At 45.9% G+C, this 110,946-nt stretch overlaps 1 protein-coding gene across 1 annotated transcript; it reads right to left on the bottom strand.

Moving 5' to 3' along the window:
- Window positions 1-10,761: 10,761 nt before the first annotated feature.
- Window positions 10,762-82,510, bottom strand: LOC142258912 (uncharacterized). The gene is made up of 4 exons (XM_075331472.1): window positions 82,347-82,510; window positions 82,150-82,263; window positions 78,491-79,788; window positions 10,762-12,773 (listed from the first exon to the last, which is right to left on the bottom strand). Exons 1-4 carry the CDS (start codon window positions 82,477-82,479, stop codon window positions 11,850-11,852), a joined length of 2,469 nt encoding a protein of 822 aa, XP_075187587.1. The 5' UTR covers window positions 82,480-82,510; the 3' UTR covers window positions 10,762-11,849.
- Between the last annotated feature and the right edge of the window lie 28,436 nt (window positions 82,511-110,946).

The raw sequence follows: 110,946 nt of genomic DNA, 5'->3' as shown, positions 1-110,946 counted from the left end.
TCTTGTAAAAGAATGCATCAACTTCACTTTATATATATTTTTCACAAAATGAGGTTTGGATCAATCGATGTAGGACTTTGTTCACATTGATCTATAATGATACGAACTTTCCAACTGAACCAGACCTGGAGTTTCCCCAAAAAGTCGCAATTGAGATACTGACTTAACACAAAGGAATTTCTCTTGTTTCCAAACAAAATGAACTGCTTTATTTCAATCAATATGGACTATTTGAATCATCCATTTATAAGTAATATATATATATATATAAGAAATGGCACTTGCCACAATGTCCGATGAATTTGTATATAATTTTTCATGTTTTTTGTATAAATTTACGAATGTGAATCACTTTAACTAATTTTATATAAATTAGTGGTTTTCCAGTTTTGTGAGAAATCCTAATGGAAATTTTAAGATCAACTACTGTACATTTTCCACCTTAATACAATTATGTAATATTGTATCATATTGATATTATACTTGTGAAACCCCATATGATTGCTCTATATTTTCACTCATGCATTCTTATTTTTTAATATAAATTAATAATATACAAGTATTAAATATAAACATGCAAATAGAAGGGTCATGTGGATAATAAATATATATACATGATCCTTTTTTATTATTGCTAATGTAAAATTATAAATAGCATGAATATATGATATATTCATTTGTTGTTTAGCTTTTGTTCTTGATTATCAGGGACATCTAATGACAAATAAAAATGATAGAGCATTCATATGTGATTCTAGCAGAAGTATTTTTGTTTCACATATACATATATATGCTGTTTTTTTTCACTTGTTCACTTTTTTTCTCATCCAGCTTTGTCTGCTGACACAAATGTTTCCATTTTCCGCTTGATTGCCCCAGAGGGAGAGGGGAGTATATAGCGGCACTGGCAACATTCACTAGTTGTTATGATTAAGGGTTAAGCCAGAAACGCATTAACCACGACTATGCCATGTGTGTATTGCACTGAATAAATCACTTGGTCACTCAGCTGTATCGCTTTCCTTCATTTCTCATCCCTATTAATGTTAACCTTTTTTCTTTATAACAATTTGGGTTTTTGCTATTTCAGTTTCATATATCTAATAACTGATGGACTGAGTAATATTTCTGGATTGAAATGAGGTTTATTGTACTAACAGAAAATGTGCAATTCGCATTTAAACAAAATTTGACCGGTGCAAAAGTATGGGCACCTCAACATAAAAGTGACATTAATATTTTGTAGATCCTCCTTTTGGAAAAATAACAGCCTCTAGTAGTTTCCTGTAGCTTTTAATAAGTTCCTGGATCCTGGATGAAGGTATTTTTGACCATTCCTGTTTACAAAACAATTCCAGTTCAGTTAAGTTTGATGGTCGCCGAGCATGGACAGCACGCTTCAAATCATCCCACAGATTTTCAATGATATTCAGGTCTGGGGACTGGGATGGCCATTCCAGAACATTGTAATTGTTCCTCTGCATGAATGCCTGAGTAGATTTGGAGCGGTGTTTTGGATCATTGTCTTGCTGAAATATCCATCCCCTGCGTATCTTCAACTTCGTCACTGATTCTTGCACATTATTGTCAAGAATCTGCTGATACTGAGTTGAATCCATGCGACCCTCAACTTTAACAAGATTCCCGATGCCGGCATTGGCCACACAGCCCCAAAGCATGATGGAACCTCCACTAAATTTTACTGTGGGTAGCAAGTGCTTTTCTTGGAATGCCGTGTTTTTTTGCCTCCATGCATAACGCCTTTTTGTATGACCAAACAACTCAATCTTTGTTTCATCAGTCCACAGGACCTTCTTCCAAAATGTAACTAGCTTGTCCAAATGTGCTTTTGCCTACCTCAGGCGACTCTGTTTGTGGCGTGCTTGCAGAAATGGCTTCTTTCGCATCACTCTCCCATACAGCTTCTCCTTGTGCAACGTGCGCTGTATTGTTGACCGATGCACATTGACACCATCTGCAACAAGATAAAGCTGCAGGTCTTTGGAGGTGGTCTGTGGATTGTCCTTGACTGTTCTCACCATTCATCTTCTCTGCCTTTCTGATATTTTTCTTGGCCTGCCACTTCTGGACTTAACAAGAACTGTACCTGTGTTCTTCCATTTCCTTACTATGTTCCTCACAGTGGAAACTGACAGTTTAAATCTCTGAGACAACTTTTTGTATCCTTCCCCTGAACAACTATGTTGAATAATCTTTGTTTTCAGATCATTTGAGAGTTGTTTTGAGGAGCCCATGATGCCACTCTTCATAGGAGATTCAAATAGGAGAACAACTTGCAAGTGGCCACCTTAAATACCTTTTCTCTTGATTGGATACACCTACCTATGAAGTTCAAAGCTCAATGAGGTTACAAAACCAATTTAGTGCTTTAGTAAGTCAGTAAAAAGTAGTTAGGAGTGTTCAAATCAAGAAATTGATAAGGGTGGCCATACTTTTGCACCGGTCAAATTTTTTTTAAACGCGGATTGCAAATTTTCTGTTAGTATAATAAACCTCATTTCAATTCAGAAATATTACTCAGTCCATCAGTTATTAGATATATGAAACTGAAATAGCTGTTGCAAAAACCCAAATTGTTATAAAGAAAAAAGGTTAACATTAATAGGGGTTCCAAAACTTTTTCATATGACTGTAACTTGTGTGCAGCTGTGCCAAGGTGGGATGAGGGGGGCCAGTGCCAGCATGGGGGGAGAACACGCATGCCAGCATGGGGGGGGGGGGAACATACATGCCAGCATGGGGGGGAGAACACATGCCAGCATGGGGGGGCATACATGCCAGCATGGGGGGAGAACACACATGCCAGCATGGGGCTGGGGAACATACATGCCAGCATGGGGGGAAGGGGAACATACATGCCAGCATGGGGGGGGGGAAACATGCATGCCAGCATGGGGAAAACATGCATGCCAGGATGGAGGAAACATGCATGCCAGGATGGGGAAAACATGCATGCCAGGATGGGGAAAACATGCATGCCAGGATGGGGGGAAACATGCATGCCAGGATGGGGGGAAACATGCATGCCAGCATCGGGAAAACATGCATGCCAGGATGGGGGGAAACATGCATGCCAGGATGGGGAAAACATGCATGCCAGGATGGGGAAACATGCATGCCAGGATGGGGGAAACATACATGCCAGGATGGATGAAGCATACATGCCAGCATGGGTAAACAAACATGCCAGGATGGGGAACAATGCATGCCAGGATGGAGAAACATATATGCCAAGATGGAGGAAACATGCATGCCAGGATGGGGAAAACATATATACCAGGATGGAGGAAACATACATGCCAGGATGGAGGAAACATGCATGCCAGGATGGGGGGAAGCATGCATGCCAGCATGGGGAAAACATGCATGCCAGGATGGGGGGAAACATGCATGCCAGGATGGGGAAAACATGCATGCCAGGATGGGGGGAAACATGCATGCCAGGATGGGGGGAAACATGCTTGCCAGAATGGGGGGAAACATGCATGCCAGGATGGGGAGAAACATGCATGCCAGAATGGAGGAAACATACATGCCAGGATGGGGAAAACATAGATGCCAGGATGGGGAAACATGCATGCCAGGATGGGGAAAACATACATGCCAGGATGGATGAAGCATACATGCCAGCATGGGTAAACAAACATGCCAGGATGGGGAACAATGCATGCCAGGATGGAGAAACATATATGCCAAGATGGAGGAAACATACATACCAGGATGGAGGAAACATACATGCCAGGATGGAGGAAACATGCATGCCAGGATGGAGGAAACATGCATGCCAGGATGGAGGAAACATGCATGCCAGGATGGAGGAAACATGCCACGATAGGGTACATTTACCAGGAAGAGGAACATTTACCAGGATGGGGAACATGTTAAGATGGGGAATATTTACCAGGATGGGGAACATTTACCAGGAAGGGGAACATGCCAGGAAGGTGGACATTTACCAGGATGGGGGTACATGCTAGGAAGGGGGACATTTACCTGGATGGGGTACATTAACCAGGATTGGGAACATTTACCAGGATGAAGGACATTTACCAGGAATGGGGTACATGTCGGGATGGGGGAACATTTACAAGGATGGGCAATATGTCAGGATGGGGTACATTTGCCAGCATGGGGGAACATGCCAGAATAGGGTACATTTACCAGGATGGGGAACATTTACCAGGATGAGGTATATTTACCAGGATGGGGCCATGATGGGGACAAATATACCAGAATGTAGGAAATATATATCAGGATGGGGGACATGTTTACCAAGAAATAGCCCAGGAAGGGGGACATAACTACACAATGAAAGGGAAGGGGATCAACTCGTACTTCTTTATGGGATTTCAAGATGTTCAGACTTTGAAATGTAGATGTGGATTACAGGGTGACATCTGATTGCATTCCAGGCTAAAATCTCTGTCTAATATGCTGCAATTTTTTCCAGAAAGATCAATCCAACTGCTGTGTCTAGAAAGGGCAGGGGCTCAGCTTCAATGTGTGGTAAGCATGCATGAGCGTGATGCCCCCTGCTGAAGAGAAGACTGCAAAGGTAAGATTAAAATCAATTATTTACATGATAGGATTGGTTGGCACTTCGGAAAAAAAATTGGGTTTAGGGCTACAGTTTGGACACTCGGCCTGTAAAAGGTTCGCCGTGACTGTCCTATACGTTCTGTGATTATTCATAGATTGTACCTGATCCCGATATAACATGGCATCCAGAACCACCACAACTCCAGCCGCATCTGATCGTCTGGTGACATTTCTATTCTTTATTTCTTTGATAGCTGTGTATAAATATTTACATAGATTTGCATTGTATAAGGGAGTACGTTAGTATCATCAGACAGTTCTTTAAGATCTTTTTCAACTAATTGCTGGAATAAATGAAGAGCGGAACTCTTGATTCCAATGGATAGTCTAAAGGATTCCCAAAATTAGCTGTGATGTCCTCATCAGACAGATTATTATGGTTCTCACCCTGAAGATGCTGGAGGTTCAGGAGGGCACATTGTGCATTATATTGCAAATCCATAAAGTCATTGGCTATACATTTTCCACAAGATGCAATATCAGATTTATTTTCAGAAAAAATGCCTTTTTACTGTTAAAAGTCGGGCAAATTTGTTGACATCTCTTATAGTGTTAAACAGATTGATGTTTTGGCCAGGATTTCATAAACTGTGACTCACATCACGGTGTGACATAGTTCTTTAAATTTGCAGAAATGATACATTAATGTACAACATATCAGCCGTAACATACACTCATATCAGCAGATTCATTATACATGACAAAATCAATACAAAGTATATCTAACACATGCGACATTTATACCGTATACATATCACACTGCATAATGAGTATTAATGTATATACATACACACTGCATAACGAGTATTGGTGCATATACATATCACACTGCATATCGAGTATTGTGTATATATATATACATATCACACTGCATAACGAGTATTGGTGCATATACATATCACACTGCATAATGAGAATTGGTGTAGTGTGCACATACAAAGTAAAAGTCTTAAGGTACCGTCACACTTAGCGATGCTCCAGCGATCCCACCAGTGATCTGACCTGACAGGGATCGCTGGAGCGACGCTACATGGTCGCTGGTGAGCTGTCAATCAGGCAGATCTCCACAGCGATCAGAGATCAGCCACCAGCGACCCGTGTAATGACGCTGTGCTTCGTAACCATAGTACACATCGGGTTACTAAGCAAAGCGCTTTGCTAATAGTTACCCGATGTGTACCTTGGCTACATGTGCAGGGAGTAGGGAGCCAGCTTCTAGAAGCTGCGGACGCTGGTAACCAAGGGAAATATCGAGTAACCAAGCAAAGCCTTTGCTTGGTTACCCGATGTGTTACCTTGGTAAACAGCGTCTGCAGAAGCCGGCTCCCTGCTCCTTGCACATTCAGATCGTTGCTCTCTCGCTGTCAAACACAGCGATGTGTGCTTCACAGCGGCAGAGTAACAACCAAAAAAATGGTCCAGAACATTCAGCAACGACCGGCGACCTCACAGCAGGGGCCAGGTCGTTGCTGGATGTCACACACAGCGACATCGCTAGCAAGATCGCTGTTGCGTCACAAAACCCGCGACTCAGCAGCAATGTCGCTTAGTGAGACGTGGCCATTACTACCAAGGCACAGGTTTATGTCTTGATAGGTTTTATAGAGGCCTAGGAAGCTCAACACATGGAGCACGCTGGGATACTGGCAAAGCCCAATGTGGAGCACAAGAAAGTTTAGCAGACCGTGGTGTAGGGAGAAGAGCCCAGACCCAGGACAGGGGTGTGACTGGACCCCCTCAAAAGGACTCTCCCAAAAGAGTTCATAACTGCACCATTGGGAACCATGGTCTTGGATTCTGTCAAGGGCTCACAACATGAGGTTGTTATGAAAATATTAATCTCATATTAATTTTCAATAGTCTGTGTTCATTATAAGTCGTGTTCTAGGAAATTTTAATCTCATATTAATAGCTGGATATTATCAGTAATTGTAGTTCTCTGTACTCATGATTCTATATCTGCTGATGTGTGAAGAGGGGGAGCGTTAGTTATTGTCCAGACTTTATCTAGGCTTCTCCTGTCTGGGCAATAGGGCAGAAGACAAAAGATTTATTGAAGACCAAACAAAGTCTTATTTATAATAGATAATGGTCACAAGTTCCTTATCTGGTGAGCTGGGAATTAAGGGATTTATATGTTAAAGCCAGGGTGATATGTCATTGTTTGCAGCTGGTTCTTTGAAGCATTACTATAAAAAGACAGATGTTTCCCTGACTAGTGAGCAACAGGAGATGCTAGACTGAAGGATAACAAAGGATAAAGTAAGACAAGCCATAGCAGGCGCATCTAATGGCAGATTTCCAGGCCCTGATGGTTATACCGCTGAATATCATAAGATTTTATCCCCTGACCTGATATCCATCCTTACTAATCTTTTAAATGTAGTTTTCCTCCAAGGGATCCCCATAGACCGGTACACTGATTCACGCACCATAGTTATCCCTAAACCAAATAAAGACCTACAACTGCCTCAGTCTTACCGCCCTATCTCACTTCTCAACCACAATTATAAACTGTTAGCGAAAATTCTGGCAAGCCACTTACAGGTCCTACTGCTGGGTCTTCTCTGCGAGGCCCAGACGAGTTTTACCCAAGGGCGAAGCAGTGTGGTAAACATACAATTTGCGGTCGTGGCTACTGTCCTTACCCAAGATCCATCGCAACCGGCTGCAATACTGGTGAGTCTGGATGATAAAAGGTCTTTGACAAAGTAGCATGATCCTTCTTATATGAAGTTTTAGGTAGGGGAGGATTCGGTCCAAAATTCCGACAATATATTCAATACCTACACACAAATGCAATCACCTGTGTGACAGTACATAGTTATATCACACCACCAATAGACATCTTCTGAGGAGTCAAACAGGGGTGCCTGTTGTCACCTCCTTTATATAACCTCTCTATTGACCCTTTACTATGTTATCTGTTGCAAACCCCTACCTTTAGGGGATTCAAGACTGACTCTAGGAAGTTAAAAATTGCTGCATTCGCAGATGACCTCTTACTGATCATAGCCAACCCTAATCAAGTCCTAGGTTCACTTATACAAGACGTAGAAGCAATGGGTGACTTATCGGGTTATATTATTAACTGGGATAAAACAGAGGTAATAATTCTACGAGGCACCCAGGTCATTGTGGGCATCGAGTTCTCCCTGTCAGTAGACTACCTGCTCTTTAAAATATCTGGGAGTGAATGTGACGAGGCTCCCGGCCAGATTATATAATACTAATATCAACCTGTATATCGACAATTTAGAATCCACTCTGGTTAAATGGAAAATCTTCAGTTTATCATATCTGGGTAGAGAGAACCTAATTAACACGACAGAATTTCCACATCTTCTCTATCTATCTGGCGGTGTTGTGGGCGCCGGTAGTAAAGAAGTTGAACTGTGTCGACCCTTTACCCACTGAGTTAGTTTTTTTGTAAAAATTCAAATGATTTTTTAATCTCTTCACAACACATGACGTACTGGGTACGTCATGGATCGTGTGAGGTTAATCCCTGCGGCGATCCACACACGTATCAGCTGATTTCAACAGCTGACATGTGTGCCTGCTAGTCGCCAGTGAAATCAAGCTCCACCCGCGACTATTAACCCCTTACATCTCACTGCCAAAATCTGGCAACTTATGTATATGCGCGTCGCAATTAGGATCACTTACCCCTCCCCCATCGAAAGTCATGTGACATGATCACGTGACTTACGGTAGTTGCCATGGTAGCACAGGGTCATGTGATGCCACCTGTAGCTATTATGAGTCACTTCCTCTTACACCCGGCAGACTGCGGTGTGTAACAGGAGAGCTCCTTTTCTGCAGATCTCAGCTGTGGAGCTGTGATATGCAGATATGGTAGAGCGATCAGATTGCTGATCGTTATAGTCCCCTAGGGGGACTAGTAAAATGAAAAAAAAAAAGTTTAAAAAATTTTTAAATAATAAAAAAAACAAAAGTTCAAATCAGCCCCCCATTCACCGCATTGAAAAGTAAAGGGTTAAAAAAAATAAACATACACATATTTGGTATGACCGCATTCAGAAAGGCCCGATCTATCAAAATATAAAATCATGTAATCTGATCAGTAAACGGCGTAACGGCAAGAAAATTCCAAACGCCAAAATTTAAGTTTTTTGGTCGCCGCAAATTTTGCGCAAAATGCAATAACAGGCGTTCAAAACGTAGCATCTGTGCAAAAATGGTACCGTTAAGAACGTCAGCTCAAGACGGAAAAAAATAAGCCGTCACTGAGCCATAGATCCAGAAAAATGAGAACTCTACGGGTTTCAGAAAATGGCACAAACGTGCACCACTTTTTTTAGACAGAGTTGTGAATTTTTTTAACCCCTTAGATACAAGTAACCCTATATATGTTTGGTGTCTACAAAGTTGCACCGATCTCAGGCATCACAGCGACACATCAGTTTTACCATATAGTGAACATGGTGAATAAAATATCCCCAAAACTATTGTGTGATCGCACTTTTTTTGCAGTTTTTCCACACTTGAAATTTTTTTTGCTGTTTTACAGTACATTATATGGTAAAACTTATGGTTTTATTTAACAGTACAACTCGTTACGCAAAAAATAAGCCCTCATATGGTAAGAGTGATGGAAAAATAAAAAAGTTACGGCTCTCGGAAGAGAGGAAAAAAAACCCCCGGAAAACCGCCCGGGGGTGAAAGGGTTAATATATTTTTATTCAAGAATTATTTCCTGCTACCATTGAAATATAAGTAATATCATACTGTGTATTCCAGACATCAGCCGCAGGCCGGGGCTTTTGTGTTCACTTATTTTATTTGTAGCTGTGCCACAAATATTTTATATGCACATCATTTACCGAATTTTTCGGACTATAAGACGCACCGGACCATAAGACGCACACTGGTTTTAGAGGAGGAAAATAGGAAAAAAAAATTTTAAGCAAAAAATGTGATCATGACACTGTTATGGGACGAGGATCTGCTGCTGACACTATTATGGGGGTAATGTCCCCAAATTCTCTGCTAAGGTACCCCATCCTGGTATATGCCCCATCCTGCTATATACTGCCATCCTGGTATATACCCCCATCCTGCTATATACCCTCATCCTGGAATATGCCCTCATCCTGCTATATACCCTCATCCTGCTATATACTGCCATCCTGCTATATGGCCCCATGCTGCAATATACCCTCATCCTGCTATATTACCCCATGCTCCTATATGGCCCCGTGCTCCTATATGGCCCTGTGCTGCTATATTACCCCATGCTCCTATAAGGCATGTATCCTGTATCACACAAAAAACAATAAACGTTTATACTCACCTTTCCTCGCTCCATGCAGCATTGCTCCTCCCCCTGTCTGTGGCGGCAGCAGCACCGCTTATCTGTGTGGAGCCATCACCGGTCACTTCCGTGCAGCATCACTCGTCCTCCAGTCTGTGGCGGCAGCAGCACCGCTTACCAGCGTGGAGCCATCGCCGGTCACTTCCGTGCAGCACGCAATCTCCTCCAGTCTGCCGGTCAGCTGACCTGCGTGACTAGCGGCGCACAGCGATGACATCATCGCTGTGCTCACTGCTTTCTACACAGATCAGCTGACCGGCAGACTGGAGGAGATCGCGGTGCTGCACGGAAATGTCCGGTGAGTATGCCATACTTATTCACTGCTCCCCGTGCTGATGATGATGCGCGGGGGGCAGTGAATACAGCCGCACATGATCACTCCAGGCTGTAGTTGCCAGGGGTGATCACGGCCGGCTGTTAATTATGCGCGCACTCCCCGCCCATCACCCCGCCCACCTGTCAGTGACGGCTTCAGCGCTGAGAGATAGGCGGGAGGATGGGCGTGCATATGAAATGAGCGGGCCCACGTGGTCTTTACGTTTCCTTTCGGTCTTTACCCTATTTTACCCTATCTATATCCTTTTTGAATAACTTGAAGTGGCATAGAATACTATAAAATTATTATTTTATTTCACTTTTATACTTTTCTTAGGAGCAGCTACCACAGAAATATCTGGAAATACAAAAGGAGACAACCACTGCAGACCACAGCCAGGAACAACTATAAACCACACCCAAAGCATCCCAGGGTGAGGTTTATAAAGAAAGTCAGAAGCTGGCAACAGAGGAAAAACCTGACAGGTTCCCAGGGTCATAGAGTCCGCTGCTGCAGAAACAGACAACTCGTGTTGTCAATGGATTGTCAGCCGACCGTGACACCTATGTGACAACCCCTCACTATTTTTGTGTGAAATATATACTCCAGAGATGAGGCAAAATCATCACATCTAAACAAAACAATAGATAAAGATAGGCATGAAGAATATATGTTTTACAAGCATTTATTAACAAAACAACAAGTTTGGAAATGTAATTATATACAATGTGATATATTTAAGAGTTCCTATCTCCAATCTGGGGCTGCGCTTTTTAGTAAATAAAGCAATGGGCAATCTGAGATTAGTTAATTATCTAAATATAATCCAGTATCAAAACATTTTACAAATGTTCCTAAAGGCTCTCTCTGGGTTCGTAGAGCTCACACTGCTGAGGGTTGTGGGATCTCACAACCTGGAAGTTCCTTCGGGGGACATTAGGGACAATTCCAAAAGTTTTGGTACTGGATCATATGTAGAAAATTCACTAATCTGCGGCTCTCCACTGTATTAGTAAATAAAAAAAGCAGCCACAGATTTGTGATAAGCACTATTTAAAGGGAAAGTCATCATTGTGCTAGAAATTGGAGGATGGCACCCCCTGTAACAGTGTCAGCAGCAAATCCCACCTATCAGTGCGGCATGACCACATTTTTTGCTTCAATTTTTTCCCTATTTTCCTCCTTCAAAACCTAGGCTTGTCTTATGGTCCAAAAATATGATAAGTTTAAAAAGAAAGAAAACGTTTCTTTCCCTCACCAATTCTTACTTGAGGAATTGTAGCCGATTTTTTGATAAAACCCTTTGAATTATGGTACATCATGATGGCTTCTCCCGTGTGATTCATCTGACAACAGGCCCTGATTAAGGATAAAAAACATTTGCCAAATTCTGAAAACAATAATGACTGCTGCACCCTGTTGGTTTTCTGATGTGGGCAAGACTTGATTTACCAGTTAAACATTTCAATTATTTACAACATGAAAAAAGTTCCTTCCTTGTGCGGCTTCTTCACATGTTTAACATGATCTGATTTCTGAGAATTACATTTTCCACATTCAGAACATAAAAATGATTTATTTTGTGTGATTTTTTTGATGGTAAACAAGACCTGGTTTCCTAGTAAAACATTTACCACATTCTGAGCATGAAAACATCTTCTCCCCTGTGTGAGATCTTTGATGCCTAACAAGATCTGATTTCTGAACAAAACATTTCCCACATTCTGAACATGAAAATGGCTTTTCCCCCGTATGAGATCTTTGATGCACAACAAGTTTTGATTTCTGAATAAAACATTTCCCACACTCTGAACATGAAAATGGCTTCTCCCCTGTGTGAGATCTTTGATGCCAAACAAGATCTGATTTCCGACTAAAACATTTCTCACACTTTGAACATGAAAATGGCTTCTCCCTGGTGTGAGATCTTTGATGCACAACAAGATCTGATTGCCGAATAAAACATTTCCCACACTCTGAACATGAAAATGACTTCTCCCCTTTGTGATTTTTGTGATGTCTAAGAAGGTGTGATTTCCGGATAAAAGATTTCCCACATTCTGAACATGAAAGCTGCTTCTTCCCAGTGTGATTTTTTTGATGGTAAACAAGACCTGGTTTCCTAGTAAAACATTTACCACATTCTGAGCATGAAAACATCTTCTCCCCTGTGTGAGATCTTTGATGCCTAACAAGATCTGATTTCTGAATAAAACATTTCCCACATTCTGAACATGAAAATGGCTTCTCCCCTGTATGAGATCTTTGATGCACAACAAGTTTTGATTTCTGAATAAAACATTTCCCACATTCGGAACATGAAAATGGCTTCTCCCCTGTATGAGATCTTTGATGCACAACAAGTTTTGATTTCTGAATAAAACATTTCCCACATTCGGAACATGAAAATGGCTTCTCCCCTGTATGAGATCTTTGATGGTTAACAAGATGTGATTTCCTGGTAAAACATTTCCCACAATTTGAACATAAAAATGGTTTCTCCCTTGTAGAAGCGGTTTCTTGTTCCACATCCCTTCTGTAACTTTTATTTTGCTTAAAATTCTGTGCTACATCAGAATTTTGGACTTGTTTCAAAAGATCAGAAAGCTCTATCATCTGAGGAAGGACTGGAAGTATATCTGGGATACCAGCATGCTCTTCATATGTATCATGTGTAATACTTTCATCATCTGTTATAAATTCTGAAGATATTAGATTTCCATCTGAACTCCCAATACAGTCATCTGCTAAAAATAAACACAATGTTACTAGTTTTTAATGATATTATCTTGAAAGTACATTTATTTTTTTTATACCATAACATCACAAATTAAATTAGGGAAAAAATCATTCTGAATCTGTTTTCCAATTTTGAGATCTAAGAGATACATTTTCGTTAATTCATACCTCCTATTCCTGTCTCCAGGATATCTCTCCAGTAGCACCAGTTCTCTGGAATGTGCTACAGTAAATAATCTGACTGATTGTGACAATGTGACTGCAGAATAACGAAGGACAGTCGGCTCATATACTGTTCCTCATGCTAGTAGACCCTAAGCGGTCCCTAATCTCTGGATTACCCCTGAAGGTGGAGATGCCCTTGTACTGTACCTCACTATTCCTGACTAGATCTAATCTGTGATTTCCCAGGGAAGGAATGTGAAGGAGTATGATGGAAATAAAGATTAAGACAGACGGGAAAACTAAAACTTAGGCACACTGCAAACTCACAGAAACAAACAGTGAGAGACTAAGGAGAAAAGCAAGAGCAGGAACGCAGTAACAAAAGGACATCAAGGGTTAACACCACAACAGTTCACAGCAATAATGTACAATAACCACCCGTTAGTCTGCATCATAACACCTCACCAGACCAGTATAGGTAAACTATAGCTGGCATTAATGGAATAGTCCAACCAGCATATACAGAAGGGGAGAGAATGATACTGGCTTCCTGCAGCATGTGATCAAAGACACTAACTAGCAGCCCAGCAGAGAATAACTCTTGCTAGCCTGCCTGTCTGTGGTTTGATGCCTGTGTCTCCCTGCGCTGCTCACAGACATCAGAGAAGTTAGCAGGCAGAGTGTAGTTTCCACAGATCCTGACACCACCTTGACAGTTAAATAACCTGCAAACATCTCTGTGACATTGGTCCACAACATAGACAAGTTCAAAGAGATTTTTTTCGAAGACGAAAATAAAATAGTTAAAGGACAGATGCTGGAAATTTAACGAAGATGTCCGGGACTATGACGTTGATGGTCTATCCTTAAGGCCCTGTCACACACACAGATATATCTTTGGCAGATCTGTGGTTGTAGTGAACTCATGGACATATTGTTCCATTTGTACACAGCCACAAACCTGGCACTGATTGTCCACAATTTCACTGCAACCACGGATCTGCCGCAGATTTATCTGTGTGTGTGACAGGGCCTTTAGGCTTTGTAACCAAAGCAGGTAGCAGTGTCTTGCTATCTGTGCAGATAAATATTTGGGCTCCAATTCATCAACACCGGCGATGGACACTGAAAAATGACATCAGGGACGGGAGTGAGATTTCTGGCATAGGGAACGCCGCAGTTTGATACGAATTAGAGAAGAGGTGGCATCACACCCTTGTTCTGGCCAAGCTTTGCCAATTTTGGTAAAGCTGGTTAAAACTGGTGTGAACACACACACACACACACACACACACACACACACACGCGCCTGTCTCCTCTTCTGCTTTAAACTCCTGCAATTGAGACCTTTGGTCGTGATGTCAAAAAGGTCTTTAAGCAGTCCTATAATCGGCATAGAAACACTGGGGCCCCAAAGAGAATGGGAGACCTGTGAAATTGCCCAGTTTCCTCGCACTCTACCCTAATGCCAGTCTTCTGTTCAGTTCTTTTAGACTCCTGAAGTTAAAAGACCTTTGCTTACATCATGTCACATGACTTTGAACTCATCAAAGGTTCTTAAACAATTAACCTTAGAATACAACTGATAGAGTCCATAAGAGAGTGGGGTTCCCGAGAAATTGCTCAATTTGACTCCTCCCAAAGCTGGCCATGACTGTAACTAGGGCTTAATTTTGGAGTAGAGCTTATTTACTGGAGAACACAGTAATCATGAACCCTCTGCAGGTCTTTGAGTTGTCTTCATAATGACATAGAGAAGACACTAGAAACAAACAGCGGAAGAAAAACAGCAAAACACCTAAAAATATAAACACAAAATTAGTGCAGAAAGTACATGAGTAGATATCTCTTACTGGATAGAGCTGGAGGAAACACATCCTGAGGAACATCGGGGTCTTCCTGTTTACAGTCCTGTGGGAGAAGAGGACGGGGACATCTCTCTGGTGTTGTCCTCTTACTGGATAGAACTGGAGGAAACACATACAGGGACTGAATTCATTCCTTACATACAGATAATTATAGGCCATGTGTATTTAGTCCTGTCTATTACCTGGTGATGTGAGGGGCTGGGGAACCTCCATCATGACATCCTTGTACAGATCTTTGTGTCTTTCTAAATACTCCCACTCCTCCATGGAGAAATAGACGGTGACGTCCTGACACCTTATAGGAACCTGACACATACAATGATACCGTCACCCCCGATCCCTTCATAGCGTTACTGTATAATGTCCCAGCATTCCCAGCAGTGTCACCTCTCCAGTCAGCAGCTCAATCATCTTATAGGTGAGTTCTAGGATCTTCTGGTCATTGATGTCCTCATGTATCGGGGGGTGAGGTGGAGGCCCAGTGATTGGGCTCAGGGGTCTTCCCCATCCCTCAGACACAGGGGCCTGACAGCGCTCACTAGAGGTCTTCTTCACTACTGCGTAATCCTGGTTATGGAGAGACACAGTAATAAATCTCACTACAGACATTTCCAGAGTCCTCACCTCTCCAGTTCTGTCCATCTGTTATTCCCATAGATAAGAATGATGTAATGTGACGTCATCAGAATCTCTCACCTCTCCAGTAAGCCGGAAGAGGATCTCTAGGGTGAGGTGTAATATTCTCTCCGCCATCTTGTTCCAGTTTTTATCCATCCTGGATAGGAAGTTTTCTTAAACAGAATAAAATCACTGAGAGGATCCGATATTGTAAGGGCCTGAATGGGAAGGAGATGAGCCGATATGTAAAAATAATAATATAATAGTGATAATAATGAAGGGAAGATATTATTTGGGTAGGAAAAAATGTTTATCATGAAATGTTCTATGTAAATAGTACAACTGTAAAAGTAACACATTATCTTTATGGTAAAAAACACAATCCTTCATACGGCAATGTGAGCAGAAAAATAAAAAACGGATTTTTGTGTACCCACCGTAAAATCGTTTTCTCTTAGCCATCATTGGGGGACACAGGACCATGGGTGTTATGCTGCCTATCAATAGGAGGACACTAAGTATATGCAAAAGACATTAGCTCCTCCTCTGCAGCATACACCCCCTGGCCGGGTCAGGCAACCTCAGTTTTAGTATACAAGCAGTAGGAGAAAAAAAAAAATAGTAAGAACTTATCTCAACGGAGGAACATGAGAAAAAAGTCATAACCAAATAAGGTACTGAGAGAACCAAGGCCCAACAGGGCAACAGGGTGGGTGCTGTGTCCTCCAATGATGGCTAAGAGAAAACGATTTTACGGTGAGTACACAAAAATCCGTTTTTCTCTGACGCCTCATTGGGGGACAGAGGACCATGGGACTGAAGCAGTCCATGGGTGGGAAAAATAAAAGAAAGACAACACAACCCAAGGACGAGGAACCAGTCCCAGACAGCCTGGAGCGCCTACTGAGAGAGGTGCTCTACTGCCGTTTGCAGAATTTTCCTACCCAGATTTGTCTAAGCTGAAACCTGGGTATGGACTCTGTAATGCTTTGAAAAGTATGTAGGTTAGACCAGTTCGCAGCCTTACACACCTGTTCCACTGAAGCCTGATGCCGAATGGCCCACGAAGCGCCAACTGCTCGCATGGAATGAGCCTGCAGCCCACTAGGAATGGGCTTGAGTTGCAAGCGTTAGACTTCCTGGATCGCAGAGCGAATCCAGCGAGCCAGAGTTGCCTTTGAAGCTGCCTGTCCCTTCTTAGGCCCCTCAGGAATGACGAACAAAGAGTCCATTTTCCTAAAGGGGGCTGTCCTGGATATGTAATATCTGAGAGCTCTGACGGGGTCTAACGAATGCAGAGACCTTTCCACCCTATGAACTGGGTGTGGACAAAAGGAAGGCAGAACAATGTCTTCGTTCAAATGAAATGGGGTAGGAACCTTTGCAAGAAAATCCGGAAGGGGGCGTAGAACCACCTTGTCCTGGTGAAAGATCAGAAAAGGCTCGCAGCAAGAGAGTGCTGCCAGCTCCGAAACCCGTCTGATGGACGTAATTGCCACCAGGAATGTTACCTTCTAGGACAGAAGAGCAAGGGAGGATTCCTTGAGAGGTTCAAAGGGGGACCTCTGGAGACCGTCCAGAACGAGATTGAGGTCCCATGGGTCCAGCGGCCGTTTGTACAGGGGAACTAGAAAGGAAACGCCCTAGAGAAAATTCTTGACTTGCGGTTTTTGAGCCAGGCGGCATTAGTAGAAGATTGAGAGCACTGAGACCTGCCCTTTAAGGGAACTGAGAGCCAACCCCGCTTGTAAGCCAGACTGCAGAAAGTCGAGAATTCTGGGGATGGCCAGAGGCATAGGCTGGACGTTAGTTTCCCTGCACCATGAAAGGAAGATTTTCCACGTACGGTGGTAAATGGGGGATGACGCAGGCTTTCAGGCGCTGATCCTGGTGGAGATAACCACGGGGGAGAATCCCCCTCTTGTTAATACCCAGGTCTCAATGGCCATGCCGTCAGCTTCAGGGGTCTGGAGTTCTGATGGGAAATGGGCCCTTGGGTCAGCAAGTCTGGGATGTCTGGAAGGCGCCGCAGTACGTCTGCCAGCATTTGTACTAATTCGGCGTACCAGGCGCGCCTGGGCCAGTCCGGTGCTATCAGAATCACCGGGACTCCCTCTGCCTTGATCTTCCTGATTACCCGCGGCAGCAGGGGTAGAGGTGGAAATATGTAAGGCAGGCGGAAGTGGTGCCAGGAGCAGACTAGAGCATCCGCGCCGATGGACTGCGGGTCGCGTGACCTGGCTATGAACGCGGGTACCTTTGCTTTCAACCTTGAGGCCATTAGATCCACGTCTGGTGTACACCAGCGAGTGCAGATGTGTAGGAACACTTCTGAGTGGAGAGACCAGTCTCCGGCGGCCAGGCCTTGGCGACTTAGAAAGTCTGCTGCCCAGTTCTCTACTCCTGGTATGTGTACCGCTGATATCACTGACCCCGTCGATTCGGCCCAGCTGAGGATCTTGTGGGCCTCGAGATAAGCCGCTTTGCTGCGGGTGCCCCCCAGCTGATTGATATAGGCTACAGCTGTCGCATTGTCCGATTGGACTCGAATCTGACGACCCGCTAGCAGAGGGCAGAACGCCTTGAGCGCGAGGAAGATCGTGCATATTTTTAGGATGTTTATGGGTAGGGAAGACTCCTGGGGCGTCCAACGTCCTTGAGCAGTGTAGTGCCGGTACACTGCTCCCCAGCCTAGGAGGCTGGCATCCGTGGTCAGGACCAGCCAGTTCACTGGGAGAAAAGATCTCCCCTTCGATAGGGATGAGGACCAAAGCCACCAGCGGAGTGCATACCTGATTGAAGGCGTCAGGTGAAGATGTTTGTCCAGGGAGAAGGGGGCTCTTGTCCCAGGCAGCTAGAAGGGTGTAGCGCCTGGTCCCACCAGACCCCGTGGGGGGCGCGCTCCCTCACATGTGCCCAGTCCCAGCATGGCTCCCACTTGCACTCCCAGTCATAGCCTCAGGCAGTGACGGCCTTCCTCTTACCGGTCCCATGGCAGCAGGCGCTGCTCCTGCTCCCGGTCCTGATGTACGTCCTGCTACTAGGCATGCTGCAGCCTCTTCCTGTCTCCCTTCCTTACACAGAGCTGCAGTAAGTGACTCTAGGCTGCGCGCGAGGCCACGCCCCCTTTCTTAAAGCGGTATGCCCCGTTTTCTGGAAGTGACCTCAGAGGTCACCTGTTACCTAATGGGTATTTAGGTTCACCTCCCCCAGCAGCAGGCGCCCGAGCAACGCTTCCATTAGAGCCTTGCCAGTGTCCAGACCCCTTGTGCTGTTATCTGTTTTCTGTGCATTGATACCTGGTTCTAATCCCTTGTCTCACCGTAGTGCCATCCGTACCATTCCGGCTGTGGACGTCACCGCTCATACCGACAGTGGACGTCACCGTGCCCTACCTACCGTGGACATTATCTGTGCCGTACCTGCTGTGGACGTCACCGCTCATACCGACAGTGGACGTCACCGTGCCCTACCTGCCGTGGACATTATCCGTGCCGTACCTGCTGTGGACATCACCTACTGTGAACATCTCCGGTGCAGTTTCCGTGTCCTGCCGGCTGTGGACGTCACAACCTTGCTACACCTGGCCCTACAGAGACTCCTACTACCGGTTCCTGGCTGCCGTGCATTTAGGCCTTCTGGGGAGGCGCCGCACAGTCCCTGTATAGGGGTTCGCTGCTGGTCGCCTGCTCAGGGGAGTCCGGTGCACGGTCCAGTGGGTCCACCTCCGGACGCTCGCCGCTCCTCGGTGAGCGGAACAAAGGGCTAGTTGCAGTGGGCGGAGGTGCAGTTGAGCAAAGGGTACTGCCTCCATAGCCGCCACCATCCTGCCGAGCACCTTCATACTGAATCGAATGGAGCGAGACGGAGGACATAGAAGGCAGCGTACCGCTTGTCGAAGAGCGATCGCCTTGTCCTGAGGGAGATAGATCAAGCCCCGACTGGTGTCCAGGGACATGCCCAGGAAGGTGATGGATCGTGATGGGACTGGGGATGATTTGTCTAGATTCAGTAGCCACCCTAAGCGGGATAGGGTGTCCACGGTGATCTGTACACTGGTTGAGCAGTCGCGGAAGGAAGGGGCCTTGATGAGGAGGTCGTCCAAGTAAGGGAGAACGACTACTCCCCTGGCGTGAAGGACGCTCATGGCAGCCGCCATGACTTTGGTGAAGACCCTTAGTGCGGTGGCAAGGCCGAAGGGTAGGGCTACGAATTAAAAATGGGAGTCCTGAACTGCGAAGCGGAGAAACTTTTGGTGATGTGGGGCAATGGGTATGTGCAGGTACGCGTCCTTGATATCTATGGAGCGAGGAATTCCCCTTTGACCATGGATGCAATAATGGACCTTAGGGACTCCATTCTGAATCTCCGTACGTGCACATGTTTGTTCAGGTGTTTGAGGTCCAGGATGGGTCGAACTGACCCATCCTTTTTGGGGACCACAAAGAGGTTGGAATAAAAAAAACCCTGAACTTCTCGTCGTCCGGGACAGGTATTATCACTCCTGCTGTTTGGAGCGAGTGGATTGCTGAGAAAAAAGCCTCGCGTCGTTTTCGAGTCTTTGGGGGGTTTGAGAGAAAGAACCGACTCGGGGGTCAGGTCCGAAATTCTATGTGGTAACCGGAAGACACAAGGTCTTGCACCCATTTGTCATCTGAGGCGGCAGCCCAAATTTGTTGAAAGAGCCGCAGTCGACCTCCTACAATGAATGTGTCTTCCGGGACGCCGAAGGAGTCATGAGGGGGGAAATCGTCGTGGACGAGTCTCCCTAGTCCTGGACTGTTTCGGTCTAGGCTGCCATGACGAAGTGGGTTTCGGGGAGAGCTGAGAAGGTCGGTCCCTGCGTAGTCCGCGGCTAGTGGCGGGGGCAGAGCGGGATGTCGACCAACCAAATGAGTTCCGAAAGGAGCGGAACGAGGACTGTGGACGTCTGGTGAAGGTCGTCCTGGACTTCAGGTGGGGGAGGGAGGTACTCTTTCCTCCCGTGGCGTCAGAAATGAGCTTGTCCAGACGTTCGCCAAACAATCGGTCTGGAAAAAAGGGAAGGCCCATGAGAGACTTCTTGGAGACAGAGTCCGCTCGCCATTGTCGGAGCCAGAGAGCTCTACGGATGGCTATGGTATTTGAGGCGGCAAAAGCTGCGCAGGTAGCAGCGTCAATGGAGGCCTGCATGAGGTACTCCACCGCAGCGGCAATTTGAGCTGTTACCTCTGTGAAGGTATGAGGGAACTGGGATTCCTCAAGCGAAATGTAAAGGGATTCTGCCCAGACCGAGATCGCCTTTGCGACCCACACAGAGGCAAAGGAGGGCGAGAGGGAGGAACCCGCAGCTTCAAAGGCAGAGCGGGCGAGGTGCTCTACCTGTCTGTCTGTCAGGTCCCTGATGGAGGAACCATCGGGTAAAGACAGGAGCGTCTTTGTGGCAAGGCGGGAGACCAGGGGGGTCGACCGAGGGCGGATCGGCCCAGCCCTTAGGGGCAGGTGAGGCAAAATGGTACCGGGACTCCATGAGTTTACGGTTACCGAAGCGCCTGTCAGGCTTCTCCCTTTGCTTTGTGAGGATATCCTGAAACTCTGGGTGTTTAGCGAAAAACTTTTTGAGGTTTCCTTGCCCTCTTAAAGGAGACCGCATGGTCAGTGGTAGTGGATGGGGCATCCTCCACATGCAGAGTTTGGTTGATTGCTGCTATAAGGGAGTCTATTGCAGTTTGATCATCTGGGGAGGGTGAAACCAAGGAATCATCCTGGTACAAACAGCATTCTCCCTCCTCCGGCTCTTCAGAAGCCGTGGAGCGTGTGGGAGAGCCTGCCCTGTGTGCTCCCGAGGGAGAGCCATGGGGGCCATGAGAGAGTGCTGGAGACACCCGGCCGTGTGCTCTTTTTCTGATCCCTGCAACCGGTGAAGCATGGGCCCGGATTACCTCAGAAGGCCCCTCAATAGGGGTATCCTCAGGCTGCGTTCCGTCCAGGGGCCCAGAAGGGTGTGGAGGACGACATTGCATAGCCAGCACCAGGTTCTGTGACAGTTTTTCCATGGACTGGGACAGAAACTGTGCCCATTCCGGTGGGCTGGGAGCCCTAGGCTCTGGGCTGATGGTTGCGGCTGTGGTGGCTGGGAGGAAATATGAAAGAGCAAAAATAAAAAAATTCCCAGTTTGTCGGTTAAGAACAGGGCAATGGAATTAGGATTCGATGTATTCTTGTTTCTAATAGAAGAAGAGGGACCACACATGGCGTACGGATCTGTGCACTCGCTGACATGCACAATTTACCACCCATTTCTTGTATGAAGGCAGCAAAATAGTGAAAATTAACCCAATTACAAAATGTGCCCACATTATATTTCACTCCTAAACTAGAAAAATTATGTAAATAAAAAAGTTTAGATATTCTAAACTGGTTTTGGAGCTCGTAGACTTTACACGTCCGGGCCATCGGACGCCTACTCTACAATGTCATTACATAGCAGTGCATCTATACACAAACGTAGCAACGGAGAGGAAATCCGTCCATCTCTACAAAAGGCAAAGACGGTTTATTATTGCCTCTGCCTTCTGTCACTGTATACACAGCTCTGCGGTGCAATGCAGCTGGAACAGCGAGGGACCTGACAGCGACACAGATCTCTGTGTGAGAGCCCATCTACCATTGGTACTTACCAATTGTAATTGTTTGGGGTCTAGTAAGTGCGATTTTTTTTGGGGGGGGGACGTCTGCTTTCTTTTGAGGGTGTCCGCTATCTTTTGGGGGCGTCTGCTTTCTTTGATGACGAGTCCTGCTATATTCTTAAACGTTTTAGCTGCTTGGACACTTCACTATGGAACTTTAACTGGGGATTATTTTTGGAGTAGGGCTTATATTTTAAGTATTCTCAAAAAAGCCCTAAATATCCTACTAAGGCTTATTTTCAGGGTTTCAAGGAAATAGGGTAGTAAGAGCTGACGGTGCCTTCTCCCCCATACACAGAGGATATGGTCACTGTGGAGTCATTATATCAGCCCCAGTTACAAGGGAAGGAAGATGAAAATAAAAATGCTTAAATACGAAACTAACCCCCCGCCCCGCAATGTGTGAAATATAGGAAAATACCACTGTCAATCCAAATCTGTTATTAGGCCCGACCAGATAAAACCTGTCATATATACAAAATAATAAGTGTTACAAAATAGGTAAGAAATATTTACATGTGATCATAAACATATAATATAACAGTGTCCGGCTTTCAGTCATAGGGATGGCCCCGATGAGGTTTTAGTCATTGCTCAGTATACAGTGATCAGTGGTTGTATGCGCGCTCTCGGCACTGACTGACAGCAGGTTCTAATGCTGAGCGGCTGTCAGTCACTGCGGGGGGCAGGGTATATATGTGGTAATAATAGACATTTCCTTTATCTTCCCACCAGTATCGCTCAACATCAGGAATAAAAAACTTGATACTGAAGTTGGTTTCTTATTGGTCCAGTTTCTTATTTGGGGCTGAGGTTGGTTTCTTATTTGGATTTGTTTCTTTCTTGTTTTTTTTTTTTAAACATGGGGGCTTTATTTTCTTTTATTTCAAATAAAGGATTTTTTGGGTGTCTGTGTTTATTTACTTTCACTTAAAAATTACTGATGAGTGTGTCTCATAGACTTCTACCATCACTAATCTAGGGCTCAGTGGCAGCTGTGGGCTGCCATTAACTCCTTATTACCCTGATTGCCACCACACTAGGGCAATGGGAAGAGCCGCGTCCAGTGAAAGAATTGGAGCATCTTATGGATGTGCCACTCCTGAGGCGGCTGTGGGCTGCTATTGTTAGGATAGAAAGAGACAAATAATGATGGCCCTTCTCACCCTAATAATATCAGGCCTCAGTTGTCTGCTGTACCTTGGCGGATTTCAGAAAACTTGGGGGACCCCACGTCTTTTTTAAATTATTTGATTTATTAAAAAAAAAAAAAAAAGCGTGGGATCCCCTCTTTTTCATAACCAGCCAAGGTACAGCAGACAGCTAAGGGTGCAGCCCACTGCTGCTGCTGTTCCTGTGCTGGATATGAAAAATGGGGGGACCCCAATTTGTTTTTTACCCCCAAAATTTTAAAAAACAGCTATCCAAGCGAGCTATCCCTCTATCGAGCTATTCTGTTATTTCTTTCAATCTATTCTATCAATTATCCTATTCCAATCATATTTTATATCTCCTTTAAAAAACACATTAACAAAAATGCCGCAAAAACGCAACAGAATCGCAGCATCATTACAAGTGTTTTATTACATTTCCAGTCTCTCTGGGACAAGTTGCAGTTTTGGTTGCAGTTTGTGTGCTGAAAAAACTGCAGCGTGCGCATATAGCCTTACATGACATTGGGGGACCGATATCACCCCAACATTATATAGTGATGTCTCACATCAAAGTCTGGTCACTCCAGCTGGGCCCAAATGGGTTCTGGGCATCAGAACTGGCATCAAACAGGGCAAAATAGGCAATTCACCCACATTTTAATAAGTAACTGGTGTTTTTAAAGTTCACATCACTTTGTTGATAAAAACCTGTAAAAAAAAAACTGAGGGGCTGCTGATAAGTTTTTGGCTTGGTGATCTTTTTTTGTTTCTATGGTAACGAATGTTACATCACATGAAAGCCTTATGTGTCTACAGTGCTGGCCAAAAGTATTGGCACCCCTGCAATTCTGTCAGATAATACTCAGTTTCTTCTTGACAATGATTGCAATCACAAATTCTTCATTTAATTTGTCTTCAATGAAAAAAAATAAAAAAAATTGTCATAAAGCCAAATTGGATATAATTCCACACCAAACATAAAAAAGGGGGTGGACAAAAGTATTGGCACTGTTTGAAAAATCATGTGATGCTTCTCTAATTTGTGTAATTAACAGCCCCTGTAACTTACCTGTGGCACCTAACAGGTGTTGGCAATAACTAAATCACACTTGCAGCAGGTGACATGGATTAAAGTTGACTCAACCTTTGTCATGTGTCCTAGTGTGCACCACATTGAGCATGGAGAAAAAGAAAAGAAAGAAGACCAAAGAACTGTCTGAGGACTTGAGAATCTAAATTGTGAGGAAGCATGAGCAATCTCAAGGCTACAAGTCCATCTCCAAAGACCTGAAAGTTCCTGTGTCTACGGTGCTTCTTACCCCGAGACAAAAAAACCAGGCTGGAGTTTGCCAAAACTTACCTGAGAAAGCCTAAAACGTTTTGGAAGAATGTTCTCTGGTCAGATGAGACAAAAGTAGAGCTTTTTGGGAAAAGCCATCAACATAGAGTTTACAGGGGAAAAAAAAAGAGGCATTCAAAGAAAAGAACACGGTCCCTACAGTCAAACATGGCGGAGGATCCCTGATGTTTTGGGGTTGCTTTGCTGCCTCTGGCACTGGACTGCTTGACCGTGTGCATGGCATTATGAAGTCTGAAGACTACCAACAAATTTTGCAGCATAATGTAGGGCCCAGTGTGAAAAAGCTGGGTCTCCCTCAGAGGTCATGGGTCTTCCAGCAGGACAATGACCCAAAACACACTTCAAAAAGCACATGAAAATGGTTTGAGAGAAAGCACTGGAGACTACTAAAGTGGCCAGCAATGAGTCCAGACCTGAACCCCATAGAACACCTGTGGAGAGATCTCAAAATGGCAGTTTGGAGAAGGCACCTTCAAATCTCAGGGACCTGGAGCAGTTTGCCAAAGAAGAATGGTCTAAAATTCCAGCAGAGCATTGTAAGAAACTCATTGATGGTTACCGGAAGCGGTTGTTCGCAGTTATTTTGGCTAAAGGTTGTGCAACCAAGTATTAGGCTAAGGGTGCCAATACTTTTGTCTGTCCCATTTTTGGAGTTTTGTGTGAAATGATCAATGATTTGATTTTTGTTTCATTCTCTTTTGTGTTTTTTCATTGCAAGCAAAAGAAATGAAGATAATAATACCAAAGAATTTGTGATTGCAATCATTTTCAAGAAGAAACTGAGTATTATCTGACAGAATTGCAGGGGTGCCAATACTTTTGGCCAGCACTGTAATACAGTATATGATTTCAAAATTTTGTGTTTGTTGTGTGACGCCCCTGACTCTATCAGCGTGTCACATGGAACTGCACCCCTTTCTCTTATGGTGCAGAACTCACCCTCCATGGTTCTGGGTTCCTACACACTGGTATTGCTTCCATCAGCACTCAAATCCTAACCACACCTCACACCACACCCTGTCAGGCACACCAGTGGGTGGTCTAGCTGGAAAAGGGCCACCCGCCGAGGGTCAGACAGACTGGTGGGAGGGAGGAAGTCAGTCGAGTAGTAGCCCTCAGAGAGTAAAGAGCTGAGGGAGTTGTAGCTCCCTGTGTGACCTTGGTTGGGTCGCAGACGGTGGTCTGGGACCAGAGGAGTGGGAGACCCGGTCGCAAGGTATTGGAGAAGGGTGTACTGACTTAGTTTTGGAGAACGATCGGCACCGGAAAATCCAGTAACCGGACCGGTACCGAGCACGGCGGGGTACAGGACCCTAGATCAGGGAGTAGCTTCACACAACCTGATAATTCACCTGTGGAGGATAGTCTCTTAATAAACTTTCCCTAAGAGCTCAGAGATTGAAGGCACCACCACAACGAGGGGGATAGGGCTTTCCAGCTTATGCGGCCTACAGAAATCCCTAGTGTCAGCCATCGAGAGCACAGCTCCACTATAACATTATGGGGAGCGGGACCCCGACAGCTTTAGGCCGAAGGGTCACTTAGGAAAATCTACAAAATTGTGCATGGAGGTAGGCTCCGGACCACTAAGCAATACCAGCGGAAACAGATACTTGGACGAGTTCCCCCGAGTGGCAGCGGCACCCAGAGACTTGGTTTACTTCTGTGTCAGAGTCTGCTTAATGGTTGCACCAACGTCTACACCACCTGAGTGAGTACACTGCACACCCTGCGTCCTGCCTGCCCACTTAGCCTGCACAATGCTATCCTCCACCTACCTTCCAGAGTCCCGGGGTTTCCCGTACCCGTGGAGGAATCACTATCTGGCTACCCCACTCCATCTCCCCCGGGTACTGCCATCGGCAGCGGCGGTACTCCCCTTACCACGAACCACGGGTGGCGTCACGAACTCTCCCTTGTAAATAACCCCTTTACATTTTGAAGTGGCCGCAAGCCCACGGGTCTGGAGACCCTCGAGCCACAGCAAACCCGGATCCGAGCAGTTCGACTGCTGCAGGGGCGGCACAGTTGCTTATGGCAACAGTGTTCTACGCACGCGGGAAAACAAAATGGAGGAGTCTAATAGGATATTCACAGCAACTGAGAGTAGAGGAGTGATAAAATTCTTGTTTCTGCAAGAAAAGTCAGCGAAGGATATTCATGGTGATATGTCGCAGACATTGGGGGGTCAATGCCCTTCATATTCCACAGTTAAGAACTGGGTTGCTGTTTTACCAAGTATTTAAAGGGATCGGATACAGCTTTAAACAAGGCGATTCATTTTATTATAATGATTAAATGATTACAGAAAATAGGAAATAGTGTGATATTGCATACACTTTTGCATAACATAAATCACAAAGGTAAAGTACTTACATTGCACACTACATCAGAAAAACTACACGCATCATCTGCCCGAAAACATCAGCTGTGAGAAGCAAAACAGCGAAGACAGGGAAACTCCTGGGATCCACACTGTGGTGTAATGGGCGTCCCCTCCACAGGTAAACAGGCTTCCGACTTTGCTGTACTCTTCACCAGTCTATATCTCACTTGAAAACAAATTTCTTGCGTAATTAAATTTTACACAAACTCTAATAGGTTCCATTTGTCCAATATAGTATCCGTCTTCTGAGTGGCCAACTCTTCAGAAGTCAACTTACACCGGACAAATATGTCACCGGATGAGACATGCCAAAGGCTCCTTGTTTTAGATGTTTTACCATACTGTAAACACGCACATTCTCAGTAAACAATAATAAGAAAACTATGTGTTACTTAGTGATACTATACACAAGTATTTTCTCACTGGAACTATAATCCCAGGTGTCTGGGAAAATTACAGAGAAAACCAGCTAATAGAAACTACTGTATAACTGTTGCAGTCCAATATCTTAAAGGGTTTCTTAAAGACAGACTTCCAATATGGATTCCTGATGGCCACTAACATGTTAACACTACAGTTGCCATATGTAAAATGGGCCACTTCAGCACCAATGATGAGGAACGTCCTGGACGACCGAGAGTGGTTGTTGTTCCGGAGATCATCGATGCTTTGCATAATCTCATACTGGAGAATCCACGAATTTCAGCTAAAGCAATAGCAGACATCATGGGGATTTCCCGTGAACGTGTTTGTGTCATTATCCATGAACATTTTGACATGAGGAACGATCTGCAAAGTGGGTCTCCAAATGTCTGACAACAGATCAGAGAAGTAAGCGAGTGAAAACTTCCCGGTCCATTTGTCAGCGTTTCCACACTGATAACAACTTCCTGGATCGACTGGTCACTATGGATGAGACCTGGATTTATTTGTATGACCCTGAAAACAAGGAGCAGTCACAAGAGTGGAAGCACAGTGGTTCTCCTCACCCAAAGAAGTTCAGTATGCAAAAATCTGCAACTAAAGGCTACTTTACATGCTGCGACATCGCTAGCGATCTCATTAGCGATGTGAAATTTTAGATCGCAAGTGCGATCTTTCGAGATCGCACATGCATAAAATAACCTATGTGCGATCTCGAAAGATCGCATTTGCGATCTGGAATTTCACATCGCTAATGAGATCGCTAGCGATGTCGTAGCATGTAAAGTACCCTTTAGGTGATGGTGTCTGTGTTCTGGGATAAGGAGGGTGTGCTGTTAGTGGACTACCTTCAAAAGGGTTCCTCCATCAATGGTATTACATTGAACTTTTGGACCAATTGAAGGCAGCTCTGAAGGCCAAAAGGCGTGGCAAGCTGTCCAAAGAAATCTTGTTCCTGCAAGACAACGCCTCCGCTCACACTGCACAAGCAACCACGGCAAAACTGGCAGAGCCGGGCTTCCAGCTGGTGACCACCCACCTTATTCACCAGATCAAGCTCCCTCCGACTATCATCTGTTTCCAAACCTGAAGAAACACCTCAAGGCACCAAATCTCACACCATTTCTGATGCTATGGCTGCTACGGATGCCTGGTTTGAGGCACAACCGAAATCCATCTTTTTGCTTGGCTTACAGACCTTGGAATACCGACGTAAGAAGTGACATCAGTGGAGAGTATGTGGAATAAATGGAAAGTTTCATCAGTCTCTCTCGTTTCTTTCTGGGTAAAGCCAAAGACTTATCAGCAGCCCCTCGTAAAAACCCAAAAAAGAAACCGACTTCAGCCTCATAAAAAGAGCAAAGAAACAATAAAGATGACGACAGGAACAGGAAAATGAAGGAGAGGAAAATAATAGAGACCCTGCACCTACCTCCACCTGCAGAGCCGCACACTAGATATATAATACCCTGCACCTACCTCCACCTGCAGAGCCGCACACTAGATATATAATACCCTGCACCTACCTCCACCTGCAGAGCCGCACACTAGATATATAATACCCTGCACCTACCTCCACCTGCAGAGCCGCACACTAGATATATAATAACCTGCACCTACCTCCACCTGCAGAGCCGCACACCAGATATATAATACCCTGCACCTACCTCCACCTGCAGAGCCGCACACTAGATATATAATACCCTGCACCTACCTCCACCTGCAGAGCCGCACACTAGATATATAATACCCTGCACCTACCTCCTCCTGCAGAGCCGCACACTAGATATATAATACCCTGCACCTACCTCCACCTGCAGAGCCGCACACTAGATATATAATACCCTGCACCTACCTCCACCTGCAGAGCCGCACACAGATATATAATACCCTGCACCTACCTCCACCTGCAGAGCCGCACACTAGATATATAATACCCTGCACCTACCTCCACCTGCAGAGCCGCACACTAGATATATAATACCCTGCACCTACCTCCACCTGCAGAGCCGCACACTAGATATATAATACTCTGCACCTACCTCCACCTGCAGAGCCGCACACTAGATATATAATACCCTGCACCTACCTCCACCTGCAGAGCCGCACACTAGATATATAATACCCTGCACCTACCTCCACCTGCAGAGCCGCACACTAGATATATAATACCCTGCACCTACCTCCACCTGCAGAGCCGCACACTAGATATATAATACCCTGCACCTACCTCCACCTGCAGAGCCGCACACTAGATATATAATACCCTGCACCTACCTCCACCTGCAGAGCCGCACACTAGATATATAATACCCTGCACCTACCTCCACCTGCAGAGCCGCACACTAGATATATAATACCCTGCACCTACCTCCACCTGCAGAGCCGCACACTAGATATATAATACCCTGCACCTACCTCCACCTGCAGAGCCGCACACTAGATATATAATACCCTGCACCTACCTCCACCTGCAGAGCCGCACACTAGATATATAATACCCTGCACCTACCTCCACCTGCAGAGCCGCACACTAGATATATAATACCCTGCACCTACCTCCACCTGCAGAGCCGCACACTAGATATATAATACCCTGCACCTACCTCCACCTGCAGAGCCGCACACTAGATATATAATACCCTGCACCTACCTCCACCTGCAGAGCCGCACACTAGATATATAATACCCTGCACCTACCTCCACCTGCAGAGCCGCACACTAGATATATAATACCCTGCACCTACCTCCACCTGCAGAGCCGCACACTAGATATATAATACCCTGCACCTACCTCCACCTGCAGAGCCGCACACTAGATATATAATACCCTGCACCTACCTCCACCTGCAGAGCCGCACACTAGATATATAATACCCTGCACCTACCTCCACCTGCAGAGCCGCACACTAGATATATAATAACCTGCACCTACCTCCACCTGCAGAGCCGCACACTGGATATATAATACCCTGCACCTACCTCCACCTGCAGAGCCGCACACTAGATATATAATACCCTGCACCTACCTCCACCTGCAGAGCCGCACACTAGATATATAATACCCTGCACCTACCTCCACCTGCAGAGCCGCACACTAGATATATAATACCCTGCACCTACCTCCACCTGCAGAGCCGCACACTAGATATATAATACCCTGCACCTACCTCCACCTGCAGAGCCGCACACTAGATATATAATGCCCTGCACCTACCTCCACCTGCAGAGCCGCACACTAGATATATAATACCCTGCACCTACCTCCTCCTGCAGAGCCGCACACTAGATATATAATACCCTGCACCTACCTCCACCTGCAGAGCCGCACACTAGATATATAATAACCTGCACCTACCTCCACCTGCAGAGCCGCACACTAGATATATAATACCCTGCACCTACCTCCACCTGCAGAGCCGCACACTAGATATATAATACCCTGCACCTACCTCCACCTGCAGAGCCGCACACTAGATATATAATACCCTGCACCTACCTCCACCTGCAGAGCCGCACACTAGATATATAATACCCTGCACCTACCTCCACCTGCAGAGCCGCACACTAGATATATAATACCCTGCACCTACCTCCACCTGCAGAGCCGCACACTAGATATATAATACCCTGCACCTACCTCCACCTGCAGAGCCGCACACTAGATATATAATACCCTGCACCTACCTCCACCTGCAGAGCCGCACACTAGATATATAATAACCTGCACCTACCTCCACCTGCAGAGCCGCACACTGGATATATAATACCCTGCACCTACCTCCACCTGCAGAGCCGCACACTAGATATATAATACCCTGCACCTACCTCCACCTGCAGAGCCGCACACTAGATATATAATACCCTGCACCTACCTCCACCTGCAGAGCCGCACACTAGATATATAATACCCTGCACCTACCTCCACCTGCAGAGCCGCACACTAGATATATAATACCCTGCACCTACCTCCACCTGCAGAGCCGCACACTAGATATATAATGCCCTGCACCTACCTCCACCTGCAGAGCCGCACACTAGATATATAATACCCTGCACCTACCTCCTCCTGCAGAGCCGCACACTAGATATATAATACCCTGCACCTACCTCCACCTGCAGAGCCGCACACTAGATATATAATAACCTGCACCTACCTCCACCTGCAGAGCCGCACACTAGATATATAATACCCTGCACCTACCTCCACCTGCAGAGCCGCACACTAGATATATAATACCCTGCACCTACCTCCACCTGCAGAGCCGCACACTAGATATATAATACCCTGCACCTACCTCCACCTGCAGAGCCGCACACTAGATATATAATACCCTGCACCTACCTCCACCTGCAGAGCCGCACACCAGATATATAATACCCTGCACCTACCTCCACCTGCAGAGCCGCACACTAGATATATGGCTGCTCTGTGCTTACAGGACCTGTGATGATGTCACATGGAGGGGAGGAGTCAGGGGTCACATGATCAGCTCCTCAGTGTATGCAGGACTCTGCTGTGCTGGTTGTCATGGTGCTGGATGAGGAGAAGTTTATGTGTGGGGTCAGGAGGGGTTTACAGTGTGGATGTAGCGGAGCCGTGTGTGTACGAGGTGTACGGAGCGGAGCCGTGTGTGTACGAGGTGTACGGAGCGGAGCCGTGTGTGTACGAGGTGTACGGAGCGGAGCTGCGTGTGTACGAGGTGTACGAAGCAGAGCCGTGTGTGTACGAGGTGTACGGAGCAGAGCCGTGCGTGTACGAGGTGTGCGGAGCGGAGCCGTGTGTCTACGAGGTGTACGGACCGGAGCCGTGTGTGTACGAGGTGTACGGAGCGGAGCCGCGTGTACGAGGTGTACGGAGCAGAGCCGTGTGTGTACGAGGTGTACGGAGCAGAGCCGTGCGTGTACGAGGTGTGCGGAGCGGAGCCGTGTGTGTACGAGGTGTACGGACCGGAGCCGTGTGTGTACGAGGTGTACGGAGCGGAGCCGTGTGTGTACGAGGTGTACGGAGCGGAGCCGTGTGTGTACGAGGTGTACGGAGCGGAGCCGTGTGTGTACGAGGTGTACGGAGCGGAGCCGTGTGTGTACGAGGTGTACGGAGCGGAGCCGTGTGTGTACGAGGTGTACGGAGCGGAGCCGTGTGTGTACAAGGTGTACGGAGCAGAGCCGTGTGTGTACAAGGTGTACGGAGCAGAGCCGTGTGTGTGTGAGGTGTACGGAGCGGAGCCGTGTGTGTACGAGGCGTACGGAGCGGAGCTGTGTGTGTACGAGGCGTGCGGAGCAGAGCCCTGTGTGTACGAGGCGTACGGAGCGGAGCCGTGTGTGTACGAGGTGTACGGAGCAGAGCCGTGTGTACGAGGTGTACGGAGCGGAGCCGTGTGTGTACGAGGTGTACGGAGCGGAGCCGTGTGTGTACGAGGTGTACGGAGCGGAGCCGTGTGTACGAGGTGTACGGAGCGGAGCCGTGTGTACGAGGTGTACGGAGCGGAGCCGTGTGTGTACGAGGTGTACGGAGCGGAGCCGTGTGTGTACGAGGTGTACGGAGCGGAGCCGTGTGTGTACGAGGTGTACGGAGCGGAGCCGTGTGTGTACGAGGTGTACGGAGCGGAGCCGTGTGTGTACGAGGTGTACGGAGCAGAGCCGTGTGTGTACGAGGTGTACGGAGCAGAGCCGTGTGTGTACGAGGTGTACGGAGCAGAGCCGTGTGTGTACGAGGTGTACGGAGCAGAGCCGTGTGTGTACGTGGTGTACGGAGCAGAGCCGTGTGTGTACGAGGTGTACGGAGCGGAGCCGTGTGTGTACGAGGTGTACGGAGCAGAGCCGTGTGTGTACAAGGTGTACGGAGCAGAGCCGTGTGTGTACGTGGTGTACGGAGCGGATCCGTGTATACGATGTCTGATGTGTTCCCAGTTTTAATTGCATTTCTAAGTGTTGTCAGGGGCTCATGTACCGCCCTGGGGCTCGGCTGCGGCCGCCGAGCCGCTCGGGTCCGGGCTCGGGTGTGTGTCGGTGTCTCGAGCGTCCCCGGACCCGGGGGTCACGTCACTCTGAAAAGGGGGGTTTGTTTTGGTGATCGGGTGGGTGCGCGGCCGGGGCCGCTATGGAGATTGTTCGTGACGCCACCCACGGGTCGTGGTGATTGACGGCACTACCACTGCTGGTAATGGTGGGGGCTCTCGGGTGCGGTGTTGTGGCGCAGCTAGGTGTTGACCCCTCCGTGGGTAGGGAGTGTGAGTCCCGGGGCCCGCTGGGGTGATGATGGAGCTGCCGGAGGGGTGCAGGGCAGGGCGGCGTAGCGCGGCGCTGTGCCTGAGGGCACTGGTGTACTCACTCAGAAGAAACACACCGGAGTCACTGGTAAACCAAAAACGGGATTGTGGTCGGTGCCCGCAGCCGGCTGCGTGATTCCCCCTACTCGGGTTGGTGGTGTTGTCTTTCCCTGCACCCTCTTTACTGTGTGACTGCCTATGTCTCAACAACGGTAGTCCGCTCCCCGACTTGTAGGTGCCGGAGGACCCCTCTTGCCCGCAGGCGCTGGTCCGTGGGATTGCGGTGCCTGGGCGGTGGCTTCCTATCCCCCTCGGTGGGCTGTTGCCGTCTATCGGGTGGGAGTGGACCTCAAGACCAAGCTGCAATCAGTTGATTTGACTCGGTCCAGTTGCTTCTGGGCCTCGTACGGGGTCTGAGTACCCTTTGGTGCTCAGGTTTCGGTTTGACTCGCCGATTCGGTACCGGTGGGCCGCCACCCTGTCCCGGTACCTTGACGGTTCCGCCGGTTCTACTCCCGGCCTCCTGTGGACGGCCACCACCGTCTGTCTCCTGGCCACAGGGTTCCTAGGCTCCCACCTAGGCCTTGACAGATTTACTCCACAGCTCTCACAGCTACCTCCTCTCCTTTCCTCTCCCTAACACAATCTCCATCTGTTTTTCCCCGCCCCTGCCAATCAATCCTCTTCGGTGGGCGTGGCCAACTGCCTGACCCCGCCCCTGGGTGTGGACATCTGGGACAGATAGGGGTGACTCAGCCTATCTGTGACCCCTGGCTAGTCCAGGGCGTCACACTCATAAAGTGCGGCACTGGAAGCCACAATCAGACATAATAATAATAATTAATATTTATTCATTTATATAAATAAATAAACATACATAAGACATAAACCTGTGCCTTGTAGTAAGACTGTTATTATGTGCACAGCGGCCGGTCTGTGGTCTCCAGGACGTCTCCTGCTGCGGCTTCTGAACTTCTGCTCCTCGTCCCTGATCTTCCAAGACCTCTGCTAATGTTGGGCGGCACGGTGGCTCAGTGGTTAGCCCTGCAGTCTTGCAACGCTGGGGTCCTGGGTTCTAGTCCCACCAGGGACAACATCTGCAAGGAGTTTGTACGTTCCCGTGTTTGCGTGGGTTTCCTCCCACACTCCAAAAATATACTGATAGGGAATTTAGATTGTGAGCCCCAATGGGGTCAGTGTTGCCAATGTATGTAAAGCGCTATGGAATTAATAGTGCTATTAGGCTTTATATAGGCCTAGGATGAACCACACATGGAGCACGCTGGATACTGGCAAAGCCCAATGTGGAGCACAAGAAAGTTTAGCAGCCCGGGGTGTAGGGAGAAGAGCCCAGACCCAGGACAGGGGGGTGACAGGACCCCTCAAAGGGACTCTCCCAAAAGAGTTTGTACTTGCGCCATTGGGAGCCATGGTCTTGGATTCTGTCAGGGGCTCACAAAGTGAGGTAATAGAGGCTGTAGGCAGACAGGAGACTGAAAGCCGTGGACAGACATGGAGCAGATATCCTGGAAAACCTGGGACGAGTAGCAGAGGCATACCTCCCAACTTTTCAAGAGACGAAAGAGGGACAAAGTATGCGGCATGGCAAGTTTTGGCCACGCCCCTAGGCACAACCATTTGGCAGTAAGGGTCATTCAGCAGATGTCCCGGACTGTTCATTCATATTCATAGCAGTCAGAATTGTTTTTATATTTCTGTGTCACTATATGACATGTTGCATATTTGTGCCTATAAAGCCATGTTCACACGTTGCATAAATCCTGTTTCTTTTTGTTTCTGTCTGCACCAAACTACACAATAACTATCTTCTCTGGTTTTTCCATTTTTGCTGCATTTTTTCTGCCTTTTCTCCATTATTTAATGCGTTTTTGGTTCAGATGTGAATCTGCGTTTTTAAGTGTTTTTATTGTACTGAGAAGCTTTTTCCTGCATTTTGTTAAGCTCCACATAGAAACCTCCAGAGAAAAAAACCCTGAAAACCGCAGAATTCAGCGGCGTCTTCTCCTGGAATCACATCCACTTTACTTGGACAATTAAACACAGCAGAATAAATGTGCAAAAAAACAGCAGAAATAAATGCAGCATTAACACTACATGTGACCACGGACTAAATGTCCAAGCAAAGTGGATGAGACGTCCTGAAATCTCCGCTCCTGGTGCGTGGAAAGACGCCGCGGAACTGTGCGGATTTGGTGTTTCTTTCTTTATAATCTTCAGGATTCACATCAGCCACAAACATGTATCAAATAAGGCGACAATGCATAAAAAATACCACAGACACGCAATAATCAGAGGAGATTGTTATTGCACTCGTGGCGCGGACACCTGCAGAAAAAACGCAGCATTTACGCTATGTGTGAACACGGCTTCAGTGATACATTTTTTATTACATTTGTTATGGGTTTTAATAAAGAAAAATAATAAATTGCGAATTTTTTTCCCACCATTTACCGATCCCCATAAATAACCTGATCACTGTGTTGTTCGGGTCATTACGATTACAGGGACATCAAATATGTCCATGTTATTTGCTGATTTGTGATGTTTATTATTTTATAAAAAAAAAGTGTAATAAAATTACATTATTCTATTTTTTTTTATTATTTTTAGTAATTTTATTAGAAGAAAAAAAAATCCTCTTTTCCTCTCTCTCTAGAATCCAGGACATAGAGATGCTGCTCTGTACAATGGAGCTGTGTCCTGTGTAATCTGCTGTGTAAGAGGCTGCATTGTAGGTTCATTTATGTAAAATGTAAAATGATGTCATGTAAAATCCTCCCTCTGACATCATCAATCCTAGTGGCTCAACAGCTTAGGTCAGGTAGGAAAGCCAGGGGAGGAGGCTGCTGGACACAAGTTTTGAACGTTGCTGATTTGAATCCAAGGTGGTGAACATGAAAAAAAATAAAAATGTATTTGTATTTTTTTCCTCATTTCTTTATAGTAGTTTTATGAGAACAAATTAATCTGACTCCTTCACCTACATTGAGATGCAGTATTTATCTATATCTATCACTCTATCTGTCTATCTATCCCTCTATCTATCTATGATTCCATCTATCTATCTATGATTCCATCTATCTATCTATGATTCCATCTATCTATCTATGATTCCATCTATCTATCTATGATTCCATCTATCTATCTATCTATCTATCAAATCAAATCAAATCAAATAAGCTTTATTGGCAGGACCAAGTACAAATTAGTTTTGCCAAAGTAAGTGTACATTAGGGACTGGGGCTGTGGGGATGGTGGGTGGGGACTGTAGGAAGGATGGATGGGGCACATCCAGGGTGGGGGCTATCTATGATTCTATGATTCCATCTATCTATCTATGATTCTATCTATCTATGATTCTATCTATCTATCTTTCATTCTATCTATCTAGCTATCCATGATTCCATCTATCTATCTATGATTCCATCTATCTATCTATGATTCCATCTATCTATCTATCTATCTATCTATCTATCTATCTATCTATCTATCTATCTATCTATCTATCTATGATTCTATGATTCCATCTATCTATCTATCTATGATTCTATCTATCTATGATTCTATCTATCTATCTTTCATTCTATCTATCTAGCTATCTATGATTCCATCTATCTATCTATGATTCCATCTATCTATCTATGATTCCATCTATCTATCTATCTATCTATCTATCTATGATTCTATGATTCCATCTATCTATCTATCTATGATTCTATCTATCTATGATTCTTTCTATCTATATGTGATTCCAGAATATGATAGAAAGGGACCAGTTGGCTCTGCACCGTTATGTCTCCTCCAATAAAAATAAAAAAGTATATAATTTAACAATAAAAAATCAATTTAATGCTGATTGTGAACAAAAAAAATAACAACTATTTGGTTATACGTAAGTCAGACAAGGCGGGATGTATAGTGCTATTGGTGCCTCTTTATATAAAAAATGAGAATATGACATTTTGGAAAAAAATACTACTTACCGTAGATTGCAATCACTCCAGCTGATGTCTGTGCTAAATCTTTATACAATATGTTGGATGGTGGTTGGTTCTCTTTAAGATTCCTTCCTCAAATGCTTTTATTATGAGATCATATTTTGTTTTAAATGTTGAAAAAGAATTCATAACACAGGTCTGGAAAAATTTTTTTTTTCATGAGCTGTTTTGTTTATTCTACGTAATCCTTATGTTTTGGGTGCACTGAATCCAAAAATGACATTTTCTGACAATTTAGGTAATTATGTTAAATAAGGCAATACCTCAAAATAAATGAAAATAGATTCATAAAATTAATTTATTATTACTAATTTTTTATGAAAATAATTTTATTTTTAATTGGAATGAGCCACTAACACACAGTAAAATCGATTCTTCTTCCCTGCGAGGCTCCACTTGGTACATTTACGCTTGTGAGGAGCATCTGGAATGTCTCTCTGAAGTGTCCAACAGTGTCTGCCGTCATTGTAATGTTCCATCTTCCCTGGTATCTTCTTGTAGTCTGCCATCATTGTAATGTTCCATCTTCCCTGGTATCTTCTTGTAGTCTGCCGTCATTGTAATGTTCCATCTTCCCTGGTATCTTCTTGTAGTCTGCCATCATTGTAATGCTCCATCTTCCCTGGTATCTTCTTGTAGTCTGCCATCATTGTAATGCTCCATCTTCCCTGGTATCTTCTTGTAGTCTGCCATCGTTGTAATGTCTCATCTTCCCTGCTATCTTCTTGTAGTCTGCCGTCATTGTAATGTTCCATCTTCCCTGGTATCTTCTTGTAGTCTGCTATCATTGTAATGCTCCATCTTCCCTGGTATCTTCTTGTAGCCTGCCATCATTGTAATGTTTCATCTTCCCTGGTATCTTCTTGTAGTCTGCCATCATTGTAATGCTCCATCTTCCCTGGTATCTTCTTGTAGTCTGCCATCATTGTAATGTTCCATCTTCCCTGGTATCTTCTTGTAGTCTGCCGTCATTGTAATGTTCCATCTTCCCTGGTATCTTCTTGTAGTCTGCCATCATTGTAATGTTCCATCTTCCCTGGTATCTTCTTGTAGTCTGCCATCATTGTAATGCTCCATCTTCCCTGGTATTTTCTTGTAGTCTGCCGTCATTTTAATGATCCATCTTCCCTGGTATCTTCTTGTAGTCTGCCGTCATTGTAATGCTCCATCTTCCCTGGTATCTTCTTGTAGTCTGCCATCATTGTAATGTTCCATCTTCCCTGGTATCGTCTTGTAGTCTGCCGTCATTGTAATGTTCCATCTTCCCTGGTATCTTCTTGTAGTCTGCCATCATTGTAATGCTCCATCTTCCCTGGTATCTTCTTGTAGCCTGCCATCATTGTAATGCTCCATCTTCCCTGGTATCTTCTTGTAGTCTGCCATCATTGTAATGCTCCATCTTCCCTGGTATCTTCTTGTAGTCTGCCATCATTGTAATGCTCCATCTTCCCTGGTATCTTCTTGTAGTCTGCCATCATTGTAATGCTCCATCTTCCCTGGTATCTTCTTGTAGCCTGCCATCATTGTAATGTTCCATCTTCCCTGGTATCTTCTTGTAGTCTGCCGTCATTGTAATGCTCCATCTTCCCTGGTATCGTCTTGTAGTCTGCCATCATTGTAATGCTCCATTTTCCCTGGTATCTTCTTGTAGTCTTCCATCATTGTAATGCTCCATCTTCCCTGCTATCTTCTTGTAGTCTGCCGTCATTGTAATGCTCCATCTTCCCTGGTATCTTCTTGTAGTCTGCCATCATTGTAATGCTCCATCTTCCCTGGTTTCTTCTTGTAGTCTGCCATCATTGTAATGCTCCATCTCCCCTGGTATCTTCTTGTAGTCTGCCATCATTGTAATGCTCCATCTTCCCTGGTATCTTCTTGTAGTCTGCCATCATTGTAATGCTCCATCTTCCCTGGTATCTTCTTGTAGTCTGCCATCATTGTAATGCTCCATCTTCCCTGGTATCTTCTTGTAGTCTGCCATCATTGTAATGCTCCATCTTCCCTGGTATCTTCTTGTAGTCTGCCATCATTGTAATGCTCCATCTCCCCTGGTATCTTCTTGTAGTCTGCCATCATTGTAATGCTCCATCTTCCCTGGTATCTTCTTGTAGTTTGCCATCATTGTAATGCTCCATCTTCCATGGTATCTTCTTGTAGTCTGCCATCATTGTAATGCTCCATCTTCCCTGGTATCTTCTTGTAGTCTGCCATCATTGTATTGCTCCATCTTCCCTGGTATCTTCTTGTAGTCTGCCGTCATTGTAATGCTCCATCTTCCCTGGTATCTTCTTATAGTCTGCCGTCATTGTAATGCTCCATCTTCCCTGGTATCTTCTTGTAGCCTGCCATCATTGTAATGCTCCATCTTCCCTGGTATCTTCTTGTAGCCTGCCATCATTGTAATGCTCCATCTTCCCTGGTATCTTCTTGTAGTCTGCCATCATTGTAATGCTCCATCTTCCCTGGTATCTTCTTGTAGCCTGCCATCATTGTAATGTTCCATCTTCCCTGGTATCTTCTTGTAGTCTGCCGTCATTGTAATGCTCCATCTTCCCTGGTATCGTCTTGTAGTCTGCCATCATTGTAATGCTCCATCTTCCCTGGTATCTTCTTGTAGTCTGCCATCATTGTAATGCTCCATCTTCCCTGCTATCTTCTTGTAGTCTGCCGTCATTGTAATGCTCCATCTTCCCTGGTATCTTCTTGTAGTCTGCCATCATTGTAATGCTCCATCTTCCCTGGTATCTTCTTGTAGTCTGCCATCATTGTAATGCTCCATCTCCCCTGGTATCTTCTTGTAGTCTGCCATCATTGTAATGCTCCATCTTCCCTGGTATCTTCTTGTAGTTTGCCATCATTGTAATGCTCCATCTTCCATGGTATCTTCTTGTAGTCTGCCATCATTGTAATGCTCCATCTTCCCTGGTATCTTCTTGTAGTCTGCCATCATTGTATTGCTCCATCTTCCCTGGTATCTTCTTGTAGTCTGCCGTCATTGTAATGCTCCATCTTCCCTGGTATCTTCTTATAGTCTGCCGTCATTGTAATGCTCCATCTTCCCTGGTATCTTCTTGTAGTCTGCCATCATTGTAATGTTCCATCTTCCCTGGTATCTTCTTATAGTCTGCCATCATTGTAACGCTCCATCTTCCCTGGTATCTTCTTGTAGTCTGCCGTCATTGTAATGCTCCATCTTCCCTGGTATCTTCTTGTAGTCTGCCATCATTGTAATGTTCCATCTTCCCTGGTATCTTCTTGTAGTCTGCCATCATTGTAATGCTCTATCTTCCCTGGTATCTTCTTGTAGTCTGCCATCATTGTAATGCTCCATCTTCCCTGGTATCTTCTTGTAGTCTGCCATCGTTGTAATGTCTCATCTTCCCTGGTATCTTCTTGTAGTCTGCCATCATTGTAATGCTCCATCTTCCCTGGTATCTTCTTGTAGTCTGCCATCATTGTAATGCTCCATCTTCCCTGGTATCTTCTTGTAGTCTGCCATCATTGTAATGCTCCATCTTCCCTGCTCTCTTCTTGTAGTCTGCCATCATTGTAATGCTCCATCTTCCCTGGTATCTTCTTGTAGTCTTCCATCATTATAATGCTCCATCTTCCCTGGTATCTTCTTGTAGTCTGCCATCATTGTAATGCTCCATCTTCCCCGGTATCTTCTTGTAGTCTGCCATCATTGTAATGTTCCATCTTCCCTGGTATCTTCTTGTAGTCTGCCATCATTGTAATGTTCCACCTTCTCTGGTATCTTCTTGTAGTAATGCTCCATCTTCCCTGGTATCTTCTTGTAGTCTGCCGTCATTGTAATGCTCCATCTTCCCTGGTATCTTCTTGTAGTCTGCCATCATTGTAATGTTCCATCTTCCCTGGTATCGTCTATCCATCTGCCGTCATTGTAATGCTCCATCTTCCCTGGTATCTTCTTGTAGTCCATCATTGAAATGTTCCATCTTCCCTGGTATCTTCTTGTAGTCCATCATTGTAATGCTCCATCTTCCCTGGTATCTTCTTGTAGTCTGCCATCATTGTAATGTTCCATCTTCCCTGGTATCGTCTATCCATCTGCCGTCATTGTAATGCTCCATCTTCCCTGGTATCTTCTTGTAGTCCATCATTGTAATGTTCCATCTTCCCTGGTATCTTCTTGTAGTCCATCATTGTAATGCTCCATCTTCCCTGGTATCTTCTTGTAGTCCATCATTGTAATGTTCCATCTTCCCTGGTATCTTCTTGTAGTCTGCCATCATTGTAATGCTCCATCTTCCCTGGTATCTTCTTGTAGTCCATCATTGTAATGTTCCATCTTCCCTGGTATCTTCTTGTAGTCCATCATTGTAATGCTCCATCTTCCCTGGTATCTTCTTGTAGTCCATCATTGTAATGCTCCATCTTCCCTGGTATCTTCTTGTAGTCTGCCATCATTATAATGCTCCATCTTCCCTGGTATCTTCTTGTAGTCCATCATTGTAATGTTCCATCTTCCCTGGTATCTTCTTGTAGTCCATCATTGTAATGTTCCATCTTCCCTGGTATCTTCTTGTAGTCCATCATTGTAATGTTCCATCTTCCCTGGTATCTTCTTGTAGTTTGCCATCATTATAATGTTCCATCTTCCCTGGTATCTTCTTGTAGTCTGCCGTCAGTGTAATGCTCCATCTTCCCTGGTATCTTCTTGTAGTCTGCCATCATTGTAATGCTCCATCTTCCCTGGTATCTTCTTGTAGTCTGCCATCATTGTAATGCTCCATCTTCCCTGGTATCTTCTTGTAGTCTGCCATCATTGTAATGCTTCATCTTCCCTGGTATCTTCTTGTAGTCTGCCATCATTGTAATGCTCCATTTTCCCTGGTATCTTCTTGTAGTCTGCCATCATTGTAATGTTCCATCTTCCCTGGTATCTTCTTGTAGTCTGCCATCATTGTAATGCTCCATCTTCCCTGGTATCTTCTTGTAGTTTGCCGTCATTGTAACGCTCCATCTTCCCTGGTATCTTCTTGTAGTCTGCCATCATTGTAATGCTCCATCTTCCCTTGTATCTATATAGATTAATCATGGTATATAGATTAATTATGGCAGGCGCCTATGAGACACCACCAATGATTAACCTGTAAGTGAAAGTAAATTAACACATACACCCGGAAAAATCCTTTATTTGAAATAAAAAACAAAAAAAACCCTATTTAAATAAATGTATTACTACACAAACACCAGACCAGTTATGGCATAATACACATTACGTCCCACAACGCATCCAGCTCTGCTACATGCTGCTGACAGAGAGCGTTAACAGACCATGACCGGTGATTGTCATCTTCACGCAACAACTGAAGTGAGTTGCGCTATCTGCGCTGAAGTCACTCAGTGTGTGTGTTTGTGTGGTGATGGGGCCCAGTAGTGTCGGTGTGTGCGGTGATCATGGGGGACGGCGCTACCGCCACCATCATCATTGAAACCTTATTTATGGCATCCTTGAATACTGTATATAATAGCTCCAAAAAATCGTCACACCAAAACAAAAGTTTTCTTGTACTCTGCTCTCAGTCCAACGCCTACTCAGTGCTGCATTTGGCGTCCTTCTGCAAAGGACACTGCGGATGACGAATCCTACATCATCCACACAGGCTTTCACTTTGCGATGGCGCTGTTTATCCTATTTTTAAACATATGCGCACTGCAGTAATGCGATCTGCCATCAGAAGGGCACTCCAGCGTGCATCTCCGCAGGATCATAATGTCTGCCTGGGTGGATTACGTAGGTCACTTCATCCATACGTGGCTGAAAAGGCTGATGAAAAATGCTGTACAGTGTAGTTCTACGACACGGCATTAGTGATGCACAGCCTACCGGGCTGACACATCGACTGACTATACTCAATCTTTTTGGTTTTTCAATCAGATTGTCATGGGATCTTATATACATTATTATAAAATGCTGTATATATCGAGCACAGTTTATAGTTGACCAATTTGCTACAAGATTTCCTTTAAAAAAAATTAGTCAGTGCTAAAGAAATAATTATATAGAAACCTATTTTTTCTTTCTTTCCAAAAAAAATTCAGGAAACAGTTTTCAAATATTATGCCATCTTGCTTAGTAAAGGACTGCTTGAGCAGCAGTGGCCAATTGGGTCATAGCTCTGATGTCATATTCCACCCCTTTCCCAAAGATGTCAACAGAATTAAGGATTGGCTTCTAGCAATGGCTCAAGAATATTCCAATATTGAAGAATTAGTTCAGAAAATTAGTATTGATGCGGGTAAAAACAAAAACTATCGTTTATGTTCTTGCCACTTTGCTTCTGATTGCTATATTCAGAATGTAGGACGAAGAATATTGCGACCAAACGCAACACCTTCAATATTTAATTGCGTACCAGACGGAGAATGTGTAATAAATGGAAATTTGAAAATATAAAAGGGGTCGCAGAAGGAAGAGACCACTTCCACGTTCTGAAGTTGCGGGAGCAAGTCAAATGGATAATTTAACCATGACTGAAAAGCAACACTGTTCTGAAGCCACCAGTACAAGATATGTCAGTATTGGAATACAAATAAGGAATAACGTTTGGAACACCATTCTAAAGGTCCAGTCACACTAAGCAACTTACCAGCGATCCCAACAACGATAGGGATCACTGGTAAGTTGCTAGGAGGTTGCTGGTGAGATGTCACACTGCGACGCTCCAGCGATCCCACCAGCAACCTGACCTGGCAGGGATCGCTGGAGCGTTGCTACACGAGTTGCTGGTGAGCTCACCAGCAACCAGTGACCAGCCCCCAGCGCCGCGTGGAAGATGCTGCGCTTGGTAACTAAGGTAAATATCGGGTAACCAACCCGATATTTACCTTGGTTACCAGTGCACGCAGCTACACGTGCAGAGAGCAGGGAGCAGCGCACACCGCTTAGCGCTGGCTCCCTGCTCTCCTAGTTACAGCACACATCGGGTTAATTACCCGATGTGTGCTGCAGCTAAATGTGCACAGAGCAGGGAGCAGCGCACAATGCTTAGCGCTGGCTCTCTGCTCTCCTAGCTGCAGGACACATCGGGTTAATTAACCCGATGTGTCCTGCAGCTACATGTGCACAGAGCAGGAGCCGGCACTGACAGTGAGAGCGGCGGAGGCTGGTAACAAAGGTAAATATCGGGTAACCAAGGACAGGGCTTCTTGGTTACCTGATGTTTACATTGGTTACCAGCGTCCGCAGAAGCCGGCTCCTGCTGCCTGCACATTTAGTTTTTGCTGTCTCGCTGTCACACACAGCGATCTGTGCTTCACAGCGGGACAGCAACAACTAAAAAATGGCCCAGGACATTCAGCAACAACCAACGACCTCACAGCAGGGGCCAGGTTGTTGCTGGATGTCACACACAGCAACATCGCTAGCAACGTCACAAAAGTTGTTCGTTAGCAGCGATGTTGCTAGCGATGTTGCTTAGTGTGACGGGGCCTTAAGTCTGAACTGGGTGCAAAAACCTAAAAAACATCACTATGGGGAGATAAGGTATGCACACCAGTGACTATGTAAGGGGAATACATGAAATAGCAGAAACTGCTGTGTGAATACTGACTTGAAAAATCACACAGGAATTCCGCTGGTTTCTCATTAGTTGCCTTGAATCCCATGTAAGAATCATCAGCATCTGGAAAAGCTTCACGGACTTTGTTGACTACACACGATGATATTGGACGTCTGTTGCCTCGGCCTAGAGGGCCATGTATCCAAGCTGTGAAGCTTCTATATGAAGTCTTCCGTGATTTACTGTAACAAAAAAATTAAAATATAAATTAACTTTGATACATTTTTTTGAAAGATGTGAAAAAGCAGGCTGAAAAAGCAGGTTATGATTAAAGACCGCTTTACACGCTGTGACATCGCTAGCATCGGCTACCAATGTCTTGTGCGATAGTACCCGCCCCCGTCGGTGGCACTATATGTGGTGATCGCTGCCGTAGCAAACATTATTGCTACGGCAGCGTCACACGCAGATACCTGTGCAGCTACGTCAATGTGAAATGTGATCCGCCTCCTTTCTAAAGGTGCAGTTCGTTCAGCGTCACAGCGACGTCACAGCAGCGTCACTGAACCACCGCCCAATTGAAAACGAGGGGAGGTGATGAGCGGCCGGTACAAGCCGCCCACCTCCTTACTTCATCCTTTTACGGTGGACGCAGGTAAGGAGATGTTTGCCGTTCCAGCGGCAACTGCAGCAGCAACGATAATTGTGAAGAGGGGCATGTCACCGATGAGCTATTTTGAACGTTTTTGCGACAATTCTAAATCGCTCATAGGGGTCACACACAACAACATTGCTACAGCGGACAGATGTTCGACACAAATCCCGTGACCCCCAACAAGATTGCTTTAGCGATCTTGTAGCGTGTAAAGCCACCTTAACTCATTCTTGTATTACATAAAACTTTTGTATTAGTTCGACTTTTTTTTTCACATTTTCTAAATAATCATTTCATTAAAAATTAGTGAATCCTAATGTTTTTATGATTTTGTTACCAATGGCGAAGCAATAGAGTATGAAGCATGGAGTCTGCCCTTGCATGCTTGTCGAATTCATCAATATTAATTAATTATTTACAGACAAAATCTAACCAGATCGCAGTTTTTTAAAACTAGAGTAGCACCTTATGCTGCACCAGTGATGCATTACATAATGTTGCATGTTTGGCCCTGACTGCCTCATGTAGACTCCACAAATACCTTTATAAAATCTACTGTAACGTTTGTAAATTGATCTGTACAATGTATTTCTTATTAAATCTACTATTGTTACGTAAGGCATTTTATCTGCAATATAATTAGTTTAAAAATATTACCGATTTTGTTCCTTGGTTGTAGAAGGACCTATATTCAGACCCACTATCCTTTGAAGTATGTGAACCGTTTCCTCTCGCTCACAGAAAATAAAAAAAAAATCGTGCTCTGTAATACAAGCCAAGTTATCCATGTATGGCTCAACATTATCCACTTCTTTACAGCATATAGATTCTATATTTGTTGGCATTGCTACACATTTTCCACATTTGCACCAATCTATTATTCCAATTCGATTCTCATCATGATCTTCATTGAATTCTATAAATTTAGCATTATCAATACGCAAAGGGTTGGATGGAAAACACTCTTCGTTTGCACTGTCGCCACCAAATTTTATTTTTAATTGTGAAAGAAGTGTTTTCATCTGTGGGGAAATAAATATGAAGAGTTAATGTTATAGATAATATCTACCGATGTGTTAATGTTATTTAAATTTATTTTAGTTTTGTTCAGCATACAATGTTTGTATTAAAAATATTACATAGTTTGATCATTTCTAGCTAGAATCAGTAGAAACATAATAAATAATCAAATAACATTGTACTTGTGTTTTAAAATATAACATATGCAATACTATGTCATAAATGGTTTTAATTTACATTTGTCTTTCTATTCATGGACAATGTGCTGGGGCACAGCAACAGGGTGAGAGATGATCAAGTGGTGTTAGACTAAGGCGGGCTTTGCACACTACGACATCGCAGGTGCGATGTCGGTGGGGTCAAATTGAAAGTGACGCACATCCGGCATCGCATGCGACATCGTAGTGTGTAAAGCCTAGATGATACGATTAACGAGCGCAAAAGCGTCGTAATCGTATCATCGGTGCAGCGTCGGCGTAATCCATAATTACGCTGATGCGACGGTCCGATGTTGTTCCTCGCTCCTGCGGCAGTACACATCGCTGTGTGTGAAGTCGCAGGAGCGAGGAACATCTCCTACCAGCGTCACCGCAGCTTCCGTAGGATATGCGGAAGGAAGGAGGTGGGCGGGATGTTTACATCCTGCTCATCTCCGCCCCTCCACCGCTATTGGACGCCTGCCGTGTGACGTCGCTATGACGCCACACAACCCGCCCCTTAGGAAGGAGGCGGGTCGCCGGCCAGAGCGACGGTCGCAGGTCAGTGCATGTGAAGCTGGCGTAGCGATAATGTTCGCTACGCCAGCTATCACATGATATCGTACCTGCGACGGGGGCGGGGACTATCGCGTGCGACATCGCAGCATCGGCTTGCGATGTCGCAACGTGCAAAGCCGCCCTTAGAGTCACTGAAAGTGAGGTAGGCTCGGTCTGATGAGATGAAAAGTAGCGCAACGTCTATGATGTAGATAGACGAGATACTGTGTTTGTATGTGATGAAGTGCTTTTATCTCTGCGATCAGCAATACATGAAACACGTCTCAGTTCTTTACTCTGGCTCGTGTACCAAGGTTACATGTTTAGCGTGTGTGTTTTGTTTGCTGTAAGGGGGGGGTGGACTATTCAAGAGCTGCAGAGAGTGTGCTGTTCTATAAAGACACAGCAGCATCTCAATCTAGTGAAGCAGCAGTGTCTGCAAGAGTGACAAGGGTCTGATAAAGGGAAATTATCTTCAGGTGTTTGTCAGGTTTGCGTTGGTATGAATGTTTGTGGTCGCGTTGTTGTGTACTTGTAGAAGAGACTGAATATAAAGATAGTAGGTTTGGGAGAGACAGTAGTAGTTTTGATTTTGATAGGTTGGATGGGGAACATAGGCGAGTGAAGATGAGGTCAAGCTATCTTCCTGACTGCTGTGGAGGAACATTCGGTGAGGCCGAAGGAGGAAGTGAGTGTTATACATTTTGTGAGAGTGTTAAATATCAATGGTGATATTGAAGTCACCCATGATGATAGTGTGGATGTTAGTGGAAAGATAACAAAATATGAAGGTGTTGAAGGTCTTTGAGAAATCACAGCGAGTATGTAAATATAACTCAAAATATTGCTATTTTAAATAAATTTATAATTAAGTACCTCATCATAACTGTCAGAATCATGAGTGTTGCTTTGCGCCGTTGAACATACAGTATTACTAACTGGATTAGTCACATCATTAGTAGAAGGAGTATTAGTGGGCGAGGTATCATGGTGTTGCTCCTGCACATCCTCAAATAAACTCTTAAAAATAATAAAAAAGTAATAAAAATTAATAAGATTTAGTACTGTTAAATAATCAAAGCAAGGTCTCCATAACAACTAAGCTTGTCCGCTTGCTGTTGGGTCCGTTCACACACATCCTAATACAATTACATTATAATTTTCACACCTACATGTTTTTCCATGGACCACTGTGTAATCATGGAACACCTGGGTGTATGGGTGACTAAATTTGTACAAGACAACAACTCTAATTCAGTGATTCAGGTCAGCAATAATAATTCCGTCAAGGAAAATTTGAACTAGAAAGAACAAACACACACTAAAAAGTTTTATAATTTATGTTGACGCTGATTAGTTAAGTTGTAAATTAAATAAAACATAAATCAAAGTGTTTGAGATGAAAATTGTTAAAAGGTATAATGAAGCAGACTTTTGTTTGAAATTTTGTTACCTAACAAAGTAAAAAAAACTTTAAAAGTGAAACTACCTGTATATTGTAATAGTGATCACCAACTATACAGGCCAAAATGGTGTAGTTTGTTTCCACCACCAACTCATTATCTGCTCTACTTGAAATTTGAATCATTAGGTCGTCAACATCATTAACCCCTTCAGCCCCCAGCCTGTTTTCACCTTAAAGACCCGGCCATTTTTTGCAATTTTGACCAGTGTCACTTTGACAGGTTATAACTCTGGAACACTTCAACGGATCCTGGCGATTCTGAGATTGTTTTTTCGTGACATATTGTACTTCATGTCAGTGGTAAATTTAGGCCGATATGTTTTGCGTTTATTTGTGAAAATTTCGGAAATTTGGCGAAAATTTTGAAAATTTTGCAATTTTCAAAATTTGAAATTTTATGCCCATAAATCTGAGAGATATGTCACACAAAAAAGTTACTAAATAACATTTCCCACATGTCTACTTTACACCAGCGCAATTTTTGAAAAAAAAAAAAATTCCGTTAGGAAGTTAGAAGGGTTCAAAGTTCATCACCAATTTCTCATTTTTCCAACAAAATGTACAAAAAAAAATTTTTTAGGTACCACATCACATTTGGAGTGATTTGAGAAACCTAGGCGACAGAAAATACCCAAAAGTGACCCAATTCTAAAATCTGCACCCCTCACTCTGCTCAAAACCACATCCAAGAAGTTTATTAACCCTTTAGGAGCTTCACAGCAACCAAAGCAATGTAGACGAAAAAATGAAAATTTTACTTTTTTAACACAAAAATGTTACTTTAGCCATAAAAATTAGTATTTTCACAAGGGTATCAGGAAAAATGCATCATAAAATGTATCGTGCATTTTCTCCTGAGTACGCAGATACCCCATATGTGGTGGTAATCAAATGTTTGGGCACACAGCAGGACTCGGAAGGCAAGGAGCGCCATTTGAATTTTTGAGTGCAAAATTAGCTGCACTCATTAGCGGACACAATATCGGGTTTGAAGACTCCCTGAGGTGCCTAAACAATGGAGCTCCCCCACAAATGACCCCATTTTGGAAACTAGAGCCCTCAAATATTTTTTCTAGATGTTTGATGTGCACTTTGAACCCCTGGGGGCTTCACAGAAGTTTATAACGTTGAGCCGTGAAAAGAAAAAATTTTTTTTTTACCACAAAACTGTTGCTTCAACCAGGTAGCTTTTTTTATCACAAGGGTATCAGGAAAAAATGCACCATAAAATGTATTGTGCATTTTCTCCTGAGTACGCAGATACCCCATATGTGGTGGTAATCAAATGTTTGGGCACACAGCAGGACTCGGAAGGCAAGGAGCGCCATTTGAATTTTTGAGTGCAAAATTAGCTGCACTCATTAGCGGACGCCATGTCGGGTTTGAAGACTCCCCGAGGTGCCTAAACAATGGAGCTCCCCCATAAGTGACCCCATTTTGGAAACTAGAGCCCTCAAATATTTTTTCTAGATGTTTGATGTGCACTTTGAACCCCTGGGGGCTTCACAGAAGTTTATAACGTTGAGCCGTGAAAAGAAAAAAAAAATTTTTTACCACAAAACTGTTGCTTCAACCAGGTAGCTTTTTTTATCACAAGGAAATCAGGAAAAAATGCACCATAAAATGTATTGTGCATTTTCTCCTGAGTACGCAGATACTCCATATGTGGTGGAAATCAAATGTTGGCAGGACTCGGAAGGCAAGGAGCGCCATTTCACAGCAAAATTGGTTGGAATTATTAGCGGACGCCATGTTGCGTTTGGAGACCCCCCTGAAGTGCCTAAACAATGGAGCTCCCCCACAATTGACCCCATTTTGGAAACTAGACCCCTCATGGAATTTATCTAGCTGTTTAGTGAGCACTTTGAACCCCTGGAGGCTTCACAAACGTTTGTAATGTTCAGCCGTGAAAATATTTTATTCTTTTTTTTACCACAAAATTGTTTTTTCAAACAGGTAGCTTTTTTTTCCACAAGGGTATCAGGAAAAAATGCACCATAAAATGTATTGTGCAATTTCTCCTGAGTACGACGATACCTCATATGTGGTGGAATTCAATTGTTTGGGCGGGGCTCAGAAGAGAAGGAGCGCCATTTCACAGTAAAATTGATTGGAATTATTAGCAGACGCCATGTTTCATTTGGAGACCCCCTGAGGTGCCTAAACAATGGAGCTCCCCCACATGTGATCCCATTTTGGAAACTAGACCTCCCCCATACAAAAAAAATTAGTTTGGCGAAATAAAAAATACAGACATCAGTAAAAAAAAAAAAAAAATGAGCGCCTGCCACTAAGACCAGTGCCAAACGTGAGAGCAATGCACGAGTCTCGCATCGCATCATCCACTGCAGTCTGGAAGCGAGCAACTGCGCTGGATAATGCGATGCAAGAGGGCGGGGCGGCAGATGAGAAAGGGCGCAGCGGATGGAAGATGGGAAAGGGCGCAGCGGGTGGAGGAGCGGCAGAGGATGGGAAAGGGCGCAGAGGATGGATGATGGGAAATGGCGCAGCGGATGGATGGGAAATGGCGCAGCGGATGGAGGAGCGGCAGAGGATGGGGGGGAGGTGAGATGGGGATACCTACCTTACTGGATGGATCTAGGCAGCAGGATCACAGCAGACAGAAGAGGCAGCAGATGAAGGAGGCAACAGATCGAGGAGGGTGAGAGGGGGCAGTAGATGGAAAATGGGAGAGAGCAGGCAGCAGATCGGGGAGGGGGGCAGAGTCTGATGGGAGAGAGAGATGGCACATGGAGGAGGAGGGGGGGCCCCGGGGGGAGGGTGGCTTGCAGCACATGTAGGGGGAGGGTGGCTTGCAGCACATGTGGGGGGAGGGTGGCTGGCTTGCAGCACATGTGGGGGGAGGGTGGCTGGCTTGCAGCACATGTGGGGGGCGAGTGGCTTGCAGCACATGTGGGGGGAGGGTGGCTTGCAGCACATGTGCTGCAAGCCAGCCACCCTCCCCCCACATGTGCTGCAAGCCAGCCACCCTCCCCCCACATGTGCTGCAAGCCAGCCACCCTCCCCCCACATGTGCTGCAAGCCAGCCACCCTCCCCCACATGTGCTGCAAGCCAGCCACCCTCCCCCCACATGTGCTGCAAGCCACCCTCCCCCCACGTGTTGCGGCGGGTCGATCGGAGACAGCGGCAGGGACAGCGGTGCATCGGGAGCAGCGGCGGGGACAGCGGTGGAGCGGGAGCAGCGGCGGGGCGATCGGAGACAGCGGCGGGGACAGCGGTGGAGCGGGAGCATGGCGCCGGGGCGATCGGAGACAGCGGCGGGGACAGCGGTGGAGCGGGAGCATGGCGCCGGGGCGATCGGAGACAGCGGCGGGGACAGCGGTGGAGCGGGAGCATGGCGCCGGGGCGATCGGAGACAGCGGCGGGGACAGCGGTGGAGCGGGAGCAGCGGCGGGGCGATCGGAGACAGCAGCGGGGACAGCGGTGCATCGGGAGCAGCGGCGGGGACAGCGGTGGAGCGGGAGCAGCGGCGGGGCGATCGGAGACAACGGCGGGGACAGCGGTGGAGCGGGAGCAGCGGCGGGGCGATCGGGGACAGGGGCGGGTTGCGGGGACAGCAACTTTCCGCTCTCCTCGGCTTCCAGGGACGGTCACAGGCCGCAGATCCCCATTGATTGGAGAGAGCGGTCACAAGACCGGTCTCTCCAATCAGAGCTGGGGGCGGGTGAAGCATCGATCACCCAGCTCCAGCCAATGGCCAGTGCTACAGCAGCACTGATCAGGGCTGGATTTCAATGTTCCAGCCAATTTCAATGGCTGGAACATTACAGTGGCTGTAATTGGCTGAGCGGCGTTCGTCAGCCAATCACAGCCTCTGTAGGTTCGGGGAGGAGGCACCACCCCTCCTGAGGTCAGGCAGAGGTCCCCTCCTTCCCGAATCTACCGTTTAAGTAAACAAATTTCACTCCCCGGTGCTCCGGGACCGCGATTTCGCCATGACGTACTGAGTACGTCATGGGTCGTTTAGCACCATGTCACCATGACGTACTCAGTACGTCAAAGGTCGTTAAGGGATTAATTACACGATCTTCCTGTACCTATAATAAATTTCCTTGTTGCCTCCCTCCAAGGGCTGATGTCCACACCAGGTGGGGCGGAGCCAGGCGGTTGGCTCCTCCCACCGAGGAGTTCAAAGTCCTGGAGGCGGGAAAAGGGTTCAGTGCAGTGCAGTTTTCAGTCGAGTATAGAGCGAGAGTGAGGAAAGCAGTAGTGGAGGAACTGACTGGCCGTGTCCGGGTACGTGGCCCGGGCACAGAAACAGCAAGGTTGGCAGACGGTGGTGACCGTCTGTAGGAGAGGCTGATTGACGCACAACCGTAAGGACCAGGGACGGGCGGTGGCCCGCCGGTACCAGATCGGGGAGCGAAGAGAAGCCAGCACCATCCGGCAGGGCCTACGGACCCCGACCAGGCTAGGAATCACCGTAAAACCGGTCAAATCCGTCAGCAACGGGAACCTCCGGGGTTTCCCAGCAATAAAGACCCGACTGAAGGCCACCGTCCAAACCGTGAGGGAGATAAAGCTACCGCCAGAGCTAGAGCTCCCAGGGCCAGAGCCTGCGGGCAAGAAGGGGCTCCCTTAGCCACCATACCGCAGGGGAGCGGGTTACCGGTGGGAAGCCATCGGGGCCGAGAACATAACACCGGTGCAGGGAGAGACAGTTACCGCCAGCCGACCGGGAGTAACCGTCGCAGCCGTCTGTGGGACTCATCCATCCAGCCGTTTGTTTTACCAGAGACTCCGTGTGCATTATTGGCTGAGTAAGTACCACCGTGCCGTCTGGCACTGCGCTGCCCCGCGACCCTGCACCTGGCCAAGCCCCGCAACCTACCAAACTGACAACAACTCCGGGCCCCAGGACTGCCAAAATCCCCCTACCCAAGGAGGGGAGAGAAACATCCCAGCTGCTCCCTGTCATCGCTCCCGGGGTCCCCGTACAGAGCAACGGTGGTGCCCCAACCTCACCAAACACCGTGGGTGGCGTCACAAACCGACATCCCAAACACCAACAAAACACCCCTTTCACTCACGGGCGAGGAGCGCCACTCGAGTCCCCAGATCCGGCCCACCGCTCGAGCCACCGAGCAGCAGCAGCAGCGCCGGACCCGAGCGTGGTGAGCGCAGCGCCCTCCCCGCCCGCGACACATCTAAAATGCATGCATTTTGGATACATTTTGCATAAGTTGTGCATGCATTTTGCTATAATTTTGGATGCATTTTTGACAGTTCGGCCCACGGCATTGAGCTCTGCTACACGCCCACTGACAGCAGAAAGAGTCGCGTGATGAGAATGAACTGGGATGAACTTCACCCGACTTCATTGTCATCCCCAGGCTCAGTTTGTGTGTCGCGTCCTGATTATCGGTCACCCGTGAAAGACTCACCGCTGCCCGCAGATCCCCATAAGTGAGCAGCGCGATCAGCGATGCCGTCGCTCAGCTTACCCGATGCCAGCTGGAGTCCTCCACCCGAGACCGCAACTCACCTGTGACATCATCGCCAATCGCGCAGCTCTCTTAAGTCACTCGGGTGACTTGCTGTCACAGTTGGAGGATGAAGCGGTGGCCGCGGGTCACGTGACTGACGTCATGGCTGATCGTGCGGCTCACTTCAGTTGCTGCGTGGAGCTGACAGAGTGTGGTATGGTCCTTGTCCGCTCCTGTCAGCTTCATGTAACAGAGCTGAGAGCGTCGTGGAACGTCGTGTGGATTACGCCGGACCTGGCAGGGTATTTGGGTGTTAATAAAGTGGTTAAAGAAGTTGTCCAGTTACCAAAACTGATTTTTTTTTTTCTGATAAATCCTGCTAATATGTGCCCCTCAACACATCTATTATGTTTTTTCAGCAAAATTACCTTTTATTGTGCACTAGCAGCACATGCTCATTGCTGGCTCCAGCTCTGATGGGGTTAATCTCTCCTCTGACTTCCTGTGTTCAGTTCCTACAAGTCCCAGAATTCTTTGTGGCTCTAGGGCGGTGTCTGGGTTATCTAACACACCCACTGTGTCTAATACACCCACTCTGCTCCCACCCAAACCCTCCTCCCTGCCTCTTCCCAGTGGATGCACTGAGATCAATCATACAGAGACAGCAGCAGCTCTACACAGCCAGGGGAAGAAAGTGTGTGTGCGCGTATATACAGTGTATGTGTATGTGTGCGCGTATATACAGTGTGTGTGCGTATATACAGTGTGTGTGCGTATATACAGTGTGTGTGTGTATATACAGTGTATGTGTATGTGTGCGCGTATATACAATGTGTGTGCGTATATACAGTGTGTGTGCGTATATACAGTGTGTGTGTGTATATACAGTGCGTGTGTGTATATACAGTGTGTGTGCGCGTATATACAGTGTATGTGCGCGTATATACAGTGTGTGTGTGTATATACAGTGTGTGTGTGAGTGTGTATGTGTGTGTGTATGTCATACTCACCTGTCTGCAGGGTCCCGGTGCCATGCCCGCTCCTGTCCCGGTCCCGCCGCTTCGGCTGTGTGCAGTCTCCCCGGGGCACGTACGAAGCTTGCAGGACCTGGCGGTGGATCACCTGATGCAGTCACCTGACGCATCAGCTGATCGATTCTCCTGGTGTCGCCGGCTTTTTCGCGCCCGGCCGGCTATCAGCTGATCCTGCGGTCAGGGGACTTCATCAGCTGATTACCGGCAGCTCCTGCAGTGATGGGCCAGGATCAGACTCCGCTGCAGGAGCTGCCGTTAATCAGCACAGACGTGAGTATTTTTTTTTTTTTTTTTTGCACTGATGCTTCAGCTGATTGTATAATCGGCTTTTATACAATCAGCTGATGTGTGATGTGATTCACGTAGTTTAACCTGACACATCATCTGATCGCTTTGCCTTCCAGCAAAACCGATCAGATGATATTGGATCTGGATTGGACGGCGCGGGACCCTAACCCAGGATTACTGCGGAGGGGGGTTTATTTCAATAAAGATGGAGTCACTAATTGTGTTGTTTTATTTCTAATAAAAATATTTTTCTGTGTGTTGTGTTTTTTTTTTTATCATTACTAGAAATTCATGGTGGCCATGTCTAATATTGGCGTGACACCATGAATTTCGGGCTTAGGGCTAGCTGATAATATACAGCTAGCCCTAACTCCATTATTACCCAACTAGCCACCCGGCATCAGGGCAGCTGGAAGAGTTGGATACAGCGCCAGAAGATGGCGCTTCTATGAAAGCGCCATTTTCTGGGGTGGCTGCGGACTGCAATTCGCAGTGGGGGTGCCCAGAAAGCTTGGGCACCTTCACTGTGGATTCCAATCCCCAGCTGCCTAGTTGTACCCGGCTGGACACTAAAATTAGGCGAAGCTTACGTCATTTTTTTTTAAATTATTTCATGAAATTCATGAAATAATTAAAAAAAAAAAGGGCTTCTCTATATTTTTGGTTCCCAGCCGGGTACAAATAGGCAGCTGGGGTTTGGGGGCAGCCCGTACCTGCCTGCTGTACCCGGCTAGCATACAAAAATATGGCGAAGCCCATGTCATTTTTTTTTTCTTTTTGGGTAAAAAACTGCATACAGTCCTCGATGGAGGATGCTGAGCCTTGTAGTTCTGCAGCTGCTGTCTGCTCTCCTGCATACAATGAACATTTTGAATAAGGAAATGACATCAGACCTTTTTTTTTTTTTCATCAACAATCTTTAATGGCATTGTGCACTGATTAAAAACGCAGTGAGCAAAAACGCAGCAAAAAAGGCACCAAATCGCGGCAAAAACGTGACATGCAGCACCGCAGGTGACAGAGCAGAGCAAGTTGGTGACATGTTCTGCTCTGACACATAGTGTGCTGCATGTCACTGTATCCACTCTGGGACTTGTTGTGCAGGTGACCGGATGATACATGTCACTAACTTGCTCCACTCTGTGACTTCTGCTGCATTGTTCCAACTGTATACACTCTCACCTGAACAAGTCTCAGAGTGGGGCAGTTAGTGACATGTATCATCCGGTCACCTGCACAACAAGTCCCAGAGTGGTGAAAGATAGTGACATGCAGCACACTATGTGTCAGAGCAGAGCATGTCACTGTCTCCACTCTGGGACTTGTTGTGCAGGTGACCGGATGCTACATGTCACTAACTGCCCCACTCTGTGATTTCTGCTGCATAGTACCAACTGTATACACTCTCACCTGCACAACAAGTCCCATAGTGGAGACAGTTAGGCTACTTTCACACATCCGGTTTGAGCACTGCGGCTCAATCCGGCTGTGAAAACTATGCAACGGATGCGGCGAAAACACCGCATCCTTTGCATAAGTTTTTACATGCGGCCCGTCCGTTTTTTTTCTGGTTGCGGCATGCTACTAAGCATGCGCAGTGGAAAAAACCGCATGCGGCGAGCAAATGCGTTTTTTTTCCGCATCGCGCCGCATCTGGCTTCCATAGGTATGCATTGAAAAATGCGCCGCAGCGGCCGGATGCGGCGCGATGCGGTGTTTTTTGCCGGAGCAAAAAACGTTGCAGGGAACGTTCGATCCGGACGCGGCATCGGCTAAATCTGCCGCATGCGGCCAAAACCGGACCGAACGCAAGCCCCTGCGGCACAATACGGCACTAATGTAAGTCTATGCAAAAAAAACCGCAACCGGCGTTACAAAAGCCGGTTGCGGTTTTTCTGCAGAACGCCGTATTGTGCCGCAGAGCAAAAATCCGGATGTGTGAAAGTAGCCTAAGTGACATGTAGCATCCGGTCACCTGCACAACAAGTGCCAGAGTGGAGAAAGATAGTGACATGCAGCACACTATGTGTCAGAGCAGAGCATGTCACTGTCTCCACTCCGCTGACCTCACAGCCCGTACACGCTGCGATGGATGCAGGGGGACACAGAACAAGTAATCGGCCGACACTGGAGTCATCTGATTACTTGGGATGAATTGAGCAGTAAAATGCTCTGGTGCTCGATGGGCGAAGCCCATGCCGATTTTTTAAAAAAAAAATTCATTAAAAATAAAAAAACAAAAAAATCACATTTTTTGTGGGCTCCCGCTGCATTTTCTATTGCTAAGGGTAACCAAAGCAGCTACTGGCTGCTAGCCCCCGCTGCTTGGTGTTACTTTCACTGGCAATAGAAATGCAGGGAAGCATTTTTTTTTTTTATAAAGGTTTTTCCCTGAAAACGTTTTTAAGAAAATGACGTGGGCTTCGCCATATTTTTGTATGCTAGCCAGGTACAGCAGGCAGCTACGGGCTGCCCCCAACCCCCAGCTGCCTAGTTGTACCCGGCTGGGAACCAAAAATATAGAGAAGCCCTTTTTTTTCATGAATTTCATGAAATAATTAAAAAAAAAATGATGTGGGCTTCACCAAATTTTTGAGTCCAGCCAGGTACAACTAGGCAGCTGGGGATTGGAATCCACAGTGCAGGGTGCCCAAACTTTCTGGGCCCCCCACTGCGAATTGCAGTCCACAGCTGCCCCAGAAAATGGCGCTTTCATAGAAGCGCCATCTTCAGGCGCTGTATCCAACTCTTCCAGTGGCCCTGGTGGCAGATGGCACGCTGGGTAATAAGGGGTTAATACCAGCTATGTTTTACCAGCTGGTATAAAGCCCGAGATTCTTAATGTCAGGCCAAGTTTAACCTGGCCATTAAGAATCTCCAACAAGGGGTTTAAAAAAAAAAAATACTTTATTAGAAATAAATACACAGACACAGTAGGGACTCCATGTTTATTACTCCCTCTCACCCCTCCACGATGGAGAGATTTCTGTACTGACCATGCCAGGAGAGAGCGAGGAAAAGAGAGTGAGCGGGGGGGAGAAGAGAGCGAGCGGGGGGGAGAAGAGAGCGAGCGGGGGGGAGAAGAGAGCGAGCGGGGGAGAGAAGAGAGAGAGGGGGGAGAGAAGAGAGAGAGGGGGGGAGAAGAGAGAGAGGGGGGAGAAGAGAGAAAGGGGGGGATAAGAGAGAGAGGGGGGAGAAGAGAGAGAGGGGGTAGATGAGAGAGAGGGGGGAGAAGAGAGAGAGGGGGGAGAAGAGAGAGAGGGGGGGAGAAGAGAGAGGGGGGGGAAGAGAGAGAGGGGGGGAGAAGAGAGCGAGGGGGGGAGAAGAGAGCGAGGGGGGGAGAAGAGAGAGAGGGGGGAGAAGAGAGAGAGGGGGGGAGAAGAGAGAGAGGGGGGGAGACAGAGGGAGGGGGGGGAGAGAGAGGGAGGGGGGGAGAGGGAGGGGGAGAGAGAGGGAGGGGGGGGAGAGAGAGAGGGGGGAGAAGAGAGAGAGGGGGGGAGAAGAGAGAGAGGGGGGGAGAAGAGAGCGAGGGGGGGAGAAGAGAGAGAGGGGGGAGAAGAGAGAGAGGGAGGAGAAGAGAGAGAGGGGAGGAGAAGAGAGAGGTGGGGGAAGAGAGAGGGAGGGGGGGGAGAGGGAGGGGGGGCGAGGGAGGGGGGGAGAGGGAGGGGGGGAGAGGGGAGAGGGAGGGGGGGAGAGGGAGGGGGGAGAGAGGGAGGGGGGGAGAGAGGGAGGGGGGAAGAGGGGGGGAGAGAGAGAGGGGGGGAGAAGAGAGAGGGGGGAGAAGAGAGAGAGGGGGGAGAAGAGAGAGAGGGGGGGAGAAGAGAGCGAGGGGGGAGAAGAGAGAGGGGGGGAGAAGAGAGAGAGGGGGGAGAAGAGAGAGGGGGGGAGAAGAGAGAGAGGGGGAGAAGAGAGAGGGGGGAGAAGAGAGAGAGGGGGGAGAAGAAAGGGAGGAGGGGAGAGAGAGGGAGGGGGGGAGAGAGGGAGGGAGAAGAGAGAGGGAGGGGGAGAGAAGGAGGGGGGGGAGAGAGAGGGAGGGGGGGGGGGAGAGGGAGGGGGGGAGAGAGGGAGGGGGGGAGAAGAGAGAGAGGGGGGGAGAAGAGAGAGAGGGGGGGAGAAGAGAGAGAGGGGGGGAGAAGAGAGTGGGGAAAGAAGAGGGGGGGCAGAGGTGCTCTGTCACCAACTGTCTCCACTCTGTGACTTGTGGTGCAGGTGACAGAGTGCAGACAGTTGGTCCCATGCAGCAGGACAGATGGCAGAGCACAGCGGTGACATGCCTGTCAGTGTCTTGCTGCTGGGAGGAGCAGATGATCACACTGCCCGACACCGGCCGCTCTCCTGACATCGCAGCAGAGCGGGCGGGTGGACAGTGTGAGCACATACGTGCAGGGGGGGATTCAGCTGAAGAACCCCCCCCTGTACTGCACACTGGCGCCCCGCGCCTCACAATCTGCAGGACGCTTAGCCGGCTCCACACTGACGTCCTCCGGATCCTCCCCTCGATGCTGAGCTGTGACGTGCGGTAGTCACCGCCCACAGCCCTGTCACTCAATCTGAGTGGCGCCGGCATCCTGTGACGTACCCATCTTGTTTGAGAGCCCGGAAATGCCGGGACGTCAGAGGATGCCGGCGGCCACAGCTCCAGGGGGTCATGTGACAGGCACTGAGCGTGCAGGATAGCGCCGCTCAGTGCCAGAAATGGAAATACAAGCCAATGGAGAAAATACCTAGAATTGTAAGTAGAACTTCGACAGAAAATAAAAAAAATGGGTGAACCACCCCTTTAAAGAGGGTTGGATTTATTTTTGTTTTTTTATTCAAAATGAAGTATTTTTGGGATGTGTGTTTGTATTTTATGTAACTTACAGGTTAATCATGAAAGGTATCTCGGGGAGACACCTGTCATGATTAACCTAGCACTTGATGGCAGTTATGGTCTGCTGCCATTAACTCCTTATTACTGCAATTGCCACCGCAACAGGGCAATTCGGGATGAGCCTGGTAGAGTCCCGGGACTGTCACATCTAATGGATGCGGCAATTCCATGCGCCTCATGACTGAAATTATCAGGGTGGGTGGATCACCACAACGTGGGGCTCCTCAGTCTAAGAATACCAGCCTTCTGCCTTTACTTTGGTTTGTATCAAAAAGAGAGAAAAGAGAGAAAGATAAAGAGAAATGAATATAAAAAGTGATACAGGGAGAAAGATGGGTGGCACGGTGGCTCAGTGGTTAGTACTGCAGTCTTGCAGCGCTGGGGTCCTGTGTTCAAATCCAGTAATGGAAACTCCGGCACACTCACTATCACCCTTGGAGACACAGAAAGTCAGAGACATGTAGCTGATATCAAAATCCTTTTCTTTTTATTTTGTGGTGAAAAACGTGTGACAAAAAAGTGCTGTACAATAGTCCGCCAATCTCAACGTTTCGGCCTATCTGGCCTTCTTCAGGTCGGACGGGCTCAAGGATGAAAGGACTGGAAGTAGATAAATGTGCACAGGACACCGTTGTAAGACCAATGCTAAACTGTAGTGAGGATTATGGACTACAGGGTAATCAATGTCAGGATACTCTATGCGTAGACAATGTCGGATAGTACTGTTATCAAGGCATATGGGTCTCAACCTTGTGTTGAATAAATGGTATAATGATACCGATTCGTACGCAGAGGGTCTGGTTTATCTAAGAGCCATCACCTCAGTATTCCATGATATGTAGATTGGTCTATGACGTGGTCAGACGTCTAGAGTGGTTTATTTGGGTATGGTGATCCCTATTGAGGACTGTGAGCTCACAGGACGTGCGGTTCACCCCTGCATCACACCAGCACATGTTACCTGGACTCCCACCACTGTATCTCTAGGACCCCTATCCAAACAAAATACGAGTGGAGTCTCAGCCAGTTAGTCATTTAAAACTAACAATGTTTTCCACTAAATGCTGACGAATGTGACCGCACCGTGGCTTCCCACCTCTGGTCCTTATACACCATTTCAGTCCTCAATAGGGATCACCATACCCAAATAAACCACTCTAGACGTCTGACCACGTCATAGACCAATCTACATATCATGGAATACTGAGGTGATGGCTCTTAGATAAACCAGACCCTCTGCGTACGAATCGGTATCATTATACCATTTATTCAACACAAGGTTGAGACCCATATGCCTTGATAACAGTACTATCCGACATTGTCTACGCATAGAGTATCCTGACATTGATTACCCTGTAGTCCATAATCCTCACTACAGTTTAGCATTGGTCTTACAACGGTGTCCTGTGCACATTTATCTACTTCCAGTCCTTTCATCCTTGAGCCCGTCCGACCTGAAGAAGGCCAGATAGGCCGAAACGTTGAGATTGGCGGACTATTGTACAGCACTTTTTTGTCACACGTTTTTCACCACAAAATAAAAAGAAAAGGATTTTGATATCAGCTACATGTCTCTGACTTTCTGTGTCTCCAAGGGTGATAGTGAGTGTGCCGGAGTTTCCATTACTTGACTTATTTTTCTCCAGAGCACCCACGAGAGGTGATGCAAGGTTTTCTTTATAACAGTCTGTGTTCAAATCCCACCAAGGACATCATCTGCAAGGAGTTTGTATGTTCTCCCTGTGTTTGCGTGGGTTTCCTCCGGTTTCCTCGCACACTCCAAAAGACATACAGACAGGGACTCTAGATTGTGAGCCTAAATGGGGACAGTACTACCAATGTATGTAAAGCGTTGTGGAATTAATAGCGCTATAAAATTATTATTAAAGAGACAAAGAGAGGGCAAGAGAGAGAAAAAGAAATAGAGAGAGAGAGAGAGAGAGGGAAATAGAGAAAGAGCGACAAAGATAAAGAAAGATTAACAAAGAGAAAGAAAGAGAAATAGAGAGAGAAATAGTGAGAGACAGAGAAAAAGAGAGAGAAAGATAGACATAGAGTGAGAAATAGAGACAGAGAGAGAGAGGGAAAAAGAGATAGACAGAGAAAGAGAGAAAGATAAATAGAGAGAGAAAGATATAGACAGATAGAGAAAGATATAGAGAGAAAGAGAAATAGAGAAATAGAGACAGAGAGAAAAATAGAGAAAGATATAGACAGAGATAGAGAGGTAGAAAGAGTCAGAGAGAGTGACAGAGAGAAAGAGAACAAGCGACAGAGAGAGAGAAAGATATAGACAGAGATATAGAAAGAGAAATAGAGACAGAGAAAGAAAGATATAGACAGAGGTAGAGAGAGGGGAGGCAGAAAGAGACAGAGTGAAAAAGACAGAGAGAGTGACAGAGAGAGAGATATATATCTGTCATCTTCATTTATGCCTTACTTGTTGTTGATGTACTGGTCCTGAGGAAGAGGTTTTCACCTCGAAACGCGTAGACCTATGAAATAAAAGAATACTTATCTTCACCAACATTCTACGTCTTCATTCGGCTGATGCGGCATTAACCCCTTCTCTACCCCATCTTGTAGAGAGATAGAGAGATAGCGAGAGAGAAATAGAGAAAGATAGAGACAAAGCGAGAGAGAAAAAAATAAATGAATATAAAAAGAGATAGAGGGGAAAAATAGACAGAGAGCGTGACCGAGAGAGAAAGAAATATAGAAGGTAACAGAGACAGATATAGGGAGCGAGAGCTATAGACAGAGGTAGCGAGACATATAGGGGTTGAGATAGAGGTTAATAGAGAGGGATAAATATCAAGAAGGATAGATATAAAAAAAAGGAGAGATGTGCAATTAAATTAATAGTTTATTGTTTTTTGGCGTATATGTGCTTATAGTTGTGTATTTATTTTTATTTTACTGTTCTCTTCTCTTCTGCTCTTCTCTTCTGCTTGCAATGTTCCAACCTTGCCTTCCGCTACTTTGCTGTCAATAGACAGATAAAATGATAGAGAGAGAGAGACACACACACAGAAACATTGAGATATACAGAGAGAGAGAGAGAAAGAGAGATACACAGAGAGAAAAAGAAACAGAAAGAGATAGCAGGGGGCTCTGGAGGATGAGGCGCAGTTCCTGCTGCACTGTGACAAATACTCAGCAGTGAGGGCCTCCCACTTCCAGAAATTTACCACCCATACCCCGGACTTTCCATCCATGGATGAGGACATGAAACGCCGCTTCCTACTGGGGGAATAGGAATCAATGGTGGAGATCGCCGCCCAATATGTCACCACATGTCATAAGCTGAGGGGAACATAAGGCCCCTAAATGGACTTTCAGAGCCCAAATTGTGCCCCTAACTAACCCTGATCCCCTCCCACCACACTTACTGTATTTTTCTTGCTTTGGCAACACTAATTGTATTTTGGTCCTGCCAATAAAGCATATTTGAATTTCAATTTGATAAAGAGAGAGACACCGAGAGAGATACACAGAGAGAGAGAGAGATACACAGAGAGACACACAGAGACACACAGAGAGAGACAGAGAGACAGACAGAGAGAGACAGACACAGAGAGAGACAGACACAGACAAAGAGACAGAGAGAGACAGAGAAAGACAGAAAGAGAGACAGAGAGACAGACACACAGAGACAGAGAGAGACACAGACAAAGAAACAGACAGAGACACACAGAGAAAGACAGAGAGACAGAGACAGACACACAGAGACAGAGAGAGACACAGAGACAGACACACAGAGACAGAGAGAGACAGAGAGAGACACAGAGAGAGAGACACACACAGAAAGAGAGAAAGATAGAGCGACAAAGAGAAAGTGAAATAGAAATAGTGATAGAGAAATATAGAAAGAGAGAAAGATAGATGGAGACAGAGAGAAATAGAGACAGAGAGAGCGAGAGAAAGAGCGTGAGAGAAAGACAGAGAGAAAGACAAAGAGGAAGAGAAATAGAGAGAGAAATAGTGAGAGTGAAAAATAGATAAAGATAGAGAGGGAGAAAGAGAACAGAGAGAGTGATAGACAGAGAAGATAGAGAAATAGAGAGGAGGGATATAGAAAAACAGAAAGAGAGACATGAATATAAAAAGAGAGGGAGAAAGAGACACAGAGCGACAGAGAGCGCGACAGAGAGAGAAAGAGAAATAGAGAGAGAAAGATATAGACAGAGATAGAGAGGGAGGAAGAGAGACAGAGAGAGTGACAGAGAGAGAGAGAAAGAGCGAGAGAGAAATAGAGAAAGATAGAGACAAAGAGAGAGAAAAAGAGACATGAATGTAAAAAGAGATAGAGAGGGAGAAAGAGACCGAGAGCACAACAGAGAGAGAAAGATAGAGAGAAAGAAATATAGAAGATGACAGATATAGGGAGCGAGAGATATAGACAGAGGTAGCGAGACATATAGGTGTACAGATGTAGGTTAATAGAGAGGGATAAATATCAAGAGGGATAGATATAACAAAAAGGAGAGATGTGCAATTAAATAGTTTATTATTTTTTGGCGTATATGTGCTTATAGTTGTGTATTTATTTTTATTTAACTTTTCTCTTTTCTTCTCTTCTGCTTGCAATGTTCAAACCTTGCCTTCCGCTACTTTGCCGTCAATAAACAGATAAAAGGATAGAGAGAAAGAGAGAGACACACACAGAAACAGTGAGATAGAGAGATACACAGAGAGAAAGAGCGAGGGGAAAAGAGACAGAGAGCGACAGAGAAAGAAAAATAAAGAGAGAAAGAGAAATAGAGAAAGAGAGAGACAAATAAAGAGAAATATATACAGAAAGCGAGGAATAGAGATAGAGAAAAAGAGAGAAATAGACAGAAACAGAGGAATAGATCGAGAAAGAGAAAAATAGACATAAATACAAAGAGTGAAACAGAGTGAGAGAGAAAAAGAAAGAGAAATAGAGAGAAAGAGAGGAATAGAGCAAGATATAGAAATAGAAAGCGAGGGATAGAGAGAGAAAGAGAAATAGAGAGCGGGAGAAAGAGATAAATAGAGAGGGATAGAGAGGCATAGAGAGAGAAATAGAGAGTGGGAGAAAGAGAGAGAAATAGACAGAGAAATACAAAGAGTGAAACAGAGTGAGAAAGAGAGAAAAAGAGATAGAAAGAGCGAGAAAAAGAGAAAGAAATAGAGAAATAGAGCGGGATAGAAAGAGAGGGATAGAGAGAGAGAGAGGGATAAAGGGAGAGAAAAAAAGAGAATGAGAGAGATAGAGAGAAATAGAAAGAGAGGAGATAGAGAAATAAACAGAGAAATGCAAAGAGTGAAACAGAGTGAGAAAGAGAGAGAAAAAGAGAGAATGAGAGAGAGATAGAAAGAGATAGAAAGAGAGGGATATAGAGGGAGAGAGAGGGATAGAGAAATATAGCAAGAGGGGGATAGAGAGAAAGACAGAGAGAAATATACAGAGAAATACAAAGAGTGAAACGGAGTGAGAGAGAGAAAAAGAAAGAGAAATAGAGAGGAAGAGAGGGATAGAGAGAGAGGAATAGAGAGAGAAATAGAGAGCGGGCAAAAGAGAGAGAGAAATAGAGAGATAGACAGGGATAGAGAGGCATAGAGAGAGAGAGAGAAATAGACATAGAAAGAAATGCAAAGAGTGAAACAGAGTGAAAAAGAGAGAAAAAGAGAGAAAGAGAAAAAGAGAGAAACAGAGAAAAAAATATAGAAAGAGGGGGATAGAGAGAAAGACAGAGAAATATACAGAGAAATACAAAGAGTGAAACGGAGTGAGAAAGAGAGAAAAAGAGAGAAAAAGAGAAATAGAGAGAAAGAGGGATAGAGTAAGATAGAGTAATAGAGAGAAAGAGAGGGATAGAGAGAGAAAGAGGGATAGAGAGAGAAATAGAGAGCTGGAGAAAGAGAGAGAGAAATAGATATAGACAGGGATAGAGAGGCATAGAGAGAGAAAAAGACATAGAAAGAAATGCAAAGAGTGAAACAGAGTGATAAAGAGAGAAAAAGAGAGAAAGAGAAAAAGAGAGAAACAGAGATAGAAAAAGAGAGAAAAAGAAAGAGAAAGAAATAGAGAGAAATAGAGAGGGATAGAGAGAAAGAAAAAAAATAGAGAAAGAGAGGGATAGAGAGAAAGAGAAATAGAGAGGAGAGAGAAATAAACAGAGAAATGAAAAGAGTGAAACAGAGAGAGAAAGAGAGAAAAATAAAAGAGAAAAAGAGAGAAAAAGCGAGAAAAAGAAAGAAAGAAATAGAGAGAAATAGAGAGGGATAGAGAAAGAGAGAGATAGAGAGAGATGGATAGAGAAAGATAGAGAAAAAAATAGAGATAGAGAGAAATAGAGAGAAATAGAGAGGAGAGAGAGAGAAATAAACAGAGAAATGAAAAGAGTGAAATAGAGAGAGAAAGAGAGAAAAAGAAAAAGAAAGAGAAATAGAGAGGGATAGAGAGAGGGATAGAGAAAAAAAAAAGAGAGAAAGAGGGATAGAGAGAAAGAAGAAGAAAGAGAAATAGAGAGAGAGAAAGAGAGGAATATATAGAGAGAGAGGGATAGAGAAAGAGAAAAAAATATAGAAAGAGGGATAGAGAGAAAGACAGAGACAGAGAAATAGACAGAGAAATACAAAAAGAGTGAAACAGAGTGAGAAAGAGAGAGAAAAAGTGAGAGTGTGAAGGTAGAGATATAGACACAGAGGGAGAGTCGGAGAGTTGGAGAGAAAGGGATAGATACAGTTATCGATTGATAGAATGAATAAAGTATAGATAGTGGAATACATAAATAATGACATTGGGGAAAAGAAAACAAAAAAAAAAACGTTTAGTGCTTTTCACTTTGCAGAAGACAATGTGTGTCTTTGTTTGTTTTTACATGTTTTTTTTACTGTGTACGTCAGTAAGCTCCTCTCCGCGTCTCCTCGTGATCGGTGGTGTCCTGCTCCACTCCTCCCATCTATTTCCTGCTCCAGGGAAAGATGGGAAAGAGGTGACGTGGGGTCATCTGGCCAGCGCTTGGGCAGAACAGTGGAGGCAGAGGGGAAAGGGCGGGTACTTGGTGATGACAATCACAGCGCCACCCATAATCTCACGCCTGCGCAACACGTCACCAGCAGTCACACTGTGCACAGTCCTACTAGAGTGGCATGGCGCATGCGCGAGACCTCGGGCGCACTGGGCGGCGTCTTGAGGTATGAAATTGAACGATAGGGGACGGCCTAAAGTGGCAGGAGGCAGAATAACGGACACCAGACAGCCTGCCCCCGTTTACAAATAACAAGATTTACATGCAAAAAGGTACCAGTTTATAAAGTATTTATTTTAGTCTAAAAGGGGGCACAATAACAATAGGAACCTTGCTAGAATGCAGCCCAGGAGCTGCAGAAGGGGAATCTTTTAGGTTTAGTGCAAAATTTCTGCTGACAGGTTCCCTTTAACTACAGTGAGGAAGTTTTTCTCTGTCTTGTTTAAAATGTTAGAGGTGATGACTCATTTAATCATGTTGTTAAATTCTAAAACGACTAGTTGATAATCCTTTTGTGTCGCCCGCCGGTAATTTGTGGGATCGGCTAGGATTCTGAAAGCCTCTACTATATAGTCTGATTTATTCTGTAGGACAACCCCCCTTTATCCGCTGGTCTGATGATGATATCATTATTCCCTTTTAGAGAGCTTAATGCCCTCTTTTCAGATCTGGATAAGTTATAAGGAATATTTCCGCATCGGGTTTTTAACAGGTTGAAATCCTGAAGCACAATTTCACAGAATGTGTGTAAATTGTGTCCTTTGCTTTCCGTAGGATAAAAATGAGAGGTCCTTCTAAGGTCAGTGTGTAAGAATTGATCGGTGACCAAATCACCTAAAAGTGCACTATTGGATGTCGCCGTACCTGCCATAATGGTATAGTGTCTCTGCAGAGTCAATTTTCTAATAAATGTCTGTAGATCGGTAAATAAATCAAATTATTTTATATTAAAAGTGGGACAAAAAGAAAGGCCCTTATTAAGTAAAGAAATTTCAGTAGTAGTAGGTGTATAATCTGAAAGATGAAATATATTATTTCTCTTATTTAAGCATCCAGCAGATAAACTTTTTTCCCTTTTTTGCTTTGTTTTGGCTCCAGCTTTGGTTCCTTTGTAACGCTTTTTCTTTTTACCGACTTGGGAGTTAGATAATTGGTTATCCCATTGTTCTGACCGGGGGTGGCCTTGGGTAAAAAAAGCACCAATGTTGCAGCATTAGTGGAATTATCAATAGTGATAAGTTTATTATGATCAGTGTCATGATTCGCCTCCCTATCCACATGGCTAGGGGGCGGAGCCTTCTCTCAGGCCTCACTTCCGGCCCCTGGATGCCTTAAAAGCTGACACTTCCAGTGAACCAGCACCGGCTATAAGCTTAGCTCTGCTTTGCCTGTGATTGCTGGTCCTGTGAGTGATATCCTGATCTGTCTGTTCCTGTGCCCCCGTCCCTTGTCTGTGTTCTGTCCCCTGGTTGTCCCTCCTGTCCTGTGTTCCCACTCCTATTCCCCACTCTGTTTCTTCCTCTGGTACTGACCTTGACCTGACTTTGACTCCGCTTTTGCTCGTCCCTCCGATCCTGCTTCTGCCCGTACGGTGTTTGACCCAGCCTGTGTGACTATTCCTTGCATGCTCTGCAGCTCTGCTTCTCAGCTGTGCTGATTAGGCAGTGCATGAGAACGCTGTGCATTTCCTCCCTGGTTCTCATTGCTCTGTGTAGTGTCGTCTGCTGCAGAGCTCTGGCTCCCCCTGGTGGCAGCATTACAGTATAGCCGGCCCCAATAGGCTGTATCTCCCATAGGAAAAAAAAAAAAGCCATTTAATTCTTGGTAGTGGGATCCAACTTTGCAGGATAACAGACTGTAATGGATCCACTTAGTACTTTGTGCGAGCAAGTAGCCAACCTTACGCAGCTGGTGCAGGATTTGGCTGCAGAGCATCGCACCCTGGTAGCTTCACACATTCTGCAGAGTGAGGTTTCTGCTTCTGCGAGGGCCACCTCGGTGGCAGTTACCTCACAAACCGTAGGACAGCATAGTCCCACTGATGTCCAACTGACCTCCCCCGAACCCAGGGTGATGCTCCCTGATAAATTCTCGGGGGAGAAAAACCTATTTCGGACATTTAGGGAGAGTTGCAGGCTTCTCTTCACTCTCCGGCCTCGGTCCTCAGGGAATGAGACCCAGCGGGTGGGGATCATCATGTCGTTACTTAGAGGGGGTCCCCAGACCTGGGTGTTTTCCCTACCCCCTTCGGCCCCGGAACGGCATTCGGTTGACCTCTTTGACTCCCTCGGGGTGATATATGACGAACCAGACCGTGTACGGATGGCTGAGGACAGGATCATGTGTCTCACTCAGGGAAACCACACTGCTGAGCTATATTGTTCTGAGTTTCGGCAGTGGTCCACTGAGGTACGGTGGAATGATTCTGCACTCAGGTGCCAATTCCGGAGAGGTCTTTCGGACTCCCTGAAAGAAGCTTTGGCTCTGCACCCTCCTCCCAACACCTTGGATGATGCGATGACGGAGGCAGTTTGTATGGACCGCAGATTACGGGAAAGAAGGGGATCCATGCGTGATCATGCATGATGAGATGACACACAGTTAGGGTCACAGAGCTAGGGACCCCAATATAGAGATATGCCTTGACGAGGCCTTGGGGCTCAGTTACATTGATCAATGCGATTGCTAAATATCTCCTTTTTCCTAATATTCATAGCAGGTATGCAATTCATTATTCACATGTTCAAATTAGCAAGTAGCATTTTTCATTGTATATTCCAATATTTTTCCATATGCTTGAGGCATTATACCATTATCTAAGTTTGATGTGCAGCCTTATTCTTATATATAGTATGTATTTTTGGCTTGCACTCACATATATATATATTAGTGCTCACTTCAGTTATCCTATTCAGTTATATGTAGTTTTTTTTTCTGAATGTGAACACAGCTCCGCCCCTTTCGGCCATGTTTTTTCCATCTCCTATATAAGAAAGTCCTTAGTTACCCCTCTCCACCCATAGCAGTTTTTAATTGCAATGAGATGACACACAGTTAGGGTCACAGAGCTAGGGACCCCAATATAGATATGCCTTGACGAGGCCTTGGGGCTCAGTTACATTGATCAATGCGATTGCTAAATATCTCCTTTTTCCTAATATTCATAGCAGGTATGCAATTCATTATTCACATGTTCAAATTAGCAAGTAGCATTTTTCATTGTATATTCCAATATTTTTCCATATGCTTGAGGCATTATACCATTATCTAAGTTTGATGTGCAGCCTTATTCTTATATATAGTATGTATTTTTGGCTTGCACTCATATATATATATTAGTGCTCACTTCAGTTATCCTATTCAGTTATATGTAGTTTTTTTTCTGAATGTGAACACAGCTCCGCCCCTTTCGGCCATGTTTTTTCCATCTCCTATATAAGAAAGTCCTTAGTTACCCCTCTCCACCCATAGCAGTTTTTAATTGCAATGAGATGACACACAGTTAGGGTCACAGAGCTAGGGTCCCCAATATAGAGATATGCCTTGACGAGGCCTTGGGGCTCAGTTACATTGATCAATGCGATTGCTAAATATCTCCTTTTTCCTAATATTCATAGCAGGTATGCAATTCATTATTCACATGTTCAAATTAGCAAGTAGCATTTTTCATTGTATATTCCAATATTTTTCCATATGCTTGAGGCATTATACCATTATCTAAGTTTGATGTGCAGCCTTATTCTTATATATAGTATGTATTTTTGGCTTGCACTCATATATATATATTAGTGCTCACTTCAGTTATCCTATTCAGTTATATGTAGTTTTTTTTCTGAATGTGAACACAGCTCCGCCCCTTTCGGCCATGTTTTTTCCATCTCCTATATAAGAAAGTCCTTAGTTACCCCTCGCCACCCATAGCAGTTTTTAATTGCAATGAGATGACACACAGTTAGGGTCACAGAGCTAGGGACCCCAATATAGAGATATGCCTTGACGAGGCCTTGGGGCTCAGTTACATTGATCAATGCGATTGCTAAATATCTCCTTTTTCCTAATATTCATAGCAGGTATGCAATTCATTATTCACATGTTCAAATTAGCAAGTAGCATTTTTCATTGTATATTCCAATATTTTTCCATATGCTTGAGGCATTATACCATTATCTAAGTTTGATGTGCAGCCATATTCTTATATATAGTATGTATTTTTGGCTTGCACTCATATATATATATTAGTGCTCACTTCAGTTATCCTATTCAGTTATATGTAGTTTTTTTTCTGAATGTGAACACAGCTCCGCCCCTTTCGGCCATGTTTTTTCCATCTCCTATATAAGAAAGTCCTTAGTTACCCCTCTCCACCCATAGCAGTTTTTAATTGCAATGAGATGACACACAGTTAGGGTCACAGAGCTAGGGACCCCAATATAGAGATATGCCTTGACGAGGCCTTGGGGCTCAGTTACATTGATCAATGCGATTGCTAAATATCTCCTTTTTCCTAATATTCATAGCAGGTATGCAATTCATTATTCACATGTTCAAATTAGCAAGTAGCATTTTTCATTGTATATTCCAATATTTTTCCATATGCTTGAGGCATTATACCATTATCTAAGTTTGATGTGCAGCCTTATTCTTATATATAGTATGTATTTTTGGCTTGCACTCATATATATATATTAGTGCTCACTTCAGTTATCCTATTCAGTTATATGTAGTTTTTTTTCTGAATGTGAACACAGCTCCGCCCCTTTCGGCCATGTTTTTTCCATCTCCTATATAAGAAAGTCCTTAGTTACCCCTCTCCACCCATAGCAGTTTTTAATTGCAATGAGATGACACACAGTTAGGGTCACAGAGCTAGGGACCCCAATATAGAGATATGCCTTGACGAGGCCTTGGGGCTCAGTTACATTGATCAATGCGATTGCTAAATATCTCCTTTTTCCTAATATTCATAGCAGGTATGCAATTCATTATTCACATGTTCAAATTAGCAAGTAGCATTTTTCATTGTATATTCCAATATTTTTCCATATGCTTGAGGCATTATACCATTATCTAAGTTTGATGTGCAGCCTTATTCTTATATATAGTATGTATTTTTGGCTTGCACTCATATATATATTAGTGCTCACTTCAGTTATCCTATTCAGTTATATGTAGTTTTTTTTCTGAATGTGAACACAGCTCCGCCCCTTTCGGCCATGTTTTTTCCATCTCCTATATAAGAAAGTCCTTAGTTACCCCTCTCCACCCATAGCAGTTTTTAATTGCAATGAGATGACACACAGTTAGGGTCACAGAGCTAGGGACCCCAATATAGAGATATGCCTTGACGAGGCCTTGGGGCTCAGTTACATTGATCAATGCGATTGCTAAATATCTCCTTTTTCCTAATATTCATAGCAGGTATGCAATTCATTATTCACATGTTCAAATTAGCAAGTAGCATTTTTCATTGTATATTCCAATATTTTTCCATATGCTTGAGGCATTATACCATTATCTAAGTTTGATGTGCAGCCTTATTCTTATATATAGTATGTATTTTTGGCTTGCACTCATATATATATATATTAGTGCTCACTTCAGTTATCCTATTCAGTTATATGTAGTTTTTTTTCTGAATGTGAACACAGCTCCGCCCCTTTCGGCCATGTTTTTTCCATCTCCTATATAAGAAAGTCCTTAGTTACCCCTCTCCACCCATAGCAGTTTTTAATTGCAATGAGATGACACACAGTTAGGGTCACAGAGCTAGGGACCCCAATATAGAGATATGCCTTGACGAGGCCTTGGGGCTCAGTTACATTGATCAATGCGATTGCTAAATATCTCCTTTTTCCTAATATTCATAGCAGGTATGCAATTCATTATTCACATGTTCAAATTAGCAAGTAGCATTTTTCATTGTATATTCCAATATTTTTCCATATGCTTGAGGCATTATACCATTATCTAAGTTTGATGTGCAGCCATATTCTTATATATAGTATGTATTTTTGGCTTGCACTCATATATATATATTAGTGCTCACTTCAGTTATCCTATTCAGTTATATGTAGTTTTTTTTCTGAATGTGAACACAGCTCCGCCCCTTTCGGCCATGTTTTTTCCATCTCCTATATAAGAAAGTCCTTAGTTACCCCTCTCCACCCATAGCAGTTTTTAATTGCAATGAGATGACACACAGTTAGGGTCACAGAGCTAGGGACCCCAATATAGAGATATGCCTTGACGAGGCCTTGGGGCTCAGTTACATTGATCAATGCGATTGCTAAATATCTCCTTTTTCCTAATATTCATAGCAGGTATGCAATTCATTATTCACATGTTCAAATTAGCAAGTAGCATTTTTCATTGAATATTCCAATATTTTTCCATATGCTTGAGGCATTATACCATTATCTAAGTTTGATGTGCAGCCTTATTCTTATATATAGTATGTATTTTTGGCTTGCACTCATATATATATATTAGTGCTCACTTCAGTTATCCTATTCAGTTATATGTAGTTTTTTTTCTGAATGTGAACACAGCTCCGCCCCTTTCGGCCATGTTTTTTCCATCTCCTATATAAGAAAGTCCTTAGTTACCCCTCTCCACCCATAGCAGTTTTTAATTGCAATGAGATGACACACAGTTAGGGTCACAGAGCTAGGGACCCCAATATAGAGATATGCCTTGACGAGGCCTTGGGGCTCAGTTACATTGATCAATGCGATTGCTAAATATCTCCTTTTTCCTAATATTCATAGCAGGTATGCAATTCATTATTCACATGTTCAAATTAGCAAGTAGCATTTTTCATTGTATATTCCAATATTTTTCCATATGCTTGAGGCATTATACCATTATCTAAGTTTGATGTGCAGCCTTATTCTTATATATAGTATGTATTTTTGGCTTGCACTCATATATATATTAGTGCTCACTTCAGTTATCCTATTCAGTTATATGTAGTTTTTTTTCTGAATGTGAACACAGCTCCGCCCCTTTCGGCCATGTTTTTTCCATCTCCTATATAAGAAAGTCCTTAGTTACCCCTCTCCACCCATAGCAGTTTTTAATTGCAATGAGATGACACACAGTTAGGGTCACAGAGCTAGGGACCCCAATATAGAGATATGCCTTGACGAGGCCTTGGGGCTCAGTTACATTGATCAATGCGATTGCTAAATATCTCCTTTTTCCTAATATTCATAGCAGGTATGCAATTCATTATTCACATGTTCAAATTAGCAAGTAGCATTTTTCATTGTATATTCCAATATTTTTCCATATGCTTGAGGCATTATACCATTATCTAAGTTTGATGTGCAGCCTTATTCTTATATATAGTATGTATTTTTGGCTTGCACTCATATATATATATATTAGTGCTCACTTCAGTTATCCTATTCAGTTATATGTAGTTTTTTTTCTGAATGTGAACACAGCTCCGCCCCTTTCGGCCATGTTTTTTCCATCTCCTATATAAGAAAGTCCTTAGTTACCCCTCTCCACCCATAGCAGTTTTTAATTGCAATGAGATGACACACAGTTAGGGTCACAGAGCTAGGGACCCCAATATAGAGATATGCCTTGACGAGGCCTTGGGGCTCAGTTACATTGATCAATGCGATTGCTAAATATCTCCTTTTTCCTAATATTCATAGCAGGTATGCAATTCATTATTCACATGTTCAAATTAGCAAGTAGCATTTTTCATTGTATATTCCAATATTTTTCCATATGCTTGAGGCATTATACCATTATCTAAGTTTGATGTGCAGCCTTATTCTTATATATAGTATGTATTTTTGGCTTGCACTCATATATATATATTAGTGCTCACTTCAGTTATCCTATTCAGCCCCTGAATATTGTGTCTGACAGGGGGGTACAATTCATTTCTCGGTTTTGGAGGGCCTTGTGCAGGCGGTTGGGAATTGAGTTGTCCTTCTCGTCCGCCTATCATCCCGAGTCTAATGGACAGACGGAAAGGACGAATCAGACCCTTGAGCAAATCCTGCGGTGCTTGGTATCTCCTCAGCAGGAGGATTGGTGTACGTTTTTGCCCCTTGCGGAGTTTGCATTCAATAGCAGAGTCCATCAGTCTACAGGAACTTCTCCCTTCTTCTGTAATTACGGGTTTCACCCTCACTTCGGGACCTTCTCTAGAGTGGATTCGGGATGTCCAGGGGCCGACTCCATCGTTCAGCATCTGGGGGAGGTGTGGAAGGAGGTACGGCGGTGCATCGTGACGGCTCAACAGTCCCAGAAATGCCAAGCGGACAAACGCCGTTTTCTGGGACCCCCCTTTCAGGTGGGGGACAAAGTGTGGCTGTCCACTCGGAATATCAGGCTCAGGGTTCCGTCTGCTAAGTTGGGCCCTAAGTTTATAGGGCCCTATGAGATCATCGAAGTGATCAACCCGGTGGCCTTTCGGTTGCAACTGCCCCAGACCTTGCGTATTCCCAATGTATTTCATACCTCCTTGCTTAAGCCATTTGTCCCTTCGGTGGTGGATTCTCAGACCCCTCCGGCTCCGATACTGGTGGATGGTGAGGAGGAGTACGAAGTTCAGCGTATTATCGACTCTCGTTGGGTTCGTAGTTCTCTCCAGTATCTGATTCATTGGAACGGTTACGGTCCGGAGGACTGGTCCTGGGTGCCGGTTCACTCCGTGCGGGCCGATCGGTTAATTGCGGCTTTCCACTGGAAGTATCCTGGGAAGCCTGGGGGTCCGGTGGCCCCCCCTTGAGGAGGGGGTACTGTTATGATTCGCCTTTCTATCCACATGGCTAGGGGGCGGAGCCTTCTCTCAGGCCTCACTTCCGGCCCCTGGATGCCTTAAAAGCTGACACTTCCAGTGAACCAGTGCCGGCTATAAGCTTAGCTCTGCTTTGCCTGTGATTGCTGGTCCTGTGAGTGATATCCTAATCTGTCTGTTCCTGTGCCCCCGTCCCTTGTCTGTGTTCTGTCCCCTGGTCGTCCCTCCTGTCCTGTGTTCCCACTCCTATTCCCCACTCTGTTTCTTCCTCTGGTACTGACCTTGGCCTGACTTTGACTCCGCTTTTGCTCGTCCCTCCGGTCCTGCTTCTGCCCGTATGGTGTTTGACCCAGCCTGTGTGACTATTCTTTGCATGCTCTGCAGCTCTGCTTTTCAGCTGTGCTGATTAGGCAGTGCGTGAGACTGCTGTGCATTTCCTCCCTGGTTCTCATTGCTCTGTGTAGTGTCGTCTGCTGCAGAGCTCTGGCTCCCCCTGGTGGCAGCATTACAATCAGGTAGTGTAGAGGATGAACCAGGGGTTGCAGTAAAATCCTCTATATTATCAGGAATGGTGAGATCAAGCAAATCAAATGAAGTATTGTTACATGTATTAGATTCTAGAGGGTTAATATTTCTATCAGATGCCAGAGGCTTAAGGGGGCTTTACACGCACCGACATCGGTAGCGATGTCGCTCGTGAAAGCACCCGCCCGCGTCGTTTGTGCGTCACAGGAAAATCGCTGCCAGGGCGCACAATATCGCTAGGCCCCGTCACACGTAGTTACCTTCCCAGCGACGTCGCTGTGGGCAGCGAACAACCTCTTCGTTAAGGGGGAAGTTCGTGCGCCGTCACAGCGAAGTCACACAGCGGCCGACCAATAGAAGCGGAGGGGCAGAGAACAGCCGCATTAACGACATGCCCACCTCATTGCCGGAGTACGCAGGTACGCTGTTGTTCGTCGTTCCTGGGGTGTCACACGTAGCAATGTGTGCTGCCTCAGCAACGACGAACAACTTATGTCCACAATGACCAACGAGATTTTGAAAATGAAGGTGTCAACGATAAACGATAAGGTGAGTATTTTTGATCGCTAACACTCGCTCGGAGCTGTGACACCCAACGACGTCGCTAACGACGCCGGATATGCATCACGAATTCCGTGACCCCGACGACATATCGTTAGATATGTCGTTGCTTGTAACAGGGCCTTTAGATACAGAGTCAACTATTCCAATCTCCTTAAAGGAGCTGGAATTAGCTGACATCAAAGAAACCACAGATCTCTCTTTGCTCAATTTATCGATTCGCATCTGAATGATAGCCAAATCCTGTTCTGTATCAGTGTTCAATTTGTCTGTATTGGTATCAAAAACCTTATTACCATCCGAGTATTTTTCCCCATAAGCGTTGTATTAGTAGTGATAGGAGCAATAGAAGAAGAAATATGTATTTTATTAACCTCAATAGAAGGCGGAAGAGATGAGTGTTTCTCATGGACTGTAGGGGGGTTGTTAGTGGTCCGTACAGGAGGGATCGCTTGGTCAATGTTTTGTGAACTATTGTCTCCAACACTGACTAGTATTGGAGATGACACACTAGGATCCGTAGAAAGTGATCTAATGCTACTGAACTGCTGAAACCTAGTCTTCTTATATCTACTGTTGGTGAAACCCCTTGTGTGGTTAGAACCACTCATGGTGGAACCTTTTCACACAGGCTTCTCCCCTGTGTGAATTGTGTGATGTCTAACAAGGTCTGATTTCTGAATAAAACATTTTCCACACTCTGAACATGAAAATGGCTTGTCCCCGGTGTGAAATCTTTGATGCCCAACAAGTTCTGATTTCCGAATAAAACATTTCCCACACTCTGAACATGAAAATGGCTTCTCCCCTGTGTGAGATCTTTGATGCCAAACAAGTTCTAATTTCTGAATAAAACATGTCCCACACTCTGAACATGAAAATGGCTTCTCCCCTGTGTGAATTTTCTGATGGTTAACAAGTACTGATTTCCGAATAAAACATTTCCCACAGTCTGAACATGAAAATGGCTTCTCCCCTGTGTGAGATCTTTGATGCCAAACAAGTTCTTTTTTCTGAATAAAACATTTCCCACACTCTGAACATGAAAATGGCTTCTCCCCTGTGTGAATTTTCTGATGCCCAACAAGTTCTGATTTCCGAATAAAACATTTCCCACACTCTGAACATGAAAATGGCTTCTCCCCTGTGTGAGATCTTTGATGGCAAACAAGTTCTAATTTTTGAATAAAACATTTCCCACACTCTGAACATGAAAATGGCTTCTCCCCTGTGTGAATTTTCTGATGTCTAACAAGTACTGATTTCCGAATAAAACATTTCCCACAGTCTGAACATGAAAATGGCTTCTCCCCTGTGTGAGATCTTTGATGCCAAACAAGTTCTAATTTTTGAATAAAACATTTCCCACACTCTGAACATGAAAATGGCTTCTCCCCTGTGTGAATTTTCTGATGTCTAACAAGTACTGATTTCCGAATAAAACATTTCCCACAGTCTGAACATGAAAATGGCTTCTCCCCTGTGTGAGATCTTTGATGCCAAACAAGTTCTTTTTTCTGAATAAAACATTTCCCACACTCTGAACATGAAAATGACTTCTCCCCGGAGTGAGATCTTTGATGCCCAACAAGTTCTGATTTCTGAATAAAACATTTCCCATATTCTGAACATGAATATGGCTTCTCCCCTGTGTGAATTTTCTGATGTCTAACAAGGACTGATTTCTGAATAAAATATTTTCCACTCTCTGAACATGAAAATGGCTTCTTCCCAGTGAGAGTTTTTTGATGATTGGAATTTTGGTCTTGTTTGAAAAGATCAGATGATATAGCTTTCCGAAGAAGGACTGGAGGTATATTTGGGACAACATCATGTTCTTCATATGTATTATGTGTGATACTGTCATCATCGGTTATAAATTCTGAAGATATTAGAGATCCATCTGAACTCCCAATACAGTAATCTGCTAAAAATAAACAGAATGTTATTATTTTTTAATGATATTTTGTTGAAAGTAAATTTATTTTTTTAAACCATAACATCAAAAAATTAAATGAGGAAAAAATGTATTCTTAATCTGTTGGCAAATTTTGATATCTGTTACTTCTTCGTTAATTCAGATCTCCCATTCCTAGCACCAGTTCTCTGGAATGTGCTACAGTAAATAATCTGATTGATTGTCACAATGTGACTGCAGGATAATGAGGGACAGGGGGCTCATATACTGTCTCTCACACTAGGGGACCCTAAGCTATTCCTAACCTCTGGATTACCCCTGAAGTTGGTGATGCTGGAGTCTCGTGCCTTACTATTCTGCTGATGAGAGCTAATCTGTAATCCCCTGAGGAAGGAAGGGGCAGAAATATGATGGAAACAGAGAATAATACAGATGGGAAAATATCATTTGCTCCCCTCCTGTATATGCTGGCTGGACTATTTCATTAATGCCAGCTATAGCTTACCTATACTGGTCTGGTCAGGTGTTGTGATCCAGACTTACGGGTGGTTGTTGTGCATTATTACTGTGAGCTGTTGTGGTGTTAACCCTTGTTGTCTTTTTATTGCTGATTCCTGCTGTTTCTTTTCTCCTTAGTCTTTCACGGTTTATTTCTGTGAGTTTGCAATGTGTTTCATCTGTCTTAGGCTTCTGCCACACTCACGTGAAAATCACGCACGTGCCGAGAGACACGTATTTTCCCTGCGTGTTGCGTGCAGGTAAGTACGTGTCTCTGGTACGTGCGTGACACGTGTGTTCTACGTGTGCTATCCGCGATAGCACACGTAGAACCGGTAATTAACATACTCACCTGGTCCTTCCTGCTGTCCGCGCTGCTGTCCGTGGTGCTGATCCTCGGTCTCCAGCCCTCCCGTCTCCCCGCTGCTGCTGCTGCCAGGCAGTGAAGTGAATATTCAATGCGAATAATGAGCGGCGGTCGGCAGCAAGAGGCAGCAGCGGCAGAGACAGGAGGGCTGGAGAAGGTGAGTTAATGTTTTTTTTTAACTGACATGTGTGTTTTCTCCGGCGCGTGTCACACGGGACCGCATCCACACTACACCCGTGTGGTACGGGTGCGGGCCGTGTGACACCCGTGCTGCGGGAGAAATCACTGACATGTCAGCGCTTTGAAAAACGCACACACGTACAAACGCACACGGACACACGTTCCGTGTGGTTTTACGTGTGTGTGCCTGCTACAATAGGGTAGCATTGTTTAACGTGTCTCCGTGCCGCCGGTACGTGTAAAAAATGACAAACACGTGCCGGCAGCACGGATGTGTGTCGCAAGCCTCAATCTGTGTTTCTACTCTACAGCATGTGATCAAAGACATTAACAAGCAGCCCCGCAGAGAATAACTCATTAGCCTTCCTGTGGTTCGACGACTGCGTCTCCCTGCGCTGCTCACAGACATCAGAGAAGTTAACATGCAATGTACAAGAATCTATAATTTCCATAGATCCTGATGCCGCCATCACAGTTGGCAAAACCTGCAAAAATCTCTTTGCAACAGTGATCCACAACATAGACATTTTCAAAGAGATTTTTTTTTTTCGAAAATAAAATATAGTTACAGACAAATGCCAGATATTTAACGGGGTTGTCCGGGACAACGATTGTGACGATGTACACTGGAAAATTACGTCAGGGACTGGAGTGAGATTTTTGGCATAAGGAATGTCACAGTTTGGTATGAATTAGAGAAACCGTGGCATCACACCCTTGTTCTGGCCGAGCTTTGCTTATTTTGGCAAAGCTGACTAAAATTGGCGTGAACACACACCAGCCTGTCTCCTCTTCACCTTTAGACTCCTGCAATTAAGACCTTTGGTCACATGACGTGATGTCGAAAAGGTTTTTAAGCAGTCCTATAATTGGCATATAAACACTGGGGCCGCTAAGAGAATGGGAGCCCTGTGAAATTACCCACTTTGTTCTCCCTTTCCCCTAATGCCAATCCTGCATGCCAGCCTGACTTCTGTTCAGTTCTTTAGACTCCTGCAATTAGGAGACCTTTCGTTACATCACGTCACATGAGTTTGAAGTCATCAGTCGTCTCAGAATTACACTGATGGGGTTCCTAAGACAGTGGAGTTCCTGAAAAATTGCTCCCAAAGCTGGCCCTGACTGTAACTAGGGCTTATTTTTGGAATAGTGCTTATTTTTAAAGTATTCTTGAGTTGTCTTCATAACAACATAGAGAAGGCACTAGAAACAAACAGCAGAAGAAGCAAAAGCAAAGAAAAACACAGCTGAAAAAAACAGAGCAGAAAGTCTAAAAGTGTAAATACAAAATAAGCGCTGAAAGTACATGAGTAGAAATCTCTTACAGGATAGAGCTGGAGGAAACACATCCTGAGGAACATCGGGATCTTCTTGTTTACAGTCCTGTGGGAGAAGAGGACGGGGACATCTCTCTGGTGTTGTCCTCTTACTGGATAGAACTGGAGGAGACACATACAGGGACTGAATTCATTCCTTACATACAGATAATTATAGGCCATGTGTATTTAGTCCTGTCTATTACCTGGTGATGTGAGGGGCTGGGGAACCTCCATCATGACGTCCTTGTACAGATCTTTGTGTCCTTCTAAATACTCCCACTCCTCCATGGAGAAATAGACGGTGACGTCCTGACACCTTATAGGAACCTGACACATACAATGATACCGTCACCCCCGATCCCTTCATAGCGTTACTGTATAATGTCCCAGCATTCCCAGCAGTGTCACCTCTCCAGTCAGCAGCTCAATCATCTTGTAGGTGAGTTCTAGGATCTTCTGGTCATTGATGTCCTCATGTATCGGGGGGTGAGGTGGAAGCCCCGTGATTGGGCTCAGGGGTCTTCCCCATCCCTCAGACACAGGGGCCTGACAGCGCTCACTAGAGGTCTTCTTCACTACTGTGTAATCCTGGTTATGGAGAGACACAGTAATAAATCTCACTCCAGACATTTCCAGAGTCCTCACCTCTCCAGTTCTGTCCATCTGTTATTCCCATAGATAAGAATGATGTAATGTGACATCATCAGAATCTCTCACCTCTCCAGTAAGCCGGAAGAGGATCTCTAGGGTGAGGTGTAATATCCTCTCCGCCATCTTGTCCCTGTCCATATCCATCCTTCACGGGGCAATCAGGAGAATTCTCTTCTATAGAAGATCTCCACTGAGAGGATCCGATATTATAAGGACCTGAATGGGAAGATGAGCCGATATATAAAATACTGCAGATAATAAGGGAGATAAAATATCATTTGGGTAGGAAAAAAAAATTTCAACATGAAATGTGCTATGTAAGTAGTAAAATCGACCGATAAAAGTAGCACATTATTTTTATAGCAATATAAATACAATGAAAGGTGATCAATTATCCATATTGCACCTAGAATGGTATCAATCAAAATGTCGGCTCATCAAGCAAAAAACAAGTCCTCACTCAACTCCATCGACGCAAAAAGAATAATGTTACTGGTGTCAGAAAATGACGACACAAACTGATTTTTTTTACAAAAGTAATTTTTATTCACCACTAGAGATGAGTGAACCTGAAGTTCAGTGTCCGGTATGAACTCAGACTTTTCCAAGAAGGTGCGGAGATCGGATGCTTTACGTATGTAAACCACTCTCGCGAGCATCGCTGTGCTCGGGTACGCTCGGTGCTCAGCCCGATGTGAGCCGCCTGCAGTGTTTGATCGGCTCACACTGGGGATAACAACAGTATGATCGGATGTAGTATGCACCATCTATTTTTTTCACCGTGCTCTGAATTTTTACTTAATTTCCAGCACATATTATGGTAAAATAAAAAACTGAGTCATCTTCAAAAAAAACAATCCTTCATACGACAATGTGGGTGGAAAAATAAAAGAGCAGCACAGCAACAAACAAACGTAGCAACGGAGAGGATGGCACAGATGGTTACTGCCTCTGCCTTCTCTATCACTGTATATACAGCTCTGTGGTGCAATGCAGCTAGAACAGCGAGGAACCTGACATCAACACAGATCTCTGTGTGAGAGCCCATCCACCATTGCTACTTGCTAACTGTAATTGTTTGGGGTCTGTTATTTGGGGGGTGGAGGAGGTGTCATATTTCTTTTGGGGTTGCCTGCTTTCTTTAATAAACGTTGTAGTGTACTTTTTAACTTTTTTAGTTGCTTGTACATTTCCTTATGGAGCCGCAAGTAGGGTTTATTTTTGGAGTAGGGCTGTTCTGTCTTTTGCATTTAATCATTCTTTATTATTTGATTTGCTGTACATTTTTTTTACTAAGTTGTACTTTAGCTCCCTCTAGTAACCAAACTTTATCAGCACCAGACTTGTTGTTCATGCCTCTTTTCTCCTTCCTTCTGCGGTGCATTCTGGATAGGAAGTCTCCATTTTCTAATTACTCACATACTGAGGACATTCTCCATTTTATCTCTTTGTGATAGCATTGCTGGTAAGGAAATCTATGTTTGTTGCCATCTGCAGCTCTGGATTCTCTCTGCATTTACTAAGTTAGATTCAAGCTGCTTGTACATTTGTATGTATATTGTAAGGCTTCTGTATGTATGTTCCCTATTGTATTAAGCCAGCTTTACACCTTACAATTAGGTGTGCGATCTCGTATGCGATGTGACACGCCCAGGTCGCATATGCGATCTAATGAGATTGCACGTAGGTCGTTCATTTGCTGTCACACGTGCGTTAGTAGCCTATGTTAAATTGATCAATTTTGTGTGCGATCCTTTAGATCATGTGTTCTGTGACGTATGCATCGGGCACCCTTTTTTTTTTTATTTATTGACTTGACAAGCGTGTGTAATGTGTAGGGATGCATTTTTACTATGTCATCTGCCATTCAGCTCTGCTACATGGCCGCTGACAGCAGACATAGACAGCCATGTAGCAGAGCTGAATGGCAGATGACAGCAGACACAGACAGAGCCGCACTGTCAGAATGAACTCGGGTGAACTTCACCCGACTTCATGGTCATGCTGCGGCTCTGTCTGTGTCGCGTCCTGATTAGCGGTCACCAGTGAAGGGCTCACCGGTGACCGCTAATCTCCTAAGTGACTGAAGTTAACAGCCCTCTCTCATACTCACCAATCCCCGATCCCCGGCGCTGCACGGCATTCACACTGCTGCGGCGGCTTTTACTGTTTTGAAAAAGCCGGCCGCCCATTAAACAATCTCGTATTCCCTGCTTACCCCGCCCACCGGCGCCTATGATTGGTTACAGTGAGACACGCTCCCACGCTGAGTGACAGGTGTCACACTGCACCCAATCACAGCAGCCGGTGGGCGTGTCTATACTGTGTAGTGAAATAAATAATTAAAAAAAAACGGCGTGCGGTCCCCCCCAATTTTAAAACCAGCCAGATAAAGCCATACGGCTGAAGGCTGGTATTCTCAGGATGGGGAGCTCCACGTTATGGGGAGCCCCCCAGCCTAACAATATCAGCCAACAGCCGCCCAGAATTGCCGCATACATTATATGCGACAGTTCTGGGACTGTACCCGGCTCTTCCCGATTTACCCTGGTGCGTTGGCAAATCGGGGTAATAAGGAGTTATTGGCAGCCCATAGCTGCCACTAAATCCTAGATTAATCATGTCAGGCGTCTATGAGACACCTTCCATGATTAATCTGTAGATTACAGTAAATAAACACACACACCCGAACAATCCTTTATTGGAAATAAAAAACACACACACATTCCCTGGTTCACCACTTTAATCAGCCCCAAAAAGCCCTCCATGTCCGGCGTACTCCAGGATGCTCCAGCGTCGCTTCCAGCGCTGCTGCATGGAGGTGACCGGAGCTGCAGCAGACACCGCCGCTCCGGTCACCTCCATGCAGCTAATGAAGACAGCCGTGCGATCAGCTGATCTGTCAGTGAGGTTACCCGCTGTCACTGGATCCAGCGGTGGCCGCGGGTAACCTCAGTGACAGGTCAGCTGATCGCGCTACTCACCGCCGCTCCGGTCAGCTCCAGTCAGCAACTGAGGTGAGTAGCGCGATCAGCTGAGCTGTCACTGAGGTTACCCGCGGCCACCGCTGCATCCACCGCTGGATCCAGTGACAGCGGGTAACCTCACTGACAGATCAGCTGATCGCACGGCTGTCTTCATTACCTGCGTGGAGGTGACCGGAGCGGCTGTGTCTGCTGCAGCTCCGGTCACCTCCATGCAGCAGCGCTGGAAGCGACGCTGGACCATCCTGGAGTACGCCGGACATGGAGGGCTTTTTGGGCTGATTAAAGTGGTGAACCAGGGTATATGTGTGTGTTTTTTATTTCCAATAAAGGATTTTTTCGGGTGTGTGTGTTTATTTACTGTAATCTACAGATTAATCATGGAGGGTGTCTCATAGACGCCTGACATGATTAATCTAGGACTTATTGGCAGCTATGGGCTGCCAATAACTCCTTATTACCCCGATTTGCCAACGCACCAGGGTAAATCGGGAAGAGCCGGGTACAGTCCCAGAACTGTCGCATATAATGTATGCGGCAATTCTGGGCGGCTGTTGGCTGATATTGTTAGGCTGGGGGACTCCCCATAATGTGGAGCTCCCCATCCTGAGAATACCAGCCTTCAGCCGTATGGCTTTATCTGGCTGGTTTTAAAATTGGGGGGAACCGCACGCCGTTTTTTTTAATTATTTAATTATTTATTTCACTACACAGTATAGACACGCCCACCGGCTGCTGTGATTGGGTGCAGTGTGACACCTGTCACTCAGCGTGGGGGGCGTGTCTCACTGTAACCAATCATAGGCGCCGGTGGGCGGGGTAAGCAGGGAATACGAGATTGTTTAATGGGCGGCCAGCTTTTTCAAAACAGTAAAAGCCGCCGGAGCAGTGTGAACGCCGTGCAGAGCCGGGGATCGGGGATCGGTGAGTATATGAGAGAGGGGGATAGACTGACATGGACAGAGAGAGAGGGACAGAGATAGTGACGGACTGACAGAGATTAGTGAATGACAGACATTGTGAGGCGCTTCAGAACGCAGCTTTTCAGCTCCGCTCTGAAGCAGACCTTTTTTAAGCTGCGGTGCAGAGCGCACACCTGCGTACATAGCCTCAGACACCAAAATCGTATGAGGGATGTCACACGTTACAATTCACTAGTTTCGTACTACCAAACGTCCAATGTATGAGGAATAAACGACGTGTATGCGATCACCGTATTTTCGTTCAATATCGATCGCATGTAGGTTTCACACACAAATACATCACGAACGATGCCGGATGTGCGTCACTTACAACTTGACCCAGACGACGGATTGAAAGATCTATTGAAGTGTGTAAAGCAGGCTTTATACACATACTGATTGTACATATCTCACTGTTCATAGATTCACCAAATACATTTAGCAACGTTTAATAAAAACAAGGCGAAGTCTCCTTATTAGGCTATGGTGGATAAAGCTTTAGCTGCCTGTCAAGCTTCAGAGGCCTCAGGGCCCGTGTAGGGAGGACAGAACAAGGGTTTATATTTTATGTATACTCAAAAAAGCCCCAAAAATCCTACTAGGGCTTATTTTCTGAGTTGGTCTTATTTTCTAGGAAACAGGGTAGAAAGAGCTGACGGTGCTTCCTCCCCCATATACAGAGGATATGGTCACTGATGACTCATTATATCAGCCCCAGTTACAAGGGAAGGAAGATGAAAATAAAAATAATGAAATACAGAACTAACCCCCCCAGAATGTGTGAAATATAGGAAGATACCACTGTCAATCCAAATCTTATTAGCTTCAATCAGGTAAAAAACAGCCATATATACAAGATATTAAGTGTTACAAAATAGCTAAGAAATATTTACATGTGATCATAAACATAATATGACAGTGTCCGGCTTTCAGTCATAGGGATGGCCCCGATGACGTTTTAGCCATTTCTCAGTATACAGTGATCAGTGGTTGTATACATGCTCTCGGCACTGACTGAAAGCAGGTTCTAATGCTGAGCAGCTGTCAGTCACTGCGGGGGGCAGGGTATAAGCCGTATTTTTTGTTCTATAAAACGCAGCGGATTATAAGACACATCCCAAATTTAGAGGGAAAAAAAACGCAAAAAAACCATGGGGTCTGGTTTATAATACGGTGGTGTCTTACCTGAGGGGGGTGGCATCGGTGGTCACAGGAGGCAGGGGCAGTGCTGGAGTAGGCGATGCTGCGGGTGGTGCAGAGGGGGACCCAGGTACTCACTGCGGGCTTCAGCGCTGCTCTGTCCTGGAACTGTGGGCTCTGCTCTTTCCTGGGGCACCGGGCTCTGCTCTTCTCTGCGCTGTGGCTTCAAAGAAATGGCGGCTGGAGTTGGCGCCTGCACTAATGAGAGCTTGAGCTGAGATCTCCATCTGTGCATGCACCGACTCTGGGCGCCATTAGTTGAAGTACTCACCGCCCTTGGCCGCCCAGATGCCCGCCGTCGCCTGCTACACAGATGCCGGTCTCCCAGATACCTGCCGCCGGCAATAGAGATGCCCACTGCCGGCCTTACAGATGCCGGACGGTGGCCTTACAGATGCCCGCTGCCGCAGGCTGCACAGAGCCCCGCAACTGGCCGCACAGATCCCCATCGCACAGAGCCCTGCAGCCCGCAGCACAGCGCACACCATTGCCTCTACCTCCCCCCGGTAAGCTATATTTGGATTTTAAGAAACACCCCTAATTTTCCTCCCAAAGTTTTGGGAGGAAACGTGTGTCTTATAATCCAAATAATACGGTATGTGGTAATAACTGACATTTCCCTTATTTTCCCACCAGTATCGCTCAACATCAGCAATAACATACTCGATGCTGAAGTTGGTTTCTTATTGGTTCAGTTTCTTATTCGGGGCTGAAGATGGTTTTTATTTGGATTTTTTTTTTTACAGGTTTAACAACAAACGTAAAACAATTACAATAGTAAAGTACAATACAGCGAGGAGTTATTTAACCCTTTCTATAATGCCCTACGGTGCCCACTTTGACGCCGATTTTTGTGCCAGTTTTATAATTTTTGTGGATGCTTTTCAGTGTATTCACATCCGGGCTCCGAACTGCAGTGGATTATATTGTTTTTATTTTTGTTGCTAAAAACCTGTAAAACCCCCCCCCCAAAAAACAGAAAAAAAATAATAAGAATCCAACTTCAGCATCATCATAAAAATAAACAAAAGAGAACGACAGAAACAGGAAAATGAAGCCGAGCAAAGCACGAAAAAAAGACGCAAAAATGACTTGAATGTTCGAACAAGAAAAAAAAAAAAAGAAATCTCAGCTCCTTAACCCCTTAAGGACGAAGCCAGTTTTGTACTTAATGACGCGGCCGTTGTTTGTAATTCTGACCAGTGTCACTTTATGAGGTGATAACTCTGGAGCTTCCTCGGAATTCGCTGATTCTGACATTGGTTTTTCCTTCCATATGGGTCATTCCACATCAAGTGGACCAGTTTTAAAAATCGTCCCCACTCGACCTTCTCCGATTTTGCTGAAAATTTATAAGGATGTACAGTTAGGTCCAGAAATCTTTGGACAGTGACACAATTTTCGCGAGTTGGGCTCTGCATGCCACCACATTGGATTTGAAATGAAACCTCTACAAGAGAATTCAAGTGCAGATTGTAACGTTTAATTTGAAGGTTTGAACAAAAATATCTGATAGAAATTGTAGGAATTGTCACATTTCTTTACAAACACTCCACATTTTAGGAGGTCAAAAGTAATTGGACAAATAAACCAAACCCAAACAAAATATTTTTATTTTCAATATTTTGTTGTGAATCCTTTGGAGGCAATCACTGCCTTAAGTCTGGAACCCATGGACATCACCAAACGCTGGGTTTCCTCCTTCTTAATGCTTTGCCAGGCCTTTACAGCCGCAGCCTTCAGGTCTTGCTTGTTTGTGGGTCTTTCCGTCTTAAGTCTGGATTTGAGCAAGTGAAATGCATGCTCAATTGGGTTAAGATCTGGTGATTGACTTGGCCATTGCAGAATGTTCCACTTTTTTGCACTCATGAACTCCTGGGTACCTTTGGCTGTATGCTTGGGGTCATTGTCCATCTGTACTATGAAGCGCCGTCCGATCAACTTTGCGGCATTTGGCTGAATCTGGGCTGAAAGTATATCCTGGTACACTTCAGAATTCATCCGGCTACTCTTGTCTGCTGTTATGTCATCAATAAACACAAGTGACCCAGTGCCATTGAAAGCCATGCATGCCCATGCCATCACATTGCCTCCACCATGTTTTACAGAGGATGTGGTGTGCCTTGGATCATGTGCCGTTCCCTTTCTTCTCCAAACTTTTTTCTTCCCATCATTCTGGTACAGGTTGATCTTTGTCTCATCTGTCCATAGAATACTTTTCTAGAACTGAGCTGGCTTCATGAGGTGTTTTTCAGCAAATTTAACTCTGGCCTGTCTATTTTTGGAATTGATGAATGGTTTGCATCTAGATGTGAACCCTTTGTATTTACTTTCATGGAGTCTTCTCTTTACTGTTGACTTAGAGACAGATACACCTACTTCACTGAGAGTGTTCTGGACTTCAGTTGATGTTGTGAACGGGTTCTTCTTCACCAAAGAAAGTATGCAGCGATCATCCACCACTGTTGTCATCCGTGGACGCCCAGGCCTTTTTGAGTTCCCAAGCTCACCAGTCAATTCCTTTTTTCTCAGAATGTACCCGACTGTTGATTTTGCTACTCCAAGCATGTCTGCTATCTCTCTGATGGATTTTTTCTTTTTTTTCAGCCTCAGGATGTTCTGCTTCACCTCAATTGAGAGTTCCTTAGACCGCATGTTGTCTGGTCACAGCAACAGCTTCCAAATGCAAAACCACACACCTGTAATCAACCCCAGACCTTTTAACTACTTCATTGATTACAGGTTAACGAGGGAGACGCCTTCAGAGTTAATTGCAGCCCTTAGAGTCCCTTGTCCAATTACTTTTGGTCCCTTGAAAAAGAGGAGGCTATGCATTACAGAGCTATGATTCCTAAACCCTTTCTCCGATTTGGATGTGAAAACTCTCATATTGCAGCTGGGAGTGTGCACTTTCAGCCCATATTATATATATAATTGTATTTCTGAACAAGTTTTTGTAAACAGCTAAAATAACAAAACTTGTGTCACTGTCCAAATATTTCTGGCCCTGACTGTACATGTATGTTTGAAAAGAGGTTCTGTAAATTTTTAGGGCCAGATCTCAAATACATTGGGCACTGTTGACCTTTCACTGGAGGTTCCACCAAGCCTGCGGCTTCAGCTAAGAGGATTTTGCAAACTTTGGCACATAGCCATTAGAGTTCTATACTGGCTATGATGCTGAAATTTGGCATACTAGCTCAACTTTTGCTGCTAAACACGATAAAATTATTACCGGCTATGACAAAACAATATTTCGGCCGCAATTTTGTGTCAAAGTAGTTTGTAAAACGCCTCGCATAAAATTTATGCCTAACTTTGCCCATATATAACTCATGACCAAAAACCAATAGTAACTGGTGCTTTGCCCTGTACACCAAACATCTACATGACTTTGCATTGCTGCAATATCACGGTCAAAGCATATGTATTTGTGGAAATATTCACACCCACATATGATGAAAAACATAAAAAAAAGAATTTTACCTATTTTTAGGTCAAATTTCTCAAAAAGGGTACCCCTAAAATATATTAATTCTGATATCATTAGAAAGAGCACATTTTAATCTACAAGGATCATTGGTTTATTTTTTGGAGTCTCTCAGTTTAAGAAAGGAAAAATGCCACTGAACTTGGTGTTATTAATACGCAATGAATGGTAACTGCACTATTCAAACCCTTGCGTTGGTCCATGGTGGTTATACCACAACCAATTCCCTAAGAATTGGTATTATAATCCTATTAAGAATTGTAATAATGCTGTCTTTCGAGAATTGGCAGCCCCATCGCCTAGGAGCCATGGCCGATAGCCGTGCAAGGCCAGCCGCAGGCGGTCTCTTTATCGCAGGTTCCGAAGCCTGAGGGTGGGTGTCTTTGCCTAGGATCCCAAGCCTAATATTGGGTATCTTTTGTTGGTTCCCAAGCCATAACGTTCAGTCTAAGTGTTCTGGAATTGTTGCTGAATTTGCAACATAATCGGTTCAGAGAAGCTGTATTGTCGGCCCATTGCTGTTGCAGCTGGTGCTGGAATTATTGCAATGATTGACTGCTCGGGAATCCAGCATGTATCATTTCTCACAGGCCAGTGACAGAAGCTAGCTGGTCCATGAGGATGCCTAAAATTTATTAATGCATCATGGTCGTCGACTGAAATTTCAGAAATATTTCCAATCCACCAGTTCCTATCGTAAATGCAGGCAATGTATTGCCCTGGCACGAGGTTTGCAATTGGCACAAAAGGCATTTCTGATCTGACAGATCTATCTACATGGGCAATAAAAGATGATGGGTCATTTGACACCCTTGAAATGCGAATCTTTTTGTCATCAATTGGCACAAACTGGTGATTTTCTCTTGTTCCAGCAATTGTATGTCCATCTTTGAACCTTTCCTCTTGAACTACCCCTATTTCGTCAATTTTTTCTTTTGGAACAAAAAAAAAAAAAAAAAAAAAAACTTGATTCCATGCAGTTGCTCGTTGCAAAAGTTGAATAAATCCACCAGGGTCAGTATTTGGTTTTCAGTTGGGCGTTGAAGACTGGCACGAGCTGCCAACCTCTTTGCTGTCCTTCCAATCCCATCACAGGGCGACATTCCATGACTGGTACCAAAAAAATTCCATTCAGCGCTGATGTTGAAATCAGCATTGTGGTGACACAAGTTGAGAAAATTTTTGTCCTGGGCTGCAGATCCATCGCTGAAGTAGTGGATATGACGAATCCCATAGATGAGAGTCTTGAGATACTCCACAATTACTGTTAAGAAAGTGTGGACTGCAACTGTGTCATGTCGTGAGCAATCACTGATTAGTTATTATTAGTTATTATTATTAGTCAATAACTTTTCATAAATAAAAAGGTTTATAGGTTTTTGATTATAATAGACATTGCTAGCAACAATACAACTCTGTAACATGATAAGAATCTGAAAATCAAACACAAAATCAATGCATTACGTGCATACATAACACCATGTTCAGTGGCATTTTTCTTTTCTTAAACTGAGAGACTCCATAAAAAACAAAAAAACAATGATCCTTGTAGAGAAAAATGTGCTCTTTCTAATGATATCAGAATTAATATATTTTAGGGGTACCCTTCTTGAGAAATTTGACCTAAAATAGGTAAAATTCGTTTTTTTTAAGTTTGTCATCATATGTGGGTGTGAATATTTCCACAAATACATATGCTTTGACCGTGATATTGCAGCAATGCAAAGTCATGTAGATGTTTGTTGTACAGGGTAAAGCACCAGTTACTATTGGTTTTTGGTCTTGAGTTATATATGGGCAAAGTTAGGCATAAATTTTATGCGAGGCGTTTTACAAGCTACTTTGACACAAAATTGCGGCCGAAATATTGTTTTGTCATAGCCGGTAATAATTTTATCGTGTTTAGCAGCAAAAGTTGAGCTAGTATGCCAAATTTCAGCATCATAGCCAGTATAGAACTCTAATGGCTATGTGCCAAAGTTTGCAAAATCCTCTTAGCTGAAGCCGCAGGCTTGGGGGGGCCTCCAGTGAAAGGTCAACAGTGCCCAATATATTTGAGATCTGGCCCTAAAAATTTACAGAACCTCTTTTCAAATATACATGTACATCCTTATAAATTTTCAGCAAAATCGGAGAAGGTCGAGTGGGGACCACTGGTCCACTTGTCACGGAATGACCCATATTGTAGTTCAGGACAGTTATAAATCTAGGACAATAAGTTTTGCTTTTATTTTTGAAGAAATCGGAAAATTTCGCAAATTTTAGACCTTTCATTTTTCTGCCCTTAAACTAAAATAGTTAATAAATCCCATTCCCCACATGTCACTTTACATCAGGACAAGTTTTGATACAAAATTTTTTGGGGTTAGGAAGTTAGAAGGGGTCAAAGTTCATCAGCAATTTCCCATTTTTTTCAACAAAATTTACAAAACCAGTTTTTTAGGGACCACATTACATTTGCAGTGATTTTGAGAGGCCAAGGTGACAGAAAATACCCAAAAGTGACCCCATTCTAAAAACTGCCCCCCCAAAGTGTTCAAAACCACATCCAAGAAGTAACCCTTGAGGTTCTTCACAGGAGCTAAAGCGATGTGGAATGAAAAAAAAAATTGTCATTTTACCTACAAATGTTGCTTTAGCTCCAATTTCATTCACGTTTAGAAATAACACAACAAAATGGACCTCAAAATGTGTTCCCCAGGTTCTTCTGAGTGCGGTGATACCCCACATATGGTCAGAAACCTCTGTTTGGACAAATGGGAGGAGCCGGAACAGAAGGAGCAATATTTGAATGTTGGTACAGAAATTTGTCTGAAATAGATTTCGGGTACCATGTAGCATTTGTAGGGCCCCTAAGTTACCTAAATAGTAGAAACCTCCGACAAGTGACCCCATTCTGGAAACTAGACCCCTCAAGGATTTTATCTAGGGGTATATTTAGCATTTTGACCCCATAGGTAGTTCAGAGAATTTGATATTATTAGGCCGTCATATTGAAAATGGCATTATTTTTTACAAAAATGTTGCTTTAGCACCAAATTTCTCACTTTTTCAAGTGGTAACACCAAAATGTGCAGACCACATTTTGTTATCCAATTTCTTATGAGCACAGGGATACCCCACATGTAGTCAGAAACTTCTCTTTGGACAAATGGAAAAAGCAATATTTGAATTTTGGAAAAGTTTAAATAGATTGCGGGCACCATGTCGCATTTGCAGGGCCCATAAGGTACCTAAACAGCAGAAACTCCCCCACAAGTGACCCCATTTTGGAAACTAGACCCCTCAAGGATTTTAGTCAGGGGAATAGTGAGCATTTTGAATCCACAGGTAGTTCACAGAAATGTTGCTGAAGCAGCAAATTTCTCACTTTCAGACAATGTGTCCACGATCCAGCGACACCGTGTCTAGGATGCAGTGCCAGCCCTCCTGCAGAGATGTGAGTGTGAGAATGCAGATGGCCGTTCAGCCAAAACACTCTGAGTCCAAAACGCTGTAAACACTGATCGTGGACACAGAACCTAAAAAGCTAGTATGGGTGAATGGATAAATAAACAGAGGTAAAACACACAAATAGTGTCCCACCCCCTGCATATTCTAAGCTGGCGCCGTTTAGTGACTTTCATGTGGGAGATAAATCATTATTTACCGACCCTTCCTTTTTCTGCAATGTGATCACGATTCTCCGGTGTATACCGGTGACCACGTGACCGGGAGCGGAAAACCTGCCCGAATCGTGATCTCCAGGGTCTCCGCTACCCCTGCTAGCTGACACCCCGGAGATTATCTGACGCCGGGGGGCGGTATACACTGTTACCTTACTGCCATTATAATACGGAGATATATAAGAAGTGCCCTTCACTACTGATGTTTTACTCCGTACGGCGGTCGTAAAGGGGTTAAACTGCATGTACAAAACAATATGAAAATGTGCCTGGTCAAGAACCGGAGTAAAGTGGACAGGAAGGGGTTAATGATAATGATGACCCCAAAATAACAGAGACCCTGCACCTACCTCCACCTGCAGAGCCGCACACTAGATATATAATACCCTGCACCTACCTCCACCTGCAGAGCCGCACACTAGATATATAATACCCTGCACCTACCTCCACCTGCAGAGCCGCACACTAGATATATAATACCCTGCACCTACCTCCACCTGCAGAGCCGCACACTAGATATATAATACCCTGCACCTACCTCCACCTGCAGAGCCGCACACTAGATATATAATACCCTGCACCTACCTCCACCTGCAGAGCCGCACACTAGATATATAATACCCTGCACCTACCTCCACCTGCAGAGCCGCACACTAGATATATAATACCCTGCACCTACCTCCACCTGCAGAGCCGCACACTAGATATACAATACCCTGCACCTACCTCCTCCTGCAGAGCCGCACATTAGATATACAATACCCTGCACCTACCTCCTCCTGCAGAGCCGCACATTAGATATACAATACCCTGCACCTACCTCCTCCTGCAGAGCCGCACACTAGATATATAATAACCTGCACCTACCTCCACCTGCAGAGCCGCACACTAGATATATAATAACCTGCACCTACCTCCACCTGCAGAGCCGCACACTAGATATATAATACCCTGCACCTACCTCCTCCTGCAGAGCCGCACACTAGATATATAATAACCTGCACCTACCTCCACCTGCAGAGCCGCACACTAGATATATAATACCCTGCACCTACCTCCACCTGCAGAGCCGCACACTAGATATATAATACCCTGCACCTACCTCCACCTGCAGAGCCGCACACTAGATATATAATACCCTGCACCTACCTCCACCTGCAGAGCCGCACACTAGATATATAATACCCTGCACCTACCTCCACCTGCAGAGCCGCACACTAGATATATAATACCCTGCACCTACCTCCTCCTGCAGAGCCGCACACTAGATATATAATAACCTGCACCTACCTCCACCTGCAGAGCCGCACACTAGATATATAATACCCTGCACCTACCTCCACCTGCAGAGCCGCACACTAGATATATAATACCCTGCACCTTCCTCCACCTGCAGAGCCGCACACTAGATATATAATACCCTGCACCTACCTCCTCCTGCAGAGCCGCACACTAGATATATAATACCCTGCACCTACCTCCTCCTGCAGAGCCGCACACTAGATATATAATAACCTGCACCTACCTCCACCTGCAGAGCCGCACACTAGATATATAATACCCTGCACCTACCTCCACCTGCAGAGCCGCACACTAGATATATAATACCCTGCACCTACCTCCACCTGCAGAGCCGCACACTAGATATATAATACCCTGCACCTACCTCCACCTGCAGAGCCGCACACTAGATATATAATACCCTGCACCTACCTCCACCTGCAGAGCCGCACACTAGATATATAATACCCTGCACCTTCCTCCACCTGCAGAGCCGCACACTAGATATATAATACCCTGCACCTACCTCCTCCTGCAGAGCCGCACACTAGATATATAATACCCTGCACCTACCTCCACCTGCAGAGCCGCACACTAGATATATAATACCCTGCACCTACCTCCTCCTGCAGAGCCGCACACTAGATATAAAATACCCTGCACCTACCTCCACCTGCAGAGCCGCACACTAGATATATAATACCCTGCACCTACCTCCACCTGCAGAGCCGCACACTAGATATATAATACCCTGCACCTACCTCCACCTGCAGAGCCGCACACTAGATATATAATACCCTGCACCTACCTCCACCTGCAGAGCCGCACACTAGATATATAATACCCTGCACCTACCTCCACCTGCAGAGCCGCACACTAGATATATAATACCCTGCACCTACCTCCACCTGCAGAGCCGCACACTAGATATAAAATACCCTGCACCTACCTCCACCTGCAGAGCCGCACACTAGATATATAATACCCTGCACCTACCTCCACCTGCAGAGCCGCACACTAGATATATAATACCCTGCACCTACCTCCACCTGCAGAGCCGCACACTAGATATATAATACCCTGCACCTACCTCCACCTGCAGAGCCGCACACTAGATATATAATACCCTGCACCTACCTCCACCTGCAGAGCCGCACACTAGATATATAATACCCTGCACCTACCTCCACCTGCAGAGCCGCACACTAGATATATAATACCCTGCACCTACCTCCACCTGCAGAGCCGCACACTAGATATATAATACCCTGCACCTACCTCCACCTGCAGAGCCGCACACTAGATATATAATACCCTGCACCTACCTCCTCCTGCAGAGCCGCACACTAGATATATAATAACCTGCACCTACCTCCTCCTGCAGAGCCGCACACTAGATATATAATAACCTGCACCTACCTCCTCCTGCAGAGCCGCACACAGATATATAATACCCTGCACCTACCTCCACCTGCAGAGCCGCACACTAGATATATAATACCCTGCACCTACCTCCACCTGCAGAGCCGCACACTAGATATATAATACCCTGCACCTACCTCCACCTGCAGAGCCGCACACTAGATATATAATACCCTGCACCTACCTCCACCTGCAGAGCCGCACACTAGATATATAATACCCTGCACCTACCTCCACCTGCAGAGCCGCACACTAGATATATAATACCCTGCACCTACCTCCACCTGCAGAGCCGCACACTAGATATATAATACCCTGCACCTACCTCCACCTGCAGAGCCGCACACTAGATATATAATACCCTGCACCTACCTCCACCTGCAGAGCCGCACACTAGATATATAATACCCTGCACCTACCTCCACCTGCAGAGCCGCACACTAGATATATAATACCCTGCACCTACCTCCACCTGCAGAGCCGCACACTAGATATAAAATACCCTGCACCTTCCTCCACCTGCAGAGCCGCACACTAGATATATAATACCCTGCACCTACCTCCTCCTGCAGAGCCGCACACTAGATATATAATACCCTGCACCTACCTCCACCTGCAGAGCCGCACACTAGATATATAATACCCTGCACCTACCTCCACCTGCAGAGCCGCACACTAGATATATAATACCCTGCACCTACCTCCACCTGCAGAGCCGCACACTAGATATATAATACCCTGCACCTACCTCCACCTGCAGAGCCGCACACTAGATATATAATACCCTGCACCTACCTCCACCTGCAGAGCCGCACACTAGATATATAAAATACCCTGCACCTACCTCCACCTGCAGAGCCGCACACTAGATATATAATACCCTGCACCTACCTCCACCTGCAGAGCCGCACACTAGATATATAATACCCTGCACCTACCTCCACCTGCAGAGCCGCACACTAGATATATAATACCCTGCACCTACCTCCACCTGCAGAGCCGCACACTAGATATATAATACCCTGCACCTACCTCCACCTGCAGAGCCGCACACTAGATATATAATACCCTGCACCTACCTCCTCCTGCAGAGCCGCACACTAGATATATAATACCCTGCACCTACCTCCACCTGCAGAGCCGCACACTAGATATATAATACCCTGCACCTACCTCCACCTGCAGAGCCGCACACTAGATATATAATACCCTGCACCTACCTCCACCTGCAGAGCCGCACACTAGATATATAATACCCTGCACCTACCTCCACCTGCAGAGCCGCACACTAGATATATAATACCCTGCACCTACCTCCTCCTGCAGAGCCGCACACTAGATATATAATACCCTGCACCTACCTCCACCTGCAGAGCCGCACACTAGATATATAATACCCTGCACCTACCTCCACCTGCAGAGCCGCACACTAGATATATAATACCCTGCACCTACCTCCACCTGCAGAGCCGCACACTAGATATATAATACCCTGCACCTACCTCCTCCTGCAGAGCCGCACACTAGATATATAATAACCTGCACCTACCTCCTCCTGCAGAGCCGCACACTAGATATATAATACCCTGCACCTACCTCCACCTGCAGAGCCGCACACTAGATATATAATACCCTGCACCTACCTCCACCTGCAGAGCCGCACACTAGATATATAATACCCTGCACCTACCTCCTCCTGCAGAGCCGCACACTAGATATATAATAACCTGCACCTACCTCCACCTGCAGAGCCGCACACTAGATATATAATACCCTGCACCTACCTCCACCTGCAGAGCCGCACACTAGATATATAATACCCTGCACCTACCTCCACCTGCAGAGCCGCACACTAGATATATAATACCCTGCACCTACCTCCACCTGCAGAGCCGCACACTAGATATATAATACCCTGCACCTGCCTCCACCTGCAGAGCCGCACACTAGATATATAATACCCTGCACCTGCCTCCACCTGCAGAGCCGCACACTAGATATATAATACCCTGCACCTGCCTCCACCTGCAGAGCCGCACACTAGATATATAATACCCTGCACCTGCCTCCACCTGCAGAGCCGCACACTAGATATATAATACCCTGCACCTGCCTCCACCTGCAGAGCCGCACACTAGATATATAATACCCTGCACCTACCTCCACCTGCAGAGCCGCACACTAGATATATAATACCCTGCACCTACCTCCACCTGCAGAGCCGCACACTAGATATATAATACCCTGCACCTGCCTCCACCTGCAGAGCCGCACACTAGATATATAATACCCTGCACCTACCTCCACCTGCAGAGCCGCACACTAGATATATAATAACCTGCACCTACCTCCACCTGCAGAGCCGCACACTAGATATATAATAACCTGCACCTACCTCCACCTGCAGAGCCGCACACTAGATATATAATACCCTGCACCTACCTCCACCTGCAGAGCCGCACACTAGATATATAATAACCTGCACCTACCTCCACCTGCAGAGCCGCACACTAGATATATAATACCCTGCACCTACCTCCACCTGCAGAGCCGCACACTAGATATATAATAACCTGCACCTACCTCCACCTGCAGAGCCGCACACTAGATATATAATACCCTGCACCTACCTCCACCTGCAGAGCCGCACACTAGATATATAATACCCTGCACCTACCTCCACCTGCAGAGCCGCACACTAGATATATAATACCCTGCACCTACCTCCACCTGCAGAGCCGCACACTAGATATATAATACCCTGCACCTACCTCCACCTGCAGAGCCGCACACTAGATATATAATACCCTGCACCTACCTCCACCTGCAGAGCCGCACACTAGATATATAATAACCTGCACCTACCTCCACCTGCAGAGCCACAAACTAGATATATAATAACCTGCACCTACCTCCACCTGCAGAGCCGCACACTAGATATATAATACCCTGCACCTACCTCCTCCTGCAGAGCCGCACACTAGATATATAATACCCTGCACCTACCTCCACCTGCAGAGCCGCACACTAGATATATAATACCCTGCACCTACCTCCACCTGCAGAGCCGCACACTAGATATATAATACCCTGCACCTACCTCCTCCTGCAGAGCCGCACACTAGATATATAATACCCTGCACCTACCTCCTCCTGCAGAGCCGCACACAGATATATAATACCCTGCACCTACCTCCACCTGCAGAGCCGCACACTAGATATATAATACCCTGCACCTACCTCCACCTGCAGAGCCGCACACTAGATATATAATACCCTGCACCTACCTCCTCCTGCAGAGCCGCACACTAGATATATAATACCCTGCACCTACCTCCACCTGCAGAGCCGCACACTAGATATATAATACCCTGCACCTACCTCCTCCTGCAGAGCCGCACACTAGATATATAATACCCTGCACCTACCTCCACCTGCAGAGCCGCACACCAGATATATAATACCCTGCACCTACCTCCACCTGCAGAGCCGCACACTAGATATATAATACCCTGCACCTACCTCCACCTGCAGAGCCGCACACTAGATATATAATACCCTGCACCTACCTCCACCTGCAGAGCCGCACACTAGATATATAATACCCTGCACCTACCTCCACCTGCAGAGCCGCACACTAGATATATAATACCCTGCACCTACCTCCTCCTGCAGAGCCGCACACTAGATATATAATACCCTGCACCTACCTCCTCCTGCAGAGCCGCACACTAGATATATAATACCCTGCACCTACCTCCTCCTGCAGAGCCGCACACTAGATATATAATACCCTGCACCTACCTCCTCCTGCAGAGCCGCACACTAGATATATAATACCCTGCACCTACCTCCACCTGCAGAGCCGCACACTAGATATATAATACCCTGCACCTACCTCCACCTGCAGAGCCGCACACTAGATATATAATACCCTGCACCTACCTCCACCTGCAGAGCCGCACACTAGATATATGGCTGCTCTGTGCTGACAGGACCTGTGATGATGTCACATGGAGGGGAGGAGTCAGGGGTCACATGATCAGCTCCTCAGTGTATGCAGGACTCTGCTGTGCTGGTTGTCATGGTGCTGGATGAGGGGAGGTTTATGTGTGGGGTCAGGAGGGGTTTACAGTATGGATGTAGCAGAGCCGTGCGTGTACGAGGTGTACGGAGCGGAGCCGTGTGTGTACGAGGTGTACGGAGCGGAGCCGTGTGTGTACGAGGTGTATGGAGCGGAGCCGTGTGTGTACGAGGTGTACGGAGCGGAGCCGTGTGTGTACGAGGTGTACGGAGCGGAGCCGTGTGTGTACGAAGTGTATAGAGCGGAGCCGTGTGTGTACGAGGTGTACGGAGCGGAGCCGTGTGTGTGCGAGGTGTACGGAGCGGAGCCGTGTGTGTGCGAGGTGTACGGAGCGGAGCCGTGTGTGTACGAGGTGTACGGAGCGGAGCCGTGTGTGTACGAGGTGTACGAAGCGGAGCCGTGTGTGTACGAGGTGTACGGAGCGGAGCCGTGTGTGTACGAGGTGTACGGAGCGGAGCCGTGTGTATGCGAGGTGTACGGAGCGGAGCCGTGTGTGTACGAGGTGTACGGAGCGGAGCCGTGTGTGTATGAGGTGTACGGAGCGGAGCCGTGTGTGTACGAGGTGTACGGAGCGGAGCCGCGTGTGTACGAGGTGTACGGAGCGGAGCCGCGTGTGTACGAGGTGTACGTAGTGGAGCCGTGTGTGTACTACGAGGTGTACGTAGCGGAGCCGTGTGTGTACTACGAGGTGTACGTAGGGGAGCCGTGTGTGTACTACGAGGTGTACGTAGCGGAGCCGTGTGTGTACTACGAGGTGTACGTAGGGGAGCCGTGTGTGTACGAGGTGTACGGAGCGGAGCCGTGTGTGTACGAGGTGTACGGAGCGGAGCCGTGTGTGTACGAGGTGTACGGAGCGGAGCCGTGTGTGTACGAGGTGTACGGAGCGGAGCCGTGTGTGTACGAGGTGTACGGAGCGGAGCCGTGTGTGTACGAGGTGTACGGAGAGGAGCCGTGTGTGTACGAGGTGTACGGAGCGGAGCCGTGTGTGTATGAGGTGTACGGAGCGGAGCCGTGTGTGTACGAGGTGTACGGAGCGGAGCCGTGTGTGTATGAGGTGTACGGAGCGGAGCCGTGTGTGTACGAGGTGTACGGAGCGGAGCCGTGTGTGTACGAGGTGTACGGAGCGGAGCCGTGTGTGTACGAGGTGTACGGAGCAGAGCCGTGTGTGTATGACGTGTTAGGGCCCTGAACTCCTGAAAGTGAGGGAATGCTCCGCTCTGTTCTGCACATGTATTTATCTATACAAAACGCATAGAGGTTACTGGGGACATAGACATAACTGGCAGCATTCACATTACTGGGAGGCATAGACGTTACGGGGGTATAGACATTACCGGGGGGCATACACATTATAGGGGTGGGGGCATACAGCTCTAGGGGGGCATATGCAACTCTGAAGAGCCCCTACAGCTGAGGTGGGGGGCACATACAGCTCTGGGCCCAGCTGAAGCTCCTTGGCACAGCGCTGCGGCTTCACTCGCACAGCTTCGCCTATAGATGATCCTCTACAGTGCATGCAGTATTCAGCTGAACGCTGGGTGTAAGTGCCGAGTTTACAGGGTCGGCAGCCAAATAAGTGCAGCCTGTGGCCTGAGCACTGCGGTCCCCGAATCTCTACCCGAGGACCACAGAACTGATCACCGCCCCCTGATGACCGTGAGTGGCCCCCGGGTGTCCAGAGCCCGGAACTTGAATGTATGGTATAGATTTATTGATGATGTATTTTGCATATGGAGGGGCTGGAGAACTATTACAATTTATGGATTACATCAATAATATATGGGATGAGGTAAAAGTTCCTGCATCTTATAGTGTAACACAAATCCACTAGATCCATCTAGATCCCCGGTTATTAATAATCAGGAGGGAAACTGGTTACTGACATTTATAAGAAACCCACGGAAGGGACAGGGGTCTCCATGTCTCTAGAGCTCATTCTTATTCCACAAGGAAAGCCATTCCCAAGCCCAAATATGTCAGAATTAAGAGAACAGTTACGGGTCCAGTTTTCTGGATGATACGGGGAACAAGTTTATTAAAGGGGTGGTTCACCCATATTTTTTATTGTCTAGATCGATATTATATTGAGAAACAATGTTTCTCTCAAATACCTTGTGTTGGCAATAGTGCCTGTGAGAGGCGCTAGTGCAGACCGCTGTTCCCCGTCCAGTGACGTACCCGTCCAATGCTGCCTCGTCACATCTGTGCAGCCGGCTACAGTCTTCCAGACTCTGAGCTGTGAGCGGTGTTTCACTGCTGTCACAGCCCATCTGCTCCCTCCTCCCTCCTAGCACGGCTCATCTCCTGCTCCCCTCTCCCTCCTCCCTCCTAGCACAGTACGGCGCATCTCCTGCTCCCCCCTCCCTCCTAGCACAGCACGGCGCATCTCCTGCTCCCCCCCTCCCTCCTAGCACAGCACGGCGCATCTCCTACTCCCCCCTCCCTCCTCCCTCCTAGCACAGCACGGCGCATCTCCTACTCCCCCCTCCCTCCTAGCACAGCACGGCGTATCTCCTGCTCCCCCCTCCCTCCTCTCTCCTAGCACAGCACGGCGCATCTCCTACTCCCCCCTCCCTCCTAGCACAGCACTGCGCATCTCCTGCTCCCCCCCTCCCTCCTAGCACAGCACGGCGCATCTCCTGCTCCCCCCTCCCTCCTAGCACAGCACGGCGCGTCTCCTGCTCCCCCCTCCCTCCTAGCACAGCACGTCGCGTCTCCTGCTCCCCCCTCCCTCCTAGCACAGCACGTCGCGTCTCCTGCTCCCCCCTCCCTCCTCCCTCCTAGCACAGCACGGCGCGTCTCCTGCTCCCCCCTCCCTCCTCGCAGAACGCTGCAAGCAAGAGACTGCTTGCAAGAGAGTGCTGTGAGGGAGGAGGGAGCAGATGGGCTCAGAATGCAGCCGGCTGCACGGATGTGACGAGGCAGCATTGGACGGGTACGTCACTGGACGGGGAGCAGCGGTCTGCAATAGCGCCTCTCACAGGCACTATTGACAACATAAGGTATTTGAGAGAAACATTGTTTCTCAATATAATATCGATCTAGACAATAAAAAAATATGGGTGAACCACCCCTTTAAAAGGTTATCCTCTGCATCTACTACACAACCCAGACAGTCTGAAGACAGCTCCAATGAATGCGAGGAGATTAGGAATAGAAAAGCTTTTGTTCTGAATTTTACTCCGATACATTGCAGAATTGATGAATTATTAAACACATTGGAACATTTTGCATCAATCACATCCTGAAATACTATTTATGCACAATTTCCTGCTGTTTTGTAATAAAACAAACTACCTACTATTCGTGATAAGCTTGTAGGGGCCGATATTGGAGCAAAAAAATACCACAGAATCCAGTTATTTATTCACAAGGAAAAAAAGGACTTTTCCCTGTTTCAGTTGCTGACGATACAACAATGTAATTAGAGGAGAATGATTCTCACATCTCCACAGTGGAAAACGTATAAAGTCCGGGCCCCTATATGTTGGTGAGACGACGCAGCATGTAGGAGCCGCATTAATGAACATAGATGTGGGAATGTGTTGTCACCATTGTCCCTTCATTTCAAAGAAAAAAAATCATTTTATTTCTCAACTTAAAGGGAACCTGTCAGCAGATTTGTGGCCTATAACCTGTGGCCTCCATCAGTAGTCTCTTATACACAGCATTCTAACAAGCATTATTATCAAAAATGCACCAAAATGAACATGCACTGTGTGAACATAGCCTTAGTTTTCATATATATATATATATATATATATATATATATATATATATATATATATATATATATATATATATATATAAAATCTATATATGAAAACTAAGGCTATGTTCACACAGTGCATGCTCATTTTTGGTGCATTTTTGAGGTCACAAAGATGCACCTAAATGCAGCATTTCCTTCTCCCAGCAAAGTGAGATTTCTATTTTGCTGTCCACACTGGGCATCTTTTGTTGGCTGCAAAGAGGTTATAGTAAGGGATTACTAACTAGAGCAGAATAACAAACTAATCAGATTTCCAGGACACAATTGTTGCAAAACAAACTGCAATAAAATTAGATGTGGCTCTTCTGGAACAAAATTCTACCAATAAAATACATTTTCTAACATAATTTAGTAATCAGCTTAACAAAATAAAACATATAGTGGCAAAATATCTACCAATTTTATAGTAGGATGAAATCCCAGAGAAAATACTCAACCAGGGTGTAAGTTTGTTGCCAAAAGAGCCAAATCTTTGAGAGACGTTTTGTCTCCCAGGTTATTTTGCAATATATCAGCACTAAATAAAGCCTGGTTACACCTAGGTGGTTTTTATAAATGTGGAGGAAATCAATGTTCAATTTGCCAATTTGCGTATGTCGCGGGCGGCGGGGCGCTGCGCTCGCTAACGCTCGGGTCCGGCGCTGCTGCTGCTCGGTGGCTCGAGCGGTGGGCCGGATCCGGGGACTCGAGCGGCGCTCCTCGTCTGTGAGTGAAAAGGGGGTGGTTTGTTTGGGGATTTAGTCCGTGACGCCACGCACGGGTTGTGGTGAAGATGGGCACCACCGCTGCTGGTGACGGGGATCCCGGGAGCGATGGCAGGGAGCAGCTGGGATGTTGTTTTGCCCCTCCATGGGTAGGGGTTGGTGGTCCCGGGGCCCGGTGGTGTGACGGGGAAGCAGGGTTGGTGAGGTGCAGGGTCGCAGGGACAGCGCGGCGCGGCGCCGGATGGCACTGGTGTACTCACTCAGCAACAGATGCACAAAGTCTCTGGTAAACCAAACGGCTGGATGGATGGGTCCCGCAGCCGGCTGCAGTGTCTCTCCCTGGACAGGTGATGGTGGCTGTCTTTCCCTGCACCTGTGTAATGTTTTTGCTCCGATGGCTTCCCAACGGTAGCCCGCTCCCCGGCGTATAGGTGCCGGAGGAGCCCGTTTTGCCCGCAGGCGCTGGCCCTTGGATCTTTAGCCTGTGGCGGTGGCTGTATATCCTCTCGGTGCGGACGGTTGCCTTCTAACGGGTCTTTGGTTGTTAGTGACCGGAACCCCAGGGGTTTCCTAACGGATTTGACCTTTGTCGGCGGCTCCAAGCCTGGTCGGGGTCCGCAGGCCCTGCCTGTGTGTGCTGACTTCACTTCGCTTCCCGGTTCGGTACCGGCGGGCCACCGCCCGACCCCGGTCCTACGGTTCCGCGTCGATTCACCTCTCCTGCAGACGGCCACCACCGTCTGCCAACCTTGCTGTCAGTGCTTGGGCTCCAACCCAGACACCAGCAGTAGCTCCTTTCACTTCAACTTCCTGAACTTAACTGACTACTGTTCCTGCCTCCAGGACTGTGAACTCCTCGGTGGGTGGGGCCAACTGCCTGGCTCCACCCCACCTGGTGTGGACATCAGCCCCTGGAGGGAGGCAACAAGGGTTTTGTGTCTGACTAGTGTTACTGTCTGGGGGTGGCTGGGGGTGGGGGTGTGTGTGTGTCTTACCTGTGACGACCAGGCTAGTCCAGGGCGCCACACATACAAAACGCAAGGTTTTATGAATTTAAAATCAAAAGTTTCATCAATTATGAAACGACATACGTCATCTATATAATCATGTGTACCTGCTGTAATCTTTTATATGTAGGATGTACGATCAGACGGCTTAAATTAGAATGACCGAACACATTACCGACATTAGAAATAAAACAAAAAAAATGAACACACTAATACATCGGGTGCGGCTGAACACTTTGTAGAGAAACATGCAGATAGCCGGGAGACTTCTGTGTTTCTCGGTGTAATTAAAATAAATAAACCTGATAGGGGAGGAAATTGGAGAAGATTCTTCTTCTAAATGAAGCTTTATGGATTATGCGACTAAACACAAGATCTCCCCATGGTCTGAATTATCGCAGGGATTTATATTTTATTTATTGATTTAATTTTGCTGGTTGTTTTGGGGGTTTTTTTCTCTACATGAATTAATTATAAATATTGTTGCCCTTGTGTAGACCTTGATTACATTTACATATATAATTTTTCATAAAAACTTTTTGTGTTTTTTTTTGGTGCAATCAAAATAGATAAACCGCAGGGGAGGAAAATGGGGGAAGGTCTTTCTTGTAAATGAAGCTTTATAGATCAGGGATGGGGAACCTCCGGCCTGCGGGCCGCATGCAGCCCGCCATGACCTTTTATGCGACCCCAGGGCAGATTCCCAGGGAAGGGGAGTGCTCGTGCTGTCACCACAGTTTTGCAGGCCGCAGCCCTTTAAATCCACACATTGCTGATTGTGCGCACCAATGTGTTCTCCCGTCGGCCAGTGCCAATGTGATCAGGACTTACTTTGTGGGCAGGTGCCACAGCTACCTCACAGCTTCCAGCAGTGTGTGCTCGCCCCCTGCCCTCCAGAGCTGAGGGCTCGCCTTCTCCTTCTGATGCTGTGTGTCTGGCGCCTGCACTCCGGTGCTGTGAGTGCGATGCTGCTGTGAGTCCAGCGCCGGCCCTCTGCTGCTGTGTGCCCCGTCCAGAGCTTTGTGCCTCCCCACCCCAGTTCTGTAAACCCTCTCCTCCAGAGTTGCATGAAACGCTCAGCGCAGTGTGCCCCCCCAATGTTCTGTGTGCACCCTCCATCCTATGTGCAGCTCAACACCCAGTCCTGTGTGCACCCCTCCATCTTGTGCACCCCCCCATCTTGTGTGCACCCCCCATCCTGTGTGCACCCCCCCATCCTATGTGCAGCCTATCACCCAGTCCTGTGTGCAGCCTCACCCAGTCCTATGTGCAGCCCATCCCCCAATCCTGTGTGCAGCCCATCCCCCAATCCTGTGTGCAGCCCATCCCCCAATCCTGTGTGCAGCCCATCCCCCAATCCTGTGTGCAGCCTATTCCCCAGTCCTGTGTGCAGCCCATCCCCCAGTCCTGTGTGCAGCCCATCCCCCAGTCCTGTGTGCAGCCTATCCCCCAGTCCTATGTGCAGACCCCCCAGTCCTTTGTACAGCCCCCCTGTGATGTGAGGTCTGTGCCTCCCCCCAGTGATGTCTGTACTCCCTCCAGTGATGTCTGTGCCCCAGCCCCTCTTGTGGTGTCTGTACCCCCAGCCCCTCTTGTGGTGTCTGTGCCTCCAGCCCCTCTTGTAGTGTGCATGCCCCCAGCCCCTCTTTTGGTGTGCATGCCCCTAGCCCCTCTTGTGGTGTGCATGCCCCCAGCCCCTCTTGTGGTGTGCATGCCCCCAGCCCCTCTTGTGGTGTGCATGCCCCAGCCCCTCTTGTGGTGTGCATGCCCCCAGCCCCTCTTGGGATGTGCATGCCCCCAGCCCCTCTTGGGATGTGCATGCCCCCAGCCCCTCTTGGGATGTGCATGCCCCCAGCCCCTCTTGGGATGTGCATGCCCCCAGCCCCCCTTGGGATGTGCATGCCCCAGCTCCTCTTGGGATGTGCATGCCCCCAGCCCCTCTTGGGATGTACATGCCCCCAGCCCCTCTTGTGACGTGCATGCCCCCAGCCCCTCTTGTGATGTGCATGCCCCCAGCGTCTCTTGTAATGTGCATGCCCCCTGCGTCTCCAGTGATGTGTATGCCCCCAGCGTCTCATGTGATGTGTATACCCCCTGCGTCTCATGTGACTTACACATCACATTGGAGATGCTGGGGGCATATACATCAGATTGGAGATGCTGGGGGCATTTACATGTCCCCAGCCCCTTGTGTAATGTATGTGTAATGTATGTGTTCTTAGTGTCACCTGTGATGTATATACAGCAGTCCCAGCGTCTCCTATGTGATGTATATACAGCAGTCCCAGCGTCTCCTATGTGATGTATATGCCCCAAGTGTCTCCTGTGATTTATATACAGCAGTCTCAGTGTCTCCTATGTGATGTATATGCCCCCAGTGTCTCCTGTGATGTATATTCAGCAGTCCCATTCTCTCCTATGCGATATATGTACCTTCAGCGTCTCCTGTGATATATATATAGCGTCTGTTATGTGATGTATATGATTTACCAATCTTATTATCACAAAGAGTTGACTATGCTCCAGATGAAGACAAACATGAAAAACCAGTTGTGAGAAGAAACATGATTAGTATCGCCGAACATCACAGCCGCACCAAAGAGAAACCGCTCCGGCCATCATAGTAAGGGTGAGTTAATTAATTGTTTCACCAAATATAGCAGGGTAATTTAAACATTGATAATTTTGTGTGGCCCCCGAAGGTTGGTAGAAATTTCCAAATGGCCCCCGGCAGAAAAAAGGTTCCCCACCCCTGTTATAGATCATGCGATCAAAGATAAGATTAAGATCCCCGATGATTTATATATATATATATATATATATATATATATATATATGTATATATGTATATATATATATATGTATATATATATATATATATATATATATATAAAATATATATACAGTATATATATACATATATATATATATATATATATACCGTATTTTTCGGACCATAAGACATACTTTTTTTCCCCCAAATGTTGGGGGAAAGTGGGGGGTGCGTCTTATGGTCTGAGTATAGGGCTGGGAATGAGGGTGCTGTGGTGGCGCGGGTCATCGGGGGCACGAGCAGGCTGCAGCAGCGCCTCCCGTGACCACTTGGACCCGCTCATTTAATAAGCACGCCCATCCTCCCGCCCTTCTCTCAGCGCTGAAGCCGGTGCTGACAGGTGGGCGGGATGATGGGCGAGGGATAAACAGCCGGCCGCATAATCACCCCTGGCAACTACAGCCTGGAGTGATCATGTGCGGCTGTATTCACTGCCCCCCGCACATCATCATCAGCGCGGGGTGCAGTGAATCAGTATATTCACCTGTCACCGTTCCCCTGCAGCACCGCGATCTCCTCCTGGCTGCCGGCGGCCGCTGAGTGGAGCCGTCCCCGTTCTCCTGCAGCATTGCGATGTCCTCCTGTGCCAGCGGCGGCCGCTAAGTGGACACTAGCGGCGCGCACAGCGATGACGTCATCGCTGTGCGCACATGTCCACACGCAGCCGCCACTGGCACAGGAGGACATCGCAATGCTGCAGGAGAACGGGGACGGCTCCACTCAGCGGCCGCCGGCAGCCAGGAGGACA

The sequence above is a fragment of the Anomaloglossus baeobatrachus genome (genome assembly GCF_048569485.1).
Source record: "Anomaloglossus baeobatrachus isolate aAnoBae1 chromosome 5 unlocalized genomic scaffold, aAnoBae1.hap1 SUPER_5_unloc_17, whole genome shotgun sequence".
Lineage (NCBI taxonomy): Eukaryota > Metazoa > Chordata > Amphibia > Anura > Aromobatidae > Anomaloglossus > Anomaloglossus baeobatrachus.
The sequence above is the reverse complement of the archived record's forward strand: the minus strand, read 5'-3'. Positions and strand labels throughout refer to the sequence as shown.

Bases quoted from the DNA above. Each gene is read 5' to 3' on its own strand.
- LOC142258912 (XM_075331472.1), bottom strand. From the start codon at position 82,479: ATGTGTCAGGTTCCTATAAGGTGTCAGGACGTCACCGTCTATTTCTCC. The intron at 82,264-82,346 runs GTAATAGACAGG...TGTCTCCTCCAG, and splicing joins CCAGCCCCTCACATCACCAG to TTCTATCCAGTAAGAGGACA. The intron at 12,774-78,490 runs GTGTGAAAAGGT...TCTACAAGGGAG, and splicing joins TTCACACAGGGGAGAAGCCT to AAACCATTTTTATGTTCAAA.